The 132,867-nt window shown below is 38.8% G+C and overlaps 6 protein-coding genes across 6 annotated transcripts; 2 read left to right on the top strand and 4 right to left on the bottom strand.

Moving 5' to 3' along the window:
- Nucleotides 1–7,976: 7,976 nt before the first annotated feature.
- LOC121369242 lies at nucleotides 7,977–11,264 on the bottom strand. The gene is made up of 2 exons (XM_041494197.1): nucleotides 11,139–11,264; nucleotides 7,977–9,271 (listed from the first exon to the last, which is right to left on the bottom strand). The coding sequence occupies exon 2, from the start codon at nucleotides 9,184–9,186 to the stop codon at nucleotides 8,566–8,568; it is 621 nt and encodes a 206-aa protein (XP_041350131.1). The 5' UTR covers nucleotides 9,187–9,271; nucleotides 11,139–11,264; the 3' UTR covers nucleotides 7,977–8,565.
- Nucleotides 11,265–14,735: 3,471 nt separating this feature from the next.
- LOC121369241 (ATP synthase subunit gamma, mitochondrial-like) lies at nucleotides 14,736–25,758 on the bottom strand. Its single transcript, XM_041494195.1, has 7 exons — nucleotides 25,651–25,758; nucleotides 24,923–24,957; nucleotides 23,672–23,803; nucleotides 22,169–22,370; nucleotides 19,373–19,516; nucleotides 16,824–17,044; nucleotides 14,736–15,070 (listed from the first exon to the last, which is right to left on the bottom strand). Exons 1-7 carry the CDS (start codon nucleotides 25,695–25,697, stop codon nucleotides 14,970–14,972), a joined length of 882 nt encoding a protein of 293 aa, XP_041350129.1. The 5' UTR covers nucleotides 25,698–25,758; the 3' UTR covers nucleotides 14,736–14,969.
- A 16,963-nt stretch (nucleotides 25,759–42,721) lies between these two features.
- LOC121368917 (cadherin EGF LAG seven-pass G-type receptor 2-like) lies at nucleotides 42,722–62,310 on the top strand. The gene is made up of 12 exons (XM_041493676.1): nucleotides 42,722–42,794; nucleotides 45,978–46,176; nucleotides 48,952–49,148; nucleotides 49,991–50,227; nucleotides 51,034–51,272; nucleotides 52,032–52,218; nucleotides 52,961–53,130; nucleotides 54,733–54,916; nucleotides 57,663–57,835; nucleotides 59,738–59,915; nucleotides 60,935–61,098; nucleotides 62,110–62,310. Exons 1-12 carry the CDS (start codon nucleotides 42,722–42,724, stop codon nucleotides 62,308–62,310), a joined length of 2,202 nt encoding a protein of 733 aa, XP_041349610.1.
- A 661-nt stretch (nucleotides 62,311–62,971) lies between these two features.
- LOC121366563 lies at nucleotides 62,972–68,026 on the top strand. The gene is made up of 6 exons (XM_041490954.1): nucleotides 62,972–63,831; nucleotides 64,328–64,445; nucleotides 64,851–64,912; nucleotides 65,532–65,782; nucleotides 66,672–66,742; nucleotides 67,062–68,026. Exons 1-5 carry the CDS (start codon nucleotides 63,210–63,212, stop codon nucleotides 66,732–66,734), a joined length of 1,116 nt encoding a protein of 371 aa, XP_041346888.1. The 5' UTR covers nucleotides 62,972–63,209; the 3' UTR covers nucleotides 66,735–66,742; nucleotides 67,062–68,026.
- Nucleotides 68,027–75,770: 7,744 nt separating this feature from the next.
- Nucleotides 75,771–98,663, bottom strand: LOC121369240 (universal stress protein Slr1101-like). Its single transcript, XM_041494194.1, has 4 exons — nucleotides 98,307–98,663; nucleotides 88,010–88,105; nucleotides 81,786–81,892; nucleotides 75,771–80,515 (listed from the first exon to the last, which is right to left on the bottom strand). Exons 1-4 carry the CDS (start codon nucleotides 98,398–98,400, stop codon nucleotides 80,306–80,308), a joined length of 507 nt encoding a protein of 168 aa, XP_041350128.1. The 5' UTR covers nucleotides 98,401–98,663; the 3' UTR covers nucleotides 75,771–80,305.
- A 7,056-nt stretch (nucleotides 98,664–105,719) lies between these two features.
- Nucleotides 105,720–111,696, bottom strand: LOC121366551 (universal stress protein Slr1101-like). Its single transcript, XM_041490948.1, has 4 exons — nucleotides 111,478–111,696; nucleotides 110,942–111,034; nucleotides 109,073–109,179; nucleotides 105,720–107,315 (listed from the first exon to the last, which is right to left on the bottom strand). Exons 1-4 carry the CDS (start codon nucleotides 111,581–111,583, stop codon nucleotides 107,103–107,105), a joined length of 519 nt encoding a protein of 172 aa, XP_041346882.1. The 5' UTR covers nucleotides 111,584–111,696; the 3' UTR covers nucleotides 105,720–107,102.
- Nucleotides 111,697–132,867: the final 21,171 nt, after the last annotated feature.

Here is a 132,867-nt window from a genome sequence, read left to right as displayed (position 1 = left end):
GGTCAGCCAGTGACGCGGAAACGCTCTCAGTTAAAGGCCACATAAACATTGCGGCCAGAGCCGTGTTGTTCTGTTGGTCAGCCAGTGACGCGGAAACGCTTTCAGTTAAAGGCCACATAAACATTGCAGCCAGAGCCGTGTTGTTCTGTTGGTCAGCCAGTGACGCGGAAACGCTCTCAGTTACTGTAGCCACATAAACATTGCGGCCAGAGCCGTGTTGTTTTGTTGGTCAGCCAGTGACGCGGAAACGCTCAGTTAAAGGCCACATAAACATTGCGGCCAGAGCCGTGTTGTTCTGTTGGTCAGCCAGTGACGCGGAAACGCTCTCAGTTACTGTAGCCACATAAACATTGCGGCCAGAGCCGTGTTGTTCTGTTGGTCAGCCAGTGACGCGGAAACGCTCTCAGTTAAAGGCCACATAAATATTGCGGCCAGAGCCGTGTTGTTCTGTTGGTCAGCCAGTGACGCGGAAACGCTCTCAGTTACTGTAGCCACATAAACATTGCGGCCAGAGCCGTGTTGTTCTGTTGGTCAGCCAGTGACGCGGAAACGCTCTCAGTTAAAGGCCACATAAACATTGCGGCCAGAGCCGTGTTGTTCTGTTGGTCAGCCAGTGACGCGGAAACGCTCTCAGTTACTGTAGCCACATAAACATTGCGGCCAGAGCTGTGTTGTTCTGTTGGTCAGCCAGTGACGCGGAAACGCTCTCAGTTACTGTAGCCGCTGGGTGACAGAATGACTCATTTGAAGACATCTCGCCACTTCTCGCATGGATACGCCATCATTCAACCATGCCAAGGCTTGACCACGGTCCAGGATGCTCGGTTTACGGTTTGGTGGCATGGTTAGCCAAAGACAGATTCCAACGAAATTTACGTACCCGATTTAAACATGCAGGGCGACCAACCTAATACATGTAGAAATATTTTCTGGTATTTTAATTTTTAAGCGCGCTAACGTCCCTTTCAAAACAATAGTTTAAAGCACGCGAAAACGCCATTTTCAAAAAAAATAAAATTAAACAGCGCTGTGTTTCACATATTTAAAAAATAACAACAACCAAAGAACAAATTTTTAAATTAAAAAAATTTATTTATTGGAATGACCACTTTGCCCCACCCACTTTACCCCGACCACGTGTTGTTTTCTAAATTCCTCGTGCTACTGTGTTAATAGATCTACGCAAGAAATATCGTCATGCATATGACATATATTGACCTTAGATTTAACACCATGGAAAACATTGCAACTAAACAAGATAACAGTGCTTTAGGAGACGATTAATTTCTGAAAATTATTGTTTTAAACACGCAAAAAAAATATTTTGCCTAAACAAATTTACTTACCTCATTTGTAAGAAATGGCTTCCATCAAAAACATTGCGTCATCAAACAACCTTGCGATGATGTGTGTTGCAGGCATATGACGTCATTAACATAGATTTGCGAGGGCTGTTTCACTTTGCCCCGTGTTTCGCTTTACCCCGTGTTCCCCTACACAGCGCTCGCGTATTTAGGTCAAAATTCAAATACTTATCGTGACGTTGTTTCTCGAATTAGGTGCCCGCTATTTTGTCAGCCATAAAGCCAAAATAACGTAATGATATTTAACGCGAATAGCTAGCGTAGTGGAATAAATGCGATATTTAGAATGTCGCAGTAAGAAACAACAGCAGGATCGTCTATTCTAAATGCTTAGCTTTAAAGGCATACTGTCACGAATTTAAGGACCTTATTTCTCTAAAAATGGATAATAAATTAAAAATTACATTAATTGATGTCAACGTAATTTTTTTGCCTCAAGTGTGTGTGTGTGTGTGTGTGTGTGTGTGTGTGTGTGTGTGTGTGGAGTGTGGCCCCTGATCCCCGGTTCCTATGGGATATTAACTTTAATTTTACTGTTAGGAATGGAAAGCCATACTATTATATTATACACAGTAAAGCCGTAGCTTAAAACATACCGAGTAGTTCTTAAATAAATGTTCCTTTTGTTTGCTCTATCTCAGTCTCTGTCTCTGTCTGTAGCCCAGTGGTAAAGTGCTCGCTTGATGCGCGATCTGTTTGGGATCGATCCCTGTCAGTGGGCCCATTGGGCTATTTCTCGCTCCAGCCAATGCACCATGACTGGTATATGCTATCCTGTCTATGGGATGGTGCATATAAAAGATATTGTTGCTAATCGAAAAGAATAGCCCATAAAGTGGCGACAACAGGTTTCGTCCCTCAATATCTGTGTGGTCCTTAACCATATGTCCGACGCCATATAACCGTAAATAAAATGTGTTGAGTGCATCGTTAAATAAAAGATTTCCTCCCTATCTCTGTCTGTCTGTCTGTCTGTGTGTCTCTCTCTCTCTCTCTCTCTCTCTCTCTCTCTCTCTCTCTCTCTCTCTCTCTCTCTCTCTCTCTCTCTCTCTCTCTCTCTCTCTCTCTCTCTCTCTCTCTCTCTCTCTCTCTCTCTCTCTCTCTCTCGCTCTCTCTGTGTGTGTGTGTGTGTGTGTGTGTCTGTCTGTCTCAACCAAGTCACTAAATAACCATAGTTAAAACAAGTTGAGATCTCATTATATACTCTTCAAAAAAAGTAGGGGAACCTGAAATATTAATCATACTATCAACTATTAGACCGAACATACGTTTTGACCACAGACATAGTAGAGAACGTTCAGGTCTGTTTATCAACACACCGAAACACATTCCATAGTTTGCACGTGCATCACGCAGTTTCCCCGTATACGTGCGTGGGGTGTCATTCTCGATTTTGACAATTTTCAGGAAAGTCGATTAATCACTGTGGAACTTTCAAATTTTACTTCTGACCCCAATCGTCCTTCAAGATCTTTGATGGTCATAAAACCTACTGTAATACTAAATTACCGGTTGTATTGTTTGCCCAATTAATTAACTATTATCAGATAACCATTCCCCACAGCTAATATATCTTGCAATTTTGGCAATTGTAAATTCTTGTTAGAGTTCCCCTACTTTTTTTTGAAGAGTATACAATATATATCCTTCCTTTCCTCATTCGAATACAAACGCCTAGAAAATCGTTGCCCTTGAGGGAAACTTGTAAACGTGTGTCCCTCTCATAACGCATTACCACAACCTTGGAAGTTATTCAAGACCACCAGAAATGTACTATCTTTATAGTGTTAAATACACATGTATTGACAAATCCGATTAACAATTTGTGGTCCATCAAGTAAATAAGTGACATGCACAAACGACAATTTGTGATCCGTTAACTGACCAAGTCACATGTACAAACAGTCTGACACGAAAGGATGGTGTCATGACATCCATTAAATACAAAGTGAAGCATTGTATATGAACAAATCAGTCTTTAATTGAAATAACTTTGTAAAGCAAATACTCGAACCAGACAGACAACAGATAAAAGTGAAACTGGTAGAACTAAAAGCGAAACCAATCATCAACTACGCCCATTTTGGGTGACAAACATTGAAGGTAAGCTCAAGTCCGTTTTGGACCTCACGTTTGACTTGTCGAAGCAAGTCCACGTTGTGTTTTTCCAGGACGCACGCGCGTCTTTCATGCTCATGGAGATCGGAGGTAAAATGAGCTGTGCGGTTGCCTGTCTAGTTATGTATTCGTGTCCTTTAGTGTCTAGTTCGGAATCCTGACGACAGCGCTTGCGCCGTGCAGCCTGCAACAACGCTGACATGGACAGACTACTGTCGTACACTTGTATAGGCTTCCGGTTTAGCAGCAACTTCCGGGCAACTCTGCGTCTCCTAGCCGATGGACTGCACTCTTTGATCTTCTGTTCCACAAGGGCATGGAATTCCTCGTTGCTGCTGTTAAAACCTTGGATTCTAGAAGTGGCATCAGACAGTAAGAGGTCGTTTTGTCTGGCGATGTCATCCAAGATGTGTTTGTACGCTATGTGCTCTCTCAGATTCTGTTTGTGCTGGTTGACCTCGGCTAGGATTTTCCTTTCGTACATCCGCCTCGCTTTCTCGATTTGTCTCTGCGCGAATTCGAATCTAACACTTTCAGACTTGTTCAGACTTTCGGTTAAGTAGGCTTGACTTTCGCTTTGTCTCCGAACTGCTTGCGCTCTTTCCTCAATGTAAATTCTGCCGGTGTATTCGTCGAAAACAACTCTCCGCGATCCTACCGTCTTGGTCACGTCGTTGGCCATTCTAGTGTCTAAATTCTAATATATAAAATCCTTCAAAATCAACCAGCGGATGTGGGTATTGCTCTGTTTGAAACAGGTCCTAACTGAGTAACCACGATGTTGACATTGAGCCACCAGTCGCCGAATGTAGGACGAACACTATGCTTATTTTGTCATTCTCAGCCAGTGTGTTAAACGTGCTAAGAGGATTTGGCTCAGGGCTATGATGACGTAACAAACCATGGCAGTTTGCCGGCGGCAGATATTGCCAATTCTTGGTTGCAATAATTATGTTTTCATTTTCACTCTGTTAATGATTAATCAATGATATGGTTATTATTCCAGCCGCGGATTCAGGGGGATCGTAGGAATCACAAAACTTCCTTATCATAGAGAAAGGGATCCAAGACACCCCTCCCCACCACGTCTACTTCTGCAAACACAATTATAATAAACAGAAAAGGACGTTTAGGTTATCTTTATAATAAATCTGCCGATTGACCCCCCCCCCCCCCCTAGACTCTAGATCCGCCTTAGACCACTGAGTGCTAAAAACTTTTATGTACATAACATTAGCATTAGCTTACATCAGCAGACACATTGTTATCTAAAATTATTCCCCATACAACTATTTGTAAACATAGATTGTTCTGTCAGTACTCTAAAAGTATGTTTGGCTTACGTAATACGTGACACATCATCGCACTAATTAAACGCGTGTCGATATTGGATCACTGCACAATATCGAGTGAACGATTATATGTGAACAGCTCACCACATTTCATTATTAAATATTCATGTTTAAAGGGACAGAACCTAGTTTTTAAACACTGAGGCATATTTTTCACTATTAGAGCCGTTTATGATCACTGAAATCAAACATTACTTATATTTTATTGTTTAGATTATCCATTTCCGTACAGCCGACGTGTTTCTGGTCATCCTGGTGTTTCTAATACCATAAAATGCATTTTTTATATTTTTAAAAACGCACGTGCGTCTGAGAAATAGCGGTTATGGAGTCGCGTTTTAGTTTATTTTAAGGGTATTTCAACGTCACAGACTCTTTGTTTCCACAGACTCGTTTTTCCAAATTTGTTACAGGTTTGTAAATTAAACAAACTTAGTGTCCATTTTTACGGGTTGAAACTGGGGTCTGGGTGAAAAATATGCCTTAGTGAGTAAAAACTAGGGTCTGTCCCTTTAAAAAACCCCAAACAAAAACCACCACCACCAACAAAACTCACTAAACAAACACCCGAACCAGAATAAAATAAACACAGATTATATGATAATTTACATTTGTTTTATTAACCTCAATACATTTTAATTGTTAATTGCACAACACTATTAGAGAAATATTTAACCCCACTACATCTCTCCCCTTCACCCCCCAACCCCCCAAAAAACCCAATCCAACAACAACAACCGAAAAACAAACAACATCCCTAAGAAAAAAAAAAGCATTAAAAAAACAAAACAAAAAAACAACCCCAAGTAAAAACAACAACAAGCCAATGACAAATCAACAACAAAGCAAACCACCACCCACCATGATACAGTTCAGCAAATACGAACTTACTATTAACATTCAAGGTACCAGTAGAACATTAAGCCAACGGCTGTAAAAATAACGTTGACTTATATAACACAATGTAAAATTCAGTACAATTAAACAACAACAACAACAACAACAAAATAATAACTAACATAAATACTCTTGTATAGTAATATATATATAAAATCTTGTAATATATATACAATTAATTGAATACAATTGAGTGAAATGCATCTAAAGAATGAATGAATTCAGTACAATTAAACAACAACAACAACAACAACAAATAATAACTAACATAAATACTCTTGTATAGTAATATGCATCTAAAGAATGAATGAATGAATGTTTAATGACACCCCAGCACGAAACACACACACCGACTATCGGGGTGAAATACAAATACATGTACATGTAATATTGCAGAAACTGTCATGAGTTTGCTGTCATTGTAACGTTTCCCATCAACAGAGCCTTTTAAGAAGTAGAATTACATGTGACACATGTTCTTGTTTACAATATCACTGTCTTCATATTTCTTACATATGAAAAACTATATGTACTGGGTACTACAAGCATTATGAGACGATCAGAAATATATTAAATGTACAGATCGTGAAGGTTCTATTAGTGGCAGCTCGAGTGACCTCTAGCCGTATTGTGTTTCTGAGATTACAGCTAGAGTGCACCATATGTAACAAGTTGTAAATTTTCGACAATCGAACGGTTGGCAAATACCGTGACTGAAGTACACACATTTTTCTAAATATGACGACACAAACCGACTGTTTGATCCTAAAAGTCTGTGGCATCAGATTTAAGAAACTACGTGTATTTTAGACAACGTAATTAATGATGCTTCAGTCGTCGGAAATATAAAAATTGACAGTTTGTATAACTAGGCGCACTCTAGCAGTATTCTCACATATAAACAAAATACGACCGTTGACGTAGTCTCTGGGGTATTTAAAACATTGTTTTTACAATGCAAGGAAAATGTAGACAAAGGTGTCCCCCTCTCAGGTTCAGACTACGGTACGCCCGTTGCGATTGTAGGACACTCGAGCTATATTAATCGGAAATGTCTTGACAATGGCGATAAACAATGGCTGTGTGCCTCGGTGACGCAGTGGTTAAACCATCGGACTACAGGTTGGTAGATACAGGGTTCGCAGCCAACCCAGAGCGAGTTCTTAAGGGCCCAATGGGTAAGGTCACTACACCCTCTCCTCTCTCACTAACCACTAACAAACTAATAACTAATCCGCTGTCATGGACAGACATCACAGATAGCTACGTGTGTGCCCAGGACAGCGTGCTTGAACCTTAAATGGATATAAGCACGAAAAATAAGTTGAAAATTTAAAAATGTGGCTCTCTCCAAACCAGTAAATCAGATGTGATTCTTTAAAGCTGTCTTATAAAAGAAAGTTTAACGATTGTCGCCCTTTATCGAAATATCAACACTATATAGTTTTCGTAAAGTCTCCAGACACTACAGAGAAGCTTGTCTTCGTTTAACGGCACCACTGGAGAGTACATTGATTAATTAATCAATGGGTGTAAGATATCAAACATTGGGCTATTCTCAAACATAGTCTTCAAAGCCATATTTTCCATTAGCAGATAGAAAAACAAAGTAAAGTTTGTTTCATTTAACGACGCCACTAGAGCACATTGATTTTTTACCATTAGCAGATAGAGATCTTTTATATACAATTTTTCCATATATAGGACAAACCTCGGACTTTGATATACCGATTACGAGGCACTGGTTAAAACAAGAACAAACTCCATGGGTCCACCGAGAAGATTCGACCCTGCGACCAAAGCAACCCAGGCGCATGTCCTATCGACTGAGCTACCCCCCACCCCACTGCATTTGGTGTCTACAAGGGCCTGAAGTTCAAAGTAAAGAGTTTAAAGGGATAAGTCTCCTTCCTGTATAGTATCAATTTTAAGTCTAAACTCAATCTTTAATGACGTGAAATGAATACAGTTTGCATGACATTGTCATGACGTTAAAGTTTCAGACTCTATTAGAGTCTTGAATATAATGTCCGATAGTTTTCAAAACACCAGACTAGTACCATACCTAGCCCATAATAATAATAATAATAATAATAATAATAATAAAAACAAAAAAACCAGTGCTCAATAATGTAAGGTCTCTACCAGCTAAACAAAAAATTGCGCTTTGTCGTATTTTTAGTAAGAAATCGGTCCCCTCCCCGTCTCGCTATGTACCGCTCTGAGCTTCGTTTAAATACAGAACTAAATCTGCGATCTCATTTATTAAGCATTCACCGAAACGAGTCTGTAAGCAACGTGGTCTATCAGATTTTGTTTTTGTTTATTAAATACAACCATGTTGTTTTTTTCCTTCGGAAAAAGTGGTTCCATGATCTTTAACTACCGTAATTCATGTACTAGTAAATATAACGTAATACTCCATACGATACAGAACATAACAAACAAATTACAATCTATAACTCTAAACGCTGTGGTGACTACAATGTACGTGTTGCTGCTCAGTTGAAATGTGAATTAACATCGTTCCCCACACCACCGCGCCCCCAGCTTCTGCCATGTTCCGACGCCTACGTCTTTGCAACCCTATCTCCATCATTTACTGAATATTTTGATTTACAAGCAGAACTAGTGAACCGAATTTACATTAGGTTTACTTGGGCCGTACCAACCCTAAAATGACATGGGGGTGCCCGGGTGGGGGTAGGAAAAAGTAATTAGGCAACAGTAATAATGGATTTTCTCCAACTAAAAGTCTTTAAAAAAACCCAATTCAACTGCCCATCCCCCTTTCTTCAGTCTAGGTACGGCCTTGTTTACCAAGACAATCTACGTTAGCAGTAGGTAGAAAGGATGCATGAGCAATGGCGATTAGGACTTGGCCCAATTAAGTAGAATGATTCCCGCCGTTTGATTCGGCGGACCTTACCGACGGGCGACTCGTGCTCTTTCGGCGGCTCTTGCACTTTCGGCTGTCGTTGGGCTTCCAAGAGTTTCTTGGCGGCGTTCAGTCTGCGAAATGTCGGGCAGAAGTCTTTCCTCTTCTCCTCGATCTGTGACTGGACATCCAGTCTGCAAATGCCAAGACAGTTGAATTGGTTGTGAATGTTCGATTCAGATTTTGCACGATTGTTTTCCAACGTCTTTTGAAAAAGAACACGTTTATAAGCAACGTGGTCTATCAGATTTTGTTTGTGTTTATTAAATACAACCAAGTTTTTTCTGTAAAACCTCCTCCTCTCCGCCTCGAGTTGTCTTTCCATCACGCTGTACCTATTGTCCTGATATTTGTTTAGAACTGCGATGTCGGGCATTCGCGCCGCACACTGTCTCTCTAGGGCTTCCAGCCGCGACTCCACCCAGAACTTACTGTTGTAGTCGTCGTAACACACTTTACGCGATCGCATCGTTGTGGTCAACCCACAGCCGCATTGTGTGCGTTTCAAACTGGACATGTCCTGCTGGTTGCTACTCTTAAAAACACGACCTTCATTCAATGAACAGGATACGTTACTTGACCTTTCAAATTGTGGTCGAGCACTGTCAAATGAGAATAGACAGACCATGATGATTTGATAACGGATTTGCACATCACGTTACCTAATGCTAGTGTCAGACTATCAACTGTCACGAAAAAGTTGGCCAACTCGACGGTTAGCTTGTAATTCCCCCCACTCCCAACTTACGATGGGTGCGCTCAGATTAACAACTAAACGGTCGTAGGAGTGGTATACGACAAGAATCGTGTTGTATGAGCGTTCAGACTAATAACTGGACAGTTATAGAAGTCGCGAGGTCGGCCAATTTCGTCAAGACCATTGGTAGTCTGAACCTAGCATAAGAATATATCGAGTGATTCAAGACAAAAAAACCCAGCCCACATCAGGGGCGTAGCGTGATCTGGACCTGGGGGGGGGGGGGGGGGGGGGGGTCGAATATTAACCAAGTGGAGACTTTTTCTATTTTGTTTTTGCTCTACCAGAAACTCCATATGCATAAACCTGTATGTTTTAGTTCTGAAAGCGGACCATTTGCTTCAGCGGGGGAGGGGGTCGTTCAAACCCCCCCCACCCCCCCCCCCCCCCCCCCCAGCCTACGCCCCTGCACATTTTGAAGTTGAGTAGCGGAAGAAAATGGAACGCAGAACGAACTTATTAATATTATGTTGTATATTGACAGTAAAACTTAATTTTAAATGGTAATCGAATTCGTTGGAAATGACGAGCGAATATTGATTACCAACTAGTCAACAATTGACTTATCAAAGTAACGGGTTTTTTTTATAGTTTGAATTGTGTAATGAACTTTTAATAAACATAACCCCCAAAATGCAAATTAAGACAGATTAAAAAAAAAAATCACAATGCAGTAGTAACTGTATTTTGACTTTTCGTCTAGTATTACTAAATTAATTAAAACATTATGAAAATCACAAAAAGAATAACCAAAAACAAATAAGCGTCGGGAACTCATACAAGGAACCACCTTTAAGAATGTGCTAAACCATTTACCTGTTTCGAGCGGTATTCTTAAATTTGACGTACGCAATTTAGTTAATCACTAATAGGTTTCGAAGTAAATTTTGAATTGATTAAAGAGACATTCCCGAGTTTACTGCATTGTAAGATGTTTCCGACTAATAAAATATTTGTACGATTAAACTTACATATTAAATATATTTTCTTGTTTAGAATATCAGTTTCTGTATATTCAGTGTGTTTCTAGTCGTCTTAATATTTGTAAGAAGTCCAAACTGAATTTCGTCTTCAAATAATTTCGTACGTACGAAAAAATCTTTTTTAGGAAATAAAATGAAATTCAACCAGAAACACGTTTAATATACAGCCACTAATAATTTATGCAGAAGAATATATTTAATATGTAATTACAGCCGTCAAAAAGTCTCTGTTAGTCGATAACATCTGAAACATTGCAGCAAACTCAGGAATGCCCCTTTAAAGTATACAATTGGCTTCTAGAAGAATTTGTAATATAAAACCCCCAAAAAAACAAGAACAAAACAAACACTATTGTATGAAGTGATCGCAGCGTTTTTGTGTTTAAAGTATTGTTTATAGGATTTAAAATGGCTACATTCATTAATGTAGACGCGCTCCATTTCCGAATTATTCAAAATACTTTTTAAAATGAATTTCAGCCACTGCACAAAACTACAAACTATCTAATCAATAATGCTGGGCTAAATACAGGCCAATGGGAAGGGGGGGGGGGGGGGGGGGACTGTACGGTTTTTGTCCTACTCTATATAATATAAAAAAAGATAAAAAAAATACACCCCCCTAGAGGCTGTGACCCCCCACTAGCGATTGTGCACGCCACTTCAAATATCGTTCCTACGGGTCTGATATAACACCCGTTGCTTAGAAATAATAAGCGACCAACTCACTGAATACAAAATTAAGCATTCAGTTCCAAGACTTCATCAATATTATGTCTCAGACAAAGGCTACTGCCAATCATGACGTCAGTTCATTATGATTATGAACAATCCCCTTCTCCACCCCTAACGTCATTTCCGTAACCAGTAGCCAGACTGAATTGACTCAAAGTCGTCCGTGGTATAGATTAGAATTAAAGTAATTAATTATAAAAACCTAAATTCTAATAAGCATGATTTGAAGTATGATATTTATAAAAAAAAAAAAAACATAAAGCAAATTTTAAAAATAGGCTTACATTGTCAGTCTGAATAATGATCCGCACCTTAAAATGACAGTGGTGCTCATTTTATTATTATTATTGTATATAATTATATATATAAAAACACATATTTTGGGCAAGTGACTATTTACCAATTGACATGTAATGACCCTTTTAACGGATTAAAGTCCAGAACGATCTATTCCAATAGGTTTTGACAAATCATGTGGCATCTCACGATATATATTCGAAACCCTATGAAAATGTTTTGACTATCACACATTTTGTGCAGTTTAATATACGGTAATCAAATCCGACCTCGGTAGTTTCGTCGTTAAGTCGTCGGACTTAAGGCTGATATGTACTGGGTTCGCACCCCGGTACCGGCTCCCACTCAGAGCGAGTTTAACGACTCGATGGGTAGGTGTAAGTCTGGTCCCTTGTTTATAAAACTGTCTCGAGTCTAAACTAAATGTTTTATAAGAACGTCGCCTGGTTTCCATTACAATCTGTACAAGGCCACCGACCGTCGCAGATCAGTGATTTGCGTCGGTCGCTGACCTACTACAGGCTTTTAGGAAAGCAGGCTATGGGACCTCATAAGCGTACAGAGGCGAGACGTAGCCCAGTGGTACAGCGCTCGCTTTGAGATCGATCCCCGTCAGTGGTCCCATTGGGCTATTTTTCGTTCCAGCCAGTGCACCACGACTGGTACATCAAAGGCCGTGGTATGTGCTATCCTGTCTATGGGGTGGCGCATATAAAAGATTCCTTGCTGTTAATCGAAAAGAAGTGGAGACAGCGGGTTTCCTCTCTCAATATCTGTGTGGTCCTTAACCATATAACCGTAAATAAAATGTGTTGAATGCGTCGTTAAATAAAACATTTCCTTTCCTTTCATAAGCGTACAGGACCACCCCCCCCCCCCCCCCCCCCCCGAGAATCTCACCTTTTTTTTTTACTTCAGAAAATAGCATACACATCTCAGGGTTTAAGTTGTATAGTGTTTTATCTGTTTATAAAAAGTAGTGCCCCCCCCCCCCCCTAGGATTTTGATCAGGGTACGACCCTGAGGACGGGGGCAACTGCTCCCCTAGTGATGGAGTATGTCAATATGTGACAAAAAACACCTTAACCCCAAAAAAATTGCTACCAATTTTTTTTTAATTGTTTCTGGTACTCTTGGACATAAGGAATAACATATCAAAACGCTGTTAAAACTGGGTCAAATCCAAGATAGCCATTTCTGATTTTGCACTCAGTAAAATTAAATCAAATTAAACTAAATGACTATTTAGACCAGCCAAATGTTTAACAAATAAGTAAAGCTCATTTGGTTTTCAAGTAATGATTCTATATCGTAAGTGCATAATCTTTCTATTACGTCAGTGACTTAATAATTCAAAATGGCCACTATGGTTCATGGATGCGATAGGAACCATTTATTTTGGTTGCTTATGTAATCCCATGGGAATTTGGTGATAAAAACAAACTACTAATTTAAGATGTATTAGGTTATTAAGGAGACCCAATATAATAAAAACATTCCTAAATTTCATTTGAATGACCATAGAGAAACAAAATGGCTGCCAACCTACATTGACAGTATATATAAAATGCATATATACTTAGTAATTGGCTAAGTAACATTTATAGTATAAAAGTGCAAAATGTGATACTAACATGCCACTTTGCATGCAGTTAGGAATAAAACTTGATACAGGACCAACTTGGCAATGCCGTAGCAAAAACGATAGAGATATTCGGGCAAACTGTGGCCTTTTTAATATGTATTTCCATCATTCTATCCGCAAAATTAGTTGTAATCCGGGTAAAAATGCATAGTGATTCATTAAATCTGTAACATTATATAGCTGTTTGGCAATAATACTTATATGGAATTTTTTTTTGTTATCCAGCTTCAGACATTTTCGTTTAATTCGGGCAAAAACCAGCCTGGCCCCGTACGCCTATAGGGGACCCTATGGACAAATGGCCGTTGTCTGAAGATGGAAATTTAGGATTTTTTATTTTATTTAACGACCCACTCAGCACATTTTAATTAAGGTTATTATTATGGCGCGGGACATTGCCTATGGCTTATGGACCACACATATAATGAGACGAAACACGCTACCGCCATGGGTTACTCTTTTCGATTTGCAAGGGATATTTTTATATGCATTATCCCACAGACAAGATAGGTAATAAAATGGCCTTCGTTACACTATTGGGAAATAGACCAACCGACGGAGATCGATGGATTTAAAACGGTGACATGATTGAAAGAAGCTTTGCCGACATGGAGATATATTGTTTTTGCAACACTTCAATATGCCCTTTGTAATATCTTTGGACACAAACCGTTGGATTTACAACAAGAAATACAGATTTTTCCGATTAGTAATATACTGATGGAAACAAATGCGGGAACAGATGGTATTGTAGACCAAATTTAGTTCCCTACTAGCATAGTAATGTCTGTATAACACAAGATGTCATATGCTATTGACTGTAATGTGAATTGAATGTAAGGAACACAGTTATCTTCCTGATGCTATGGATGAAGGTTCTGGTTGCTGTCATTGTTTATTATGTGCTCCCTTATTTCTTTTCATCAGTATAATTATATAAATCCTGCTGGCGTGTCTCGAGTTGGCCGTCTTTACAAGACGGTTCAAAGTAAGATTTTTAATGACCAAGATTGCATATTAAGTACACTTTGCTTGACTAGGTACATCTAATGTTTCTGGTCGCGCTAAATTTTGATGTAGCTGAAATTTCATTACAAATTACCAATATAATTTGTCCAAACAAAACGAAACGATATCGGGGTGGCACAAGCCAGATTTTTATCTTTTTTATGGAGTAGGGCAAAAATAAAATTGTCCTCAAGTGGTCCAGCTAACTTATCTGCTACGGATACATTAATACCACGTCTTACAAGGGTTCGTGCGGTATTAAAAATGCAACACCTACCCTGGGTTCGGTCTAACGTGAACCAAATGAACCTGCCTGCTTACGCTATCCTGCTTTTGTCTGGCTGAAAGCAAATTTCGTGGACTAATATTAATTTGGTGCCCATAGTCATCTTTCCAAACTTGGCTTCGGGACAGCTCAAACAGACCTTCCTTTTTTCAGGGGAGGGGAAAGAGGACTGGCAAGTAAAGTTTCGTGGAGGAGACGAGTCAGGCTCTCTCTGAACAAAACTCTTCCTACAGTTCCACTTTGTATTATTTTAGTGATTTGTTATAAGATAGTGATCCCCTTCCACCTTGTTCAGACTTCTGTAAAGGCATGCTCACACGTTGGACAATTATAAATCAAACAACTCAACAGATCATCAAGAGACAGTCAATTTATTCAACACCTGATTCTTGTGCAGGTCTAAAGTTGGTCTAGCGAAACACAAACTGTCAATTCAGATTTCAGACATTTATTCAGCAAGACGGCAGATTTCCATTGTATTGTTTGTCTGGAATCTATCCCTGCAGCACACACAAATCAAACTGGAGCATCATTATTATATATATTTATTTATAATCTATACAATCCACGGCACTAGGTGTGTCAGGGGTTAGAGGGCTGCAGCACCAGAGATGATTTCTATCAATTCCCTGGTGATCACAGCTTGTCGGGTTCTGTTGAATGCCATCCTCAGTTTGTCGATCATCTCGCCTGAAATCAAACAAAAGAAATGTGAATGAAAAAAAAAAGGTTTAAAGTCTGTTTTGTTTAAAGACACCACTAGAGCACATTGATTTATTAATCATTGGCTAATGGATGTCAAACATTTGGTAATATTGACACATATTCTTAGAGGAAACATGTTCCATTTTTCCATTAGTAGCAAGGGATGTTTTATATGTATCATTCTACAGACAGGATAGTACATACCACAGCCTTTGGTATACCAGATGTAGCAAGGTATGCACTTGGAATTTTTTTCGACTGGACAATCGGGCCACCCACAGCAACACTTTGACTCACCCATACAATTGTTTAATGGCCCGCGACTGAATTTCGTTTTGAAAAAAAACTTACTTAAATTGCAATTTAAAAACATGTTATCATATACAAACAATAATAACAACACAAAAGAAGGAAACAGAACTTGCTTTAGTTTTATTACAAACTGTTGTAATTAAATTCTAATAATTATGTTGTCACAGGACCCACAGTCAAGCATCTGGAATGTTTTACCAAAGTTCGGTCTTGGAATGAATACGGTGCTTTTATGACCGTATGACGAAGAATTAAAAAAATACTAAACTGACAGCAATCTATACAAACAATAATCACAGAGAAATAAACATACAATGAATGAAAAATAGCCCAATAGGCCCACCGACGGGGTTCGATCCTAGACTGACCGTGAACAAGGCGGATATTCAATAAAGTCAAAGCTGTTAAACAGTCACACCATGGTGTAATACAGGGTGTTCTGCCCTTGAGATTCAGATCACCTTGCGAAAAGAAAAGTAGATGGCTGGGCCACAGCACAGCAATAATATATAATTTAAGCATCAACAGTAGGCAGTAGCGAAAATCACTAAATGTCATCTAATGAACACTGTAGTAATATAAGAATTAACTATATGCAGCCTTGTTAAGAATACAAGATAAAATCAGAAACTGGTTAATGACATAGGTGACATGCAAAGCCTAAATGGTGAGCTAATATACAGTTATCTCCCTTTCACACACAAATAATTTGTGTTATTTCTGAGCTCATCTTGCATTTATGCAGGTGTGAAAAAACAGCTGGCCAAACTGTACTATAGTAGATAAAACTGGAATAAGACGGTTCATTAGTGGATGGAAATTCTTAGATGACTAACACTATTGCCTACTTTTTATGCTTACAAGTATACACCATCACTGCACTCAACAGATACAGTTACAGCCACCTGTTTTTCATAGATGATGAACACCTTGATGCTCTGTGCCAGTATGACACTGTCTATGACCCAAGAATCTTTTAATAACAAAGTAATTATTGTTGTGTATAGCAGATCAAAGACATTATAACCAATGTTCACAACGCCAACAGCTACAACCAATCACACCAGAAACCACGAGAGAATATGATCACAAAAATAGACCATGGGGTACTACATCAGGGGCTGATTTCACAGAACATCATAAGTTAACGTCTACAACCAGCAGTTATACAAGGAATACATTTACATGCGTTTGGATCTATTTCACGTAGAAAATTACAGAAGATGGAGCAGTTTAAGGACAAACAAACTATGTACTTTTAACTTTATTTGTTATACTGTCATAGTAAAAAAAATTGTGCTTTAGTCGTAGATTTACATTTATGTGCAAAACTAGGCTTATGTTTTGTCAAATTGGGCACAGGTTTCCAAACCAGCTTAAAAGTCCCCCCCAATATTTGACCAAACTAAAAGGGCATCATGCCTACCAGCGTTCTTAGTGGCTCCATCCATGGACGTCATCCTCTGACTCTGCTCGGTGGTGGCGCCTTCCTTCATGGCGTAGAAGAGCAGGCTGACGAGTGCGAACTCATTGTATGAGCGCATCACGTCATCGTCCAGACTGTCATACAGGCTCAACTTATCCGCAGAGTTTACAGACTCGAGGGTAAACAGAGGCATTTCGGTCGTCTTGTAAGATACTATACTCCTGAAAACAGAAAACGAAACTTATGAATTAACAGACTCGAGGGTAAACAGAGGCATTTCGGTCGTCTTGTAAGATACTATACTCATGAAATCAGAAAACCAAACAAATTAATATGGATATGGGCCTTTGCTTATAAAGCAATCTCTACTGATGTCACACGCATACAATTTGTATGGCGTTGCCATGACGTTAATGTATCAGACTCTACCAGTCTCGAGTCTTAAGACTCAGAAAGGTTGAGACATTGTTTGGGGTGAGAAAAAACCCAGTCAGAGATGGTTCCACTAAGGTGGTTCAGTTCGATCCCATGACACAACCACCTCAGAGCTCTACTGACTGAGCTAGATCCCACCCTAATAAACTGGAATGTTTTACCAACAAATATCACAAAATATTGGCATATGAATTGAATATTTTTTTTCCAAAACAAAAAGTTAAAGTTTGTTTTCTTTAATGACACCACCTGGCTAGAAGAAGAAATAGCCCAACTTGACACACCAATGAGGATTGATCCTAGACCGACTGCATCAAGTGAGTGCTTTATCATTGGGTTATGTCCCTTCTTTTTTCAAAACAACAACTGTAGTACTTAAGTAAAATAGTGACTGAGAACATTGGTCACAAATACTGGACATCTGACCATAAATGTCAGGGGAGCAGAAATGGAAAATATTTAACTAGCCCGCCGGACCAGAACGAACTATATTTTACTAGATCGCCAGGATTTCTACTAGTCTGTCAGTCTATAGAACAATATATTATTAACAATTTTATAATAAACAGAATCTTCACTTCAAATGAAATATAGATATATTGACAAAACATTATTAAAAACACTCGTTAAAGCCGCACACCCTAGTTCCATCCAGCGAAAATAAATTATAATTTGGTTAATCTACAAACCTGTAACACACTTAGATCACGTTTTTATCAAATGGAGTGAAAAAGCAGGTTTTATATCGATAAATACCATGGGAATCCCCATGTCCCAATTGCTTGAAATAATTTTGAAAGTTAGTATTCTGATGTCACCGGTAGATGTCGCTCGAAACACAACAATGCCTACGTCACAACAAATTTCACAGAGTGCACACAGACTTGGGGTGCATTCTTTTCACCTCTCCTGGACATGTTCCAACTGTTCTGTCCTGGTTGTATCCCCTCTCCAGATATCGTAAGACTTAGCAAAATTATTGGTTTTAAGGGTTTGTAACGTTTTGTATTGAGACACTTACTTGTCTGAACTTTATTGTTACTGAAAATGTTCACGAACTGTGAAGAAAAATCTCACAAATGAACAACAACAAATCGGATGTTGATTGCGCGAACCATGCACGAGAAAACAAACCCGAACCAAAATGATAACGGTCACGTGATATACCAACGTCTGTGATATTGAAATGGAAATATCCCCTCTAAAAATAGATTGGACCTCGCTTGCTTAACGGTTTTTTCTCGACAGAACGTCTTGTGAAAAAAAGAAAAAAATGCATTTCGTGGTTTTACAAACATCAGGATTACCAAAAAGCACTTCAGGTGAATAAAAATGTGTATTCTAAATAATAAAATGTAAGTAAAGTGCAATTTTATTTGTGAAAAAATGGGTTTAATAGCAAAAAACAACGCCGTAATGGTTAACAACTAGCCGTAACTAGGGTGTGTCCCTTTAAGTGATCAACATCATGAGTCAAACAAAATCGAAGAGACAGATAGCCTGTTGGGCTCATAGTTGCACTTTTTAAATAGCCCATAGGAATTTTTACTCGCATTTGACAAGTGGGCGAGTACTTCCTGCAGCTCTGAATGTGCACAAGTATGCCAAACTTCAAACCAAATTTTAACTGCTCTAAAAATTACGAAAATCAATGAACATACAAACATTATTTGATGTAATTATAAACTTTCAAAAGTAAAATCATGAGATGAAAAGTTATAAGGTTATACTGTCTCAACATGGTTTTTGTCAAAGGTTAAAATATAAAATATGCATGTTATTAGTACCAGTATGTTAAAACAGATATATTAACACAAGAATTCCACCTAATTAAAAGCCTAGCCATACCAAAAATGTTTTTAGTGCACTGTAATAACATCCCTAAGCCGTATTAGGTGCAACTAAAGACAAAGTTTCACTAACCGAAGACTTAACAGTTTGTGAAAAATTGTTCTAAATGCAAATCGACACGCCAACACCACCAGCGGAAAAGTAATACCCATATCTCACAATTTTACTTCATAAAGGCAATACAATTTTTTTTTTAATATAAAAAGCAAAATGGTAATGTTAATACTGAATAATAATTAATGTACCACTGAACAATAACGTACTTGAATTTATTGAAGAACAGTTTGCCAACATCATACTTGAATCCGGACTCAATGATTGCAGCAGCAACAACTGCTGCATCAGCAAATACTGGTGGCCGCTTGCCAATGTCATTGAAGGTCAGAAGAATATTTGGCTTAAAGAGTCTGAAATTGAATTATACATTGCATGAATATTAACTGAAACAAAATCAAAGATTTTCTTCGAATGTCTATCAAGTGTTTTATTTAACGACGCACTCAACACATTTTATTTACGGTTATATGGCGTCAGACATATGGTTAAGGACCACACAGATTTTTTTTAGAGGAAACCCGCTGTCACCACATAGGCTACTCTTTTACGACAGGCAGCAAGGGATCTTTTATTTGTGCTTCCCACAGGCAGGATAGCACAAACCATGGCCTTTGTTGAACCAGTTATGGATCACTGGTCGGTGCAAGTGGTTTACACCTACCCATTGAGCCTTGCGGAGCACTCACTCAGGGTTTGAAGTCGGTATCTGGATTAAAAATTCCATGCCTCGACTGGGATCCGAACCCAGTACCTACCAGCCTGTAGACCGATGGCCTGCCACGACGCCACCGAGACCGGTTTGTATGAGCAATCATTCCAGAACCTGTAACACGAACTATGACTACGCAACATTCTTACAGAACCAATATGGCTGTACACAGGTCATCATGCCTCAGTAGTCTAGTGCCATCTTGTCTTAATCAGCACCATGCTGCCCCGAGATTAAAGAAGCCTTTTTCAGTAATTAATTCTAAAATTGCCTTTTATAAAACACCAAAAAAAGGAATTATTAATTAATACAATATGCCTTTTATATCTTTTGCCATTCATTTATTAAAGCAAACACATAAATTACATTAATGTTTATTTCAATTAATTTTAGTCTATTTTTAATGAAATACAAGTGCCCCGAAAATGGTGAAAATGCCCCAAAAGTGTTTGGTCTACCATGCCTTGCCAATTTTCTAGGGAAATCACTATATGTACTTTAATTATGTTAAGAATCATACCTTGACTTAATTACATTCATGAATATGGAGCCAGAACTATCACTAACTGGAAGTTGTTAAAAAAGTAATAAACCTCTGTATCCTGTAATAAACTAGTTTAACAATGCACCCAAAAATACAAACTGCTTTAAAAAAACAAACCCAAATGCGTATGGAGGACACATAAATGGTTTTCACACTGTATGATGAGTGTTCACTAGTAGGTGGCGATATTTGGCTGCTACTGTTTGTTTGCTTTGTTTAGCAACACCACTAGAGCATATTGATTTATTAATCATCAACTATTGGATTTCAAACATTTGGTAATTTTGAGTCTTAGAAAGAAAACCCGCTACATGTTTTACGTTAGTAGCAAGGGTTCTTTTATATGCACCATCCCATAGACAGGATAGCACATATCACGGTCTTTTATAAACAAGTTGTGGTGCACTGGCTGGAATGAGAAATAACCCAATTTATTAATCAGCTATTGGTAATGATGACACAGTCATCAGAGGAAACCTCCTAATGCAGCAAGAAAAGCACATATCACAGCCTTTGACCAGTTGCACTGGTTGGAATAAGAAAAACCCCAATCAGTTGAATGGATCCACCAAGGTGGTTCGATCCTGCGAAGCAAGCACCTCAGGGGAGCACTCAACGGACTGAGCTTGATTGAGCTTTATATGCACCATCCCAATGACATGATAGCACATATCAGGGTCTTTGATATACCAGTTGTTGTGCACTGGCTCAGCTGGAACAAGAAATGGGCCAAATTGGTCCACCGACTGTGCTTGATCCCAGACCGACCGTGCATCAGGTGAGTGCTTTATCATTGGGCTACGTCCTGCCCCTGGCTGATACTGCTGCCTCGGAATGCACCTCCTTATAACACTTACAACGTTTTTTTTTTTTGTGTAAACAGTCCGACGCAGTTTATTTTGGCAGCCCGTCTAAATTGCTCAAATCACCTTAAAACCGTATCGGTTGAACATTTTATTGTTTGGACTTACATTTTTGTAGCACATTTTGGTCTTCGGTCTTTGACCTAACTACTCAATTCGTATTCCAAATTCTGCCCACCTCAAACTTACTCTCCCACCCCCCCCCCCCCACCATATAGATCGGACTTTAAACTCTTAGACCGTCATTCAAAATTTTATGTCGAAATTGCTTCTTTTTAAAAAAATATTATTAAATAGACCGATCCTCTCTTCTTTCTCTTATTTATTTTTTTACTGTCCTTCTAAAATGCTCCAAATTATATAAATATTTGGCCGAGCAGTCAATTCAATTATTTTTGGCTTGTAACATTTTTCTTTCTAATTTTAATCCTACTAATTTCTTTTACTAATTGCTATTTTCAAAATTCTGCCCATTTCCACCCCCTCCCTATCCCAAATCAGGTGTGTTATCTATCTAATTTCTTTTTGACCGCCTGATCTAATCTAGCGAGTAGAATTTTCTTTCTTAATTATATTAATTAGAGATGCACATCAAAATAAAGGCCCACTATTTAATTTTTGGATGTAAATTTCAAAATTATCCCCTTAATTTTGTTCTGTCCCGGAGCAAGACACTGGCTATCCAGAGACAGGCCCCGGGACGGACATGCTCGAAACTCTAGTGGTATATGAGCATGTTAAAATTATTCGCACTCGCACGCAAAACAGTCAATGCAATACATGCTTAAAAAAACCCCCAACCCTGCATCGTGGCATCAATTCTGGAAATTTGGTCTGACCAGAGAATGAATTTATTTTTGGCTTAAACTAACAGCACAATACTGACCGCTGCAGTATGTTCTTGGACTTGTCGCCAATACAAACAAGCTTTGTTTCAGCTCCTGCTTTGTCTTCCAGCAACAAGGCTCGGATCCTCTTGGCGATGCTCGAGTGAACCCCACCACACAGTCCCCGGTCTGATGTCAGAGCAATGTACAGGTGGCTGGGCTGTGTCTCGTCCTGTTTCACCTCCACTTTCTCATAAAATGCTAAACCAAACACGATATGTCAATGTTAGCAACACAGGTCGACAAGACAGAATTACGGTTGATGACAGTCACTCTTCACAGCCTTGTTTAGACTTCGTACACAATAAATATAGCACATCTCACCGTAATTTCACTTGAAATCAATATTTTGTAAATGGTACAACTTTTTAATTACAAGATTTTCTTCAAACACATCTGGGTGCATTAGTAATGTGCAAACAAAAAAAATGTCAATAGCAATTTTGCATTGGTATTTTTGCAACGTTCTGAAAACGGAAACCTCATGTACCCTGTTTATTGTTATGATAAGGAGTTGTAAAGTGATATCATTGGAAGACTGACGTCATTCAAATTCAAAATTAACTATATTATTAGTGCTTTGCAACATTAAAATAAAAACTGATCTACTAACCTTGACCCCTGTCAAAATTTTATAATGATCAGATGCTGTTTATAGGTCGGTATGTTTTTATTTTTCATAATTCTGGATAAAATATAAAGTTTAAATTTTAAAAGATGAAAGAACTAAAAGTACCTTTTGTCAAATATATCATATAAAAAAATTGCTGTGGGATGTTATATTTATTGTGTACGAAGCCAAAACAAAGATGCGATAAGTGACTGTAGTTGATCTTGAGCATTCACCAAATTATCTTTTAATCTTTGGAAACTGTAAAAAACCTGTTATTTTCTAGTGAAATATCAATTATTACAAGGAATTATTTTGCCAAATTAAAGTATAATTCATTAAGTGTTTTTAATATTCGCAGTTGGTGATATTGACAAGCGCTAGAGCTAGTTATGGAAAAAGCAACACAAAAACTATCAGAGAGAAAAGTGGATTCATCTTTGAGTCTTTGCCAGGAAAGGCGAGTGATCACTGCCAATCTCCTCCACACTTGCCTGGAAAGGTGTTTGAGAGTTCAAATTGATCATCGAAAAATAGATTTCATTTGAAACTTCGTCTTATTGCTCGCCAAGCACCATTTCGGTAATCTTCAGCTCACCTTGATTTTGCTCATGGCAAAGATTGTCTACTGAACATGAATACAATGGGGGAAGATTTCAAATATGAAAAAAAATGTGACATTAAGTCTAGAAAAAAACATTAAGCCGACACTGAACAGCAATAAGATATCTATTATGTACTATTAGAGCACACACACACACATGACAGCACATACCAGGGACATCAATAAGCCATTATCTGCAAAACGATGTGCACAATGGAAACACAACTAAGATTCATAGTTAATATCGATAAGACAGTTGAAACTGAAAGAAGCCACAAAGGGTATTACCTTGGGCACCAATGCCAAACGGTCTTGCAACCTTAAGCTCTCTCTCAGCCCTGGAAAACTTGGCAGCAGACACCATCTTCATTGATTTGGTAATCTTCTGGATGTTCGTAACGGACTTCAACCTCATACGAACTGAAATTTTAAAAAAGCTAATTATATTACATGCATGTTCAGGAGAATGCCAGACAACTCGGCCCCGAGGACAACTCGGCCCACCTCGAGACAACTCGGCCCAGAGTTCTGAGACAACCCGGCCCACCGCGAGACAACTCGGCCCGGAGTCCAGAGACAGTTAATCGAAACAAATAATTTCCGTGAACAATAACGTGTCCACTTCTAGATTCCTGTGTGTAGATTCATATGTGTGTTTAATGTAATAAATGTGAGAATTTGGCAAATGATGTCTTTTGCGTTATTTCTATAGTACAATACTTCTAGAAACTACGATATGCGCATACGACATGCACAACTGTCATTCTTAATGGTGACCATATAGTTAGCGGTATCTATCAGTATAATGCATTATTATTACTATAGTACATGGCCAACTATCATACTTAACACGCATATAATGTGTCACAGCATGCCCCGTCTATCAGTCTAATAACTCGGCCCAGAGTTGTCCGAGACAACTCGGCCTCGGGTTGTCCCCCGGGCCGAGTTGTCGGGTCCCCGTTCAGGAGAACATTCCAAACCAAATGTCTGTTTACGGGAAGAAATGTAATGCAAAATATAATAAATATATAGGGAAGTTGCAGTAATAATATACATATACATATACATATACACATATATATATATATATATATATATATTTATTTTTTTTTAAATAAAGAAAGAAAGAAATGTTTTTATTTAATGACGCACTCAACACATTTTACTTAGTTATATAGCATCAGACATAATATGGTTAAGGACCACACAGATATTGAGAGAGGAAACCCGCTGTCACCACTTCAAGGCTTTTATATGCACCATCCCACAGACAGGGTAGTACATACCACGATCTTTGATATATCAGTTGTGGTGCACTGACTGGAACGAGATATAGCCCAATGGACCCACAGACGGGGATTGATTCCAGACTGATCGTGCATCGAGCGAGCGCTTTACCACTGGGCCACTTCCTGCCCCTATATTTTTAAATGATGTTTACATGTATATTCCGAAATAAATATTCTTTTGCATGCACTTTTTGAGCTGTGAACCATCCCAGAGAAGTTAAAATTACATGAAAAAAAGCCAACTTACTGTATTTGATTGTCGCCATCCCACGTACTTGAGTACTGAAAAATAAAGGCAAATGAGCAGGAAGAGTTAGTCTGTAATTTAATAGTAACAAACATCTCAGGGTTTGTCAACCGAGAGTTAAAGACAGTATCCCAATAGCTGTCGATTATGAATTTTAAAAACAAGTTTGTTCCCAATTCTTGAATATTGTGCAATTATCTCCTAAACGATTCTCAACATCGCAGGGCTGCTAGATTATGGTAGACCCACTCCTATGGCTAGTGATATTCAATGTTGGGTTAGTAAATAACTACTATTGCCATGCCCGATGGCTAGTGAAATTATTTTGGTGTCAAATGTTGCAGTTAAATCTATTTGTAAATATGAATATCCTGCCCCCCACCCCAACCCTCCAATGTTAGTGTTTTTAAGCTTTATCTCTCTCTCTCTCTCTTTAGGTGACATATCTGATTATTACTATTATTTAGTAAAATTGTATTAACTTAAGCCTGGAATGTGCTTCAAGTTTCAGTTTCACTGAACTGTTGAAGACTTCAAAGTTTCAGTAAAGATGTGAAGTTCCACTGAACTGAAGGCCACAACATTTCACCTTGAACTATACAATGACAACATGGCAAGTATTCGATTGAAAACCAAAGAATAGGACAAATTAATGTTGACTAAGAAAGGTATAGTGCTTATACTAGAAAACAAACACATTTATAAAATAACAATCGTCAAATTAATACCATTGTGGGGTTATAACCTGAACCGATCGCACTAACAAGGCCTCCATCTTTACCGGCGACGAAGTCGAGGCTTGATCTTCAAGAACGATAACTCATCTTTATCTTTGTATAGGTTGTTCCACCATCAAACTGCCGTGGACGTTTTGGCTATATAACGGTATATATGATTGCATTGTGGATGTTTTGGTTTCAATAAAAATACATTACAGTTTTCATTAATATGCTTTAATTATTACGTTAAAAACATACATCGACTGCCCGCTAGCCCTATTTGGTTTATATGTCTGATATGTGAAAAAAGTGTATTAATTTATAAAATTAAAAATGCAAACTTCATCCACCCAGAGGTGATATGTTGCACGCAAGTTTATAATAAAAACAAAAAGTGAAAGTAAATGTTTGTTTTGTTTAAGGACACCACAAAAGCACGTTCATTTGTTACTGGTTGTGAAACGTTAGGTAATTATCACGTAATATTATAATGTTTATATGAAACCGGTACATTTTCTCGTTAGCAGCAAGGGATCTTTTATATGTACTTTCCCACATACAGGACAGCACATACCACAACCTTTAATATATATTTAGTGAGGAACTGGTTGGGATTGGGGGTGTGGGTGCAAAAAACAAACAACAACAACAACTCCCAAACAACAACAAATAAACAAAAATCAACATGCATTCACATAATGGTTGCACAGATTTAAGACCAAAGCACTTCCGGCTAGCAAAATCCCGCCCCTAAAAATCAAGGAATTATAAATACAATGCATGTTCAACGACACACAGTAGCACCTTTTAAACTAAACGCACTTCGGTGTCTAACGACAGTCTTGTACCACAGCTAGGAGCAGCACTGTACTTAGGACCACGGTAAGAAAGACATTATTCAAATTTAGATAGATTTTTGTATTTGTAGTTATAGTAGTTAGATAGATATTTATAGGTAGACGTACGCTGATATTTGTGGTAAAATATACTTAGCAATAGATTAATATTTTAACTTTCCCTTGTGTGTATTTATGCTATAGTTAATAAGCACTTAAAAACCATTAAAATCTTTTCTTAACAGTTTTATATATTAGCACTTAATTAAACAAAAAAACTAAACGAAATAAAATAGAAATAGATAGAAATAAAAATGGATACCAACAACGCAACCGGCGAAACCAAAACAAAAGGGCCTAACCCGCAACAAGAAGAAAATAACATCATAAAAGTCAACATAATAATGGATAGCCCCGATAAAAGTGTAGCCTCCACCCCCCAATCCCCCACCCCTCCATCTACCCCTCGATCTATCGCCACCCTCGCGCTAACAGGAAAACAACGATCAAAAAACCCAAAATAAACAGCGACGTTGAATTTGTCTCGATCAACCCAAAAATGGACGATATTGAACAAGCCATTAAACTGGTCTCTAAATCAGCAGAAAATAGTGCCCCCAATACACCTCGCACTGCCGCTAAAAGGAAGTGCGAGTTAAACCTCAGTAAGGAAGATTCAGACGTTAAGGACACCCGGAGGACAGAGCCAACGAAATAGACAAAATCCACCCCGAGGTGCTATTAACCAACAGATTTGAGATACTATCAAACACGCGCATAGACAAAAAAACAAAAACACAGGCACACAAACAAGCACCACACCCAGGCATTCGGCAGATATTAATCAAGGGGCAGAACCCAACACTCTACGAATACATCTTTTGGCAGAAAACAATAACGAACATGACAAGCACTACAGCCATTTTTTACCATACACAAACAAACACCGGAGACACATTTATCAAAGGGGACGAATCCGCCCTCAAAGCACTAGGCAGCACCTTCCACATTTATACAAGCCCGAGCTCGGACACAATATCAGTGGTGCAGCTCGTACCAGTGTCCGCAGCGCCGGGCAAACAAATCATGTTTACAAATACAAGAACCGAGACACAAACCAAACCCGACAAACCTGATCACAAACAGACGAAATAAACCAGTGCCACAATAGTGGTGGTGGTGGTGGTGGTGCTGGTGGTGGGGGGGGGGGGGGGGGGGGGGGTGAAAATGGGCAGAATTTTGAAAATAGCAATTAGTAAAAAAGTTAATAGAATAAAAAGAAAAGAAAAAAAGGTTACAAGCCAAAAATAAAAAGAATTGACTGCTCGGCCGAATATTTATTTAATTTGGAGCATTTTAGAAGGACAGTCCAAAATTAAATAAGAGAAAGAAGAGAGGATCGGACTATTTAATAATATTTAAAAAAAAAAAAGAAGAGTAATTTCGACATAAAATTGTATACGCAGATCTAAAAGTTTAAAGTCCGATCGATATGTCCACGCGAGTGGCCTCGTTAAGGCCGTTTGGGTGCACAGCTTAAAGGGACGAGATGGTTTGCATCCCGTCAAGAAAACCCCTAGATTGACAGTCGAAAGACGTTGAAGGTGTAGTGCTGTGCTGAAATACAGATCTTGAGAAGCCGGATCCGTCTGAACGAGAGAGAGTATCAGACTAGGGTATAGTCCAGTCGTTATGGTTTGGTATAGTGGTGCGGACGGGCCCGACTCCGGAGGATGCGAGATGGTATCACTATAAAGCAAGGTAAAGTCTAGAAAAAGAGTAGTAGGGGCCGACCCCGCTTCCTATTTCTTCTTAGAGTGGGGCGGTCAATCTTCCAGTGCTGCTAGGACAGGCTCGGACATGTAGAGACTAAACGCGAACAACCGTGGCGTTCTGCAGAATGGCCGTCATACGAGTCACGAAAAAACCCAAGTCGACAGTCAGACGGAGAAATGACGTGGAGGCAAGGAATCTCGCTAAAAAAGAATCCAACCTGGTGGTGCAGACTGTCGAAACGAGAAGCGTTCCAGCGTTCAATCAGTTCCAATGGCCGGATACATCCCAGTACAAAACTTCATTTCGCTGAAAAAAAACAACGAAATGAAGGACCCCCAAGTCGAGCTCACGAAAGCACGTGCAGTGTGCACACGCGAAACAAACACGTCTTACCGCGTGGAGCTCCAGACTGGGAGCTACCGGACGTCGGAGAAAACACGCCAATGGAGACGCGGCCGCCATCGAAATCCACCACCAGTCCCAAGCCGCCAGGGGCGTCAGCTATCCCCCGGGCCGAAAATAGCCCAATAATAATGAAAACCAATAAACCTACGAGAACCAGACAGGCCCCCAAAACCTCAATACCAACCAAAACCGGAAAAATAAAAACCCTTCAGTCCTTCAAAAAATTAAACACCTACCAAAGTAAGAGCCCAGCAAAAGTCCTCTCGAGACATACTTTCCTAAAAACCAAACCAACGAAAGCCCCAGCTAAAACCAGACAAATAAAACCAATAAAAACGCCAAACCAAACGCCAATAGACAGCGAAAGCGGAGCCACCCATCCCATCGCCGTCACCATCACCCCCACCCCCACCGTAACCCCCCCCCCAAGCCCCACCACCGCCACCACTAACAACGTCCCAAGCCCCTTCTACAAGGAGATACCGACAAAGGCCGCGGGCAATTTGAAAAGCCAGCCCAACATCCAGAGCCAAACCCCCACCCCCACCGATAAGACCACCCCCACCCCCACCAGTACTAACAAATGGCTTGCAAAGCTCCACCCACTACCAGCCCTAGCCACCTCACTCCAAACTTTGAAAGAGGACAACCCCAACCTCGAAATCAAAGAGGTAACAACCTGGACAAACGGGTACCTCTTAATAACAACCACCCGTCCCTGCGATCACCAAATCATAGTTCAAGGGCGCATATATTCCCTCCTCCCCTATGAAAAGAAACCCAGCAAGTGCCACCACTGTCAACAGTGGGGGCACGGAGCTGCAAAATTCCGCCATTATAGAAACCCACCCACTTGCCATCGGTGCGGCCAAAATCATGCTAGAGCCTCCCTTAACTCACCTTGCACCAAGCCCATCCAATGCCCCAATTGCTTGGATAGGCACATGGCACACGACACTCGGTGCCACTACTATCAAAGGGCGATGCGCCAAATGAACCTCCTGGAAAAACATGAAAAAAACAAAATCGAACCAAAAATAACCAGAGATAATCTAGTCACAAAATCAATCACCTATGCGGAAAAAGTTAAAGCCACTGAGCAGACACAAGTCAGTGAACTTAAAGCCTTAACAGAGAAACTAGCCATGGAAATCTCCACCATTAAAGCCGACATAAGACAAAAAATTTAAAATAACTTAAAAATAATAAAACTAAATTAATTAAAAATAAAATTAATTAAAACAAAATAAAAATAGATAAAACTAACGGATAAAATCAATAGCGACTCAGGATAAATCATGGGAGATCCACCTCCACACGCCAGTAAACAAAGTACTCTGAAGCAAATTGGCCTAAACGTTCTCCAATGGAACTCTAAAGGCCTCCACTCAATGGGACATGGTGCCGAACTCATTCAACTCATTAGCACCAACAACACCAAGCCAGATATTATATGCATACAAGAAACTTGGCTAGGAACTGGCTCAAAAAAAAAGTAATAATAAAATAACAACTAAAAAATTCAAAATCCCAGGTTATACAACTTACTATAAAAATAGAGAAAATAGCACTAGAGGTGGAATAGCCACACTCATTAAAAGTACCATTCCGCATAGCGAAATTAAATACGAAGCCTTAAATACCAATCTGGAAGTCCTAGGACTTACTGTATTAAATAAAAAGATGCCTATAGACGTCATCAATGTATATAGCCCACCGGGAGCAGCCCATAAACAGCTAACTATAAACGATTACAATAAACTTATTAAACCAAATAATAACCTAATCCTAGTAGGAGACTTCAACAGCCATAGCCCACTGTGGGGAGGTCAGCACTCCGACACACAAGGAGACATACTAGAAAACTTCATTAACATAAACAACCTAGTATGTCTCAACGATGGCAGCCCCACCTACTATCACGACCAACTAGCAACCTCATCTGCCATCGATCTTACCATAACCTCTAATAATATAGGGGCAAACGCCCAATGGGAGGTACTTGATACTCTAAATAGCGACCACCTACCCATACTAACCAACTATAAAAGTAATATAGAATATACCGAACAAGAAAAATTCTTACCAAAATTCAAATTTAGTAAAGCCAACTGGGCAGGCTTTACAAGCGAATGCAGCCAAATTAAACTAGAAACTAATATAGATATCGATGAAGCGACCACTAAAATTACCGATGAAATAATTAAAATAGCGGAAAATAATATACCCAAAACCAAACAACCAACAAAAAATTCACCTGTCAGTTGGTGGACGGACGAAATTAAAACAAAATGCGACTTCAGAAACAGGATGCGAAAACTCTTTAAAAAAACAGGTAAACCAGAATACCACACTAAATATAAAATAGCAAAAAACGAAATAGGCAAACTAATCATTGAAGCTAAACAGACCAGCTGGCAGACATTCTGTGGGGAAATGAATAACAGAACATCTATTAGAGAAATGTGGAAAAAAGTTCAAGCTATACAAGGACAACGCACGATCGCTACAGTCCTCCAAAAAAAAAAAAAAATAGCTACCACAAATAAACAAAAAGCAGATCTCCTAAGTCAAACATTTAGTAAAAACAGCAGCAACGAAAACTTCCCTAAAGAATTCTTTGATAAACTTAAGAAAGATAACAACTTACCAACAAATGATACTATGATGGATAATCAACCTAACACGGATAATCTAGAATTTAATAAACCACTAACATTAATAGAACTAAAAGCGGCCATTAAAGCAAAAAAAAAGCACCGCCACAGGACCAGATCAAATCAGCTATACTCTACTAAAACATATGCCAGATGTAACCCTAGAGGTAGTGTTATCGCTCTATAACAGAATCTGGGAGGAGGGCCAAATGCCCACAGCATGGAAGCATGCAGAGTGTTTCAGCCTCCCAAAGGCGGGAAAAGACCACTCCCTCCCGGGGAGTTATAGACCGATAACGCTCACATCGCACATGTGCAAAACGCTAGAAACTATTATCAATAAAAGACTAAATAACTACTTACTAGAGAATAAACTAATTACAAATGTACAAAGCGGATTTAGAACTAAGCACTCAACAATAGACCAGATAGTTAGACTCCAAAATAGCACAAATGACGCCTTCCGCAAATCCAACAAAGTATTAGCAATCTTTATAGATATTGAAAAAGCTTTCGATATGGTATGGCGCCAGGGACTACTCAATAAACTAAAAACTAACGGTATTAAAGGCAACATGTTCAACTTTATTAATAACTTTATTCACAACAGATCAATATCAGTCAGAGTAAATGGACATTACTCACATAAAACCGAAATAATCAATGGTATCCCACAAGGCTCGGTCCTATCACCAACCTTATTCAATATATTTATCAATGACATAAATAAAGCACTCAATGCTAAAAGTGAAATTAAATCAACCACTCCACTAAATACAGCACTATTCGCCGATGACTGCGCCATATGGCGCACAGGCAGAGTAATCAAAAATCTATTTAGCCTAATACAAAACGATATGAATAAACTAAATAAGTGGGCCCAGGACTGGGGCATTAAACTATCGGAAACCAAAACAGTCTGTATGCTATTCAATAAAGTCAACTCAGCCGATAATCTCCAAATAATTTCAAACAATAATCAGACAATCTAAAAATACTCTAAATCTACTAAGAGCAATCTCAGGCACCAGTTGGGGGGGGGGGGGGGGGGGGTTGGGGGGCGCAAATGGAAGCAATGCTTATGGTTTACAAAGCATGTATACTCTCCAGGATAGACTATGGAGCCCAAGCTTAAAGCTGCGCCGACCCAAAACTGCTGCAAAAACTAGACGTTATCCAAAACCAAGCACTTAGAACAATAGCTAAAGTTCCACCCAATACTAGCGGCCAAAGCCTAGAAGTAGAATTTAACGTCATGCCACTTAAATACCGCCGCAATCTTCAACATCTCAATTACCACCTTAAAATCCTTTCGCTCAAGTTAGATCACCCAGTTCAGGAACTTACTCCTATAATAACTAAACCAGGACTAGAATTTAAAACAAAAACAAAAACTCAACGATTCATTTGCCACTAGGGCCAGAAAACTAGAAATAGAGGTAGGAATTGATAATATACCAGTGGCTCTATATAATATCAACCGCCTATGGAATGCCACACTCCATACCTAATTAAAAAAGCCACAGACGAAACACCCTTTCCACCATTTAAAAAAGTCCTGTTTGAAGCCGCAGCTAACGAAAACTACCCGGAGCACATCCATATCTACAAGGATGGCTAAAACCCCCCAGATAATAGTAGAAGAAAAAATATCTAAACACTCCAAACTTGTTAAATACGCCAGGCTGTCAGATAATCTATCAGTCTACACAGCAGAACTGACAGCCATTTACGAGGCACTAATCTGGATTAAAAATAAACAATACCCTAAAAGTGTTATCTTCTCAGATAGTCTTAGCTCCATCCAATCTCTCCAAACTAACAAATCTACCAGGCCAGACATCTTATCAGCTATCCACAATAAACTCCATGAACTAAACCAACTTAACCTAACAGTAGTATTCGAATGGGTCCCAGCTCATGTAGGGATAATTGGCAACGAAGTAGCGGACTATGGAGCCAAAACTGCACTCTCAATCACCAGCACAATTACTGCACTACCACTAGGAATAACAGACTTAATGTCAAAAGCAAAAGAACACTACATAAATCAATGGCAAGCAAACTGGGACCTTACCAATAATACATGGCACTATAACATCAAGCCACTAGTCAACTCAATAAGACCTAAACACAAAAACACTTATGTGGATAAGCTAATCACGAAATTACGCCTAGGTAAATCTTCAAAACTCAACAGCTGCTCCTTTACCAAACTAAACCCAGAGTGTGATTGTAGCACCCGGGAAGATATGAAACACTATCTCCTGGATTGCACGCTACATACCACTCAGATACAACTAATGATAGAATCAATAACCGAAGCCAACCATAATAAAATAATAACGCCTAACTTCCTATTAAACCCGGATAAATATCTAAAACATAAAACCTTCAAAGCAGTTTATCTATTCGTCCAGTCCACCAAACCAAAGCTATAAATAAACCAACAAAGGCACTCATAACCTTTCACTAGTACGCCCCTAAGAAGGAACTGCAACCAATTTCGAACTCCACTCGATGCTTTCCAACCAGGGGGCCAAAGGTGAACAGGTTAAAATAAGACCTACCATAGTGCCAATAATTATTTATAGGATTACTCAAAACCACCCACTTGTAAGCCCCTACACAAGAGCTGCAACCAATATTGAACTCGGACCCGATGCACTCAAATGCAGGTGGCCAAAGGTGGAACGGTAGCTAGTAACCTAAGAATAACATTAAATAACCTGGGGGCCAAAGGTGAACAGGTAAAAATAAGACCTACTATAGTGCCAATAAAATTATAGGAACTACTCAAAACCACCCGCTTGTAAGCCCCTACACATGAGCTGCAACCAATACTGAACTCGGACCCGATGCACTCATGTGCAGGTGGCCAAAGGTGGGTCGGTAGCGAATAACCTAAGAGTAACAATGAATAACCAAACAAGTCAACCAGGATAGGAACTCTAATTAGGTCTCACTACACAGATCACTTCCGGGTGACAGTTCATTCATCACGGTCCACTATAGTTCCTAATTGTGACACATGTTATGGTTCACATATTCACTTCTAGGAAATGGTGAAGAATTAAAACAATATGTATGTTTAATGGTAAGCCTTCTGGCTGTATTTTGCCCATGTTATTTTGTAATATTGTGCATCGACCTTTTGGGACATGGGTATATAGTGAAAGTGACAGCCGGAGTGAATCGGTTTATGAACCACCTGTTCGGACCGGTACTACAGCCAGATGCGGTCATATAGCAAGAAACTGAGACGGAAATGTTCTCAATTTTGGAGTGGAAATAAATGCTTATATAATGTATGTTCGCAATGGTGTATGTTGTTAGTGCCAACGAGAACCCGTTCTATGGGCAATCTTCGCTTGAAGTTGGGCAGTTTAACATGGATTTCAATGGCAGATGACATCTGTGTAGTGAGACCTTATCACTTGCTCTTCTTACAGCATGCCGACTCATCCAAACCAGTCAACCAGGATCCAAGAAAAAGCACTTGTATATATCGCACAATTTATGTCGCACCATGCACTTATTACTAATGAACAAATAGCAGACCACGGCAAGTCACCCACCCAGAGCCCAGAAGAACAACCGAACGACAGAGAACAGAAGACAAACCAAGTAAGACAATAAACCAATAAGAAATCAAGGGGTAACCCAAACTATCGTATGCAGCACACGCTAACCCTAGTGTATATTATCATCCTCACCTATCAGTACATCCTTTCGGGGGGCGGGAATCAAAAATTAAGACAAACAAACCAATAAGAAATCAAGCCTAACTAACTACCCTTTACTAACAACGATTACCAACATATAGATATTAGTCAAGCTGGGTGTGTCGTTTGAATGTGTGAATGCGGAAAGATTGTTCATCAGTAATAAAATAATTATGCAAGCAATAGGCTTTTTAACCAATACATACACTATAAGGGCTTGCCCTTTAAATTAGATACCTAGATTAGTCTAATCCCCCCCCCCCCGCCATTGTGTTAAATGCTACACAAGGGCGGAGGGGGAGGGGTGGTCGTGAAGACCGTTGGAATCACTAGAGTAGGGACGTAAGACAGTAAGTACAACCTTAACACCAAACTAGGACTACATACAGACTACACGCTCATCGCATCAGTACACAGGATGCATTGACTAATGATAACAATGCATCCGCCCCACATTCAATGGCCCAGCACGTGCTCTAATAAGGAACCGGACAAAAGAATACCGGTTCCGAGTACACAATTGCAATGCACCCGGGGGAGGCCGAACAAAAGAATATCAGCCTCCCCCACCCAACCCCCAAATACTTTCTGCTGGAAACTTGTACTTGGTGTCACTAAGGAGGAAGCGGAGGACCATGTCAACATCAGCACGTCGACCACCCCGGAACAAAACGCCTTGCCTACCAGTGTCTACACAATTACACGAGTCTCCTCTGGGTTGTCATGCCACGACCAGAAGAGGTCAGGTCCTTATAAGGACCCTACGGACAACCTAGGGAGACAACCAGCAACACGAAGGTCTATAATTAACGAGCTACTCTCGACCCACTAACGAGCTATTCTCGATTCAAAACCTATACTAGCTCGCACATTTACCTTTCGACCGACCGTTCAAAATTGCGCCAAATTTCCTCAACAAAAATGCGCACCTTTTCTCTTTGGCATTAACAGCTCCATTCAAATTCCATAGCACCACCACCACCCCTCCCGCCTGCTACCGATTTAATCGGGCTGCTGGTGCTCCCTTGCACCTGCCAGCGCAGGCGGTCCCTCCTTGCCCCCCCCCCCCCTTCCTGTCATGGACGGAGGAGCCGGCCAAGGCCGGCTCTTGTGCCCACGACAGGCGTGCGCTACAACAGCTTGTTCTGAATGTGCACGTAAAACCCTATGACCTGACCTGACCTGGTGTCTAACGTACGTATATTTCGACTCCAGGTCAAGCTTACTGTTCAGTTGTTTAGACCCTAAATTGTTTGCAAGTGTTAGCCTACGTTTAATTCCTATTTAATCCTTGTTTTCTTTACATTTGCATGAAAACAAACCGAAACTCCGACAGGTTTTATATACAATTCATCATCTAAAATGCACGAAGTTGACTTATTTCCATTTTTACAAAAATCTCTGTATGTTTTGAATGCACGTTCTTTCTCCTATAAATAATTAAGATTATTTGCACAACAAAAGCATCACTCTATAGTGTATTTCAAACTAATATTCTTTTCCACCTTCCTTGCGGAATATATTGCAATATGACCTATATTTAAGAAACAATTTGGAAACATAAGTCAATAAACAATTCAGGCGCGGATTCTGGCGGGGAGTCCAGGTGACACGCTCCCCTCTATTTTTGTCAAACTATATATTACAGAATACCCAAAAAATTAAAACTTATCCCATCCACCTGTTCTAAAGCAATAACGGATTTTGGGTCCCCACTATTAAACAACTTCTGGATCTGCGCCTGCTATGTCATTAATGTAATGTACTGATACAAAAATAAATAAGTTTGGGTGCTATTGCGGATAAAACACTGTAAAGTAATTATAAGTTAGGTTGATACATTATGACTGTCAGGTTGTATGTCCATGAATAATATATAATATTTATTATTTACTAATGCACGGGCAAGGGAAGGAAACTATATTAACGTGCCCACATCCTTACGGTTCAGGCACTGCACGGGAAAGTGTTCATCTGAAGGCCACATTCCCTTTTAATGAGAGGCGTTGGGGTGAGGTCTTAATCTCGTGATGTTCATTGTGACATATTGCACACACACGTGGCCAGAGTATTGTATACCCGCGATTGGTGGAGGCGTGGCCCTCTGCCCAACCCCATACCCACCTCTGGCTTCGTATGTAGGTGTATTTTATATGGTTTTATATTGATAGTCCGTGTTTTGTAATACACGTTTATATTTGTTCATTTGATAGGTTGTTTGATAGTGACTAATAATGAATGTCATGAAAATAAATTACTTTCAGTGAGAGTTAATAAATGCATTGAACGTTATATGGGTAGGAAGAAGCATCTTAATCACTCGACGAACTAATTTGTTCATCACTGTCTTCGTTAAGGGAGACTATCACAGGTGATATTTTATTTCTTATAAAACTATTTTGCTTTCTGAAATCTTCTTCGATCTTTATTACATATTTAACGGCGTCAAAGAAGTTTGTAGGTGTGACAGAGTTGAAACCAAGTGCCAGTTCTTTCCTTACCTTGGTCATTTTACCATCATTATGACGAGCTATGTGCCCTTTTACTTGACTCCAAATCAGTTCTATTAGATTCAGTTCCGAATGTTTTGGCGGCAGTCTTAGGCATAAGTGTCCATGGCGTTCGGAAATATCACCAGTAACAAACTGAGGTGCACATTTGTTACTTGTCGCAAGATCATACAGAACTGGTTTTGTCATGTTATTCTCAAAGGGTATTTTCTTGATTCGTAGCGACGACTGTGTGTCGTCCTTCTTGGCGTTAAGTATAGGACATCGTGTTATGTCAGTTATTTTGTTGTGATGTCTTGCATTATCCATGACGATGACAGAAGGCTCCGGTAAAGAAGACATACGTTGTTATTCAAACCATTTAATAACATTTTCATGATTCATCTCACCACTGTAGTCTCCGTCTGTTTTTAGCTTCAAATACCAAGTCGCAACAATCTATCAGTCCATATTTATCACAACCAGCATGACATATAATAAATCGTTTTCCCTTCCCAGTCATCGAACAGAGTTTAGGAATTCCATGAGTAACTTCTAATTTAGGCAGGTGATTGGCGGTGCTTGTGCCCGGATGGATATCTGTCCAATGCTGGGATGTTGTATGGTTAACGTTCACCCACGTCTCATCTTGATATGCTATACTAAAAGGCAAAAGTTATTGTTACATGGATTGTTTGGAGTAATACATTTATGAATGGATTTATGGATGTAAACCAGAGAAAATGTGCATGGATCAGCTCGAAGAAATGCAAGCAAGCAGTTGTTGCAGCGATTGCATGCTTTGTGCAAGAAACATGGAATATTCGGGAGAAGTACTGTCCAGTGTTCACCATAAAAGGCCAGACATTCAGTTACAAATCATTGCCACTCTGTGCAACCTTCAGAAGTCCAGAAGTAAGAAAAACACCATTAGTGAACTGTTTTATGCAATTTCATTATGCCACGCCTCAGTGTAAATGACAGATAGCTAGTCATAGGGATGCTTGAATCTGGGACCTCGCAGCATAACGTCGCACATCAATACAACGTCCATAGAAACACCATATGGCACTTGTGGCAACGATATCAACAAAACAACCAGGTCAGGGACCGTCCCCGTAGTGGCCGACCACCCGTGACAACCCCTCGTCAAGACACATGGCTGATCCTTCTTCAGATCTGGAATGGCATTCCCAGGAACATTTTCCAGCGTTTAGTGCTCTCAATGAGACGACGGTGCCAGGCCTGTATCAAGGTGGACACACTCGCTCTGGATCCCCTCTAGTGATGTGGCTCATTTGTATATGGCAGGTGTGCCCTTTTCACGGACTATTGCTCGTTTCAATACCTTCGGACATTTCTCTTTCCATGTTATAACGTTTCATACACGGCAGTAAAAACTTATCATGAATTATCTTTGTCTTTTGTGTGTCACAATAACTTTTGCCTTTTAGTATGTTAAATACCCCTGTTCTCGTAAACTGGTCAGTGGATACTTCATGGAGATAGGAGAGTCTCCTGTCTGATATATTGGTGTCCTCAAAAATCAGTTTCCCAGTTGTAGAAATATGTTGATATTTAAAATCGAGGTCGTGAAGTGTTCTACGTAATGTTGATATCGATATGTTAATTCCGCATTCCTCCCTCAAAGCCAAATTAATCGTATGTAATGTCGGTAATTTGCCCTCTCTATAAAATCGGTATACTCGTCATCTAATAATATCTTTATCAAACAAATCGATGAGTTTTCGGTCAGCATTCTCTGCTCGGATTGGTAGCGTTTAGATTTTTTTTATACTTCTTTTCACTGTTGAAACCGAAACTTTAAGCGCTGCGGCAACTCGTTCGACAATTCGATAAGCGGCATATCTAGGTCTACCATGCTGATATTTGTCTTCAAAATAATCAAAAACGTACTTAATACAAGATTTTACATCAACTGAAATGCTTTTCGATTTACCCATATTTTACTTAAAGAACAATAATGTATGGAATGTCCAGTAATACATTGTCTGTGAACTTATATACCCTTCTGTACTTGTATTTCATGTGATTTACACAGTGCTACAGCAACGCATGCAATCCTAGAATATACTTCGAAATACAACACAACACTTTTTGAACGCATTTTTAACGATGTATAATATTTATATACTTATGTGTAGCCTACTCTGAAAAAGAAATGTATATAAACACAAGTCATTACCAAATTGTTGGATCAAATGAAATAATTACTTACAATGAACTATACGATCCAGTTAATAATTAATAACAATTATAATCGCAAATAAAAGCAAACATAGTGTATACTGATAAGAAAAATGTATCATTTTGGCAATGTATTGTTTTCAGTTTACTAAGTCGAACTTTATAGGCATATTTAAAAATGCTGAAATGGTTCAAATGCCACTTTTGGTGTCGAGTTTACGTCAGTTCTAGAAACATTCATAACGGGAATTCTGCTCAAGGAAATTTTGAAAACTAGAAACTTATACAATTTCATGAATTCTACAAGCAAAATTAACCACGACAGAATGATGAAAATACATGGCGAAAAGTGTTTAGGCCAACTCAGTTTGCCAGAATGTCTCCATCGTTTTCTCCCGAATGAGTAGATTTACTCCAGCACTGGGTGGGGTGGGGGTGGGGGTGGGTGGGGGGGGGGTGGTGTGGGGTGGGTGGTGTGGGTGGGTGGTGGTGGTGGGTGGTGGGTGGGGTGGGGGGGGGTTGGGGAGTTGCCCCCACTCCCATCCCCCGTCTCGTACGCTTATATATACATACATGTATAAAATCCAGATTCGAAAATACTAAAACGTAATTACGCTTAACGTAGCTACAAACAACAGCGTTTTGTTATGTTTCTACGCTGCGTCTTTAAAACATATATCCATAATAAATGAAAACTGAGGGGTATCGATGTCAGCAAAATACTGAATATTTTAAAACGTTGACTGTGGTGAATGGTTACCTAGGAGCAGAAATGACAAAGTCTTGGTACGACAAAACCGGCGCTCACGAGTTATTGCCAGGACAGATGTGCTTAGACGCTGGAGTTATAACAACATATGTGGTAAGTCTTTTTTATACCTTTGATCCTTAACTGTTTATAATATTAAGGTATATCTGAAGATAATATTTCAAACAAACATGTTTATGAGGTAACATGTTTATGAGATAATCAGAATTATTAAGATGTAAACATGTTTTGTTTGATTGTTTATTTGTTTGTTTTCTTCTTGTTTACTTTTAGTTTACCAGTTGCATTTAGTTTTCGGGATGGTATTAACGTTACTGACCAGTGGCGTAGGGAGGGAGGGGGAGCGGCCACGGGTGCCATACCCCCAATCAAACTTTTTTTTTTAAAGTATTAAATTTGATAAAATCATACATACATACATACATACATACATGGATGTCTGGATAGTTCAGAACGCATCGTGGTTAGTCAACAATTTGCGGGCAATTCGGTGCAATAGATTCCGAGTCCCAGCAACGGCATGGAACAATTTGTGAGGCCCGAAAGGATTTAATTATCCCCTGCGCCAGAGCGTTAATATCTATGCATGTAACAGTCAACCTCGACATACATACAATATATAGATATTCATACATTAGTACATACATACATAGTGTGGGTTGCCCCCCCCCCCCCCCCCCCCCCGCCACCAATATGGATTGGCTCTACAATATAAAATCCACACACAAGAGTCCGAGGTTAATTCCGTACTTTTTGTGTTTGGTTTATTTTGAGCTCCTAAAAACAGAAGACAACCAGGAAGACATTATATTTGTCAAAATGTCTCTAATTGAAACAAAATAATACAAGCAGGGCCTAATGTGTACTTAACAGTAAACAGGCTGTAATAGATGGAACTACTTTATACTGCGTAATAACTAGAATCAACTGCTTTACAATATTACACGTACCAATAGTGTTACTTTATTATCGCGTTTTATTTAAATATTGTATTATATAACATATAGTGAAATATCTTAAAATATCAGTAGAATAAAAGTGTTATCAGTCACTCAGTGACGATAAAACATTTTAGAGACAACATTTCACTATTTCACTCTAAAATGTGTAGAAAGTGTTATCTTCACTGTAAGAAAGCCAGAACTATTTTGCAGCTGGCATTTTAAAAATAAAGGTAAATTGCCAAAAATTATATAATAAATAGAAAATTTCATGTTTTTTGGGGTCAAATATGCTTTATATCTCATCTCGTGAAGTTTGAAATCATATCACACTGGTCGTGCAAGAACGACTCGAGAGATATGATTTATGAAATATTGAAAATTAGGTTTTGATCGAACTAAATTGTTATATATTGATTTTATAAGCCTTTTACATATTCAGAAGCAATAATCAAAACAACAAAACCAACCAGTCTCAAAGGCGTGGATAGAAGAGTTTGTTTTTATTTTTTATTTTTTTATTTTTTATTTTTTTAAAATCACCTCTAGTATAGACGTCGTTTAAACAAATACCCTTCATTTTTCAAACTGGTTTTGTTGGTCGGCGCTAAGCAAAGAGAGTTCGTATCAGTCACTCGGGTTGGAGCAAACACAAATTAGCATGAATTGAACAAAAGAATAATGACATATAGTTTGACTTCATTCTTTTATTAATGTTATGATGCTAATGATGGCGATTGTTTTTAAATGGAAAGTAACTTGAACATGTCTATAAGTACCGATGCTATATTTTTAAAGGAAAATATCATGTACTTTGGATGGTGAATTATTACCATATGGAGGACAAAAATGGCATTTTAAAGGCTGATTTTCTACCGTTTTAACACAACTTATTAAAAATCGATAAGGAATGGTTTGGCCGAGCCTTGTTGTTCACCCCTCCCCATCCCTCACAATGTGTGTGTGTGTGTGTGTGTGTGTGTGTGTGTGTATATATGTGTGTGTGTGTGTACATATATATATATATATATATATATATATATATATATATATATAGATATATATATATATATATATATATATATATTATACAGATGGTTTTACCCCCAGTATGTTAAATGTTAACTTTAGGTATGTGTTTTTCTCTAAAGGCCATGCCATTTTAGTTTAAATTGTATGAATTATTAATTTTGAAGATATGACATACATTAAGTGTTTGAGGTTTACAAATCGATGAAGGAAGTTGTATATGTTTTCAGCGTGTAGCAGTCTGAATGGCTATCTGGGGATCGCATCTTGCTGCTTTCAGCTTTCTTGTCTCCATGACAACAGCTGGCTTTGTGGAAGGTAACAAAATAATTAAATATTACCTGTAGTAAAATAAAACATATATATATACCTATTTGTGTCCTCTTGTAAATTAGAATTACAAATTAGAGGGAGGAAAGGGGGGAGAGAGAGAGAGAGAGAGAGAGAGAGAGAGAGAGAGAGAGAGAGAGAGAGAGAGAGAGAGAGAGATTACATTTATATTAATACTAGCCTCATGGATTGGGTAAGGGCTAGAATGTGGAATTTACGTCCTCTTTCTCTGTCTGTCTGTCTTTCTTTCTTTCTTTCTTTCTTTCTGTCTGTCTGTCTGTCTTTGTTTGTTTATTTGTTTATTTCCTTCTTTCTGTCTCCGTGTTTCCGCTTTTACTAATACCATCTTTCTCTTTTCTTTCCTTCCCCTCCTGTATCGCTTACAATCTATCTGCTTCTCTCTCTCTCTCTCTCTCTCTCTCTCTCTCTCTCTCTCTCTCTCTCTCTCTCTCTCTCTCTCTCTCTCTCTCTCTCTCTCTCTCTCTCTCTCTCTCTCTTTCTTTTCCTCCTCTCTCTCTTTCTGTGTGAAAGACGACGCGAGCGCGAATATGTGCTAGGCGCCGACTTCATATAGACTATTCCATACGTTGGCGTTTATTATTGGTTGCTATGGTTGCTATGGTTATTCTATATTATATGGTTTTCTTCTAACATCATGCATTTTTAATCACAATGGTAACAATAGTTTATTATTAATAATAGAATCTAAGAATCTTTACTGATATGACTCTGGGGACAATAATTTCTTTAAGTAATAATAAAAAAATGAAAAAAATATTTAAAAAATGAAACGAGGAGCAAATCGACTTCACCATGTTCAAGGAAGAAAGGCATTATAATAATGGTTATATGGCGTCGGAGATATGGACAGACAGACAGATAATGAGAGAGAAAAACCCGTAATTGAAGAAAACCCGGAAAGGGCTAATTTGTTTTACAACTCAATTATATAAATTTGAGTTTTAATTTAATTCTATTCATATACCTACTTTTGTTTGTTTTTATGTGCTGGGGTGTCGCTAAACAATTATTCATTCATTGATTCATTGATTCATTTATTCGTTCGTTCATTCGTTCATTCATTCATTCTTTCATTCATTCATACATTGATTCATTGATTGATTGGTTGATTCATTTATTTATTGATTGATTGATTGATTGATTGATTGATTCTTTCATTCATTCATTCATTCATTCATTCATACATTCATTCGTAATGGGCTACTCTTTCCGATTAGCAGCAAAGAATTAGATCTTGGATATGCAGCATCCCTCAGGCAGGATAGTACATACCAGGGCCTTTGTTACATCAGTTGTAGAGCTCTGCCTGAAACACTGTTGAAGACCGTGTTAAGTTTGTCATAATGTAGGTCAGGTCAGAGGGTTTTACGTGCACATTCAGAGCAAGCTGTTGCAGCGCACGCCTGTCGTGGGCACAGGTGCCGGCCTTGGCGAGAGGGGACCGCCAGTACTGGCAGGTGCAAGACAGCACCAGCAGGGGAGGCGTAGTTTTGGTGCTATGGAATTTTGAAAGTTCCGTGGGATTAAGCAAAAAAAAAAAAGAAAAGAAAAGAAAAGAAAAAAAAAAAAAAAAAAAAAAAAAAAAAAAAAAAAAAAAAAAAAAAAAGAAAAGAAAAAAAAGGTTGCGCAGTTTTAATGAAGGACATTGGGCGCCTTTTTGAACGGTCCGCCGAAAAATAAAGGGGAGCTACGTATAATGTTGAACTTAGTCTGCCGAGAGTAGCTCGTTTGTGATAGGCGTACTTTATATTATGTGTACACGGCTGGAGTTCGGTGGTAAAACCTTGGTACTCACTGTTTGGTCAAACGTGAGATAATGTCATTTATCAAGTCGTTAGGTTATCAAGCTTATGTTCAGAGTTTGGTTTTCTGTGGCCGAACCACCCCCTTCCTGCTCAAAGCCAAATTTCTTTTTTCTAAATATATTTGTCGTAACCGAACCCCCTCCGCCCATGCTCAATGCGAATTTCTTTTTTAAAAATATATTTTTCAAGGGAGCATGACCCGAACCCCTTATATACTTCACTTGCCACAGTCTGGACCCTCCCCTGCAAAATTTCCATCACACGCGGCTGGTTTTGTCCAGATTATATTTCACTGAAACTGAATTGCACTTGGCTTGCTTAGTCATTAAAATCTTTATCACCCCACAGCCTGAAACTAGCATCTCCAGTGATCAAGTTGATTGGTACCTCCCCACTTCCCCGACCCCTCAAGCAACATGTTGGTATTGCCACCAATCAATCCTAATTCAGGGGCGGATCTAGGATTTTGTAAAGGTGTGTGTGTGTGTGTGTGTGTGTGTGTGTACATGTACGTGTACGTGTACGTGTGTGTGCGTTTCTAAATTCTAAAAGAGAAATATTAGTTTGCAGAAGGCAAATGAGCCGTGCTCCCAAAGGGATCGATATTTGCTGGAGTGGGGTAGGGCAGGGTGACGTGTGTGTGTGTGTGTGTGTGTGTGTGTGTGTGTGTGTTTGTGTCTGTATGTCTGTATGTGTGTCTGTATGTCTGTGTATGTGTGTTTGTGTTTCTGTGTGTGCGTGTGTCTGTGTGCGTGTCGCTCTGTGTGTGTATCTGTGTGTGTGCGTGTCGGTGTGTGTGCTTGTCTGTATGTGTATCTGTGTATGTATGTGTGTGTTTGTATGTATGTGTGTCTCTCTCTGTGTGTGTGTGTATGTGTGTGTTTGTATGTGTGTATGTGTATTTGTGTGTATGTGTGTGTGTGTGTGTGTGTGTTAGTATGTGTTTGTGTGTATGTGTGTCTGTGTGTGTTTGTGTGTATGTGTGTGTGTGTGTGTACGTGCATGAGAGAGGTTCTGGAATATGCTACCCAGAGAATTTTGAAATAAAGAGTTTTCAAGCCAATTTAGTGTTGTATATTGTGGATTATGAATTCCCCCCCCCCCCCCCTCCAAAAAAAAAAAAAGAAAGAAAAAGAAAGAAAGAAGTAATTAAAAAGGGCACTTCAAACCGGAGGGGGGAGGGATCACGGAATCCACATACACAGACACATATGTATATACATGTACATGTATAAATATATAAAAAACATCGCTGCTGCCCCCTCCCACTTCCTACGCCAGTGCAAAGTACCAATTACAGCTTTTTTTTTATAATATTATAATAAATTACTATCTGTTTTTTTAGTGCACGTGAAAGAAACAACCCGTATTGGTGATCGTATAATCCAACTGGCCTTACAGTCTGCAAATAAGAGTGCCATGGAGATCCAGAGCTGTGAGCTCGCTGGGTTGTATGGTGACGTGTTCTCCTGCAGAAACGGAGCCCTGTTCCTGGAAAAAAAGTTGGATTATAATGTCAAGAAGAAGTATCAGGCTGAACTGAGGTATTTGAATGAATGGTTAACGACACCCCAGCACACATACGGGCTCCCATTTTTTAAGAGGGGGGGGGGGGGGGGGGGGGGGGGGGGGGGGGGGGGGGGGGAGAGCAGGCTGGTTTTTGCCCGAATTAAACGAAAATGCCCGAATCTGGATAACAATTTATTCATATTAGCATTACTGCCAAACAGCTATATAGGCTTGCAAACGAATCACTACACTACACTAAACTAATGTTTTAGGTAGATTGATGGAAATACATGGTAAATAGGTCTCAGGTTAACACATGTTGCCCGAATATCTATATAATTTTTGTTCTAATTTAAGGATTTGCTCCAGTACTAGGGTGGCAGTCCCCCCCCCCCCCCCCCCCCCCCCCCCGCCCCGTTTCGTACGCTTATGTCAGACATCAATATAATTGTTTTTCTCTAGAATTAAGTTAAAAAAACACAGAGTAAAAAGCTGCGCAAAAGTATAAGGAAATGTTTTATTTAACGACGCACTCAACACATTTTATTTACGGTTATATGGCGTCAGACATATGGTTAAAGACCACACACATATTGAAGGAGGAAACCCGCTGTCGCCACTTCATGGGCTACTCTATGTATCATCTCATAGACAGTATAGCACATACCATGGCCTTTGATGTACCAGTCGTGATGCACTGGCTGGAGCGAGAAATCAAAAGTATAAAAATCACAGGTAAGTAAACATCAGCATCTGGTAGAAACTTTAAGATACGTTCAGGGTGGAATCAAAACGATTCTATCACATTTCGTCTACCAAATACATATTTCCTAGTCCACTTAATGTTTTGCATTTACCATAGTTTGACACCCAATAGCCGATGTATTTTTGTTTGTGCTGGGGTGTTGTTAAACATTAATTAATTAATTAATTAATTCATTATTTCCTTGTTGGTCCAAGATGATTACACTCAGCTAGAAGGTGGTGAACCGTCAGTGTACTTACAATACTCACACTGAGCTGGGGATCCTTCTTTAGAGTAAATGATTGTGTCATGTCTGATCGATGCGAGCACGGCACATGCGTATTTCATCCTCCCTGCACCGCTTATAGGAGGACTGCCACTACCCAGGACTAACTTGACAGAATGAAGCTTGGTCCACTCATCTTGCCAAGTTGAAAAGATATATTGGTTAATATCATTTTAAAGATCAGTGTAAGGCAAACCAAGCCAGGGTTACATTAACAAATAAATTATTAGTAGGTAGTATTAACGATAGCAATCGTCATCATCATTATATAATGACAATGATGTTGATGATAATGATAATAATACGTATAATGATGATGATGATGATTATGATGATAATAATAATAATAATAATAATAATAATGATGATAGTCATAATCATATTGTAATGATAATGGTGATGAGAAAGTAAAGATGAATGATGATGATAATAATGATAATGATATGATGATGATCATGATGATAATATAATACGTATAATAATAAGGTTGATGACAATTATGATAAGGATAATACTGATTTTGATGATGTAAAAGGGACATTCCTGAGTTTGCTCCATTGTAAGATGTTTCCGACTAATAAAATATTTCTACGATTAAACTTACATATTAAATATATGTTCTTGTTTAGAATATCAGTGTCTGTATATTCAATGTGTTTCTGATCGTCTTAATATTTCTAAGAAGCCCAAACTGGATTTTGTCATCAAATAGTTTCGTACGTACGAAAAAACTATATTTTAGGAAATAAAAGGAAATTTAACCTAGTACAAATATTATAACGATCAGAAACACGTTTAATATACAGCCACTAATGTTTTATCCAGAAAAATATATTTGATATGTAATTACAATCGTTAAAAAGTATCTGTTAGTCGATAACATCTTAAAAATTGCAGCAAACTCAGGAATATCCCTTTAATACTACTAATAATAGTAATAATACTGATGATGATGATAATGATACATATAATAATGACGTTAAAACACTAATAACCACAGTAATAAGACTGATGATAATGATAAATGATTGTTGTGATAATAATAAACTGATGATGATGATGATGATGATGATGATAAATATTGTTAATCAATAATAACAAATTTGAAGGCAAACATTTAAGTACTGATCTCAGGTGACATTATGATTTTATCTATTTGGGCTATGTAACTTACAGAAGTACTATGGTTTAACTTTATGATTTGACCTAATTGAATAAGTCACATACACTATGATGTAACACCATCATTTGACTTGTCTTTATGATTTATGATTTGACCCAATTGATTCTTGTCACATAAACAATGCTATAACTTTATGATTTAACATGAGTTCAACAGTTGGAGCTATGTAACGTACTATTATTTCATGAGTTCAACAGTTGGAGCTATGTAACGTACTATTATTTTATGACTTTATCAGTTTGAGCTATGTAACATACAATGATTTTATGAGTTCAACAGTTGGAGCTATGTAACGTACTGTGATTTTATGACTTTATCAGTTGGAGCTATGTAACGTACTGTGATTTATGACTTCAACTATTAGAGCTATGTAACGTGTTATGATTGTATGACTTCAACAATTTAAATTATGTAACGTACTGTGATTTATGACTTCAACTATTAGAGCTATGTTACGTGTTATGATTGTATGACTTCAACAATTTAAATTATGTAACGTACTGTGATTTTATGACTTAAACTATTAGAGCTATGTAACGTGCTATGATTTTATGACTTCAGCAATTTAAGCTAGGTAACGTACTATGATTTAACAGATACGTGGGTGTCGGCAGCGACATCACGTTCAACACGACCCTCCTCATCATCGTCGACAAGGTGGAGCGGGGACCAGTCATTGAACACATCTATCCTTTAGCTATCAAAGAAGAGCTTCCGGTCGGGACCTATATCGGCAGATCGTTTTCAGTTGCACCGGACACCGACAGTGCCGACTACACGTACAGCCTAAAGGGTAAGACGGCAACCCACAACCTCGCAGTCCACCCCTGCATTCCCCAAAGAAGCGATGTGTGCTTAAACCTTGACTGAAAAATAACACGGAAATAAATTAAATATCATATTAACTTTATGAACATTCTTATATACAGATTGTAATAGATAAATAAATATATCAATAAATAAAATAAAGAAAGAAAGAAAGAACTAAAAAAGTAAACAAAGGAAGAAAAAACTGTTTCTTTGTCTTCTTTTTTCTATTTTCTTCTTCAATACCTTTCTAATATCTCTCTCTCTCTCTCTCTCTCTCTCTCTCTCTCTCTCTCTCTCTCTCTCTCTCTCTCTCTCTCTCTCTCTCTCTCTCTCTCTCTCTCTCTTTTCTTCTTCTGTTTCTTCTGTTTCTTCTTCTTCTGTTTCTTCTTCTTCATCATCATCATCATCTTCTTCTACTTTTTGTATTTCTTCTTGTTCTTGTTCTTCTAACTATTCTTCTTTTTCTCCATCCTCGTTTTCTTGTTAACAAACACGTAATAATGGACGATATTAATATAGTACACGTTAGTAAAAGTTATATTTTATTTAACGACACCACTAGAGCACATTGATTTATTAATTTCGGCTATTGGATGTCAAACATTTGGTAATTTTGACGTCTAGTCTTAGTGAGGAAACCCACTAGTGGCAAGAGATCTTTTATATGCACTATTCCACAGACAAGCTAGCACATATCACGGCATTTGATATTCCAGTCGTAATGCACTGGCTGGAGCAAAAATAGTCTAATGTGTCCACCGACGGGGATCGATCCCAGACCGACCTCGCATCTGGCCGACGCCTAATCCTCGAAACTGTTTTCAGGGCAAGACAGCAAATACCTGACCGTGAACACGACTGGGCATCTTCTAATCATGGAGAAAATCGACCGAGACGCGGGCAACGACAGCGTCATGGTGCTCAAGGTAGACATCGTCGTCACCGGCGGCAACGAGAACGTCTTCTCAGCGCCGCTCAACATCACCGTGGTGGACATCAACGACAACGCCCCAGAGTTTGAGTCGGATACAATAGAGCTGAATTTGAATGAAAACACACAAGGTAATGTAGTCCATGCTCCACATACTCGTGTGTACATCGCTTATAAGCTATTACTGCAGTGATAACTTTGCCTTCCACGAGTAATTACTCTATGCAATTCAACACCATGTTTATATCAGAATAATTAAATTTCGGTTACATTCATTACAACGTAACGTCATCCGATTGGTCCAGACGTAGCAACGGGAGTTTGTTAATTTTTCGATAAACGTAAAAATTACGTCGTCAGGGAACGTCATATGTGATGATGTCATTTTATATGGGCAAGTTGTCTTAATGAGCGTTATTGTTTATGGATAAAAAATAATTCAAAATAAAGTATGACGTTTTAGTGTTATTATTAGCATGTATCGTTCAAATTTAATTATAAGTATTGTCTGCTATTTCTTTTACGTTCATCTGGGTATGAACAAAAAAAATCATCCGCAAACTTATGTCAGAACGGCTTCGCCGATTCACACAGTTTGCGGATGATTTTTTTTGTTCATACCCCGATGAACGTAAAAGAAACAACAGACAATCCTTAAATATACAACAATATCGAGAGGGCCAGGTGATTACTAGCTTTAGATTGTACCATCCCTTGACAATTACCATGCAAAAACTCAACAAGACAATTTCAGTTAGCCACCCTCATGCCAGAGCACCGCCTCATTTTGATGTTATACAAGTGGCAGTATACCACAAGCATAGTTGTTATCAGTTAGTACCAAATATAACAAGTAATGACAAATGGTACTAATAACCTTTAAGCTTAGACCCACGATCAAACGTATAGTTTCTTCTCCCCCTCTCTGACGTCACAGGGGCTCTACACAAGTTTGTGGTACGTGATGCCGACGTGGGGGACAACGCCAAGGTGAAGCTGAGGATCCTGGACGGGAACTCGACGTTCAGCGTGCGAGGCGATACCCTGTTCGTGTCCAGTCCACTAGACTACGAGTCGAGCAGCAAGGTGAATCACGAGCTGGTGCTCATCATCCTGGGAGTCGACTCGTCACAGGTCGATACTCCCAACACAGGCAGGACGACGGTCATCATTAAGGTAAAGTGTCTCTCTCTCTCTGTCTCTCTCTCTCTGTCTGTCTGTCTGTCTGTCTATCTCTGTCTGTCTGTCTCTCTCTCTGAATCTTTCTTTCTCTCTCGTTTATTCTCTCTCGCTCTCTTTTATTCTCTCTCTCTTACTCTCTCTCTCTCTTACTCTCTTGCTCTCATTTACTCTCTCGCTCTCTTTTACTCTTTTACTCTCTCTCTCTCTCTCTCTCTCTCTCTCTCTCTCTCTCTCTCTCTCTCTCTCTCTCTCTCTCTCTCTCTCCCTCCCTCTCTCTGTCTGTCTTTCTCTCTCTCTTTCTCTCTCATTTACTTTCTCTCGCTCTCTCTTTTATTCACTCTCTTACTCTCTCTCGCTCTTTTACCCTCCCTCTCTCTTTCTCTCACTCTCTCATACTCTCTCTCGCTCGCTTGCTATCTTTTACTCTCTCTCTCTCTCTCTCTCTCTCTCTCTCTCTCTCTCTCTCTCTCTCTCTCTCTCTCTCTCTCTCTCTCTCTCTCACACACACACACACACACGAACTCTGTGTCTTTGTCTGTCTTTCTCTATATCTACCTTTCCTTTTCTTTTCTCTCTCTTCGAATATTCTGTTTGCTTGTCTCCCCTCTCTCTACATCACCCATCTCTCCCTCCCCTCTCTCTGTCCGTCTCTGTCGGTCTTTTTCTGTATCTGTCTTTCCTCTTTCCTCAAAGAGTCAGCCAGTCAGTCAGTAACAAGAATAACCATATATCATTACTATTCCTGCCATGCAGATTCTGCCAGTGAATGAGTTCGCGCCTGTGTGGAAGGAACCAATGCGAGGTGGGAGTGGTTCCAGAGTCGCTGTCCAGCTTCCCGACGACGTCACTGTGGGTTCCGTGGTCACTCGACTGCTTGCCACAGACAACGACGGCGGCCCGGACGGCACGGTGACGTACTCTATTACTGAAGTCACTACAGGTTGTCTGTCTTCTCAGATTGATTGTATTAGTGATCAGCTTTATGTTATCTGTGTTATATTATGTTAACTGTGATATGATATTTGTGATATGCTATCAGTGTTATGTTATCTGTGTTATATTATCAGTATTATGTTATCAGTATTATGTTATCAGTATTATGTTATCAGTGTTATATTATCAGTCTTATGTTATCAGTGTTGTGTTATCTGTGTTATATTATCAGTATTATGTTATCAGTATTATGTTATCAGTGTTATATTATCAGTCTTATGTTATCAGCGTTATGTTATCAGCATTATGTTATCAGTGTTCTGTTATCAGTGTTATATAATTACCAGTGTTATGTTATCAGTGTTATATTACCAGGGTTATGTTATCAGCATTATGTTATCAGTGTTCTGTTATCAGTGTTATGTTATCAGTGTTGTGTTATCAGTGTTATATAATTACCAGTGTTATGTTATCAGTGTTAACAATTGACTAAACTGATATTAAAATGACATTTTTGACCTTTCAGTCTATTTTGAAGATTTAAATTACATACCAATTACATTTTCTTGCTTGCTTATAATATTAATGTCTGAAACATGAACATTGATTAATAATGATGTGTTCAAATGGTATCGTCAAATTAGAAGAATAGTGTAAGTATTTTATGCATTTGGATATATAACCATATACAAAATCATCATAATTTTGACAGCCTTTTGCGTCTTCAATTTTTTTTTTTTTTATTACAGACAAAGGAAAATCTGTCAGCGGAATATTCGCCATTAATTCTGATAAGTTAGTGGTGACGTCACTGCCACCCTCGCAATCGTCAGTGTTGTTTTATGACGTCATCGTGAGCGCCTCAGACGGTGGCCAACCTAAGAAAAGCACGCTTGGAGTTATCCGCGTAAACATCAAGGTATTCAAGGGACACGTCCTAGTTACGGCTAGTTGTTAACCATTACGGCGTTGATTTTCGCTATTAAACCCATTTTTTCACAAATAAAATTGCACTTTACTTACATTTTATTATTTAGAATACACATTTCCATTCACCTGAAGTGCTTTTTGGTAATCCTAGTAATCCTGATGTTTGTAAAACCACGAAATGCATTTTTTGTATTTCTTAACAAGAGGCGTGCACTCGAGAAAAAACCGTTAAGTAAGCGAGGTCCAATCTATTTTTAGAGCGAATCTTCCTGTGTAAACGTCACAGACGTTGGTATACCACGTGACCGGTATCATTTTTGGTTCGGTTTGTTTTCTCGTGCACGGTTCGCGCAATCAACATCCGATTTGTTGTCGTTTGCTTGTTGTTCATTTGTGAGATTTTTCTTCACAGTTCGTGAACATTTTCAGTAACAATAAAGTTCAGACAAGTAAGTGTCTCAATACAAAACGTTACAAACCCTTAAAACCAATAATTTTGCTAAGTCTTACGATATCTGGAGAGGGGATACAACCAGGACAGAACAGTTGGAACATGTCCAGGAGAGGTGAAAAGAACACACCCCAGGTCTGTGCGCACTCTGTGAAATTTGTCGTGACGTAGGCATTGTTGTGCTAGGAGCGACATCTACCGGTGACATCAGAATACTAACTTTCAAAATTATTTCAAGCAATTGGGACATGGGGATTCCCATGGTATTTATCGATATAAAACCTGCTTTTTCACTCCATTTGATAAAAACGTGATCTAAGTGTGTTACAGGTTTGTAGATTAACCAAATTATAATTTATTTTCGTTGGATGGAACTAGGGTGTGCAGCTTTAATAGAATCAATCAGCGTTGTGAGGTATAGATGAGGCAATTGCAACCCGAGGGACAAAATGTGTTTTGTGACGGCCGAGGTTTACCGAGGTTTACCGAGACCCTTACAAAAACATTTTGTTCCGATGGTTAGAATTGCCTTATCTATACCTCACAACGATGATTGATTCTTTTCCTTGCGTTTTTAATTACAGTAAGAAAACATTAATTGCTACAGCTTGTTTATTGTAGCACGATTCGTAAATATTTTACCTACAAACTGATTTAATCATACGCGAAAATATGTAGTCCACTTTATGCAACGACATAAAAATGTAACAACTTACCAATAAATATATTTATTGAAAATATCAATTTGTTTAAATATTTGTAAAAAACAATGATACAACGTGAAATGGCAAACAAAATTATGAAAACCATGAGTTATGACGTCAATCGAGAAAGAAAACGACAGGGAAGTAGGGACAGAGGAAAAAGACAGAAACAGAGTTCGTGTGTATGTGTGTGAGAGAAAGAGAGAGAGAGAGAGAGAGAGAGAGAGAGAGAGAGAGAGAGAGAGAGAGAGAGAGAGAGAGAGAGAGAGAGAGAGAGGAGGGGGGGGGGGGGGAGAGATAGCCACACACATACAAACACAGACTCACACACACACACACATACACACAGAGCGACAATGGATCCTTTATATCGAAATATGCAATACCTTAACCTTAACTTTGAAAACATCAGTTTGAACCATCTATTATTCGACAGCCTGAATCAACGAACCTGCACGATCCTGTGTGGCTATCGCCAACCCTGAACAGCGATAACCACGCCATTGTTACCATTGAAAGGGACACCGCCAAGCTGACCGTCATAGCAACCATTCGCGCACGGGATAAGGACAGTGGAGTGGATGGTCAACTGGAGTATGCCATCTCAAACACCACGTCAGGTTAGAGTCTGATTTCGCCATGCTATAAACCTATTTCTACAGTGACCAATGTTTCTACTGATTAAAAATACAGATGTAGCAATTTTATATTATTTCCAAAACAGGTTTTATTTGTTTTTCTATGTTGGCTGGTGCGATCCTTTTAAAATAAATCACAAATGCAGATAGGCCAAATCGTAATTTCACCAGGACTTAAAGCATTTGGAGCTTTTTCTCCCACACTCATACGAACGCAGCAATACACTAAGCAGCAGTAGTAGCAGCAGCAGCAGCAGAAGAAGAAGAAGAATGAATGAATGTTTAACGACACCTCAGCACGAAAAATACATCGGCTATTGGGTGTCAAACTATGGTAATGCAAATAAATAAAGTGATGATCAACATCAACATAAAAATTCAAGGTTTAAACAAAAAACAGTGTAAAGAACTGTGCAAAATACAAATACAAATATCACAGAATTTTACAGACATCAAATTTTACTCTAAACTTCAATTTGTGCTGTATTGGCCATTCTCAAAGAGAATGTTAAACCCCTGCACCACGGTGAGGTTACAGCACGCGCAGGGGAAGAAGAAGAAGAAGAAGTTATGTCAATAAATGGACCCACGCTGGGTTTAGATTGCAAACTGAGAAGCGGTCACAGCTGTTCTTATTCAAATGAGCTCTGCCTGGTGCTAGTGTTGAATCAGTAAACTAACCTGGAAGTGGCAGTCCTCTTTGTGACGGTGCAATGGGAATACAGTCTCCAGTAAAGGATCTCCTCGGGAGTGGCTGTCCTCCTAGGTAGAGATCCATGAAATCGACCACTAGTTTGCTAATTGTCCATTCGACTCTGCATTGTGCAGATATGCGGCCTGATCACGTATAATACCGTATTACGGTTTTGTTGTTCAGATTCAGTAGTCATGTTGCGCTCATGTGACAAACGCGTAACAAACGACTATAGATATGTAATAATAATGTAAACACCTACAAGTGATCCGAAGTCGTAGTTAGGCCAACAAAACAAAAGTCGGTCTCTGGTCAAACCAAAGTTCCAAAATTGATGCTTTTTTCCTTCTTTTAAGCATGGCTTGCACAGAAAAGGTTGGTATATTTAGTGGGTTTTTTAAGTCCTCCTTATCTGCCTTGGTTCATCCTCAATGGCCATTGTGCCCCCACCTTTGCCTTGGTACCAAAAATATTTTACTTCACAATTTCCAGTATAGCCAAGACAATTGTTATGACTTCGACTTTAGCCTCATTCAGAACAACAGGACCTGTTTTAGAGAGAAATTAAACACAGCTAATGGTCCAAGCCAGCATATAGACCTTGCTTTATTGGGCTCTTTTAAAAGAAGGGACAATTAAAGCATTTGGCCTGGTATGCATAGTCAACAATATATAATGCACATTATTGCCTAATATCAACAAGTATAATCGTATAGTTAATTAATAAAACGGTTAAATGTGACGGCTATTATATATAAAGGGCGCAGCCATTTTGTACCATCCCAGTGAATACGCCCTCTGGCGAGCTGGTGGTTACGTAATACTTAACGTGTCACGTCAGTAATTAGTTTTCGAACTGAAACAACAAACAAAATATACCTGACTTTTGCGGATGCATAGCAATGTTCTGTAATAATATTCATACCAGTAAGCCAGCAACAACTATATATTATTTTTTAATACAAAATAAACCACCATTATCAAAGTGTTGAAATAACTGTATTATGTTTTGTACATAAATTAACTCACGTACTGAAATAATAATTGGAGTGTTTTCTTGCTTAATTGGTCGTTTCTTTCCGTGACCTGTACCTATGGTTCCTGATTGGCAGGTGTATATTTAGACGGTCCCCAGACACTGTGTCTAGACACACTAAAAAGGCGTGCCTCTTTTATTAAGATCACAGGGTATTGTGTGATATCCGCGCGGACATCCCTCAAATCGTAATGGACATTATCAGCCGTCCTGCTTTATTACTGTAAGTAATTCTGTAAAACCCTTGGTTAAGTAGACTTTTCCATCTAAAATCACAAAACTGACCAATTACGTTGTCACAAAGAAAAGAAAATTATCATTTGGGTATCGTGAGTGGTCGTTTTTGCTCGAACGTACCCTACCAATAGGTCTAATAATATGCATTTGTTCTTTGGATACTATAAAATACTATAACCCCATTTCGTTCTATTGATGCAAATTGAAATATATTTAGTTAAATAGTTTATTATATTATCAAGTCATTTATGTTGTTTTACAAGTCAGGTTGATGAAAGCGAAGAGCTTTGTCGTAAATTAGACCGTTTGTTTACACTGTGCATAGAGGAGATGGACGGAGCTGACGTCACTTCACCTCAAGCTATACCGCCGGACGTCACAAAAACGAAACAAAATGCCTGCCCCAGTTAGCAGGAATAATCATGTCAAACAAAATTTATTTTGTTTGACCTTAGACACTAACACATGGTATATTATCAACACGATTCCCAGGTTTATTAGCCATAATTTGATAGTACTAACTTTACTTGTTGCAAATTGACCATCGTCAGCGATGTAGTGGTTAACTCATGGGACGTAAAGCTTATAGATACAGGGTTCGTGCCCCGCCTGCGGCTGTTTGCACGTCCTTTGATACACCAATATAGGAGAATCACTGAGCAGTATTTGGATATATATATATATATATATATATATATATATATATATATATATATATATATATATATATATATATATGCTGCTTTTAAACTTTTCTTTAGATGATGGCGTCCTTTCGAAGTACATATTCTTGTTGGAACCTGATAGTGGTGTTCTTCGACTGCTGCGTAACCAAGCTGAGACCACAGTCAACTACTTTGACCTTGAGATATCAGTCACGGACATGGGGACTCCACAAAGGGCCATCAAGAGAACTCTTAGAGTCAACATTAAGGTTTATTATTTGTTTTATTCCCTAGTACCGGTGTAATAGCCCAAAATATACCCCACGCCAAACTAAAGTTTTTTTACCCCGGGGTATAAAACAGGCTAGCCTAGAATATACCTCTCTAGTCCTGATTATTTATTTATTTATTTTGTATACAGGTTAATAATAAAAAATTAGGGTTAGGGTTAGTGTTAGGGGTATAAAACAGGCTAGCCCGCGTTAACCCCGGGTATAGTTTGGCGGGGGTATATTTTGGGCTGTTACACCGGGTATTCGATCTCTCAGATGAATGAATACTTTACACACGTGTGTTACCGATGAAAAGGCATTCGATTAACTATCGCTAGGTGATGACCTAGTCGTCACAATTCTATCATCCAATAGAATAAATACGATCAAAATTGATTGCTCCGTGACGTATAAGATAACCTGAAACTGATTTCTCTATGTCTCATAAGTTAACTAAAACTTGCCAAGTGCAAGGGGATAAATAAATTTTAATTGAAATAATAATTTAAAAAAAACAACAAACAAAAACAACAAACAAAAACATTTAAATTTAATTTAAACCTGTGGTTTTTTGGATATGTTAGAAATAGAATACTACATTCCTGTCCGTTGGATATCATTTATCTTACAATTAGTTGATTATTTGAAACAGCTGACCAGTGAGATAATGACGTCAGGTACACTGTTGGAAAGAAATACTACTAGAGTTGTTATGCTTATATAAAATACAAATATTTGACGTGGGAATTCCAGTACTGTGTGGTGCGGGACGTAGCCCAGTGGTAAGACGTTCGCTCGATGCACGGTGGGCGTGTGATCAATCCCCATCGGTGGGCTCATTGTGCTATTTCTCGTTCCAGCTAGTGTACCACAACTGGTATATCAAAGGCCGTGGTATGTACTACCCTGTCTGTGGGATGGTGCATATAAAAGGTCCCTTGCTGCTAATCGAAAAGAGTAGCCCATGAAGTGGCGACAGCGGGTTTCCTCTCTCAGTATCTGTGTGGTCCGTAACCATATGTCTGACGCCATATAACCGTAAATAAAATGTGTCGAGTGCGTCGTTAAATAAAACATTTCTTCCATCTTTTTTCCCCAGTATTGTGGGATTGAATGTTAATAAGAGTTAACTTCCTGACACTATGGATTGAGGGTTCTGGTGTAATGAATCGGTGGCGGACCCAGAAGTTATATTTAAGTGGAGTGAGGGTGGGGTGTGTGCGTGCAAGAAGGAGGGGTGAGGCAGGAAGAGGGGAGGTTAGTGGGCAATGACAAATGGCTGCCAAAAACCACAAACGTTCCCGAAGGGATTCCTCGGATTCTCCAACGTAAAAAATAAAAATATAATATAACTGTCGCAAAATTTAGCCACTGTCAATATTTACTGTTACTATTTATGTGTTCCATTATTTGCTTCCATCAGTATAGTAGGTAACACTAAACAATTAATTTCCGGCTGCGACAAAGTTCGAGGTGCACCGAACTTTTAATAGAAAAGTCACCACCACAAGTCCTTGGATTGGTTATAAATGTGAGTATGTTGGTTGTAAAAAACGTTAGTTTCATCTGGGCTAAAAATGTATGCAATTTATTTCATCTAGTACCACTGTGTTAAGTAGCCCTGTGCCTGGAACGTGTATGGGGTACCTGTACAAAAAGTACTCAAAGTTTGTGCAAAATTAGGGGTGTTGTAAAAACATCTGGTTATACCGAAAATGAGCCATGAAAGGTACCATTTTCTGCAGTTAATACTTTGAGGTAGGGGTTGTAGTACTGATATTTATGGGTCATAGTTTGGTTGATATCTTGCATATAGTGTTTTTAAGCACAAACGTTAACATGGTCGCCTATGGGATATTATTTGATATAGTACAACCTGTATTCTCCATCTCGTTTCAGTCGAAGGACAACCTAAGATGGCTGTCTCCACTGGAAGGTGCGACTGGTGCCAAGGTTACGCTGTCTGTGTCTAAAAAGATCCAGCCGTGGACGATAGTGACAGTTCTTAACGCAACCGACTCGGCGAGCGGCGAAACCGGAAATAAAATAACGTACAAGCTCGTGTCAACAAAGACAGGTCTGCAGAAATGGAAAAGCAATACAATTCATATTACTTTAGACTCAGTTGAAATTAAATAACAACTGAAACCAATACTATACGCATTCAAAACAAGTCCACTCACATACAACAACAACAACCCCCCAATAAAAAAAAAAGAAGAAAACAACCCAAACAACTATACACCTCCAACACCCGTAACAACCAAAAAAAGAATAACAACGAAGAAAAAATCAAAAAAGAAGAAAATAAACCCCACACAAAAACACAACCCCCCCCCAACAAACCCCCCAAAACAAACAATAACAACAACCTTCAAAAAAAAAAAAAAAAAAAAAAAAAATCAATGAATAACGAAGAAACAACAACAACATAAGGGGCAAAGAAATGGAGTGATTGTTTTTTTTTTCAGTTACACCAACTCGGATTGCAATATGGCTGTAAATACGTTAACGTTACTCGTAATCTACATTGTGAGAAACCAACCAGTGCAGCACAACTGGTCAAATACTGTGGTATGTGCTTTCCTGTCTGTGGGAAAGTGCATATCAAAGAACCGTTGCTGCTAATGGAAAACTGTAGTGGGTTTCCTCTGAAGACTAAGTTAGAATTAACAAATGTTTCACATTCAGTAGCCAATGACTGATAAATCAATGTGCTCTAGTGGTGTCGTTAAACACAACAAACTTTTTATTGTGAGAAAGGACACCCACTGCTGCCACACAAACTACTCCTACAGAAACCAGCTACATCCCCCACTACAGAATAGCTACAAGAGACCGTGTATACATGGCTAGAACAGCACATACCACAGCGTTTGATACACTTGTCGTGGGACACTTGTTGGGAGAAGTATACTGTCAACAACAATTAACTAAGCAATGGATATTGAAGTTTTGTGATTTTACAGCGCTAACACATACATGGGTCAAAGACAATGATTTAGATTCCCCCTCCCCTTATTTAAAAAAAAAACGTTTTAAGCACGATCAAGTAGCCCTGTTCATTAAGTGCATTGATTATTTATTTTCTTGTAGACAAAGGGGTCAAAGTGTCGTCGCCCATATTCCTCGTGCAGGTGGAGGGGGAGGTGAGGACCGTGACGTCCCTGCTTCGAGACGCGGTGTTGTACTACGACCTAGAGGTCGAAGCTGCATCGTCCAACAAACTGAGGAAAATATCCGGAACTATCCGGATTACGGTATGACAACAAAAATAATGAAAGAAAGATTTTATCTTTTGTAAATTAATATTTTCTACAGCAGAAAATAATTAAGTATTGTTCAGGCTCGTAGAACGATATCTGGAATCGAGGAGGGGTTGGGATTTTTTTGTACAATCTCTACAGACCTCCTTTTAATAACGGGGAGGTTGAGTGTATGATAAATATAGTCCACGTTTAAACGTCCAAACCATTTGTAATCAAAACTGACCAACAGGTCTACTGGCCCTTAAAGGCTCAGACCCTAGTTTTAATCCGTAAAAATGGACACTAAGTTTGGTTAAGTTACAAACCAGTAACACATTAGAATAACGTTACAAGAGAGTGAAACAAGAGTATGTGATGTTGAAACGGTGAAATATCGTTAAAAATAGACTAAACCACGACTCCATAACTGTTATTTCTCAGAAGCACGTGCGTTTTTAAAAATATTAAAATGCATTTTGTGGTATTAGAAACACCAGGATAGGGTCTGCTCTTTAATTACTTTTCTTGAGTATATTATTTTATACCTATCAGTTCAGGAACGACTCTAAATATTTAAAGGGTCTAGGTCATGTACAGAACGTCCTTGGTGGGTTTCTTCTCAATTATTAAGATTGTACTCGATACTTTTACAAAACCTATCTATCATATGTTACATCTGTGGTTCTGATATTTGCCCAATTTGATATGTTCATACGATATGCATTCTAGAGATGGCTCAACAGTCGTAATCCAAAACATCTCTAGGAATAGCTTTTGATCTTGCCTGATGCAAAAGGCTTTAGTGTGCTGTCTGCTTATTAAGACTGGAATTCAACCAGCTATATAACACGTGCTTACATCTACTCAAAGTTTAATCACGCCAGTCTTCAGCATATGTCCGGGACAAGAAGTCATTAGGTTCCACGTGTGCACGTAAATAAAACAAGTGCCACACGAATCATATGTGTGCAGTGTGCACGCAATGTTCACCCACACCTATTCATGGCGGTTTGTGTGTTACAGTTAAAAATGGAAGTTGAGAAGCCGCCACTGACGTGGGTGTCTGCAATGTCGGTGAACGTGTCTGAAGCCGTAGAGCCCGGCACCACTGTTACAGCGATAATCGCCAGAAGTACAAGTGGTGCAGACGACCAGCCAATCGAGTACTCGATACTGTCCGCCACGTCAGGTATGTTATTATACACAGTAACCAATCAGATCTGAGAATGACCATTGAACGGTCAACCGGAAGTCAAGTTGTACATATATGATAATGTCTGAAATAAATCACCTGTATGGTCCCCCCCCCCCCCCCCCCCCCCCCCCGAGTATAAAGGGACATTTATGATGCCAGAGGCTGGTATTTATAAATCTCAGTTGAAGATTCACAAATAACTGGTCTTCCATCTTGTTCGTATGAAGTTAATTATACAATCCTCTTGGTGGGAGTTGGGGGTTGGGGGGTGGGTTAGGAGTTGGGTGAGTATTTCAGTCGATGAGTCGCAATATCGATCGCCCGCTATCAACTCGATTTATTTCCCGTTCCAGTGCCATACCACTGGTATATCAAAGGCCGTGATATGTATTTTCATGTTTATGAGAAAGTGCATATAAAAGATCTCTTGCTGTTTTACCGGTACGAGTAGCCCTTGTGACGGCAGAGGGTTTCTTCTCTTTTTCTACAGACCAAATGCCGAAATAACCATATGTTAGACACCTTTTTTTTAAATATCCCACTGCCTCCTTTCCTTTCTCTCCTTTGAATTCCTTCCTTCCCGATCTGGCAACTCCTCCTATCTTTCAACTTCTTTTGATGTCCACCTCCACCGCCCAGTCCTTGTCTCTCCAACCACGATATGTGCTTGTCTCCTGTGACCATCTTACCTCAGGTTTAAAATATGCCGAGGTGTCATTAAACAACTATTCCGTTCTTTTATGCGTTGCTATATACGACTTTATAGTAATGTTGTTATTCGTTTCGTTGTTCTTGTTTAGACGAAGGACAGGACGCTTCCAACACGTTCAGGGTGGAGCCTACATCCGGGAATGTAATCCTAAACGCCGTCCTCGACAGAGAAGTGTTACCAGGCAACGCGCCTTATTTTTCCGTACAAATACAAGCCATGCTAAAGAACAACCCGGAAGCTAACATCACCGGAAAGCTAAAGCTATATATAACAGATGACAACGAGTTTGCTCCATCGTTTGACAAGAGTTTCTACAAAAGGTTGGTGAGTTGTGATATTGGAATTGGATACAGCGTTCTGGAATTCACCCTGAAGGATGAAGACGCAACTGCAGACTTTGAGCTGAGGGTGCAGACTCCAAGCATGTATGTTGACGCTGTCACAAACTCTGGAGTTGGCGCGCTGGTCCTGAAAACTCGCCCAGCTTCGCCCAGCAAAGGAGAGCCGCTACAGGTCTTCCTGAAGCTCGTTCTCTCAGACGGCGGAGTTCCTGAGAAGACCTCAGAAGCTTACGTACTTCTGATCATCCCTTGGTGCAGCGAGATCATCACACTGCCAGCAAGTACACCAGGGGACACGGATATTACTAGCGACTCCGCGAGTGTCCCAGGTGTGACGTCTGATGACGATGAAAGCAAGGGAACGTCACGTGATAAGGATGTAACCTGGGAGACGACTGAGAAGGACAGGGTAACGGATTCGCTGACTTCTGTGACGGTTGATTTGACGTCACGGAGACCGAGAGTTTCAGTCATGACGTCAATGGCCACACCTGTCAGTATGTATCAAAAGTTCACTTGATAATAAAATAAAAAAAAGCCTACTTTTATTTTGGTAACAAATATTTAAAATTTAAAATATTTAACGAACTTGTTTTCGAATAAATAAGGAAGGAATAAAAATAATTAATTGCTAACAATTCCTGAATAACGGTAAAACCTACCATTACGTTGGTGGGCGCATTGGGCTATTTCTTGTAACAGCCAGTGCACCACCACTGATATATCAAAGACCGTGGTATGTGATATCCTGTCTGTGGGATAGTGCATATAAAAGATCCCTTGATACTAATGGAAAAATGTAGCGGGTTTTCTCACTAAGACTATATCAAATGTATGACATCCAATAGCCAATGATTAATAAATCAGTGTGCTCTAGTGGTGTCGTTAAACAAAACAAGCGTTAACAGTATGAATCATATCCCGAAAGTAAACCGATCTATAACTGTTTTAATACCTATTAAATTAGTGTTGTTCATTGCTATTGTTTTTAAGACGCGGTGATTCAACAAATCATTGTCGACGAGGCCGGAGCGTGGGTGGTCCGCGTTTTATGCATTATCCTCTTCTTGGGCTACGTCGTGCTTATAGGACTCTTCGTCAAGAAAAAACTGTGAGTATGGTTGAAAGAAGCAGTTTGTACTGAGAACATTAATGAGTATATTTTGAACTTTTGGTTGTTTTGAACAAGCGACTTGTAACTGTGGATATTATTTTAAATATGTTTTTTTTTTAGTAAAGTATATTTAAAAAACACACGATTGATAAATGGTAATTTAGTATGATTTAATACGCGAAAAATGTCTTTAATAAGCATATTGTACTGGTATGTGCGTATAATATTAATATATTTATTCATTTAAAGATATATGCTATATATTAAAGGTATTATTACTTACTACACACATCAGCCTTTATTCTTTAATATCCAATAACCGATGATTAATAAATCAATGTGCTCTATAGGTGTCGTTAAACAAAACAAACTTTAAGAAACTTTAACTTTATTCTGATACAGATTTCTGCAGTTAGGACGAGTGGAACCCCAGCCGAACCAACCTGAAGGCAACAACACAAATGGTGGGTCGCATGTTAATGCATTTTAAAATACTGAATAATTTAAAACTCTTTTGTTGCGGTAATTTGTTTTATTGTCAGACCAAAGTCTCTGAATTTTCTGTATTTCGTATACTAGTATAACAATGATGTGAACATATGCCATAAAATAACAATCAAGATGTATAACAACATTATGAGAATTTTAAAATAATAACTGCGTGCACATACTTTATGTAATAACAGTTATATGTAAACATACACCACAAAATTACATTTATTTTGACACAGTATATCGAAATTAAAGTAATATTTACATAATTCTATAATTTTTATTTTAATAGAAATTATCATATTAATATACAATGTACTTTGTTTGACATCCAATAGCAAATCTGTTTTTTTTTTTCTTTAGGATGTCGTTAAAAATTGATTAGTTACTTAATGAATTCATTACTTAATTAATTAAGTAATTCATTCATTATTTGACAAACGAACTATCATTTATTTTAATGCAAAATAAATATATTTATTAAATCATATAAAAAAAAAATGCAAATCATATTTATTTTAATGCAAATCATTAAAACATAAATTTCCTTAAATTTTCACAAACGTCAATTTTTTTTTTTTATTCCCTCAGAAAACCCGACTGCCCCGGACACTTCCTCTCAGATTGTAGCGCAGACGAACTATCAAGACGAGGCTCCGCCTGACCCGATGGTGCTGCCACCATACAGCGGTCCCGCTTACGACCAAATGAGCCCAGTGCCCCCGGTGTCGATAGCTGCACCCCTGGCACCACCAACCACGATGTCCGGCAGCTTGACGCCCATGCCGTCGTTACTACCTGAACCGACTAATTCCACTCCGCCATTATGCACCGCTTCTCAGGTATAGGCTAAGCATATATACGTAAGAGATCACCTTGTTTGAATCATAAAGAGAAAACAATATAGTAGCAAAAAATAAAGGAATGTGTGTTTAATGATACCTCTGCACATACTAAAATACGGCTATGAGGTGTCTAACATAACAATGCTTAGAAAGAGAGAGAGAGAGAGAGAGAGAGAGAGAGAGAGAGAGAGAGAGAGAGAGAGAGAGAGAGAGAGAGAGAGAGAGAGAGAGAGAGAGAGAGAGAGAGAGAGAGATAACTACCAAAAAGCAGCAACAGAAAGAAAGAAATGTTTTTTTTTCTTCTTTTTTTTCTGGGGGATGGGTGGGTCAGTGAGTTTGGGGGGGGGGGTAAAGAAAGAAAGAAATGTTTTATTTAACGACGCACTCAACACTTTTTATTTACGGTTATATGGCGTCAGACATATGGTTATGGACCACACAGATTTTGAGAGGAAACCCGCTGTCGCCACTACATGGGGTACTCTTTCCGATTAGCAGCAAGGGATCTTTTATTTGCGCTTCCCACAGGCAGGATAGCACAAACCATGGCCTTTGTTGAACAAGTTATGGATCACTGGTCGGTGCAAGTTGTTTACACCTACCCATTGAGCCTTGCGAAGAACTCACTCAGGGTTTGGAGTCGGTATCTGGATTAAAAATCCCATACCTCGACTGGGATCCGAACCCAGTACCTACCAGCCTGTTGATCGATGGCCTAACCACGACGCCACCGAGGCCGGTAGCAGCAACAGATATTTTATATACACCTTCCCATGGGTAGAAGAGTACATACCACGACCGTTGTAGCATTTTTGTTCTTCGCACATAATATGTAGTACTGATTACATTTATCGAAAACACGTGTACAGTTTTCTGCTTATTCCAGGCGCCACCAAAATATCTACCGCCCATTCATCTCGACCAAGGCCCCAAACCACCAGAGTTGTAGGCTATCACGTGAGTATGTATATGTAAATAGCAGGGAACAGTAATATATACTCCCTCCGCCTCTTAACCCCCCCCCCCCCCAAAACAAAACAAAAACCAACCAGTTCCCCAAAACAACAAAATAAAACAAAAACAAATCCCACTTTTAAACTAAAAATGACACGCCGAATGCATATAGCCTAAATGTAGCTGTATAATATTAATATGTTCATTGTTTTTACGTAGCATTTATCTCCGTTAACATTATTAATAGATACAAAACATACAAAATACTGAACATTTGAATATAAAAATGGTCTTATTGTTTGTTTGTTTGTTTTTCTCATAGGCGTGTTGATGAGTGTAAAACGATTGGTGAAGAAACACATGAAAATATTCAGAAGATTTCTCGAGTACTGCACATTATAGATAGTACGCGCACAGTGTGTTTTAGGTGTATCGTTGCGACTTCATATTCTACACATCAACTGTTTTGTGACACGTGGTGGTCCGCAGAATGTACCCAGCGTCAAATGTCAAAAGAAAAATTAAATAAACTCTATCAAGATATCAATGTAAACAAAGACTTCATAAAAGAGGTCTCTTTCATAGTATTTCCATAAGTACAAATTGTACAGGTTGAAGGACTACAAAATGAAAATTTCCCCTCCGTCCATCACTTAGTTATTTTTGGAACAGCTAGAGACGTAACTGGTGCAAAATGATAAATGTGTCACGTCAGTGGGTCCATAGATCTAGGCTACCTTTAAAAAATCAAAAATTGGTGTACGTGCAGGTTACTTAAATCAATGACTCTTCTAATGTCTGGCTGCCATGCAGTATGAACAATACCGCAGATAGTCGCAGACAGAAGCAGATATCATGATCTCATTGTAATGACGTCACACGCATGCGCCATGACACAAGACGTTAAACCTTACCGATTAACGCCGACTCGAGTTGACAGTAGTCTGAAAATGTACACTTACACACACACACACACACCGGCCGATGTAATTATTAGTAACTTTAAACGTCACTAACCAAACAAAACAAAAATATATAATTATTATTACGATGACATGTTTGCTTATACGTACTTGGCCACACATGATGTATATCCAGATTATATTATATGAACACCAACTTGTGGTTTGTGTATAACGATGTTCTTAAATATGTACATGTATCTAATGCATTTAGAGTTTTTGTTATACGTATTGTTCTTATAGAATTTTATTTATTGGTCTTTGTATATGTTTATTATCAACCATCTTGTCACGTGAATGTTATAAATTGTATATGTATTATATATTCCTCCTATGCCATTGTGCAACGGCCCGAGTGTAAATAAATTCTTGTCTTTGCTTGTCTTGACATGACAGTCTAATCGAGATAAAACTGGAGATTAGACGCGACTGTCGCATCTTTGCCCTGCACACACCTACCCATTAACGCCGACGCAACTGTGGAATCGGCGTTAATCGATTGGTGTGTGCCGAGCATTATAAACACGAGACCTGGGCCCAATTTCACAAAACATCGTAGGCCTAGTTTTGCACGTAGGCCCTAAACGTAAATTTACGTCTAAACAACAATTCTTATTACTATTATAGTACAACATAGTATAGTTAAAAATACACATATTTCATTTTCTTTGTCCTTAAAATACTCCATTTTCCTTAATGATGTAAGTTTCTTCGTGAAATAGATGCCAAACACCTGTAAATGTATGCCCGGTATAACTGCTAGTCGCAAACGTAATCTTTATTATGTTTTGTGAAATTGTCCCCAAGTCCCTGACAGCATTTGCGACTGGACTATTTCCATAAAATCTTTCAATTAGTCTGCAGCGAACTGCAGACCGGTCTTCTCGTCTTAGTTTCAAACGATCTAAAGCACATCTAATAATAATAGTTTGAAAATAAAAAACCTGTATTAATTCGACCTAGAGTTGTATATAATTGAAACTACTACGTATGCTATGTATATATATGTAGGCATCACTATGTTGTAATCTAGATGAACGTGCACTATTTCACTGAAAGGTTAAATAAAACACAAAACTAACAGAATTTAAATACTGTTAGAATAACTTCACTAATTCTTGCTATCTCGCAATGCAAAGTTAAAGTTTGTTTTGTTTAACGACACAACTTGAGCACATTGATTTATTAATCCTCGGCTATTTGATGCCAAACATTTGCTAATTCTGACATATAGTAAAGGATCTTTTATATGCACCATTCAAAAGACAGGATATCACCTTTGATATACCAGTCGTGGTGCACTGTCTGGAACGAGAAATTGCCCAATTGCACATCCGACGGGGATCGATCCTAGACCGACCGCACATCAAGCCAGCACTTTACCACTGGGCTACGTCCCGCCTCTCGCAGTGTAATGCAAAACGATTAGCAAAGACGTAAAATTAGTGGTTTTTTGCGAAACGGAAAAGGTACGTATGTCGGAAAGTAGAGCCAGCGAAATTAATTGTTGGATGTCAGTAACTTCAAAACCTCTGCAATTTCATTACATTTCAATTTATTTTCTGCATCTATCCAAACAAGAGTTCCGTGTCAAAGTTCGAGGTGCACCGTCAAATAAGTAACTGTGTAACCTAAAAAATCGGATGAAAATAAAACTGCTCAATATTTTAGCCTGATGTTTTGTACATGTTACCAGTGAACGCACCGCCACACAATAGCTGGGTCAATGCCGTATTTGCACGTGCAGTTTTGCTTCTGGGACATGAACATGTTTTTCCCATTTTTTTCTCCCAACATGTTACTTTTCAAGTTTTTGTCGACTTTTCAACTGTCGGGTCATTGCATGCCAACCGGGGGTACAGAAAAGCAGGTTATTTCTGTTGAAAATTGTAGCAGAGCAATGCCCAGGCTAAACGAAAATGACCGCCTTCGCGCAATTGGCATGATCCAGGCTGGTATGCGCCATCGCGCTGTCGCTACGCAATTTGGTGTACACATAAACATTATTCAGGCTTTGTGGAGACGTTATCAACATGTTGGTAATGTCAGAGACCAACAACGTGCAGGCCGTCCACGCGTGATGTCAAAACAGCAGGACAACCACATCAGACTCGTGCACCTCGGGAATCGATTCCAAACGGCAAGTCTGACAGCGCGGACCATTCCTGGATTGCGTGCCATTAATCCCAGAACTGTACGGAATCGATTACGTGAACATGGTATCCGTCCGCGACGCCCGGCTGTCCGTTCAGTTTTGCTAAGACGTCATCGTGTAGCACGTTTGGCTTGGTGTAGAAGACACTTGCACTTTAATCACCGTGACTGGGCGGGTATACTGTTTACGGACGAGTCCAGGTTTCACTTGGACAGCAGTGACGGCCGTTCAAGAGTGTATCGTCGTGTTGGAGAACGTTTTAGTGACGCCTGTGTTGTGGAGCGACGTGCATTTGGCGGAGGCAGTGTCATGGTTTGGGGTGGCATCACGTCAACTGGACGAACACCTCTTGTGGTCATCGATGGCAATTTGAACGCTGTACGCTACCGTGACGACATTATTCAGGCTCACGTCATCCCATTTGTGCAAGGACAGCAACGTCACATCACGCTTCAGCATGACAATGCTAGACCTCACGTCGCCCGGGTGGTAATGGATTTTCTAGCACAGCAGAACATCGATGTGTTGCAGTGGCCTGCGGTTTCACCCGATCTTGCACCAATCGAGCACGTCTGGGATGAGATGCAACGTCGTGTACGTGCACTGCCTAACCAGCCGCTGACGTTGAGAGCGCTTGGTCAGACGTTAGTACAGATCTGGAACGGCATTCCCCAGGCATTCTTCAACAATTTGGTAGGCTCTATGAGGCGACGGTGCCAGGCCTGCATCAACGCAAACGGTGGCCATACACGCTATTAACTTTGTGAACTGTTTTTTTACCCCCCATGTCTTTCATCCCCAATACCGATGAAATGACGGATGCTGTGACATTTTAAATGAATTGACGTTTTGCTTAATTGCCTAATAAATAATGCTATATGATCATTTTATCGTTTTATGTCTTGAAATTATTTTTTTATCAACATGATAACCATACACAGTTACTTTTTTCCACTAGTATATTTACGGAGTAAAAGCAGCTGTGGGTGTGATTGGTAGTAATATGTGCCATTGATTATTTGTGAAAATACTATTATCCATTGACAATATATAAATACACTTTTATTTGTTATACAGTTGTTATGCAGTATATACCAGAGGTTGAAACTAATGCGGGGTACCCCAAAAATGGAACTGCAATTTTCAGCAAAAATGACGGTTGCTATTAAAAACATTAATTAAATTTCTTAAATGATACGTGACCCCCCCCCCCCCCCCCCCCCATTTTCTTGCAGGTAATATTAGATGTGAGGTGCCACACTTTCTATTGCTGTACTTCCTGGGTGTGTTGATACGCTGCTTATATCAGTTTTATTAGTAAACGTTAACATTATCGGCAATAGGAATTGATTTGGTCTATTAGAACCTTATTAGTGTAACGTCTGCGTATGTTTTATCGATGTAAATCCAAAAGGGTATTTTTTTATTTTTTTAGCTTCATTATGAGATTATAAATAAAAACAAGACTTAGCTTGCATGAATACAATTTGCAAATAATATAAAAACAGAAACATGCAGATTTATTTTGTGATAATCGAAGATAAATCATTTTGTGTTAAATCGTGAATTGTAACTATTGTTTATTGCTGTCGATTGAAAACATATTTTATTGTACAAAGAATAAAACAATCGGGCATAAGTTTAACAATTTTACGAGGCCATCTTCTATGGAAAACGTACTCTTATGTTGTTATAATATACAGATGTTACATTTTCAATCTAATTAAAATTAGCTCCACAATTACATGTGGATCTAACACCAGCCAGTTGGTGGAGCTCATGTCCACCAATCAAAACCTTACTTGCAGAATCCTGCCAGTGATTTAAAAATAATTTGAAAACATTCCGAATTATCCTGAGGGTATACGACATGTTTCGTGTGAATTACGAATGCCTTAAAACATGTTTTATTTTATACAATAAATAATTTGTAATGTAAAACTGAAGACTGATTTAGTTGGGGTTTTTTATAAATAAATAAATAATTTTTAATGTAAAATTGAAGACTGATAACCCACCCCGTTCGTATTGGTATGGTTCGCTGTACTGCGGCCACTAAAATAGACTCGCCCGATATTTTTAGAATTTGTATGCTTCCAAATAACGTTATAAAAGGCGAAGTGTGATTGGTCAATATTTAAATTATTATTTACAGACGAAATGTTACCTGGACATTGGGGACTACGCAGTGTTTGCAAGTAAGGTTTTGATTGGTGGACAGGAGCTCCAGCTGGCTGGTGTTAGATCCACATGTAATTGTGGAGCTAATTTTAATTAGATTGTTACATTTTCTGTTTATTATTCGCTTTTTGTAAACAATAAAACGATGTTGTGTTGTGTACGTTGTTTGTTGTCAGATTAAAAGTTTATGAGATCTGTTTTTAACGATTTTCAAATCAAATCAAATATCTTTCGAGTCATTACAAACTCATTATTGCAAAGGGCGGGACGTAGCCCAGTGGTTAAGCGCTCGCTTGATGCGCCGTCAGTCTGGGTTGGATCCCCGTCGGTGGGCCCATCGGGCTATTTCTCGTTCCAGCCAATGCACCACGACTGGTATATCAAAGGCCGTAGTATGTGCTATGTAGAGTGGCACTTTATTACAAAACGACACTCTACAATGCAGTGTCTGAAAATTTCAAAAGTCTATTGATAAACAATTTTATGAAAAAATTTTTTAGGAGAAATTTGGTTTTGGAGTATCCAATTCAACCCAGAGATCATGTTAGTGTAAGCTGGAATGGGAAATTAAAGAAAAAATTGTTATTGCAATTCGGCACTTTATTGCAAAACGACACTTTGAAAAATGCATTAGCGTGTCGTTTTGCAATAAACTCAAAAAATGTTTTGGGTAATTTATTATTGATAACATTTGGAATGGGAAATTGTTCGCCAGTTAAATACATACAGTGATTTTGAGATGATAAGAAAGTCGTTTTCTGTTGAAAAAGGCAGTTTATTGCAAAACGACACTTTAGTGGAAATGCAGTGGTGCATATAAAAGATACCTTGCTGCTAATTGAAAAGAGTAGCCCACGAAGTGGCGACAGCGGGTTTCCTCTCTCAATATTTGTGTGGTCCTTAACCATACGTCTGACGCCATATAACTGTAAATAAAATGTGTTGAGTGCGTAGTTAAATAAAACATTTCCTTCCTTCATTATTACAAAGCCAGTGGAAAAATGCACACAAGACTGACGCCATGTTATAAAATTAAGTTGCTTATCTGTTTCTTGATTATTTATGATGCTAAGTGTCCGAGAGGGAGCTAAGACATATCGGCCTCGGTGGAGCAGTGGTTAAGCCATCGGATTACAGGCTGGTAGGTACAGGGTTCGCAGCCCGATACCAACTCCAACCCAGAACGAGTTCTTGAGGGCTCAGTGGATAGGTGCAACCGGCCTCGGTGGTGTCGTGGATAATCCATCGGACATAAGGCTGGTAGGTACTGGGTTCGCAGCCCGGTACCGGCTCCCACCCAGAGCGAGTTTTAACAACTCAATGGGTAGGTGTAACCGGCCTCGGTGGTGTCGTGCTTAAGTCATCGGACATAAGGCTGGTAGGTACTGGGTTCGCAGCCCTGTACCGGCTCCCACCCAGAGCGAGTTTTAACAACTCAATGGATAGGTGTAACCGGCCTCGGTGGTGTCGTGCTTAAGTCATCGGACATAAGGCTGGTAGGTACTGGGTTCGCAGCCCTGTACCGGCTCCCACCCAGAGCGAGTTTTAACAACTCAATGGATAGGTGTAACCGGCCTCGGTGGTGTCGTGCTTAAGTCATCGGACATAAGGCTGGTAGGTACTGGGTTCGCAGCCCTGTACCGGCTCCCACCCAGAGCGAGTTTTAACAACTCAATGGATAGGTGTAACCGGCCTCGGTGGTGTCGTGCTTAAGTCATCGGACATAAGGCTGGTAGGTACTGGGTTCGCAGCACGGTACCGACTCCCACCCAGAGCGAGTTTTAACAACTCAATGGGTAGGTGTAACCGGCCTCGGTGGTGTCGTGCTTAAGTCATCGGATATAAGGCTGGTAGGTACTGGGTTCGCAGCCCTGTACCGGCTCCCACCCAGAGCGAGTTTTAACAACTCAATGGGTAGGTGTAACCGGCCTCGGTGATGTCGTGCTTAAGTCATCGGACATAAGGCTGGTAGGTACTGGGTTCGCAGCCCTGTACCGGCTCCCACCCAGAGCGAGTTTTAACAACTCAATGGGTAGGTGTAACCGGCCTCGGTGGTGTCGTGCTTAAGTCATCGGACTACAGGCTGGTAGGTACTGGGTTCGCAGCCCTGTACCGGCTCCCACCCAGAGCGAGTTTTAACAACTCAATGGGTAGGTGTAACCGGCCTCGGTGGTGTCGTGCTTAAGTCATCGGACATAAGGCTGGTAGGTACTGGGTTCGCAGCCCTGTACCGGCTCCCACCCAGAGCGAGTTTTAACAACTCAATGGGTAGGTGTAACCGGCCTCGGTGGTGTCGTGCTTAAGTCATCGGACTACAGGCTGGTAGGTACTGGGTTCGCAGCCCTGTACCGGCTCCCACCCAGAGCGAGTTTTAACAACTCAATGGATAGGTGTAACCGGCCTCGGTGGTGTCGTGCTTAAGTCATCGGACATAAGGCTGGTAGGTACTGGGTTCGCAGCACGGTACCGACTCCCACCCAGAGCGAGTTTTAACAACTCAATGGGTAGGTGTAACCGGCCTCGGTGGTGTCGTGCTTAAGTCATCGGATATAAGGCTGGTAGGTACTGGGTTCGCAGCCCTGTACCGGCTCCCACCCAGAGCGAGTTTTAACAACTCAATGGGTAGGTGTAACCGGCCTCGGTGATGTCGTGCTTAAGTCATCGGACATAAGGCTGGTAGGTACTGGGTTCGCAGCCCTGTACCGGCTCCCACCCAGAGCGAGTTTTAACAACTCAATGGGTAGGTGTAACCGGCCTCGGTGGTGTCGTGCTTAAGTCATCGGACATAAGGCTGGTAGGTACTGGGTTCGCAGCACGGTACCGACTCCCACCCAGAGCGAGTTTTAACGACTCAGTGGATAGGTGTAAGACCACTACACCCTCTTCTCTCTCTCACTAACAACTAACAACTAACCGACTGTCCTGGACAGACAGCCCAGATATCTGAGGTGTGTGATCAGGACAGCGTACTTGAACCTCAATTGGATATACGAACGAAAATAAATTGAAATGAAAGGGTAGGTGTAAGATCACTACATCCTCTTCTCTCTCACTAAACACTTGTTAACAACTAACTCACTGTCCTGGACAGAGAGCCCAAATAGCTGAGGACGGTGCCCAGGACCGCGTGCTTGAACCATAATTGGATATAAGCACGGAAATAAGATGAAATGAATGAAATGAGTTAGCCAGAAAAAATGGCAGTTTAGCTATAAAGGACACGCAATTCTTTTTTATTAGCTTTCAGAGAAATGTTCCCCAAATCCAGCTTTAATTGGCATTTGGCGATTTGGCGAAGAACAAATTGGACCCACAGGACACATTTTGTCACTGAGATGATGAAATCCATTATGTTCCAGGAACTACGTGTAAATTGGCAGATCGCACTGTTTAGTCCACTGGAATCGGCTCCCACGCATTGTCATTAATCCGAAATGTCGTTAAAAATTGATTTGGAAAGAAAATGATTTTCAAAGATTAATAAAAAAAAGAAGAGAAAAAACAAAACAAAGATGGTAGTCGTACCCTCAAACCTATGAAAAATGTCTTTGTCCGATTTACAACTGAACTATAATTTTAGAGCACTTACCAGAATCAAAGATTTGATCCGCCAAAGCGATTTCAAAGAAATTGTCCGGAAAAAGGAATAAAAATAAATTCCAATTAAAAAGAATACGTCTTCATCACGTTTTAGTTTGGAATCCTAAAAGCAAACAGAAATATGAATCCACAGTCATATTTGAAGATACTTTATTTCATATTAGAAAGATAAATATAAACCCACTTTGTGGAAACCAACTGTTTTATTTACCACCATAATCATGTACTAAATGCTTGGATCTAAATAACAGTACAATTCAATAATAATAAAAAAATTCGTTACAGTCATATATTAACAACACGTGTGTCAATCCGATATTTCCGGTTCCTTGCTTCAACAGTTACAATGCATCCGATGGAATAAGTAAACTATTTTCATTTCCTTGCGTAACAACACATTCCAGTCATGTTTATAAGGTTTAAAATACACCTTTGTACACGTGGTTATTGAAAATACTACCAAATGAATATAACGAAATGCAAATTAATTGGATTTTACCAGTTACACCAACGTTATCTCTACAGAACTGTACTGTAAATCATGTTATTCAAAGTACGGTGCTACAGGTATGAATAAGTATAACAACAAAACAAAAACAATTTGAGCTATATTTGTTTTTGTGGTTTACTTTGTGTATAATAAAGTCGTGGTTAACACTTTTCTGCATATTTGGAAGACAAAGAGGCGAAATAGCAAGCAGGTTAAATGTAAGTATACCGTATGACGTGTCAGTAGAGGATGGAATAACATGAAATTGAGAGAGAGAGAGAGAGAGAGAGAGAGAGAGAGAGAGAGAGAGAGAGAGAGAGAGAGAGAGAGAGAGAGAGAGAGAGAGAGAGAGAGAGAGATATTCACCACTGAGAATTTATGTTGAAATATCTCATTTATTGACTATCCGTTTATGGTGATGTGTGTGGGGGGAAATTCCGGAAAAATATTTCCATTAGGTTGGCTTAAAGGAATTGATGATGGACATAAGGCTGTAATTAATATCGTTCGTAAGCCGAATAGCTTTAGCTTTTTAGGATAGCTGCATGGAATGTAATCTTGTACCCGTGTATCGGTACTCCATCGGGTGGGGATAGATTTACATGAAACACAGATAAGCTAAAACGCGTTACAAACCCCCCCCCAAAAAACCCAAAACACAACCCCCCCAAAAAACAACAACCAAAAAAAAAAAAAAAACAATTAGCAAAGAGAAGAGTAAAACATAAAACTTAGAAGTGTAGATATTATTCGTATCAATAGTTATCAAGGTCAAAATCCAGACGTACTAGCTTTACTTACCGTAAACATTTTTTTATGGATTTAAAACTGTATCACAATTATAATTGGAAAATACAAAATGAAATCTTCAATAAACAATCTAAGTATTAAGTTAACAATCAATTTATAGAAACAAAACATTCTTAAGATTATTGTACGTGAAATTGAGCAATCATGCAACACAATACCTGCCAAACGAGGTATTTAGACCCATTTGATGAACATGCGGAGAATAGCGCTGTGTTGTGAACGTATGTATTGTGTAACAGGCATGCATCTGAGGTCATTGGAACAAGGGACATTCGGGACTACCAGCTGAGATAATTAAATACACCAGCTGACAACTGTTGCCAGTAGCAACACCTCATTATACGTAGTGTACATGTAATAACAAATGTATTACGAAATGTTTCAACTACAGACATGAAGGATGAAATATAACAGTGAAACATTTAATCGCTTTCGCAATAATTTGTACCTCAACACCTCGGGGGTAAAGATGTTTGAACGGAGATATTTACCTCGGATTTCTTGTTTGTCTTTGGTTTATTTGCTTACTTTGTTTTGTTTTATTTTCGTTGTCGTGTTGAAAATTCTAAATGTGTATTGTTTAACGAAACCACTAGAGCACACATACATGCTTGAGGGCTCAGTGGATCTACTTGGAAGTGTTATGACTACAGAATTTTTTTAATTCGTAAATAAAGCGAAACTACAATAGAAATAGAACACAGATAGAAAACATAATCAGATGCGTAGCTGACGTCAAAATGATGTGCTCGGGTGTGGGTGGTTGGGGGTGGGGGGTGGGGGGTGCGTGATTCAGTTAGATAGATCTACCTCATTTTTGTTTTTGAAAATTGGTTATCAAGCAGGTGACGACTGGAATGAAAGAGAGATAATCCACTAGAAGCTTATATGAATTTATAATTTAATAAAATCAGGACATAATACGTTTTCACAAACAGGCTACTTTACAAACACCAGCACTCGATAGATTTACCCTTGGAACGAGTGACGTAACCACATTTAAAAGTTACAAGTACAAAATCATTGGCGTAACCACGATTATATACTGAGTGAGGTGGGGGTAACGGACCAACCACACTGTCTATGAGTTGGTGGTGGGAAAACAGAGGTATGACTTGGGGAATAGAACTCCCATATTCCCACCTTCTGGCTACGCCAGTGCATAACGGTCATGAAACATACAAAAAAGAAATCACAAACTCTTTCTATATATGTTAATGTCTGGAATAGCTGGAAACACATACTGAACCTAATGGACTTTTATTCACAAGGGACACACACACACACACACACATATATATATATATATATATATATATATATATATATATATATATATATATATATATATATATATATATTATATAGAGAGAAAACACTCACTGACAAGTAGAATCCTATATAATAAAAAAGCTGATTACACAACCATTGTTAACAGGAAAGCTTTAAAATATAATATATCACATATATAGTTGTAACTGATAAAATATCAAGATATATATATATATATATATATATATATATATATTATATAATCTATATAGAATGCATAATAAAATTCTAAATCGTCCACGTGCATAGTTCTCTACAGCCCGGTTTTACCTCACTAACTCTCAACTGTAGGTGTAACTACGACACTCAAGACTTAAACAAAGACTCTCACCTCCATTAGTTCAGTTACATCTTACTCTCAGTAGTCTATAGACACTCATAACTTTCTTATTATCACTGCAATAAGGCAAGAGGCCATACTTAAAGAGATTGTATTTGTGTTCGTTTTGTGTAACGATCCCACAAGATAATAATTGGTAATGTTTACATAGTCATAGAGAGGAAACTCGCTACCTGTTCCATATTAGTAGCAAAGGATCGTTTACATGCATCATTTCACAGACATACTAGTCGTGGTGTACTGGCTGGAACGTTAAATAGCCCAATGGGCCCACTGGAGCGGATCGATCCTAGACCATGAGGCGAGCGCTTTACCCGCCCTCTATGATTAAAGAGACTATTTCATTGTAACATACCGTATACAGCTTTACCCGCCCTCTATGATTAAAGAGACTATTTCATTGTAACATACCGTATAGGACTTTACCCGCCCTCTATGATTAAAGAGACTATTTCACTGTAACATACCGTATAGCGCTTTACCCGCTCTCTATGATTAAAGAGACTATTTCATTGTAACATACCGTATAGAGCCTTTATAAACGAATAACATTATATACACAATACATTTTCGTGTTTAGAATATCAGCGTCTGCATATTCAATATCTTTTTCTGATGATCCCAATGTTTATAGTAGCCCAAATTGCATTTTACAACCAATAATTTTCTATGTCCAAAAAATATGTATCTTCAGAATTAAAATTAAGTTTGAGCAACAACAAACACTAGGACGGTTCGACACACATTAGTTATACAGACAGTGGATTTCTAAACAAAAAGAAAATCTTTTTATGTAATTACGATCGTTAAAAGGCTCCAGTCGGGAACGTCTATACAATATCAAACAAATTCAGAACAGTGTCTTTAAAATACGAATGCGGGGGTGGGGTGGGGTGAGTGGGGTAGGGTGGGGTGGGGGCGGTATATTAATCTACAAAATGGACGAATGCGTGAGAGAGAGAGAGAGAGAGAGAGAGAGAGAGAGAGAGAGAGAGAGAGAGAGAGAGAGAGAGAGAGAAAGAGAGAGAGAGAGTAAACGATTTTTGCCTACGCCTGCATTTTACCCATAACTCTATTATTGTATCTACAATCATTTGAAGATGTACTTCTGAACGACACAAACCATTGCCCCAAAATCGTATCTCCGTTAAAGACAGAGTTAAAATGACGTTTTATAAGTACTTATACCAATACCTTCATTAATACATCTCGTAAGAACATATACCATACCCCTTTATTATTGCACTTTTGAGAACGTATATAAGAACTTACATCAATACTTGCATTTTGTTACCTTGTAAGAACGTCTACAAATATCCCTTTAGTATTACACCTTCAAGAACCTTTATAAGACCTTACACCAATACCTCCGATATTACACCTTGTAAAAACGTATAAAATAAAACTATTATTACACCTTCAAGAACCTAGATACAAGAACTTACACCAATACCGCCAATATTACACCATGTAAGAACGCATACCAATACCCCCGTACTTGTGAGAGATAGGATCTGTTTAAGCCTTGAGTGTAGTCTGTTTATGATACGGTAAATGTGTCCAGCGACACGGTAAATATGTAGAACGACACAGCAACTGTGTCCAACGACACGGTAACTGTGTCCAACGACACGGTAACTGTGTCCAACGACACGGTAACTGTGTACGGTAACTAAACGCTAGGTGTGTCTGTCTATTATTGGTGGTAGTCGACTTTCCGACACACGAGGACGGGCACGTGGGAGTGGTGCACGAGGTAGTCGCTGACGCTGCCCATGAACGTCCTCCTCACGGTGCCCATGCCGCGCGTCCCCGTGACGATCAGGTGACCCTTCTCGTCTGCGCATGCCTTGATGATTCCCTCCCCTGGCTTGGACGCCATTACACTCTTCACCTTGCCACCGAGCTGTAAATAAAGGTCAGACATTTGTGATTTAAAAGTTGTTTAAAATATTTGTGTTTTGACATTACTGAGCGGAAATACGCACTCCATCCCCGACAACAACATATAAAAACAGCACAAATGTTTGGGGGTTTTTAAGACAAAGAAATACTATTACATCAACAGTTGTTAAGAATCTGATCTAACGTTTGCTTCATGACGGCACAATTAGTATTATATCGGCAATTGTTGGTACTTACCGGTACTCGCTATTCTCAAAATGATTCTTCATACCAAGAAAAAAATATCCACAACGATTATTATCAACAACCCCATTATACACCATTCAAGTCTGTCATAATGTTTTTGTTTGTGTTTAAAAAAGAAATTTATAACATAAAACGTTGGAATAGCACCCCACTTATCAGTGTATAAACGGAGACACATTTTTATCTTATTTAAAATAACGAGTCGCATAGTCCATTCCTTGACGTGGTGTAGTAGCTGGCAATGACCCAGAGAGTTATAACCTATACCAGCGAGATCTTCAGCGCTTAGTAGAGTACCCAAGCTAAGACTAAAATCACTGACGAAGCCAGGTGAGCTGGGCCAAACTGCTTGAAGGGAGTTTTGCTTGTGTTAAAATCGTGTGATTAACCACGTTCAGCAGATTCTTATTCCAAAATATTGGATCAACGTGTTTAAAAATACTAGGGCATTCCCAGAAATGATTTTAATACACCCATAAAGGTAATGTTACTGAGGATATGATGCACCAATGACTTTCGTCATTAATTAATGAAATTAGCTAATATACCCCCAAAGTCTACATCAAAGCGAACACATAGTCCAACCAATATGACGTAATTTGCAGGCTTTTTTATATTGGCGTTCGAAGAAGAACACGAAATTAACAACCAAAAGTTAAAGTTTTTTTTTTTAACGACACAACAATAAGACACTGAGCCATATATCATCAGTTATTTGATGTCAATCGTTTGGTATTTCTGACATGGTTTTAGAGAGAAAACACGCTACATTTGTTCTCCATTAGTATCTGTTATATGCACCATCCCACAGACAGGATAACACATACCACGGCTTATTTATATATCTGTACTTGAGCACTGGCTAGAACGAGAAATAGCCCCAATGGGCCCACTGATGGGAATCAAAATTAACGACCATGTTCAAACAATAACGAAAAATGTCGCATGGCGGTAAGAACATTAAGGTGGATGATGTTTTCTAAATGGTTAAATAATATATCTCGATATTTGAGATTTAAACTTACACCATGATGTTTAAGTTTTTCTGCAAACCTCTCCAAATCTCTCTGTATCCGTTTCTGTTCCTCTTGGATCATATTTTCCAGGACGCCTCGATCAAAGACGTAAACGGCTGCAAAAGAAAGTTAATATCTCAGTACCTGACAGAGTTTAAGAGACACAGAGACAAAGCCATGACATTGTTACAACAATAATACACATTGACATCGACTTATTCCTGTATAAAACAGATATTAGTTGCCTAAGTTGTTCAAACTTTGTCTTTAGTACTGAAATATGATACACGTATTCCCGTAAAATAAAGATAAGATACGATTATTCCAGCTTTATAAGACAGATAAAATGCACTTATTTATCACATAATAGCTGGCATATCCTGTGTAATCAGAGTATGTGATATTTTTCACATCACATACTTTCGGAATTTCATAACTTTGCAAATTATATGTAAATTAATCAAGGTCACGGAGCTACGTTTATTAAAATTTAAGCAAACGTACTACGGCGACACTCCAGAATTGATGTATACATCAACAGTCGTCAAACCAAAACATGCCAGAGGCTCACATAATATAAATTGTATTCCTAATATATGATATTGACTAGGGTTGGGTACCGCGAAAAAAACCGTACCGCGGTATACCGCGGTGTTTGGTAATGTACCACGGTATACCACGGTAATGACAGCATACTAATCACTGCGATTCAGTGATATAATAATTGCTCAACATACGATGTCATTTATGTACCTTTGAACTTAGTGGTCAAACACATATGACATACTACAATGATATACCTACCAGTAAAGATTTTGACTGATTCAGTTTACACTCTATTTTCTCTAAAGTTGAGTAAGCATTAAGCAGGACTAAAAATCTCATTTAGATAATAGCCAATACTTAAGGCAGAACATAGTTGTAGAGCCGTGTTGTATTTTAAGACCTTATAATGTAAATGAAATAAACATAACAGATGAATAAATTTCCTAGTTATCATTTCAGTGAACTGGAAAAATAATGAAAATGACGAAGTCTCTTTATGTTTTTAGTTTTCTATAATTATTATTGTTTAAGTTAGTTCAAGTTAAATCGTCTTAACATCAGTTTAGTTTTAAGAATAAAAAACTTCATAGACCTATATTTGTCTAAATAAACCATGTAGTGTGTCAATTTCAGTCATTATTATCTAGATTACTAAATTTATTTTATGTTCTTGTTTACAAACATTAGTGCATTAGTGATTAATATGTGAAATATTTGTTATCGCGAACTCAAATATTATCAATGTAATGGTATTTAACGTCAAACATAGGATCATTGTGGTATTAGAGCGGGAATCTTTGCCTGGCCGGTGGTAGGCAGAAATTCTGTGTATTCGTTATCTCCGACTGAGAGAGCGGCTGTAACTATCCAAATGTCCGTCTAGCTCTAGAACAGCAGCGTAGGCCTTCTTGGGCTAACCACTTATGATGGAATGAATTACTTGAGAACAGGTCCAACCAAACCATCACTGCCTACAGAGTAACAATCGGACATTTGGGACATACGTTTTAAGCTAAGTTTACTAGCACAAGTATTTAAAATCGATTTATAATAATTGTTTTGTGTTTCCAACTAGCTATTACTACCTACGTTAATATGTTACGGTTAAACAGTGTTGCCGTTACATAGCGTTTATGACAAAATAAACAAATAAATAATAATTAAAAAAAAAAATTAGTAATAAAAAATAGTGTTTTACGTAACACTGTTCAGTACACTTACCCACCACCTGTAACGCTACAAAACGTTTGGACATACACCCACCCCTCCAGCGTTACGTAATATTTGAATGACCCTTGATGTCTAGGCCGGGCCGTAGCCCAGTGGTAAAACACTCGGTTGGACGCGTGGTAGGTCTAGGATCGATCCAAGTCGGTGGGCCCATTTATGTATGTGCATCACGACTGGTATAGCAAAGGTCGTGGCATGTGCTACTAATGAGAAAATGTAGTGGGTTTCCTCTCTAATACTATATATCAAAATTACCAAACGTTTGACATTCAGTAGCCGATGTTTTTGTTCTGCTCTATATAAAGATAAAAAATGTAACCTGTGCCACCCCACTAGAGGCTCTGCATACGTCCCCAACCCTCCAGATATCGTGCCAATTCCACAGGCCCAATGGGCCATATATATATATATATAAGCTATGTGCTATGGGTCTGTATCTTTAATCTCTTTGGTAATAAATTCATGTTCATAGAAGAAAAACAATTTAGAAACAAAATAGCCACACTGGCAGTATATTATTTTATGAATGCAAATGAGATAGTTAGGCTTTCGTGGGGTTTTTTTAAAGTACGTAACTCCCCTCCTCCTAACTTATATGTATGTTTTAAACTGAATACTGTTGATAATTGTTTTCGTATCCAACTCAAGATTATAGCCAGTCACCCAAAACAAAGACAAAGAAAACGTCATTGTATGTTATTGTTCTCAAAACATTGGCGTGTGACAGTCTTCACAACTGGAAAAAAACGTGTTCAGTTTCATAAATTCATTGCAACGTGATCCGAGACTTTTGTATGTTTATCTACCAGGGGTGGAGGGATTATCATGCCTGTTCAAATATTATATAAGTAGACATAGCATCAATAAATTATAATTCCCCCACTGAATATGTTTAAAATTAAATCTGTAAACTTTGAAAATTTCAACTAATAATGATTGTGTATATGTGAGAAACAATATGTAATCCTCATCAACGCACCCACTTCAGTAAAATGAACTCAACCACGTGACCTATATAAACGCAAGAAACGTGAGAAATAAAAAGTGAACCTTGTTGTAGCTAGTAATGAAACATTCAGTATCAACAATGCAACATGTTTTGAACAGTATTTCATATTATTTGATCGCATTTTGTAGCTTTACGAGAAGCAGTTCACTACTGAATAGTAGACTCACCCGGGCATGCAAATGGCGCTTATGCATACTGTGAGGCATATCTGTCGAACAAAATTGGTTGAAAGCATGTTTGGTGACTAAAAATCGACATTAAAAAACTTTCTTAATTTTTTTCGCCAAATCGAAAATTCTTTTACCAATTTTTATTATTTTTCGTAATTTGCGACTTTGACGAACAACAGGGCGAGCCCTGCAAATGACCAATATCGCACGTATGTTGCGCGAACAACAAACTCGTCATCTACCATGTTTTTGTTAGTGACAACGTCTTGAGATTCTTAATACATTGGGAAATTCCGTTATTTTTTCAAAGATTTGTTAATGGAACACAAACAATCATTAACATTGGATGTTTTTAAAATAATTTCTCGAAATTATGTATTTTGTTTCATGACACTGATAATTTATTTCTCGGAAGTTTCTGTCAAGTCATCGGCCACGGAAAGTCCCGAAGTATACCGGTACAGTAAACAGACGTACCGGTACGTACCACGACAGAAAAAAATACCGGTATACCGGTATACCGGTAATGCCGCACACCTCAATTATTGACAATACCGAAACATGTTCTGGTAATATCCTCTATTTATCCCTGTATCATACAGATACGATACACCGATCCCTACATCATACAAATAAGATACACCTATCCCTGTATGATACAGATATGATACACCTATCCATGTATGATACACATAAGATACACCTACCCCTGTATGATACAGACAAGATACACCTACCCCTGTATGATACAGACAAGATACACCTATCCCTGTATGATACAGCCACGATACACCTATCCCTGTATGATACAGACAATATACACCTACCCCTGTATGATACAGACAAGATACACCTATCCCTGTATGATACAGCCACGATACACCTATCCCTGTATGATACAGACAAGATACACCTATCCCTGTATGATATAGATAAGATACACCTGTCCCTGTATGATATAGATAAGATACACCTGTCCCTGTATGATATAGATAAGATACACCTATCCCTGTATGATATAGATAAGATACACCTATCCCTGTATGATACAGATAAGATACACCTGTCCCTGTATGATACATATAAGATACACCTATCCCTGTATCAACAGATAAGATACACCCATCCCTGTATCATACAGATAAGATACACCTATCCCTGTATCATACATATAGAATACACCTATCCATGTATGATACATATAAGATACACCTACCCCTGTATGATACAGACAAGATACACCTACCCCTGTATGATACATATAAGATACACCTATCCCCGTATGATACAAATATGATACACCTATCCCTGTATGATACATATAAGATACACCTATCCCTGTATCATACATATAAGATACACCTATCCCTGTATCATACAGATATGATACACCTATCCTCGTATGATACATATAATATACACCTATCCCTGTATGATACAAATAAGATACACCTATCCCTGTATGATACACATAAGATACACCTATCCCTGTATCATACAGATAAGATACACCTATCCATGTATGATACAGATAAGATACACCTACCCTGTATGATAGACAAAATGCACCTATCCCTGTATGATACAGATAAAATACACCTATCCCTGTATGATACATACAAGATACACCTATCCCTGTATGATACATATAAGATACACCTACCCCTGTATGATACAGATAAGATACACCTATCCCTGTATGATACAAATAAGATACACCCATCCCTGTATGATACAGATAAAATACACCCACGTATTTTTGTATGACACAGATAAGATACACGTATTCCCGTGTAACACAGATAAGATACACGTATTCCTGTGTAACACAGATAAGATACACGTATTCCTGCATAACATATAAGATACAAGTATTCCTGTATGGCAGAGATAAGATACACGCATTTTCTGCATGATACAGATAAGATACACGTATTCCTGTATAACACATATAAGATACACGTATTCTTGTATGATACAGATAAGATACACATATCCCTGTATCATACATATAAGATACACCTATCCCTGTATCATACCGATAGGATACACCTATCCCTGTATGATACAGATAGGATACACCTATCCATGTATGATACATATAAGATACATCTACCCCTGTATGATACAGACAATATACACCTATCCCTGTATCATACAGATAAGATACACGTATCCCTGTATCATACCCATAAGATATATCTATCCCTGTATCATATAGATAGGACATACCTATCCCTGTATCATACAGATAAGACCCACCTATTCATGTATAACATAGATAAGATACACATATTCCTGTATAACAGATGAGATACAAGTATTTCTGTGTAACACAGATAAGATACACATATTCCTGTATAACAGATAAGATACACGTATTTTTGTATGACACAGATAAGATACACGTATTCCTGTGTAACACAGATAAGATACATGTATTTCTGTATAACACAGATAAGATACACGTATTCCTGCATAACATATAAGATACACGTATTTCTGTATAACATAGATAAGATACACGTATTTCTGTATGACACAGATAAGATACACGTATTTCTGTATGACACATATAAAATACACGTATTTCTGTATAGCACAGATAAGATACCTGTATTTCTGTATAACACAGATAAGATACACGTATTTCTGTATGACACAAATAAGATACACGTATTCCTGCATAACATAAAATATACACGTATTTCTGTATGACACAGATAAGATACACGTATTCCTGTATGACACAGATAAGATACACGCATTCCTGTATAATACATATAAGATACACGTATTTTTGCATGACACAGATAAGATACACGTATTTCGGTATGATACAGATAAGATGCACATATTTCTGTATGATACAGATAAGATACACGTATTTCTGCATGATACAGATAAGATACACGTATTTCTGTATGACACATATAAGATACACGTATTTCTGAATAACACAGATAAGATACACGTATTTTTGCATGATACAGATAAGATACACGTATTTCTGTATGATACAGATAAGATACACCTATTTCTGTATGATACAGATAAGATACACGTATTTCTGTATGACACAGATAAGATACACCTATTTCTGTATGATACAGATAAGATACACGTATTTCTGTATGACACAGATACGATACACGTATTTCTGTATGATACAGATAAGATACACGTATTTCGGTATGAGGCAGATGAGATACACGTATTTCTGCATGACACAGATAAGATACACGTATTTCTGTATAACACAGATTCCCGGTACTTACAATTGTTCCAGCTCTGAGCATGCAGCATATCGTTCAGTTCCGGACAGTGCACCAGGACCACGTGGTCACCTGGCTTCCGGATATTCTGGCAGTACCCTGAAACAAATTAAAACGAAAGAGTTGTTAGAAACCGTTTGTCTAACCGCTGTACTGTGATGACATAGAACCTGGTTCCATTGGCATCTGTGACACACTGTATGCCGATAGAGATCGTCGCCAATAGTCGGAAACAAATGATACATTTTATAGGAACATAGTAGCAGCAGCAGAGGTAGTAGTTTTAGTAGCATCAGCAGCATAATCAGCATAATCAGCAATAGCAGTAGAACAAGGGATAAAGAAACATACAGTCTGGTGTAAAAGATCCCCATCCCCTCACCCCGTTACCATATAGACTACTCGTCTTGAATAACAGCAAGGAATGTTGTATATGTGCGTTCACACAACTGGACAAGATAAACCACGGTCCTTAACCTATCGTATGATTCTGGTTAGAAAGGGAAACACATTGGGTCTTCAGAGAAGAGTCGATCCTGTGGCCCATCGTATCCCAGGCGACAACTCAACAACTGAGCTACATCTCATCTTAGAACAACAGCCACAGCAGCAGCAGCAGCAGCAGCAGCAGCAATAGCAGCAATAGCAACAAAAGTAACAACAATAGCAGCGCCAGCACACTTGTTTTAATAATCCAGACAGACACAAACACAAACAGACAGACAGGCAGGAACAAAGACTTTTAAATAATTTAAAATAAACCCCTTGATTTTCTTGCTTACATTAAGGTTCATGCACCCTATTCTGGGCAAACACCTCGGTTATCTGGGAAGAACAGTGTGTTCATGCACGCTATTCTGGGCAAACACCTCGGCTATCCGGGAAGAACAGTGTGTTCATGGTTAAAAGTTAGTAATACATAAATAGTGGTCTTAGAACTCCTCATTGAACCTTTAAAACTAACACTCTGGGATGGAACCGATACCAGGATGCGATCCCAGGACCTGCCAGTCTAATTGCTTGCGTCGTGCTTATGAGCTACCAGCTTTAGCTTTTCAGCCAGCTCGTTAAGAATATTAAAACTGGCAGACTTTCGGCGTGTTACGTTTGTTTCTGTAAAGGTCAATTCATACTTTCATTGCCGATCTCATGCGAAACTGAAATTTATGTTTTTATTAGGTAAACGAAAAAGCGTTGAAAGAACGCGCACCAAAATTTAATATGAACATTGTTAAAACCACACTGACTTCACTGAAAAATTAGAATTAGGTTTGAACAGAAGCAGGACTGGGCGAGTCAACTACTCGCCGACAAGGTTGCGGTGAAGTATGAATCCAGCTTAAGACTTAGGACGCTCTACTTATCTAGATCTCCCCATGGAGATAGCTAGCAAAACGACTTAGTGTCACGTACACGCACTTCCGTGTTCTATTTCAACATCGCTTCGTGTCGATGGAAGTCATTACCTTCTATAGCCATCCAGCCGGATCCAGTAGATGCGAAGTGATAACACATCTGTTCATGAGCATATCATGTTTGTTTATTGTTATTTTTGTGTGCTTTTGTCTGTTTTTGTGTGTGTGTGTGTGTATTTTTATTTTTATTATTATTTTAATTTGATACTCATTTCACAAATTTATAGAGTCATTCTTAACTTATTATTTTAAATTTTTGGTAAACATTTGGTAAACAACCACATTTGTTAATAGTGAAAGTCACCCTGATATTTCTTTAGTCCTGTCCTGGGGGCGCGAAGTAGCTCAGTGGTAAAGCGCTCGCTCGATGCGCGGTCGGTCTGAGATCGATCCCCGTCGGTGGGCCCATTGGGTTATTTCTCGCTCCAGCCAATGCACCACGACTGGTATATCAAAGGCCGCGGTATGTGTTATCCTGTCTGTGGAATGATGCATATAAAAGACCCCTTGCTGCTAATCGAAAAGAGTAGCCCATGAAGTGGCGACAGCGGGTTTCCTCTCTGTATCTGTGTGGTCCTTAACCATATGTCTGACGCCATATAACCGTAAATAAAATGTGTTGAGTGCGTCGTTAAATAAAACATTTCCTACCTGTCATTGGTGATTTTTAAAATAATTTTTTCAAATAACCAAACGTTATCACACACACACACACACACACACACACACACACACACACACACACACACACACACACAGAGACACGCACACACGCACCTCAGTTATCTGTCCAAGATAGTGTGTTAGTGAATAGTAACAGAAAAGCCAGTGTAGTCGTTAAGCTGGCTCTGGGTATTCTCTCACCAACGGTGTGTAAGAAAACAAAACCTCCACCCCAAAACATTACCGGATGCCAAACATTAGCTAGATACCCGGAACTCAAATTAGCTACAAAGATATCATCTAATATAATAAACCACAGATCGCCCTCGACGGATTCGAGTTTTGCCCCCTTTCAACCATCGTGGTATGTACTGTCCTGGATACGGAAATATAAAAGATCCATTTTCAGTCTGTCTGTCTGCCTGCCTGTCTGCCTGCCTGCATGTGTGTCTGTCTGCCTGCCTGTCTGTCTGTCTGTCTGTCTGTCTGCATGCCTGTCTGTCTGCCTGTATGTCTGTCTGCCTGTCTGTCTGTTTCTGCCTGTCTGCCTGTATCTGACTGTCTGTCTGTTTCTGACTGTCTGTCTGTCTGTTTCTGACTGTCTATCGGTCTCTCCCTCATCTCTCTTTCTGTTTCTCTTTCTATCTTTCTCTCTGTCTCCCCATCTCTCTCTGTTCCCTCTCTCTCTCTCTCTCTCTCTCTCTCTCTCTCTCTCTCTCTCTCTCTCTCTCTCTCTCTCTCTCTCTCTCTCTCTCTCTCACGCGCCAAATAGCCAAACAATATGTATTGTTTGCACGTGCTGGATTACGTTAAACATGCTGTCTGTCTCTATCCCTCCGATCGTCCCCACTCCCAAATGTCGAAAACATATATGTTCGACTCCAAAAAGACTCATGAAGTATTTTAAAATAAACATTTCTTTTTATTCCTAATACAATAATGGTTTACCTATATTAGGCGTGCAGCATCCTAACACTGTTCGTGTCCATGTGTTAACCCGGGCTTCGATCTATGTCGGTGTTACACACACTATATTAAATGTGTCTCTTACACGCGACTGTTCCTGACAGATGTAAGCACTGTTGTAAAAAAAAAAAAAAAAATCGCCTTCTCCCATGGTTATGTGTCAGCGACATTACAATACCACTGCATTAAAACATCGACGCCCACCAATTGCTTTATTTAATTAGCCCAGCGATGGCGCGCGGTATCTGTATTTGAACTGTTCGTATTCATACTTTGCCGAAACTAATATTCTTCACAGCGGTCTGTGTGTGTCTATAAAGATGTCTTCGAGACCGGATCAATTATTTTGGTTCACAATCTACAGCCGTAGTGTCGACGAAGATGGCTTTAAGAGAATCTGCGAGGATCGATCCATCACCGCCAATGAACTCGCCCGGGCCGCAACGGAAGCTTTCTCAATATCGCCATCCCGCTCGTCTTGCTATTTATCACGGTAGTGAGCGCGGCTAGCTTACCGTAATGTACCGGGAATGAGGCCACACACTCTGACCAGCTGACAGTTAGTTAGTGCAGTTCCTTACTATCATCCGTACCCATTTATTATATCAAACGTTAGCAGAGAGAACACAATTCAAATTTGTCTATACATTGATGTGATTTTATACACGTACGTGTGGGTGATTTTGTAAACGTAAAAGAGAGAGACAGAAAGAAAGAGACAGAGAGCGTTCGTATACATTACATATCACTCGCCCTCTGTTTCTCTGGCTGTGCCCCCCCCCTCTCTATCACACACACACACACACACACACACACACACACACACACTCTGTGTGTGTGTGTGTGTGTGTATGTGTGTGTATCTCTCTCTCTCTCTCTCTCTCTCTCTCTCTCTCTCTCTCTCTCTCTCTCTCTGTGTGTGTGACTGTGTGTGTGTGTGTGAGTGTGTGTGTGTGTGTGTGTGCGTGTGTGTGTGTGTGTGTGTGACTGTGTGTGTGTGTGTGAGTGTGTGTGTGTGTGTGTGTGTGTGTGTGTGTGTGTGTGTGTGTGTGTGTGTGTGTGTGTGTGTGTGTGTGTGTGTGTGTGTGTCTGTGTGTGTGTGTGTGTGTGTGTGTGTGACTGTGTGTGTGTGTGTGTGTGACTGTGTGACTGTGTGTGTGTGTATGTGTGTGTGTGTGTGTGTGTGTGTGACTGTGTGTGTGTGTGTGACTGTGTGTGTGTGACTGTGTGTGTGTGTGTGTATGACTGTGTGTGTGTGTGTATGACTGTGTGTGTGTGACTGTGTGTGTGTGACTGTGTGTGTGTGTATGTGTGTGTGTGTGTGTGTGTATGACTGTGTGTGTGTGTGTGTGCTGTTTGTCGGTAATCCGTAATGCATAATCCATAACATTTACTTCCTATCCAAGTAGGTTGAATAGTAATGTAAAATATGTTTTGGTTAACGGCACCACTAGAGCACACTGAATTAGTAATGATCGGCTATTGGATGTCAAACATTTGGTAATTTTGACATATATTCTTAGAGAGGAAACCCGCTACTTTTTTCTATTATGGTCATGGTCATAGGGTTTTACGTACACATTCAGAACAAGTTGTTGTAGCTCACGCCTGTCATGAGCGCAGGTGCCGGCCTCGGCATTCTCCTCCGTCCTGGACAGGATTTTCCATTAGTAGCAAGGGATCTTTTATATACACCATCCCACAGACAGAATAGCACGTACCACGGCCTTTAATATTCCAGTCGTGGTTGAATAGATTCAATGTATGCGTCTTCGTACGCATGTGCGTATCCCGTCCAAGCATGCATTAAGGATTACGTATGCCTCAGGCGAAAAATCCATTTGTCTGTATTCTGTATGCATATACGTATACGTAATCCGTAATGCGTAATTCACACCAATCACTTTCTATGCGTACGGATTGATTAGATTCCATGTATATGCGTCCTTCATACGCCATTCTACGCATTGTGCATTACGTAAACGTTTACGAATATGGATTGTGTATACGTATGTGTGACGGTACATGCTCTTAATTTTGTTTTCGCCTGTGGCGATATTAATTGTTTTAGAGGGCCGTGTGCAGTTCCAATATGCACTTAAGCCCAGGTGGGCACTTTGTTACGTAATACCTCTGCGCGACGGTGGTCGGGCTGTTTTCAATACACACCCATACCTGATGCGGAGGCCATGTGGCCAGTAGTTACGTAATACCTCCGCGAGTGCGGTTTTTACGACCGTGATTTTAACGACTAGGCGTCAGCAAGTCTGGCCATCTAAGGAAAATTCCCGTCTTGGTCGCTGTGGAAATATCACTTGTAGGTATTCGGTACCGCGATATTCGGATTTATAATAAATAGATAGGGTTTAGAATTATCAGGGAGAATCAAAAGGAAGGCTCCAGGGGATCGTTGTCCGTCCGGACTGGTAAATATTTTATTTCTGCTCTGTGTATAACCTTGATGTGATTGATGTGACTTTAAATATTTTAATACTGTATTGTACCAATATTATTTAGACGGTGCTGCCGGTAATCTGACGCAGTAAACTGTAGGCTCACTGTTCTAATATATATAAGGCTTATCCAGTCATCCTAGAGGACCTAGGTAAACTGTAGGTTATTGTCTTTATTGTGATAGGTACCAGTATTAATTCTGTATTACAAGGTTACTGAATGAGTAGTTAAGGGTTAATTAAAAATTAACCAGTTAGGAATAGAGTTGTAATTCCTTTATTAATTAAGTTCCCCTGGAAGCGTTTCTCAATTATCACACGTGTGGGTGTTGTGTCACGGTGAAGTGATTAGCATATTGTGTGAACTAGACACCTAGAGATTAACTAATTAAGTGATCAGTTCTGGGTTGTTATTATTTGTTGTTGTTAATTAACTACTGCGGCAGTACATTTGTCAGCGTAGGTTAATACAGATTCCAAAGTGTATTGTGTTTTTGTTGTGTTTTCTAGTGAACTAAACGTGCTATATTATACATACTTTACATAAGATCGTATCTCTGATCATACCTAGACGAGCCACGCGGGTATAACTGCCCGTTACAGAGAGATCTAATAGATATATAGTTAGGAGAGATATTTGGATAATCGTGTGTTTCATTCAGTTACGGGTATTATAGGATCCCCGTGACAGTATGTGTACGCATTATATTTAGAAACGTAAAGGAAAGGTGCAATCAAGGCACGGATATAAAAACGTCATACGGCAGGGCTGGAAATGCTCAAGGCCGAGTAATCCTTGCACAGGTTACCCGGGAACATTTAGAATAATCGATGGCGGAGAATACGATTACCTATCATCGGGAACGGCCTCTAAAATATCATATATACTGTACAAAACAATGATTAGTGAAAGCACTAAAAATGGGTCAACATTTAAATGTTTAAGTAATATAAACGCTATATTTAATAAATTAGGACTGGGAAATTATTGGTTAAACCAGACAGTCTCAAATAAGAACTCATTTATTAAGTTAGTTACTGAAATTTTAAAAGATCAATTCAGAAAAATGTGGAACGAAAATATTAACACTTATCCCAAATGTATTACTTATAGAATATTTAAAGCGGCACATGCTTGTGAAAATTACCTTCTTTACTTACCTGAAAAAATACGCATTATTTACAGTCGATTCAGAATCAGCAATCACTATCTTGGCAAAATATTTAACGAAAAACTAGAATTTGCCCTCTTTGCAAAATCACAATTGGTGATGAATTTCATTATCTATTTCAATGTCCACACTTTACTAACGAAAGATCAACCTACCTAAATAAATATTACTTCAACAGATCAAACACTTTCAAATTACACAAGCTTTTTAAAACCAAACAATTATCTATTATAAAGAAACTATGTCATTAATAGTGTATTAAAAGACACGCCTTTGTCATAGATTTATTCAACTAATATATTTTACTTTTGTGTATGATATATATAGATATAGATAGATAGATAGATAGATAGATGCGTGCGCTACAACAGCTTGCTCTGAATGTGCACGTTAAACCCTATGACATGACATAGATAGATAGATAAAATTATATGCATGTATATTTTATTGTATTGTATATATGTTTGTAAACATCTCAATGTAACACCGTTTAGTGTTCTGAGTGAATAAAGTTCTGTTCTGTTCTGGAACAACAAGGCTGCAGGTTTTATTAATAGCAATCGCAAGCTAAATACGTACGGAAAACAAATCAGTAAGAAAGGTGGGCGTGTCCACGAAGGAGATTCCTGTACAGTCGATTACTCTATCGAAGGTAGGGTAACAGCTGATGGCATTCAACGACTGTTCGGGAAAAAAGGACTTTACACCAAGGTGACTCTACTAAAGTTTATCAATTCAGTCATGTGTGATGTCCACGTGCGCGCTTTGTTCAGGTCTCAACCGAAACGATTTTCCCAAATGAATATTCATAACTATAACAACTTTGCTGTTATGAGCTTGTGAATAATTTATTCTAAACGACTATAATACTAAATATATGTACGTTTCCTTTAGGGAAAATCAGACATTGTCAACTAGTTCGGAAGGATCTGTTTTATTTATCTGATAACTTGAAACTTGAGACTTTAAACCCCGTTCTCACTTGAACGATTTTCTACGCGAATTCCGTGCGACCACTAAATCGTACAGGGCGTGCGGGAGTCACACGGCAGTATGTTGATGATTCGCACACGTTGTAGGGGTGTCGTGTGTATTTCGGACATGTCGCATGCGGGTGCGACATTTTTCAAATGTTTAAAATTATCGTACGGCTGTCTCTAGGTTCGCACAGTTCGCATTGGTCGCATAGAGGTTGCAAAGCAGTCGCACGGCAGTATGATAGGTCGCACGGAAGTCGGAAGTGAGTCTTAAGGGAGCCGAGATGTGCGACTCCCAGCGGACCCCCTGCGACTCCCGTGCGACATCCATCAGACTTCCGTGCAACTGTCGTGCAACCTGTGCAAATCTCATGCGAGCGTATGCGAGCGTATGCGAGCGTATGCGAGCCCGGTGCAAAAAGGCAGTCGCATGGCAGTTGCACAAGTGAGACTGCGCGGGGGGGGGGGGGGGGGGGGGGGGGGGGGGGGGGGGGGGGGGGACCTAGGTAATTCGTACGTGAATCGCACGGCTGTACAATCTTTTAGTCGCGCCGCAGTTGTACGAAAAATCGTTCAAGTGAGAACTGGGCTTTATATCGGTACATTCAGACACTCAAACAATTATTGTACAATGGGTGTTTACAGTGACAAAATGACAACAGGAGTTCTTTGTAGAATATATATAAACATGATTCAAAATAGCTATATACACATTTTGAAATGAAGACAGAGGCAAGCGCGTGATATGTTAGAAAATACAGTACGCACGTTCATATGATACGTACAGTTGAAGGTAAACAGAAATATGGAATAGTTAGACTTGATTATATATTGCACTGTCCTAGTAATTGAGTAAACGTATATGAAAAACAGTTCAAAATGGAGATAACCACACACAGCACATACCACAACCTTTAAGATTCTAGTCATGGGGCATTGGTTAGAATTTGTGTTTAGTTTTTTCAAAAACACCTAATAATTGGTTCTTACTGGGGACCAACGAGAGTGATTCCATAGGCGTACGGGCTCCTAATATTGAGGGGTGGGGGGAGGGGGAGAGGCTGATTTTGGCCCTAATTAAACGAAAGTGCCCGAATCTGGATAACAATATTATTCATATTAGCATTACTGTCAAATGGCTATATAGGGTTCCAAACGAATCGCTATGCATGTTTACATGACTTGTAACTAATATTATTATTGTGGGTACATGATGGAAATACATGGTGAAAAGTTTTCAGGCCAGCTCATTTTACCCGAATATCTCTATCGATTTTGTCCAAATTTGAAGATTTGCTCACTGCCCCCCTGCCCCCTCCTCCCTGCCTCGTACGCCTATGGGTGATCCTATGAATATTTAGAATAGCTATATGGACTATACTTCCATAAATTAATGACATCCCATTTTTATTACGGATTATTATTTTTGTACTGTGACATTACAATAGTCTATTTTCCCTGAACAACATATAATACAAACAAAAGAAAAAGAAAAGACACCCCCCCTCCCCCTAAACGTCGCTCACTCCAACTACATGTAGTGTTTGTTTGTGGCCCGTACCAGAAACAGTTTATAGGTTAATCGTCTTCTTTAGAACATGCAAATTTTGCACACGTAGCCAGAATTCGTTACGAGAAGATACATCAAACCGTACATTGGTCTTGCATAAAGTTGACGTGACGTGTGCAGTTTTAGTGACACCGCACTGACTGCTTCATCACGTTCGGTGTCATATTGCACAGGGTAAAAAAAAGAAAGAAAAAAAGAAACCAAAAAAAACCCCCAGAATGCAAATAATCAATACTATTTCATTTCCAACCACACAATTAATATATGTTAAATATGACACCCTGAATTAATATATATTAAAAAGAGAATAATAATTTTAAAAAGAAGCAATAACAAACCCGCACCAAATAACAAACACAACTAGGACCCAGCTAGGATAGGCATTTTTAGAAGCGACTTTTCCTTTATAATATGTGGTAAAAAAACAATGAGTTAATTGTCTGTATAGTGCATTGGTATTCCCATGTGAAATATTCTGTTACTGTATGCTTCAAACGCGTTGCAGTTCATAGTCGTCAGAAGTGGTGTTGGGGTGGGGCAAGGGGCGAATTGTACATCATTGCCCCCTTCGTTTGTTGGCCTCTCCTGACATCTCTGGCAATGTTATTTTGCGCTCTCTATTCCCAATGTAGAATATGCAATAACAAATTTATCATGTCTTATCTCTCCTAATCAGGATGAAACCCTATCACTGGCTGACTGAGAGAAACAGCTTATTGTCCAGTTATCGGCAAGTATATATGTAACTGTGTGTGTAGTGTACGTGTATACGTAAAGTAAGAGGAGCAAGGCTCGAACAATGTGTACCACGGGATACTTCAGACGTGAAGATTGAGAATGTACGACACAAACAACCTGGTCGATAATTGGAAACACAGAACTCGGTGAATGAGGCAGAACATTACAGAATATCGTACACCCACAAACAGCGAGGGACAGACTCGTTTTCTATATGTTAGTGCCCACCCAAAAAACCCCAGATGCAGGTATGAAGTATTGCACACACAAAACCCACAGGTATAATATATATATATATATATATATATATATATATATATATATATATATATAATGTTTAACTTACAGTCGAGGGCGTAATCTGCGAACTCGCTGCCGTCCATGGCAATAATCACATTCCTCGTAGTTTCCGAGGGTTTCTGCTCAGCCTGCTCGGCCATTTTTCTCCAGTGGTAGCAGCCGTATAGAAATGATTTAAATAGCGACCACGCACCAATAACCACGGCTAGTTATTTCTCCTGTGAAGCGCGGGGTGGTTTGCAGACAGGCGAACAGTTACACCAAAAACACAATCGACGATAGACGATAGACGAGTTTTCGTTATAACACGGACAGGCAGTGAAGTCGTGGTAAACTTCGACCCGTCGTGATACAATAAAGATGAAGCTTATTAGTGTCTCAGTTACTCAAGGGTAATGCCTGGACCTTGGAGGAGAGATACAGCCACGAAGGAAAATAGATCCTGTAGAGACACAGGACAGAAGATATCAATCGGCTTTGGAGAAACAGGAGCGGAGCTGTTAGTTTTTAAAGGGATAGGGCAGGGTTTTCAGTAAAAAAAATTATATAAAATTGAAATGGCCTTTAATGAAATAGTTTGTTTTGTTTAACGACACCACTAGAGCACATTGATTTATTAATCATCTGCTATTGGACATAATGGAATAGATACTGAAGAGATACATCACCTGACAGAAGATATCAACGGGCTTTGATGATACAGAAGCGGAGCTGTTAGTTTTTAAATGGGTAGGGCAGGATTTTCAGTAATTTGTTTTATATAAAATTGAAATGGCCTTTATTGGAATGGATACTGAAGAGATATATCATCTGACAGTAGATACTAACCGGCTTTGATGATACAGGGGGCGAAGCTTGTGGTTTTTAAATGGGTAGGGCAGGATTTTCAGTAATTTCTTTTATATAAAATTGAAATGGTCTTTATTGGAATAGATACTGAAGAGATATATCACCTAACAGCAGATATCAACCGGCTTTGATGCTACAGGGGCGGAGCTGGTAGTTTTTAAAGAGGTATGGCAGGATTTTCTGTAATTTCTTTTATATAAAAATTGAAATAGCCTTTAATGGAAATGAAAACATACGTAATGCCATCTCCTGGTACCGGTATTTGGCTACAACTTGACAAAATATTTTCTTTTTGGGGGTTTGGTTTCATCTTTATTAAATAAAGTTTACCGGCCTCGGTGGCGTTGTGGTTAGGCCATCGGTATACAAGCTGGTAGGTACTGGGTTCGGATCCCAGTCGAGGCATGGGATTTTTAATCCAGATATCGACTCCAAACCCTGAGTGAGTGCTCCGCAAGGCTCAATGGGTAGGTGTAAACCACTTGCACCAATGACCCATAACTGGTTCAACAAAGGCCATGGTTTGTGCTATCCTGCCTGTGGGAAGCACAAATAAAAGATCCCTTGCTGCTAATCGAAAAGAGTAGCCCATGTAGTGGCGACAGCGGGTTTCCTCTCAAAATCTGTGTCGTCCTTAACCATATGTCTGACACCATATAACCGTAAATAAAAGGTGTTGAGTACGCCGTTAAATAAAACATTTCTTTCTTACTTTCTTTTAAATAAACTTAACCTTTAGGTTTCATTAGACCAAATAAAATCATATTGACGGTAATGTTAATATTTCTTAATAAAAGTAATAGAAGCAACGCATGTAGCTACTAGGGCTTTATATACACATAGCGTACAATATATCCCATTCAAACTTTTTCCAAGAAACTCTGGGGTCACGTAGCAGTTTATCAACTTACAGGAAGTTTTCAGTAGTAACCATGTGATCCGCACACGATGTCATTTACAATTTGTATTGCCACCTCAGATATCACCAAGTAGCAAACGCCACTAATAATTGTTCAGGTAATAAAAGGTAAAGAATTGAAAGGGTATATGACACAGTATTTGCACAAATGACCACTGCCACATATATCCTCCAGTCACAGCTGAAACTACATTTACTTCTCATAGATTTGACGGTACACCTCGAACTTTAGGGAACCAAGTGATTTGGTGCAATAATACCTCTACGCTTTTAGAACAGATCGGTTCCACATGACTAGAATGCGTTCTGTTTCGTATGTATGATACGCTGTTCATCGCTTTCAGGTAACTGACGAGGATTATACCAGTCAAATACAATATTATACCATTATACAACTTTAAGCTAAGTATTTCTCGATTTACTCAGACGCGGGATTTCTCGTATTATACTGGCACAAATGTATCTATGACTGACTGACTTTCTTCGGTTTAAGATTTGCAGGATGGTGGTGATTTGGGATGGGTTTTTTTTTTTTTTTTTTTTTTTTTTTTTTTTAACATTTATGTGATCAACTGTACCAGGGCTGGGAGGGGCTGGGAGACGGATTTACCCTGTATCGTCGCGTGAGAGCTAAAAGGTAGTAAGTGGCAGATACGACCTAAAACGTCTTTTTTGCATATTCGGAATCGCCATCCCCGATTACATATTGTCACAAAAAAGCGTAGCTGTGTCCCTAATTGCATCGCTTATACAGAAGGATTTAAATGGTCGAAAGTGAATCACAGATACCAATTTGCACAAAAATAGACGTAACTGAGACATACGACTTTCCTCCAATTTGCCTGCTGTCCATTATGTGAACACGACTGGTCGTGTGTGGTAGATACACCCTTTTTAAATACAGTTTGTTATATAATTATGTCTGACATAGGTCATATGTGCCAAATACGACACGTATGTATTCTTTATTATCGGTCTGTGATAGAAATTACAAATGCGAAGTACAATAGAGCATGCATTATGTCAATATTTTTATGAGCTTGAATCCTAAAAATAATATAACTTTTGTCTTTGTGAGAGCCCGGTCTATTTAAGAAAAACATTTGGTACTGCATGCAACGAACCATTTGGCAACAGACAAGAATGGTGTCTGTATATATAAATAGGAATTGCAGTCATATTAATGTTTGTATGGTTTGCTATTTTATGTGCACTATAATTATAATAATAAATTTGTTTTGGTGAATTTTCTTGAAAAACAAATATCTATTTTGAAATGTTTTTAATTGAAGCAAAGTTTCCAACATGTAATTTGTATCTGTAGATACAATTTTAATTCATAATAATGTTGTATGTGGCATATACGACCAAAGTGCAAACATAATCACACTGATTTTGGATGTACATGTATTTAATTATATGTTACGGTAATCAAGTTCCGCCTTTCAGCTGCCTTTGAAGATCTACAGGATTGCCCTAATGTAGGCATTATGGATTAACAATATTGCACATACAAACGTCATAGTAAGTTATCCAGGACAAAGTCCAGTAACAAATGACAGTGTAATCAGACGTAAGGTTAAAAGGCGAATAAAGTGAATGTGGCCTCAACATAAACGATAGCAAGATCTATGAACTTTAATTAACTTTACAGTTAACAAATATTTGCAACAGAATATCCCTGTCCTGAGTCAGACCCCCGATCCTATCGGAGGCCGGACTTTGGATAGGGGTGTTCAAAACCCTAGTGGTATATGGAATATGGGCACGTTAAACCAATTACTAAGCTAAGTTAAGCAACATAATGTTCAACGTGAACATGACACACACACACACACACACACACACACACACACACACACACACACACACCAAAACATTAGCACAACATAGCACACACAACAGAAGCTGAACATGACATAGCACATACAACATAAGCTAAACATGACATAGCACACACAACAGGACTTGAACATAACATAGCTCACACAACAGGACCTGAACATGATATATAGCATACACAACAGAACTTGGCACATCAATGACAACAAGTCCTGAACATAACATGGCAAAAAGCTGAACATGACAACACAATCACCTTAGAAAATGAACGTGACATAGCACTTGCGACAGTTTATTTGTTTGTTTTGTTTAACAACACCACTAGAGCACATTGATTAATTAATCATCGGCTATTGGATGTCAAACATTTGGTAATTATGACTCATAGTCATCAGAGGAAACCCACTACATTTTTTCTAATGCAGCAAGGTATCTTTTATATGCACTTCCCCACAGACAGGACAACACATACCACGGCCTTTATCCAGTCACGTACGACAGAACCTGAACATGACATAGCACTCACAGCAGAACCTGAACATAATAGAGAACTCACAACAAAACCTGAACATGACGTGGCACACAGAGCAGAACCTGAACATGACATAGTACACACAACAGAACCTGAAGAAGAACATGACAAAACACACATACAACATACCATGATCATGACATAGCACACACAAGAGAACTTGAACATGACATATCACTCACAACAGACGCAGAAAATAATTTAGCACACACAACAGAAACCGGAGGATTGATCACTCAACAAAACACGGAGAGAACATTGCATCTAACATAGTCTGGAGATATCACTGAACACACAACAGAACCTGGAAAGATCACTGGACTCACAACAGAACCTGGAGAGATCACTGAACACACATCATAACCTGGAGAGATCACTGAACACACAATAGAACCTGGAGAGATCACTGGACACACAATAGAACTTGGAAAGATCACTGGAGACACAACAGAACTTGGAGAGATTACCGGACACACAACGGAACCTGGAGAGATCACTGAACACACAATATAACCTGAAGAGATCACTGGACACACAACATAACCCAGAGAGATCACCAAATACACAATAAAACCAGGACTGTGCACTGAACACACAACAGAACCCGGAGAGTACATCCAACACACAACAGAACCTGGAGAGATCACTGGACACACAGCAGAACCTGGAGAGATCACTGGACACACAACAGAATCTGGAGAGATCACTGAACACACGTTATAACCTGGAGAGATCACTGGACACACAACAGAACCTGGAGAGTACACCCAACGCACAGCAGAAGCTGTAGGGTTTACTGTTCACTCAATATAACCTGGAGAGAATCCTGCATACTCAACAGGTGGACATGGTATAGTGTTCACTACTTATGGATTTGATATTCAGTACACACCCTCATTGGAAATATAAACCCTATATCCTTTGAATGAGCTTTACTTGAACCCGGTGTATCTCAAACCAATAAGCTGCTGAACATAGTTTCTTCATTAAAAGATACCAGTTTCAGTTTGTTTAACTATTCTGGTTTGTCTGTTGCACTAACTGATAAACCAGGTATTCTTGAAACTAGTGAAGTACACCCTGAGCCAGCAGAACCAGGAACTATCTGCAAAAGGACTCCTATAGCGCAAAGAACACGGAAAGAACACTGCACACAACATGACATCAGCTTTTCTGATGACTCGTCAGGAACGAATACTTGCCTAGAGAAAAAAGGTTTTGTATGGACAAATCGTCTGATTCTGATGCACCATCATCAACCAACGAACACGGAGCACTACAACCACAGTGTTTCTGCCAGATAGAACTTTTTTGGTATGGCTCTATGGAATTGAATGCAACCACAGTCAACAGAGATATGGGGGGGGGGGGGGGTGGGTGTGTGTCCTACCTCAGAAAGAAAATGGGTTAAGTTTAGGGTTAGGATTAAGAAAATCATACAGTAATGATAAGAGTAATTAATTTTGTCAAAAAGTTAACTTAAAAAACCATTCTGCAAAAATATTTGCGTATGGTACCATACCCATTTTACCGTCTGGCAGAAACCCTGCACCAGACAAGGTCACACAAAATCAGGGGTGGGTCAAAGAAAACAAGGATTGCACGAGTCAGAGTAGTTTTTTTCACATTATTATTTTGTTCAATTGGTGATTTTATTTATCGTATTATTATTAACAAAAGTAAAATAACTTTTTTTTCACGTAATATTTTGTTTAAGCGGTGATTTTATTAATACGTACTTTTCTTGTATTCCTTTTTGAATGTTTGCTTCTAAATAGTTTCTATTTACTAGCTTTCTCCTTTTTAAAAATAAATATGTGATTTGCAAAACTGAAATGTTTTAGAAGTGATGGTTCTTTCACAATAAATATTTAAATTTACTTGATATACTGTTGGTCGTAAATGACGCATTTAATTTAATCATGAATAATTGTCGTAACTACAACTATTTAAGCAAATAACTAAAACACCTAATATGCTATAAATACCGCAAATATACAAAGAAATCGTAAATATGTTCAGCTTTCATTGTCATTAAAACAAATTCAACATCTTAACTACTGGATCAAGAAAAACAAGTTTTCCTTCATTATCTCGGCTTTTTAAAAATGAATTTTGATTCACTTACGTCACGCGACGGTATGTGATAAACTTTACCGGGCCTGGGAAACGGGGTTATCCTGTATGTGATAAACTTTACCAGAGCTGGGAGACGGATTTGCCATGTATGTGATAAACTTTACCAGGGCTGGGAGACGGGGTTGTCCTGTATGTGATAAACTTTATCAAGACTGGGAGACGGGTTTGCCATGTATGTGATAAAGTTTACCAGGGCTGGGAGACGGGTTTGCCATGTATGTGATAAAGTTTACCAGGGCTGGGAAACCGGGTTGTCCTGTATGTGATAAACTTTATCAAGCTGGGAGACGGGTTTGCCATGTATGTGATAAACTTTACCAGGGCTGTCCTGTATGTGATAAACTTTATCAAGCTGGGAGACGGGTTTGCCATGTATGTGATAAACTTTACCAGGGCTGGAAGACGGGGTTGCCGTGCATGTGATAAACTTTACCAGAGCTGGGAGACGGGGTTGTCCTGTATGTGATACACTTTATCAAGACTAGGAGACGGGTTTGCCATGTATGTGATAAACTTTACCAGAGCTGGGAGACGGGGTTGCCAAGTATGTGATAAACTTTACCAGAGCTGGGAGACGGGGTTGCCATGTATGTGATAAACTTTACGAGAGTTGGGAGACGGGGTTGTCCTGTATGTGATACACTTTATGAAGACTGGGATACGGGTTTGCCATGCATGTGATAAACTTTACCAGAGCTGGGAGACGGGGTTATCCTGTATGTGATACACTTTATCAAGACTGGGAGACGGGTTTGCCATGCATGTGATAAACTTTACCAGGGATGGGAGACGGGGTTGTCCTGTATGTGATACACTTTATCAAGACTGGGAGACGGGTTTGTCATGTATGTGATAAACTTTACCAGAGCTGGGAGACGGGTTTGCCATGCATGTGATAAACTTTACCAGAGCTGGGAGACGGGGTTGTCCTGTATGTGATACACTTTATCAAGACTGGGAGACGGGTTTGCCATGCATGTGATAAACTTTATCAAGACTGGGAGACGGGTTTGTCCTGTATGTGATACACTTTATAAAGACTGGGAGACAGGTTTGCCATGCATGTGATACACTTTACGTAGAGCCTAAGGCTTGACCTCCACTTTCATATGGAACAATATTTTATTGAAACTGTTGGTTTTAAATCTCCAAAAACTAAAAACAAGTTAAAACATATGTCTATTTTAATATATTTTATTATAAATACATTGTATGTCGATAAGTTAGGTAATGTATAAAAAGTCGACGATTAGCCTTCTAGTAACGCAAAATACAAAACGTATGAAACTATAATGTTTTAATCTCTTTAAACAAATTAAATATTTATATCACATGTTAGATGGCTAATACTTATAAATAGGCATTTACAGCCAAAACCAAGTCACAGAACTAAAAAATTAGAACATTAGCAAAACATTCAACTGGCCAGAATAATTTTGAACTTCTGTTTATTGCTACTTATATAAAAAAAAACCAATTACTTGTATTAGGTCTATCGTGAAATGTAGACGAGTAATTCGACAATACAATTATTTTATGAATGAAATAGACTGTGTTGTGAAAACGAGGTAACGATCGTGTAGAAGCAGTCGATATGAAGTGATGGTCGCGCGAGATGAGATATGCCAAGTTAGAACATATCAGTTGTAATATTTCTTGTCATGGATGCCGCTGATCAGAGGGCGGGGTGAGGAGGAGGTGACTGCCCCCATGTGCTGGAGCAAATCATCAAATTCGTGCAAAAACGACAGAGATATTCAGACAAAATGTGCTAACCTGGGACCTTTTAACCATGTATTTTCATCATCTATCCACAAAATAAGATGTAACCTATGTAAAAGTGCGTATTGATTCGTTTTAACCCTATATAGCTGTATGGGAATCATGCTAATATGAATAAATGTTGTTATTCAGATTCGAGGATTTTCGTTTAATTCGGGCAGAAATCAGTCTGCCCCACCCCCCACCCCCCTACAAAAAAAGGGAAGCAGTATGCCTCTGCCGTTGATAACAGATTTTCGTCATGAATCACAGTTTTTCTTCTTCTCAAATTACATCAGATTTTGTCAAAACGAAGTATATAAAACGTAAATTTGTGTTTGACACAAAATGTATGAAAACAAATGCTTCGTCTCGCCAAAATGTTGGCCTTATACATATACTCAAAATATTATTAATTAAAATTCGTGGCGTAATAAGCGATAGGACAGTATGTTTTATGTAACAGAAGCCAGTTGTATATGTTGAAATAATATGTTGTACTGTATTACTGTATGTTTATGTACCAATTTTTAAAAATAATATCCCCAACCCCTCAAAAAAGAAGAAGAAAAAAAAAAAAAGTGGAACAAACAAAACAAACTAATCGTATCTTACAAAAACCAATCATATGTAACAGACTAATCATAGGTAACAGAAACAAAATCGCATGAAAGTAAAAACTAATTGTCTGCAACAGACACGTAATGTACAATCCTAATATTAAGCTACGAACGGCTTAGATGGTCCTAGCACACGACATTGATTTATAACTGTTTTTTATATAGTACATTTGAACTATATCACTTCTTGTGCAGTTCCGGACTTTTGCAGACGAGAACCGGCACGTTCGAATGGTGCAGGACGTAATCGCTGACACTTCCGGTGATGGTCCTCCTGATTTTGCCCAATCCCCGCGTCCCTACTACAATGAATTCGGCGTGCTCCTCCAGCGCCGCCTTGCAAATAGCCTGGCCGGGCTCCTTCGCTGAGATCAACTTCACCTTTCCTTTCGCCTGGAATGAATGAAAGAAAGAAAGAATGAATAATTGAATGAATGAATGAATAAATGAATGAATGAATGATTGACTGAATGTATGTATGGATGGATGAATGTCTCTGTGTATGTGTGTGTGTCTGTGTGGACGGACGGACGACCGACCGACCGAACGAATGAACGCACGGACGGACGCACGGACTACAGACGGATGGACGGAAGAACGAACGGATGGATGTATGGGTGATTAAATGAATAAATAAATACATGAGTGGATAGATAAATTAATGGATGGATGAATGAATGTATGACTGGATGATTGACTGACTGACTGAATAAATGGATGAATGAACAAACGAATGAGTGGATAACTAATGGATGAACAAATGAATGTATATCGAACCCTAAAAGGAAAACAATATGACTTAGTAGGTATGACAGAAGTAACACCTAAAAAATAAAAAAACATAACACATTAAAATTCTTCCATAGGCAGAATTTCTCGCCCATGTGCAAACTCGTGACCAGGGCAGTCGTGCCTTAACTGTGAATGGATAGGGTAAACGAGCAGCCGAACAGAACAATCCTGTTTCCAGTATTAGCGCTTGAGCTGTCGAAGATCAGAACGTGTGCTAATCTCGGGCATGTTCACAACTTGCCACGTTTATTAAGTTATAGTTTTACCCTACCCTGACAATCAGCCAGCGTGACTACTTGGAACGTGTCTCAATGACGTCATTATCATTTCATGAAATTTGAGATATAGAGGATATTTCATGTTTTTTTTGTCAAATATGATTTATATCTCACTTCGTGAAGTTTGCAATCATATCTCACGAGTCGCGCTTACGCGACAAGTGTGATATGATTGCAAACTTCACGAGATGAGATATAAATCATATTTGACAAAAAACATAAAATGTTCTATTTATTATATAACTTTTGGCAATTTACCTTTATTTTTAAAATACCAGCAGCAAAATATTTCCGGCTTTCTTACAGTGAAGATAACACTTTCTACAGTGACGATAACACATTTTGGAGTGAAATAGTGAAATTTTCACTCTGAAATGTGTTACCGTCACTTTTATTTCAGATATTTCACTAAATGTTATATAATAAATCAGTTTACCAGATAGCAACTGACCGTGACAAACTTCAAAGTGCATTAAATACTGCCTTTCTAGTCATTAGTGAGAGAATGTGACAGAACGCGTCATAAAATTGTGTTTTATCTTTCCAGTAGTTCTATAATTTGATTTAATTATTATTGGTGTACCAGGTAAAATTGTTATTGGAAACCAATTTTAGTTTAATCATAACTATTGTTTTGAGAAAATTCTCAGATGGAATTCCTTTCGTAGCTTGAGGAAATCCCGTCTATATTTAACATCACGTGGCAAAACAAGCAGACGATCTGTCAGTGTTAACGTGCTGTAATATAGCTACACAAATCATTTCTTTTTCTAAACGTTCGTGGGCGGCATCCTCCAGGCAGCGTTGAACCAAATAACATCCGGCTGGGTCAAAGTTCGAGGTGCACCGATAGAACAGATACTACACCCAGTCCTGCCATTGGTAATAAATATGACGGTGTTCGTCTTAGAGGGAAACACGCTACTCGTAATCAAAGTTAGGGTTTGTTTTGTGTAACGACGCCACTAAAACACATTGATTTATTAACCATCGACTACTGGATGTATAACATTGGGTAATTTAGAGGGAAACCCGCTACATTTTCCCATTATCAACAAGGTGGCAATCAAAGACACTCACGCCAATTTGTAACAGTTTGTCTCGATAATATTTGAGATGGTTGTTGATTGCTTTCTGTTCCTCGTCTAACATCTTCGTGAGCAGGTCTTTATCATAGGTATACAGACCTGTAAAATAATGGAACTTATAACACACGGACTAACATGAGACACGTTAACATGCACGCACGCAGGTACTCTGACTGTATAAGCTAGAGGGACATTTTGACAGATACAGTCAGAGTACTCGGGCTAGCACGCAGGCACACGCACGTGACATACATACACACAAACAGACAGACAGAGACATACATACGCATAACATATATATATATATATATATATATATATATATATATATACACACACACGCAGACACACACGCAGACACACACACAGATACACACATACAGATACACAAACACACACATACACACACACATAAACACACAAACACAGACACACACAAACACACACACACGCACATACAGACACACACACACACACACACACACACACACACACACACACACACACACACACACACACTGTGATACATTAGCCCGAGTACTCTGCCGTTCGAGAACTAGAGAGAGAGAGCGATCATAATCGTCCAAATGTCTGTCAGCTCTCGAAGGTCAGAGTACTCGGGCTAGTGATACAGATATTATACGCGTAGTCTACTAAGTATTATGTATACATTTGCTGTGCCAGTGTATGTATGATATACGTTACAAGTCAAAGTTTGTTTTGTTCAACGATATGACGTGAACACATTGATTTATTAATCATCGGCTATTGGATGTCAAAGTTCCACTTTCTTCAAACATCTGGTCATTTTTGACTCGTCTTAGAGAAAACCCGCTATATTTTTCCATTAGCAGCGAATCTAGCACTCCATTTGATATAGCACTCCATTTGATATAGCAGTTGTGGAGAACTGGCTGGGATGGGAGGCAACCCAATCGGAGAATGGGTCCACTGCGGTGGTTCGATCGTTCAACGCGAGCGGTCTACCGTGTGAAGTAGATCCCGCCCAATATGTGTCACGTGATAAAAGTACTAAATACATGTACTATCTAGGCACTGGCTGTGTTTTAGTGCTTCTATGTCACGTGGTACACGCACTGTGTACTATCTGGATATTTGCTGTGTTAGTGTCTACTATATGTCACATGATACAGTAATATTTATATTTGCATATGTCACGTGATACATAAACTATATACTATCTAGCTATGTGTTGTATTTGTGCTTATAGGTAGTACTAAACCAAATAACTTCCGGCTGGGTCAAAGTTCGAGGTGCACCGAACTTTTGATAGAGAAGTGAACACCACAAGTCCTGTGATTGGTTATAAATGTGAGTGTGTTGGTTGTAAAAAATAATAGTTTCATCTGGGTTAAAAAAAATTGCAATTTTATTTCATCTAGTACCAATGTGTCAAGTAGCCTTGTGCTTGAAACATGTATGGGGTACCTGTAAAAAAAAGTACTCGAATTTTGTGCGAAACTAGGGTAGTCATAGACGCTACCCGTTATCTCAGAAACGAGCAGCTTGACCCCCATTTTTTTCTGATTCACTTTAAGTGTAAGGGGTGGTAGTATTTATATCCGTGGCGTTTATGTCGGTTGATACGTTGCAGGTAGGAGTTTTAGCCACATATGTTACTATTGTCGTCTATGGGATTTGATTTGGTAGTATACACCCTATATCTGTAACATGATACACGGAGGCTACTAGATATTCTCTGAATATTTGCTGTGTGTTAATGTGTGTATGTTATATGTCACGTGATACACATACAACTGTGTTGTTTGCATGCTATGTCACGTGATACACATACTACTGTGTTAATGTTTGCGTGATATATGTCACGTGATACACATACTACTGTTCCACGATGACTTCACGATTTCACCCATCTCCGGAGAGTTGACCAACACAACATAGTCGTTATCACTCCGCACATTATCCACGTACCCTGTAAATAAATAAATAGATAATTAGATAAATAGATGAATGAATGAATAAACTAGAGTTGAAGAGAGAAAGTGAGAGAGAGAGAGAGAGAGAGAGAGAGAGAGAGAGAGAGAGAGAGAGAGAGAGAGAGAGAGAGAGAGAGAGAATGAAAGCGATAGAGGAGAGTGAGTGAGTGATATATATATATATATATATATATATATATATATATATATATATATAGAGAGAGAGAGAGAGAGAGAGAGAGAGAGAGAGAGAGAGAGAGAGAGAGAGAGAGAGAGAGACTGAGACTGATTGGGTGTGAGATAGAGGGTTTAAAATGTGTCGTTGAACAAAATATTTCTTTCCTGTCGTAACTGGATATTCGTACAACTCAACACACCCACATTGAAATAATCTATTACACAGAATGCACTGATTAACAAAACGTCCATGGATACTCACAGTCAAAAGCGTAGTTAGCGAAGGGGCTCCCGTCCACCCCGATCACCACCACCCGGCTTCCCGGGGGCACGGCCAGCCCGTCATGTTCTTGTTGTGCAGCAGCCATCTTTGAAAATAAAACCCCCCACACGAAACAAGGTCAAACGAATTCGACACCGGTTTGTCTATTTGTCATTCAGGATCGTATACCCATAAGCCAGCCACTCAAGAATAATTCAGCCGAAAGTAGGTCGGTATGAGCTGAAATATTTGTTTTGACGTTTTATGGTGAAAATGGAAACAGACCGTGACACATGACCGACGCCAATACAAGCAGGCATTGTGTTTGGTGAATGAAACTAATACAAGTATGCATTCTGTATTTAATACGACGCTTCACATGTAATGAATTAAAATGTTCTAATATAAGCAGGGGCGTAGGCTGGGGGGCGGGGGGGGGGGGGATTGGGGGGCTGAAGGAAATGGTCCGCTGTCAGAAATAAAACATACAGGTTTATACATATGGAGTTTCTGGTGATGCAAAAACAAAATAGAAAATGTCCACTTGGTTCATATTCGAATCCCCCAAGGTCCAGCTCACGCTACGCCCCTGACAAGTATGCATTCTGTATTTAATACGACGCATCACACATGGGCGTACATAGGATTTTGAAAACGGGGGTTCCAAAATATATTGCAGAGATACTGGGCATATATTTCTATGTTGAGTTTTGAAAAGGGGGGTTCCAAAATAGATTGCAGAGATATTAGGCATATATTTCTATGTTGAGTAAATATAATAATGTCAGATATCAATGTCAGATATATTAAATTATAAAAAAAAGCGATTTCAGGGGAGGGGGGTCGGTCGAACCCATCGAACCCCCCCCCCCCCCCCTTATGTACGCCCATGTCACATGTAATGAATGAAACTGTTCTAATACAAGTATGCATTCACTATTTAACATAGACCGTCACGTTTAGTGAACTAAACTGTATAATACAAGCATGCATTCTGTATTTGACACAAACGCAAATTAGTCCAGAAAATATATTCAAAATAATATAAAAATGCAGAACAGTATGATTAGTTTACGATCCATTGTAACGCCGCATATAGCGCGCGCTGCATATAGCACGACTGTGAGCTTTATGCGTACGAATATAGATATATGTGGCGTTACATACCATATTATTGCGTATGAAACATCTACATAGTGCCACAGTGTCTGTACGGAACAGGGTAGTCAAGGGCGCATTCTAGTATATCTCAAACTGGCATCATAACCTCATGTTTGTTTCTGATTTAAACATTGATTGAAACGGTGCATGTGGCAGGTTATAGCCACATTTGCTATTGTCGTCTATGAGATTTGGTTTGGTACTATACATTTTAAAATAACATGGTCATCACCTGCTATTGCATGGTATTTGGCACCTGTATCTTTCAATCTGTCACTTAATTAGCACATTCATAAGACATTATCTGTTTCCCCAGCACACCGAGCTCTTTGTTATTAGCTGGACTAACTTGGCATTAATTATAAGAAACATAGCATCTTCATATTTGTGTGACAAATACTGTGTATATGTTATTAAAACATCTTTCCATATTATCTAACCACGATGCAGTGATATCATATGGAAAAGTGAGCTACTACCAATGGCATACTGGATGACAGTACCGTACCCTGATCAAAATCCGGGGGGGGGGGGGGGGGGGGCACTACTTTTTATAAACAAATATAAACAGATGAAAAACTATACAAATTAAAACCTGAGATGAGTATGCTATTTTCTGGAGTAAAAAAAGGTGAGATTCTCAGGGGAGTAACTGCCCCTCCCCACTGCCCCCGGAGGGTACGGCCCTGGATGCCATCAAACAATCCTGGTAATATGAATATGAGTCTCATGTGGGACGGGACATATAAAACATCGGTTGCTATTAATCGAATAAGGCAATTCATGGAGTGGCGGCAGCGGGTTTCCTTTCTCATCATCTGTGTGGCTCTTAACTTTAAGTCCGGCCCCATATAACTGTGGAAGATAAAATGTGTTGTGCGTGCAGTTAAATAAAACATAAAAAGAACACAGAATTGAGACCCACATTGTATCAATAAGTATTGGCTGGTTCCCGTACATTTCAGAAGAAATTGTCAAAATAGTTAAAACATTTTTATACTATCCACAGTAATTTAGGAAACATAACGTTGAAAAAATCCAACTCGGATATATTTTAATATTAATCAGGTTTGTATGTTATGCGTTTAAATGTGGCTCTTGATTTGGTTGAATGTGACAACAAAAATGCTGCATCTCATTTGTTTTTAATTGCATCTGCAGTAATATGACATATGCCATTAACATACTGACCCGTAATGAATTAAAACGCCCATAGTTTAATAAACACTGCGACATCTATAAAAAATACCATTCAGTACTTTTAATTATTGTACTATATAGATGTAGAAACTGGTTATGAAATCTGTGAATACATATCATCATGTTTCAGCTGACTCACAAAATAACAATGTGGATCATGTATTACAATAAAAGAAATACTAGTATATAAACAAGTTTCCTTACCTTTCAATGTGTGTCAGTATATAAATAAATCATAATGTTGAATTATCAACGAATATACCTGATTTGAACAATAGTAAAATAAATAACATTTATTCAGGTAAAGTAACACATTAAAACATACACAGTGCTTTAAAGAAATCTCTAAAACAATTATCTTTGTTTCATTGGAATGTTATTCTTCATCTTATACCTTATTTAATAAACCTTATTTTGCCAAGCAACAAAAATTCTCTAAAATGTTCACCATAACTTAATGTGACCTTGACATTATCAGGAATCTCCTCCAACCAAAGTTCAAATTGTTAACTTTACTATTAATTAGTGTTTTCCCTAGCTTGTTTTAGCATGGTGCAGCACCATGCCTTAGTAGTCTAGCACCATCTTGCCTTAATCAGTGCCATGCTGTCCTGAGATTAAACAAGCCTTTTTCAATAAGTAATTCTAAAATTGCCTTTATAAAACACCCAAAATGGTATTATTAATTAATAAAATATGCCTTTTATATCTTTTGCCATGCAAGCACATACATTACATTAATGTATATTTCAATTAATTTTTGTGTATTTTTTATGAAAAACAAGTGCCCCGAAAATGGTGAGAATGCCCCAAAAGTGTTTGGTCTACCATGCCTTGCCAAATTTCTAGGGAAATCACTATTAATTATATTTTTAATATATTATTCTTACCAAATTATGACTGAACAAGACTAATGCATCTGTTAATCTTATGCTTTCAATGTATTAGTCATTTCTGCATTTATACTAATTTTATGAAAATACGACTGCTTAAAATATTGCAGATCCATCATATATCAACCTCATAATATAGAAAACATAGGAAGAGCCACTAATATCGTGAATGTATCCCAGTAAGAAGTCGAGATATTGCATTTTCTATTTCAGTAGGTTCATGGTGGTCATCTTGGATTTCTATGTAATATTTCATAGAACCAGGGTAAAAGTTATCTTCATCCAAGGAGACAGAAATTTATGCATCTATAAACAAAAATATTACGTAGACGTAATAATAATGTTTTGTAGAATTCAGTTACAGTTTGTTGGTTATATTGACAGACATATTATATCTATTTTTCATATAACTAACAAAAACACTTCAAAGATAACATCTATGAATTATTAGACATATAAAACATAGGAATAACTACATGTATTAATATTATGAATGCACCTCAGTTAGAAATCTAGACATTACATTTCATATTTTAGTAGATAATGTGGCGACCATCTTGACTTTTAAAGGATAAATAATGGAAATATTAGATGGTAACATATTGTTTTTTTGTTGAAAAATCAGCATCCTTAAATTATGTAAGATCAATTGATTTGCCCCTTTAGGCACAAAAAGCTCTGGGAGGTATGTTTTAAAAAATATGCATTAATCTAATATGGATGACATCAGTACTCAGACTACACTAACTTTAAAACCAAATTACTACCTGACTAAATTCTGAGCAAACACTGTTAATTTCATTGTATGGGCTATGTTCACACTTACACAAGTTAAACTGGTTTAAACCGAAACACTTTTGATTGGAAATGGCGAGCGTTCACACGTGTAACAGTTATACCGGTATAAAGCAGAAGTGTAGTTAAAAAAGTACAAATATGCCCTATGTTTCTTAACCGTGCGTTCGCGCCACGTTTTGTTGTTACGTTATCATAGAATCAGACGTTCTGCTGTCACGACTTCTGCAAATGTCCAGTTGCTAGTCTGAGCGCTCTTACAGCTCGAGTCTCGTCTTATAACCCATTAGTTGTTAATCTGAGCGCACCCGTCGTAAGTCGGGAGTAATTGTTGGGGGTAATTACTACGCAACCGTCGAGTTGGCTAACTTTCTGCTGACAGTTGACATCCTGAGCCTAACATTAAGAAACGGATTGTTTGCCACGAGCAAACCGAATGTTAGGTAGAAGACCACGGTACTGATATTTGTGAATCTTCATACATGCGGGAGTTGGCGGATATCACACATATATTTATAGAAACATTGCTCATCAAACCTTACAAAAACCCTCATTAGAATAAAGGTTTAGCTATTAAATTTGTCACAAAATCAGCTTGTTTGAAGATTACCCAAATTGATCACGCCCAACTTTTGTCACACTGAAAACCTGGTGTATGAATACCAAGCCTCATTACAGCTAAACCGTTTACACTGCTGGTGAAAAACCAATTGTCATTTTAAAAAATAACTCCTTGGCTATCACTAAGCTTAAGAATTTACTTCATATTCCAAATAATTAGCCTTCAAATATGGATCTGTGCAAAACCAATAAGCGAACTCTTTGCGCGATAGGTACACAAGGGAGCTAACTGTATACTGCTACCATATTAAAATACCGTTGCATAGACCAAGAAAACGCCCACAGCGAACGCCCGCGTTAAGGAAAAAGAAAAAAAGAAATGTTTTATTTAACAACGCACTCAACACATTTTATTTACGTTTATATGGAGTCAGACATATGGTTAAGGACCACACAGATTTTGAAAGGAAACCCGCTGTCGCCACTACATAGGCTACTCTTTCCGATTAGCAGCAAGGGATCTTTTATTTGCGCTTCCCACAGGCAGGATAGCACAAACCATGGCCTTTTTTGAACCAGTTATGGATCACTAGTCGGTGTAAGTGGTTTACACCTACCCACTGAGCCTTGCGGCCACGTTAAGGACGCTGTTAGGTCGTTGCTAACGCTCTTACTGCTTATTCTTACTGTGACGTCACTGACACATCCGCCTTATAATGGTTTGACAAAAACAGTCGTGTTCACACTTACATTTAAGCTGTTTTCGTATTTATGTTTATATATGTACCAAGAAATGTATTGTTTATATCATCCTGTAAACCATCTTGTCGAAGTCAGACTATGTATGTTCTTCTTACGCCGTTGCAGAATGGCATGAGTGTAATAAAATTCTGTCCTGCCAGGGGCGAGACGTAGTCCAGTGGTAAAGCGCTCGCTTGATGCGCGGTCGGTTTGGGATCAATCCCCGTCAGTGGGTCCATTGGCATATTTCTTGCTCCAGCCAGTGCATCACGACTGGTACACCAAAGGCTATGTGCTATCCTGTCTATAGGATGGTGCATATGAAAGATATCACTGCTAATCGAAAAGAGTAGCCCATGAAGTGGCGATAGGGTTTCTTCCCACAATATCTGTGTGGTCCTTAACCATATGTCCGACGTTATATAACCGTAAATAAAATGTGTTGAGTGCGTCGTTAAATAAACAATTTCCTTGCTTCCTTCCTATTTTGTCATATCAGTTTAACTAAACCATATACCGAAGTTTGTTTTGTTTAACGAAACCACTAAAGCACATTGATTTATTCATCATCGGCTATTGGATGTCAAACATTTGGTAATTTTGACACATAGCCTTAGAAAGGAAACCCGCTACTTTTTTCGATTAGTAGCAAAGGATCTTTTATGTGCACCATCCCACAGAAAGGGGCGGGGCGTTATTCAGTGGTACAGCGCTCGCCTGCTGCGCGATCGACAGTCGGTGGGCCCATTGGGCTATTTCTCGTTCCAGCCAGTACTCCACAACTGGAGTAACAAAGGCCATGGTATGTACTATCTTGTCTGTGGGATGGTGCATATAAAAGAACCCTTGCTGCTAATCGAAAATAATAACCCATGAAGTGGCGACAACGTGTTTCCTCTCTCAATATCTGTGTGGTCCTTAACCATATGTCCGTCACCATATAACCGTAAATAAAACGTGTTGAATGCGTCGTTAAATAAAACATTCCCTTCCTTTCTTCCCACAGACAGGATAGCACATACCACGACTTTTGATATACCAGTCGTATTCATCTCTTAAACGTAAACTACGATGAATTATATATGTGTATTTGCTGTCGATTCATGTTTATAAATTTGGTTGTTTATGCACTAGTAGCGGTTTGACACTTAATTAATATTAATATCATACTGCAGGAAAATAAATTAGGGCATTTGACGTGCATAGAATCCAACATCGTAATTAATATCATGTTGTTATTGATAATGTCAAAGATAAATATCTTTTTAATAAATATATATTAATATTATATCCACAAACATAGACGAATAAGTACGGTCGTACATTAGAGTCCAGAAGATTGCAAGGGTTATCTCCCGTAGATATCCTAGCGTCCACTGGAGGTTGGACTATACCAATTCAAATCCCATAGGCGACCATGTTAACGTTTGTGTTTAAAAACACTATATGCAATATATCAACCAAACTGTGACCCATAAATATCAGTACTACAACCCCTACCTCAAAGTATTAACTGCAGAAAATGGTACCTTTCATGGCTCATTTTCGGTATAACCAGATGTTTCTGCAACACCCCTAGTTTCGCACAAAATTTTAGTACTTTTTTTTACAGGTACCCCATACATGTTCCAAGCACAAGGCTACTTGACACGGTGGTACTACATCAAATAAAATTGCATACATTTTTAGCCCAGATGAAACTAATTTTTTTTACAACCAACACACTCACATTTATAACCAATCACAGGACTTGTGGTGTTAACTTCTCTATCAAAAGTTCGGTACACCTCTAACTTCGACCCAGCCGGAAATTAATTGGTATAGTGCAACCTATATTGATAACATATATGTTTCAAAAGGTGGTGAATCATGTTTTTATGACAACCAGGATCTGGTGTCTTCTGACATAAACTGACAACCTCACTGAAACTGTTGTTTCTACAGTGCAACCTAATTTAATGTACACCTCACAAAACACATGTATTTTGTACAGTTTTGTACAAATGCAATATGTCATATTTGAAAAAAATATTTTTTTAAAAATAATACTCCTGAAGATATTTATTGTCAGATGTGTGTGTGTGCTCAGCTATATATGTAGAGACAGCATGGCTATTCAGAGTACCTCAACTCCTTAAACTTATTCCATTGAAACACATGTACTTGACTGACCCCTAGATTATGAAGACCTCAATAGGCACATCAAAGAAATATCAGTATTAAAAAAATACAATGTCTGAGGAAGGAAAAACCAACATGACTGCATCTGTATGAAGTAATGACTTAATGTCCTGCACATCACTGTTGGAAGAAAATCCTGTATGCTGACTGTGGGCATCTTCAAGTTACCATGTGCGGGAATTTCAAATCCATCAGCTATGCAGATTTTCAAATTGGACCATCAAAACCATTGGCAGCCACCAGTATTCCTGACTATATTTTATGTATACCCTACTGTAGTTGGAGGTTTTAAAAATTTGTAATATCTGGAATTATCATGCAGCTTTCGCATATTTATTTTTGATTCATTACTAAAAAAACCTGTTTTTAAGTGACATAATTACCCGAACATCTATTTTATTGCATTATTTTCTAATCCAGATCAATACAATATGTATATTGGATGTATTCCTACAATCTGTAATCCAGCATATCATTTAGCTATTAACATTGGATAATACAGCATTAACAATAAAATAAATCATCAAATTACACCAAGGTAGATAATCAAATCTGGAAAAATTGGTTCCAAATCTAGTATACACTTAAAATACACTTCATGGGAGCAAACTAAGTGATTATTTAAAAAAAAGATTTGATCTGGAGACCTAAAGATATGCTTAACAAGCTTATTGTTATGTATAAATGAGAACAGAAGGCACAATAGTGCAACCTGGAGGCCCGACATTTTAGCTGACATTAACATTCGACATTTAATCACGCATACACACCCGAAGAAAAAAAAGTTTGTTTTGTTTAACGACATCGCTAGACACTCGAAGAAGCCAGCACCTTAAGGGCAGGGCATTATATATTACACTAGCGGATCCATAGGGGTTTCACAGGGGTCCCGTTGACGACGTTTTATTTATTTATTTATTTATTTATTCAATATATATATATATATATATATATATATATATATATATATATATATATATATATATATATATATAATGAATGAGGAGTATATATTATATGCATAATAATGAATGGGGAGTGTAGGTTATATGTATTGTAATGAATGGGGAGTGCAGATTATATGTATAGTAATGAATGGGGAGTGCAGCTAATAAACATAGTAATGCATAGGGAGTGTATGTTATATGTATAATAATGAATGGGGAGTGTAGGCTATATGTATAGTAATGAATGGGGAGTGCAGATTATATATATAGCAATGAATGGGGAGTGTATATTATATGTATAGTAATGAACTGGGAAGTGCAGGTTATATGTATAATGATGAATGGGGAGTGTAGGCTATATGTATAGTAATGAGTGGAGAGTGCAGATTATATGTATAGTAATGAATGGGGGTGTAGATTATATGTATAGTAATGAATGGGGAGTGTATATTATATGTATAGTAATGAACTGGGAAGTGCAGGTTATATGTATAATAATGAATGGGGAGTGTAGGCTATATGTATAGTAATGAGTGGAGAGTGCATATTATATGTATAGTAATGAACTGGGAAGTGCAGGTTATATGTATAATAATGAATGGGGAGTGTAGGCTATATGTATAGTAATGAGTGGAGAGTGCAGATTATATGTATAGTAATGAATGGGGATGTAGATTATATGTATAGTAATGAATGGGGAGTGTATATTATATGTATAGTAATGAACTGGGAAGTGCAGGTTATATGTATAATAATGAATGGGGAGTGTAGGCTATATGTATAGTAATGAGTGGAGAGTGCATATTATATGTATAGTAATGAACTGGGAAGTGCAGGTTATATGTATAATAATGAATGGGAGTGTAGGCTATATGTATAGTAATGAATGGAGAGTGCATATTATATGTATAGTAATGAATGGGGGTGTAGATTATATGTATAGTAATGAACATGGAGTACAGATTTAATATATGTTATTTTTGTGCAATGTTTATCCATAACGGATCCCTCATATAAGCAAAGACTACAGGAATGATGGTTCTGCTATGTAGATCTAACCATGGGCACGCAAGGTGGCACCTAACTCGGATGAACCTTTCTAGAGAGAGATGAAGAGGCGGGACGTAGCCCAGTGGTAAAGCGCTCGCTTCGTGCGCGGTCGGTCTATGTTCGATCCCCATCGGTGGGCTCATTGGGTTATTTCTCGTTGTACCACGACTGGTATATCAAAGGCCGTAGTATGTGCTATCCTGTCTGTGGGATGATGCATATCAAGGATCCCTTGCTACTAATGGAACAAATGTAGTGGGTTTCCTCTCTAAGACTATATGTCAGAATTACTAAATGTTTGACATCCAATAGCCGATGATTAATAAATCAATGTGCTCTAGTGGTGTCGTTAAACAAAACACACTTTTATTCTAGAGAGGGATAAAACAGGGGCGGATCCAGATAATATTTTGCGGGGGCAAACAGGAAATGGGCACATGGGTCAACTCGTCAAAAGGGCATCACATTAAAAAAATATATATAATAAAGAAGGGAAAAGGAGTAGTTTACGTTTTTAGAGGGGGGTGGGCAGGTCCACTTGTCCACCTGGATCTGCCTTTATACAGCTTTTAAAGTCGCAGACCCTAGTTTCAGCCCGTGAAAATTGACACTTAAGTGTAGTTAATCTACAAACCTGCAACACACATTTGGTTAAGGTTATAACACAGAGAAGCTAAAGTCTGTGATGTTTAAACAGGGACATACCGTCTAAAAATAACTAGAGCTTGTCTCGATAACTATTACTTCTCAGATGAACGTGTGTTTTTAGAATGATCAAAAAACATTTTTGGGTATTACAAAAGCCTGGGTGACCAGAACCACTTCAGGATTACGAAACTGAATATTCTAAATAATAAAATGGGAGTACATGTACTTCTAATTTAAATGATCAAAAATAACCCCGGATTTAATAGTGTAAAATACGTCGTAGTATTTAAACACTAGGTCTGTCTCTTTAAGAAGAACGTGTACCGTATTCAAAAGCACATACACATGCGGTATTTTCAGAGGTAACTAAACAAAATTTCCCACGTTTTGCCGTTGATTAACAAAGAAAAAGTGTAAGGCACGAACATCTAAATGTAGAACAAGGTCAGTCTATGATGTTGTTTATCAATTGTTAAAGAATATTTGCAAAAATCATTAATTAATTAATTTATATTTATATCCAATTAAGGTTCTAGCACGCCGTCTCGGGCACACACCTCAGTAATCTGGGCTGTCTGTCCAGGAAAGTGGGTTAGTGTTTAGTTGTTAGTGGTTTGTGAGAGAGAAGAGGGTGTAGTGGTCTTACACCTACCCACTGAGTGATTAAAACTTGCTCTGGGTGGGAGCGGTACAGGGCTGCTAACCATGTATCTACCAGCCTTACGACCACTACACCACCGAAGCCGAGGTGATCGACTGACCCACCGTCTTCTTTTACCACAGTGCACAGGCTGATGTTGAGATTTCCTTTTGGGGTTCAGTGATTGCAACCCTATAGGAAATGTTTTATTTAACGACGCACTCAACACATTTTATTTACGGTTATATGGCGTCAGACATATTGTTAAGGACCAAACAGGTATTGAGAGAGGAAACCCCTGTCGCCACTTCATAGGCTACTCTTTTCGATTAGCAGCCCATCCCACAGACAGGATATACATTCCACGGCCTTTGTTACACCAGTTGTGGAGCACTGGCTGGAACGAGAAATAACCCAATGGACCACCGACGGAGATCGATCCCAGACCGACCGCGCATCAGCGAACGCTTTACCACTGGGCTACGTACCGCCCCCTGCAACCTATAGATGATTTAAGATTTAATATGAGATTATTTTTTATCAGACATATAGACATATAAATCAGACTTTAAACTGTGTTATCCTGTCTGTGGAAAAGTGCATATAAAAGATCCTTTGCTACTAACGGAAAAATGGAAAAATTAATAAAAGACTAATTCAAAATTACTAAATGTTTGACATCCAATAGCTGGTGATTAATAAATCAATGTGCTCTAGTGGTGTCGTTAAACGAAACAAACTTTAACAAACCTTTTGTTACTTGGCTTAATATAGTTTGGTTTTGGAAATAGGTCTTCATTAGAATACATATATACACATGTATATATAACACCGAGATGTATTTTCAACTCTCTGGCTCAAGTGTGAAAGACGCTAGGTTTTGAACACTATTTTGCACGATTAGAGGCATTTTTTTTTCATTTCAATTTCCGTAAATCCAAAATGTTTCTGGTCATCCTGATGTTTGTAACGCCACGAAATGCATGCTTTTTTTTAAATAATTAAAAAAACGGATGTCATGTCATGTCATGTCATAGGGTTTTACATGCACATTCAGAACAAGCTGTTGTAGCGCGCGGCTATCGTGGAAAGGTGGGGGGAGGGGAGAGGAGGGACCGCCTGCACTGGCAGGTGCAAGGGAGCACCAGCAGCCCGATCAAATCGGTAGCAGGCGGGTGGGGGTGGTGCTGGTGCTATGGAATTTGAATGGAGCAGTTAAATGCCAAAGAGAAAAGGGTGCACAATTTTGATTGAGGGAATTTGGCGCAATTTTGAACGGTCGGTCGAAAGGTAAATGGCCGAGCTAATATAGGTTTTGATATTAGTGAATCGAGAGTAGCTCGTTACTTTTAGACCTTTACGATGCTGTGGTGTCTCCCTAGGTTGCCCATAGGGCCCTTATAAAGGGCCTGACCGCTTCTGGCCGAGGCATCACCAAGTACCAAGTTATTACCAGCAGCAAGTATTGGGGGTTTGGGTGGGGGAGGCCGATAATATTATTCTTTTGTTCAGCTTCCCCCGGGTGCATTGCATTTGTGTACTCGGAACGGTATTCTTTTGTCCGGTTCCTTATTAGAGTACGACCGGCCTCGGTGGCGTCGTGGCAGGCCATCGGTCTACAGGCTGGTAGGTACTGGGTTCAGATCCCAGTCGAGGCATGGAATTTTTAATCCAGATACCGACACCAAACCCTGAGTGAGTGCTCCGCAAGGCTCAATGGGTAGGTGTAAACCACTTGCACCGACCAGTGATCCATAACTGGTTCAACAAAGGCCATGGTTTGTGCTATCCTGCCTGTGGGAAGCGCAAATAAAAGATCCCTTGCTGCCTATCGTAACAAGAGTAGCCTATGTGGCGACAGCGGGTTTCCTCTAAAAAAATCTGTGTGGTCCTTAACCATATGTCTGACGCCATATAACCGTAATTAAAATGTGTTGAGTGCGTCGTTAAATAAAACACTTCTTTCTTTCCTTATTAGAGTACGTGCTGGGCCATTAAATGGGGGCGGGTGCATTGTTATCATTAGTCAATGCACCCTGTGTACTGATGCAGTGAGCGTGTAGTCTGTGTGTTAATCCTAGTTTTGTGTTAAGGTTGTACCTAATTGTCTTAAGTCCCTATTCTAGTGAGTGCAACGGTCATTCATGACCACCAATCCCCCTCCGTCCTTGTATAGCATTGAATACAATGACGGAGGGGGAGTTAAACTAGCCTAGCTATCTAATTTGAAGGGTTAAACCCTTATAGTGTAGGTATTGGTTTAAAATTTAAAAAACGGAAGTGCTAGTCTGTGTTTATAGGGCATTTTCCCGTTTCTACGTCACACACATTTACTTTATTGTCATTTTATGTTGATATGTCACAGGCTTTTAGATGTCCAGTTTCACGGGTTCAAACTAGCACCTGCGACTTATGAGTAGAACACCAAATGTGTATGGTCAACATACATTGAATGTTTACACATTATTTACCAAGAGACAGTACTTATATTAGTAAAATAAAGTGGTTCTTTCAATATGACCACAGATCACAGTTATCTTCCCATATGGTTGTCCGGAAAATCTGGAAATGTGTCCGCGCATATAGTCTGCTGTTTGACAGCTTTGAAGTGGCAACTATTTGACTGAAGTTGACAGGGGAGAGCATGTAGTTTGTGAACATGTGTAATTTGTTGACATTGAAGACTTGTTTGTGGTAATTCAGGTCCATGCAAAAGTAGTTCTTTTTGTGTAAAATGGGTGTACTCCGGCCACATTTAGTGGGTGTGTTTGTTCAAACCAATATCCTGGGAGAAAGAGCTGGGTATGTTCCCCCCAGGCAGGCAAAGGTACATACCAAAACTCCATGGCCCTGCTGATATTAATAAACATATTATAGCCACTAACGCTATACAGAAACATATAGCGTAATTAATTAATTGTGGTCTGTAGCCTTATCGTGGTATTTTGCCTGCAAAACATTAAGTGAAAATGTATCACTTATTATGTATTCAGTGAAACTGGCACGTTATCACCACAAATAGCCGGTAATGGTCGTTCTGCCAACTGTACTTGCTGATGTTTTTAATCAGGCCTGTTACGGATAATAACAAATGACAAGTAAATACCGCGATTAACGTCGAAAACCGGACACAGGATCAGCGCTGTTCCGTTCATCAAGAGACAGGTTCAGCGACACATGCTATTAGCTGCAGGAAACCGTATAATCGATGAGGCTTAATCTGAAACCAGCCTTTGTATTCAGAGTGATTACAAATAATCTTTAAGAAATGATCCAGAACTGATCATGGAAGGCATAGGCGTACAGACTCCCATTTTTGTAAGGGGGGGTGGGCTGGGGGGGGAATTGGAGCTGACTTTTGCAGGAAATAAACGATAATGCCCGAAACGGGATAACAAGTTTATTAGCATTACTACCAAGCTATAAACGAATCACTATACATTTTTACATGGCAATTAATGGAGCTCAGTCATGGATTTAGTGGGCCTTGTTTCTCTAAATATGCATTATAAATGAAACTTACATTCATTTGGAATACCAAACCTAGTTATTGTATGATCCAAACTATTTTAATTGAACTACGATCGAGGGAATTCCACGACACGCTTCATTTTTAAAATTTGGAAGTCTTCTTGTAAAAAGTAATAAAAATACGGAAAAACAGACTCGTAGTGATGAGGCTATATATACGACAACCGTATAATGTATTTGTGGATTTTATATAAACGATCGCCATGTATAGAGACTTGGCAAATGAGGGCCGGTTATATACATGGCAAATAATAAAAAAAAAATATTATTTCATGACGAAAATAACCGCGAATACGCTGAAATAAAATAATAAACAGTCGGAGCATGAACTCACCATTTATTATTATTATTATTATTATTATTATTATTATTATTATTAGGCGCGTGTGATTATTTTGACTGGTTCGCAAAGCAGTATTTCGGTTTTAATGTACAGCGTAAAAAAAACAGTGTACTGTTGCATGTTTTGTCGTCCAAAGATTGGCTAATTATTACTTAACCCAGCTGAATCCAGTTCTACGTGCAGGGACAAATTCAGCCTGCCGTTTGTGCGTGTGTGCACGCACGTTGATCTTGCATTTTTATAGCCCAAACTCCTCCAGATAAAACACCTCCCCTCCACCCCCAAAAGGTAGTAGTAGGTTAATAATAATAATAATAGTAGTAGTAGTAGTAGTAGTAGTAGTAGTAGTAGTAGTAGTAGTAGTAGTAGTAGTAGTAGCAGTAATAGTAATAATAATTGTGTATTATTATTATTATTATTATTATTATTACTACATGTATTATAATGTTGGTCAAATCACGTCGCGGTGGGGTAGGGTGGGTGGGGGGGCTTTTGTTACAGAAACGTTACATAGATTTAGAGGGGGACCCGGGAGTGGTCTCATCTTTACTAGTAAACTATAAAAAAAACATATTTTGAGTTTTATTGGCCCTTGCAATTTTGAGCATTTAATATGTGATTAAATATAGAAAAATAACCTTTTAGTCATATTTATTTACGGTAAAATTAACTTCTTTTTTTTACAAAATTTACGTAAGCAGCCTCAAAATTGCAATCAGTGAACAATTATTAAGTTCAAGCCCTATTGTTAGTTTGTGTACTGTCCGTAGTTAGTTTCTCTTCAGTTAATCTACCTCAGCCGCTGATAATTTGTAATGGTTATTTTTATTTATTTATTTATTCATCATCATCATCATCATCATCATCATCATCATCATCATCATCATCATCATCATCATCATCATCATTATTATTGTTATTATTATTATTATTATTTATTTATTTATTATAATTAATTTTTTGTTAGTACTGTAGGGACAATATGACGCTATTCATATAACCGACCTCGGTGGCGTCGTGGCAGGCCATCGGTCTACAGGCTGGTAGGTACTGGGTTCGGATCCCAGTCGAGGCATGGGATTTTTAATCCAGATACCGACTCCAAACCCTGAGTGAGTGCTCCGCAAGGCTCAATGGGTAGGTGTAAACCACTTGCACCGACCAGTGATCCATAACTGGTTCAACAAAGGCCATGGTTTGTGCTATCCTGCCTGTGGGAAGTGCAAATAAAAGATCCCTTGCTGCCTGTCGTAAAAAAGAGTAGCCTATGTGGCGACAGCGGGTTTCCTCTAAAAACAGTGTCAGAATGACCATATGTTTGACGTCCAATAGCCGATGATAAGATTAAAAATCAATGTGCTCTAGTGGCGTCGTTAAATAAAACAAACTTTACTTTTACTATTCATATATCTATGGAAAACGTACACAAAAGGGTCCGCTAAATTCATATACTCCCCCACCCCGTCCCCTGTTCAGAAAATGCACTGTTCGTACAGCACTTAGTATGTATTCCTCCTGTTCCAGATGGTTCGGTAATATGGATCAAGCAAATACATGTACTTATTTACCGCCTATATACATTTTTGCTGTGAATATAGCCAGCCCTCGTTAGTGGAGGCTATAGACACGGCCTTCGTATATATAGTCACATCGTATATAAACACCGTCTAGTTCAGAGTATTCTTTAAAAATGTAACAATTCCTATCCTAAGTCAGCTGTTATGGCAAATTTGGTATAATAATGAATTTGACAAGGTGGAAAATGACGGTGTTTGTGATCCAGATGTTTAGAGGTTTTCGCGTACGACTAACGATAAACGATAGTCGGGATTGTCGACGTTTAACATGCTTCTGTTACTAAAATAAATTAATGTATAAGCTTAATATCATTCAGTACATGTTTTTATTAATTTTTAATAACTTATTTTCATTGGTTTTTTTTTTCTATTTACCCTACGTCGCAGAGGACGGTCAAGCGTTCTCGTTACACGAGCTTGGTAAATCGTTTTGGCACTGCGGTTATTCGGGGAATGCCCGTCACGTGACTCAAAATAATACGTCACACTTCTGCTCTCCAAATAGCCGTTATTTTTCTCAGAATTATGGACCGTACCCATAATTCAATTATTTTTTATAAAATATCGAAAAAAAGTGTGTGAACAGGTGGTTATGTAGATGGTTCAATAAAGTACTTTTAGGTACAAATCAAATGTATATATTGTCATATAATACTTTGTTGGGTCAATAATTAGGTCAACCATCCGCGACATAGCGCGTTTAAAGAAACTGGGGCGGGACGTAGCCCCGTGGTAAAGCGCTCGCTTCATACGCGCTCGGTCTAGGATCGATTCCTGTCGGTAAGCCCATTGGGATATATCTCATTCTAGCCATGGTATGTGTTATCCTGTCTGTGAGATGATGCATATAAAAGCTTCCTCGCTACTAATGGAAAATTGTAGCGGGTTTCCTCTCTAAAACAATATGTTAAAAATACCAAATGCTTGACATCCAATAGTAAATTAATGTGCTTTAGTGGTGTCGTTAAACAAAACAAGTTTTAAGCTTTTAAACTTTAATAAAACTGTAGTTTTCATTAGCAAAATATATTATAAAATGGAAACAATATATTATATCTTTAATAAGCATAACATAACATCCTAATTGTTTTGTAAATGAAACACCGTCCTTTAGAGTAATTGTTTTTTCTGTAATTTCTTTTACCATGACATCTATAATAATACTAATTACAATCCAAGAAGAGAAAGGAAAAATGGAATAACGAAGTAAAATACTGGAACAGTAGTATTAAATAAACTTAATACACTCATAAAGCTAGCGATGCGGTCTTTTGGTTAATAATAATGTTTCTGGACAATGACAAAATGAAAGGATATTCATTAAAACATGTCATGAGCCGTCCGTCTGATCCGCGAATTAGGCCATTCCAAAAACATTTCCTGTGACGTAGTTAAAGGACGTGTGTCTTGTGTCTCCAGATCTTCACGAAGCCATGGTGAATGACCTGTCGTGACCAGATACAATTAAGATGAACGTTACGTCGTTAGATACCAGTTCTTAGATATGAACCTTCGATTGATTGTTAGGGAACTAATGCCAGACTGAATACCACCAACTTCTTGTCTTGCTTTTATTTCGTGTTTTTTATTTTTTTATTTTTATTTTTTTAAAGATGCGCTCTCGTCACTCCATCTTATAACATCGTTTTTCTAATGCACAGAAATACAGTCATTTACAATGGAAAAGGCGATCCCCGTTTTGAACATTACAGAGGCTTTACTGTTTGCAGTCATTGTAAGTTTTTTTTCCATAGGCGTAGGGGCTCCCACTTTTGTAGGCTCCCAGGTTGAATGCCCGAATCTGGATAACATTATTTATTCATATTAGCATTACTGCCAAACAGCTGTATAGTGTTGCAAATATATCACTACGCATTTTTACATGGATTACATCTAATACTGTGGGTAAAATGATGGAAATACATGGTGAAAAGGTTTCAGGCCAGCTCATTTTGCTCGAAGATCTCCATTGTTTTTGCCCGAGTTTAAAGATTTGCATCAGCACTATGAGGCCCTCAGGGTAGTTGCTTCCGTATCCTTTCGTACATGACGGTATACATTCGTCTATTTCAATATAACGCTTTTCTACATAAAGCAGGCAATATGTTGCAATGGTACATAATTAAGAATAAGAATTAAGACTAAGAATACGAACAATATAGTATACCTCTTTCTATGTTTATTAATTCACTTGGCAATAAATGAACCTGACAACTTACATAATAAACCTGATTATGTTTTCATACACTTATTTTGCGCAAACAATATGTCAGATATGACTTTATTTAGGAAGAAATGCTAAAACAGTTATTTTGCTTACAATAATGCAGACTCACCCTCCTCAAATCTTCACACTCTTTGCAGGCATGTCTGTCTGAACATCTTTTGCTTCCATAATTTGTTTAATTATGTGCAGTCATCGACTTAGCAGTTACTTCAGCTACGTCATTTTTCAGGTGATATTGTGGACACATTTTCGAGCATTTTCCCACGTTCATAACGGAAATTTCAGCGCTTTTATATAAAACGTGTTTTGCAAATGTTACCTGTCTACATAGCGTTTTCGACGTTTTGCAATGTTTTTGTCTCGTGTAAATAATTAATGTGGATTAATTCATGTTATTTAGTTATAAATCCATATAGGCAAATGTTCTGGAATTAATTTGAGGCATAAAACATAAATTTACGTTCCGAATTATGCTTATTACAGGAGATTTAAGGTAATGGGACGCAAATATTATTGTGTAAGAACGAACATTGTGCGTAACGTCGTTACGATCAGACCAGCCTCGGTGGCGTCGTGGCAGTCCATCGGTCTACAGGCTGGTAGGTACTGGGTTCGGATCCCAGTCGAGGCATGGGATTTTTAATCCAGATACCGACTCCAAACCCTGGGTAAGAGCTCCGCAAGGCTCAATGGGTAGGTGTAAACCACTTGCACCGACCAGTGATCCATAACTGGTTCAACAAAGGCCATGGTTTGTGCTATCCTGCCTGTGGGAAGTGCAAATAAAAGATCCCTTGCTGCTAATCGGAAGAGTAGCTCATGTAGTGGCGACAGCGGGTTTCCTCTCAAAATCTGTATGGTCCTTAACCATATGTCTGACGCCATATAACCGTATATTTCGTTACGATCAGCATTGCTACTGTAAATCAATAGGAATACTGACACTAACAGATTGACTAGAAACGTGTCTGTGTAACACACTAACAGGCAGAATATATCTGTCTACATTTGTGTATGCTGACATTTTCCATTAGCTCTAAAACGCCAGATCATATTTTATAGCAATGTTCCGAAGTCATTTACAGCAAGCTATCTGCATAGTTACGCCAACACCCTACTGGGCACTTTACGAGTTCCTTCGTGTTTGATGAACATCGATGCTTTACAGTTTTATTACCTACCATGTGTGTGCGTGTGTGGGGGGGGGGGGGGGGGGGGGTCTCGGCCCGGCATTTCTCAAAGTATAAAAAGTTAGATATCAGTGTGACGGCGTCCGGCCTCGGTGGTGTGCGTTGTGGTTAAGTCATCAGGCGTTATGCTGGTAGGTAAAGGGTTCGCCTTCTGGTACCGGTTCGCATTCAGAGTCAGTTTAACGACTCAGTGGGTAGTGTAAGGCCACCACACTGAGTTCTCTCTCACTAACCCCCCCCCCCCCCCCCCCAAACAAAACAAAACAATTTAAAGATGTGTGTATATGTATATGTACAGTGTACATATGTCTGTCTGTCTGTCTGTCTCTCTGTCTATGTATGTATGTATGTGTTGTGTGTTGTGTGCGTGTTTGTGTGTGTATGTGTGTGTGTGTGTGTGTGTGTTGTGTGTGTGTGTTTGTGTGTGTGTATAAAATTAACTAAATAATTATGACTCCTCAACTGCCAAACTAAAAGGAAAAAAAAAAAAAAAAAAAAAAAAAAAAAAAAAAAAAAAAAAAAAAAAAAATTAGAAGAAGAAAAATCAACAAACAATTTATCAGAAAAACATTACATTGGTGTCCATTAAATATCATTTATCGTAAGACTAACTAGTTTAAAAACGTATCCAACATACGTCCGCTCGTTAGATACGTTTTGAAACCACTCGTTTTAAGATACATGTTTTTGACGGCTACTCGTGTGATGCCAATAAAGCCACAGCAAACCCGAAAAGACAAGACAAATGACCGCATTAGCATACAACACACGGGTCAATGCGCGGCCAACAAACTGTGATGGTCACGACTTGTGGTCAACGTTATCTCCGTTTCATCACAGGCCTCGGCGGTGTCGTGGTTAAGCCATCGGACATAAGGCTGGTAGGTACAGGGTTCGCAGCCCGGTACATGCTCCCACCAAGAGCGAATTTTAACGACTCAATGGGTAGGTGTAAGATCACTACACCTTCTTCTCTCTCACTAACGAATAGAAACTAAGAACCAGATAGCCTAGTGTGCCCAGGACAGCATGTTTGAACCGTAACTGGATTATAAGCACGGAAATAAGTTACGGTTAATGGTTCGTTCGATTTGGGATCGATCCCAGTCGGTGGGCCCATTGGGCTATTTTTCGTTCCAGCCAATGCACCACGACTGGCATATCAAAGGCCGTGGTATGTACTACCCTGTCTGTGGGATGGTGCATATAAAAGATCCCTTGCTGCTAATCGAAAAAAGTAGCCCATGAAGTGGCGACCGCGGGTTTCCTCTCTCTATATATGTGTGGTCCTTAACCATATGTCTGACGTCATATAGCCGTAAATAAAATGTGTTGAGTGCATCGTTAAATAACATATTTCCTTCCTTCCCAACAACCATGTAAAGCACGTACTAGCGGGTAAATGTCTTTCAGTGCACACAATAAGCATGTCGGAACCTTTGGGGACCCCCCCCCCCCAGTTAAAATCCCTCAAGCGAACAACTAAGACAGACCAAACATTATCAGTAGACGTGTCTAAATGTACTGGGTACGAATCGTCTGGGATATAAAAAGGTCCAGGGACGAAACAAAAAAAGAAGGGTAACCCTACAGTTTTGGTTATGAGAATATTTACCGCTTCGCTTCGGAGGCCCCACGACCAAAACTGTATTATTTATTTATTTATTTCAACTTATTTGTGTGCTTTTATCCAATTAAGGTTCAA

The sequence above is a fragment of the Gigantopelta aegis genome, chromosome 3 (assembly GCF_016097555.1).
Source record: "Gigantopelta aegis isolate Gae_Host chromosome 3, Gae_host_genome, whole genome shotgun sequence".
Classification (NCBI taxonomy): domain Eukaryota; kingdom Metazoa; phylum Mollusca; class Gastropoda; order Neomphalida; family Peltospiridae; genus Gigantopelta; species Gigantopelta aegis.
The sequence above is the reverse complement of the archived record's forward strand: the minus strand, read 5'-3'. Positions and strand labels throughout refer to the sequence as shown.

Coding starts and splice junctions, on each gene's coding strand:
- LOC121369242 (XM_041494197.1), bottom strand. CDS start 9,186: ATGTCCAGTTTGAAACGCACACAATGCGGCTGTGGGTTGACCACAACG.
- LOC121369241 (XM_041494195.1), bottom strand. CDS start 25,697: ATGGAGGCCTTGTTAGTGCGATCGGTTCAGGTTATAACCCCACAATG. Junction 23,804..24,922: donor GATGGCGACAATCAAATACA/GTAAGTTGGCTT, acceptor TTAAAATTTCAG/TTCGTATGAGGTTGAAGTCC. Junction 19,517..22,168: donor TCCAAGAACATACTGCAGCG/GTCAGTATTGTG, acceptor ATTCAATTTCAG/ACTCTTTAAGCCAAATATTC.
- LOC121368917 (XM_041493676.1), top strand. CDS start 42,722: ATGGCTATCTGGGGATCGCATCTTGCTGCTTTCAGCTTTCTTGTCTCC. Junction 42,795..45,977: donor AACAGCTGGCTTTGTGGAAG/GTAACAAAATAA, acceptor CTGTTTTTTTAG/TGCACGTGAAAGAAACAACC. Junction 46,177..48,951: donor AAGTATCAGGCTGAACTGAG/GTATTTGAATGA, acceptor ATGATTTAACAG/ATACGTGGGTGTCGGCAGCG.
- LOC121366563 (XM_041490954.1), top strand. CDS start 63,210: ATGCTAAAGAACAACCCGGAAGCTAACATCACCGGAAAGCTAAAGCTA. Junction 64,446..64,850: donor CTCTTCGTCAAGAAAAAACT/GTGAGTATGGTT, acceptor ATTCTGATACAG/ATTTCTGCAGTTAGGACGAG. Junction 65,783..66,671: donor CATTATGCACCGCTTCTCAG/GTATAGGCTAAG, acceptor TGCTTATTCCAG/GCGCCACCAAAATATCTACC.
- LOC121369240 (XM_041494194.1), bottom strand. CDS start 98,400: ATGGCCGAGCAGGCTGAGCAGAAACCCTCGGAAACTACGAGGAATGTG. Junction 88,106..98,306: donor CGCAGATTACGCCCTCGACT/GTAAGTTAAACA, acceptor AATTTGTTTCAG/GGTACTGCCAGAATATCCGG. Junction 80,516..81,785: donor AAAAACTTAAACATCATGGT/GTAAGTTTAAAT, acceptor CTTTATTTACAG/CTCGGTGGCAAGGTGAAGAG.
- LOC121366551 (XM_041490948.1), bottom strand. CDS start 111,583: ATGGCTGCTGCACAACAAGAACATGACGGGCTGGCCGTGCCCCCGGGA. Junction 111,035..111,477: donor CGCTAACTACGCTTTTGACT/GTGAGTATCCAT, acceptor ATTTATTTACAG/GGTACGTGGATAATGTGCGG. Junction 109,180..110,941: donor GAAGTCATCGTGGAACAGTA/GTATGTGTATCA, acceptor ATTATTTTACAG/GTCTGTATACCTATGATAAA.